At 45.1% G+C, this 127,410-nt stretch overlaps 1 protein-coding gene and 1 pseudogene across 3 annotated transcripts; one reads left to right on the forward strand and one right to left on the reverse strand.

Annotated features, from left to right (window-relative positions):
- The first annotated feature begins 9,245 nt into the window (after nucleotides 1-9,245).
- LOC138755881 (SWI/SNF-related matrix-associated actin-dependent regulator of chromatin subfamily D member 3-like) lies at nucleotides 9,246-64,352 on the forward strand. Of its 3 annotated transcripts, none has more exons than XM_069922635.1 (13): nucleotides 9,246-9,420; nucleotides 14,778-14,968; nucleotides 15,940-15,982; nucleotides 16,606-16,728; nucleotides 17,049-17,171; nucleotides 21,670-21,765; nucleotides 22,895-22,996; nucleotides 23,349-23,510; nucleotides 24,248-24,345; nucleotides 36,504-36,639; nucleotides 60,782-60,904; nucleotides 62,456-62,557; nucleotides 63,232-64,352. In XM_069922635.1, the coding sequence occupies exons 1-13, from the start codon at nucleotides 9,343-9,345 to the stop codon at nucleotides 63,283-63,285; spliced, it is 1,431 nt and encodes a 476-aa protein (XP_069778736.1). In that variant the 5' UTR covers nucleotides 9,246-9,342; the 3' UTR covers nucleotides 63,286-64,352. The 3 variants fall into 3 exon arrangements, with proteins under 3 accessions (XP_069778736.1, XP_069778738.1, XP_069778737.1); XM_069922636.1 differs by having other exon boundaries at nucleotides 9,407-9,486; XM_069922637.1 differs by lacking the exon at nucleotides 22,895-22,996.
- Nucleotides 64,353-98,798: 34,446 nt separating this feature from the next.
- On the reverse strand, nucleotides 98,799-106,539 carry LOC138753140 (glycogen synthase kinase-3 beta-like; annotated as a pseudogene).
- Between the last annotated feature and the right edge of the window lie 20,871 nt (nucleotides 106,540-127,410).

Below are 127,410 nucleotides of genomic sequence, written 5' to 3' on the forward strand. Positions count from 1 at the left end.
TAAATGAACAGTTCATTCATTGATCTTGCCCAAAACCTTTACCATCGGGGTCCAACGATAATAAGAATATTTACCTCTGCATCTCAACTCTAAAGCTCTCCTGGCATTTTACTAGTGGCGGGGGTTGTGGGGGGTGGGGGGGCCTTACTGTCAGAAATTAATACCTCACATGCGATGTCAACTCTGGGGAGCGTGACCCCTCCCTCCTTAAAATCCCTACTTGCTCATTTTCCAGGTAAGTGAGGTTGTGGTGTGAAAGACCCAGTAGGTGCAACCTTCCCAGGAATTTCACACGAGTCCCAGGAGGGTCACCTGGATTCAGCAGTGTGAAAATGCCCAGTGAGTTACAGAGTTTAGGACACGGTGTTACAGTGAGGCACAGAGTCCAGAGTGCGGTGTTACAGTGAGTTACAGAGTTTAGGACACGGTGTTACAGTGAGGCACAGAGTCCAGGGCGCGGTGTTACACTGAGTTACAGAGTTTAGGACACGGTGTTACAGTGAGGCACAGTGCGCGGGGTACGGTGTTACAGTGAGTCACAGAGCGTGGGGTGCGGTGGTGACAGTGAGTTACAGAGCGCGGGGTACGGTGTTACAGTGAGTCACAGAGCGTGGGGTGCGGTGGTGACAGGTAGTTACAGAGCACGGGGTACGGTGTAATAGTAAGTTACAGGCCCTTTCATGCCAGGCCTGCACCTGGAGGCCAGCTACAAGCATGAGATAAAACATCAAACTTTCCTTTCATTGAGCAGCGCTAAAAGGCTGCTTCTGCACCGCATTCATGTTGAGCTATGCCTTGTAGCACCCTCCGGAGCCCATGGAGGCAGGGCAACTGGTGCCATAGCGTCACCCGACATAAATACGTGAGAGAGCAATGGGCTTCTTCCCTATCCATGATTCCCCCATGCAGCTGGAACTGCTCTGTGTTTCCCAGAACAGTTTTGAGCAGCAGAGAGTGAAGGCCGAAGTGGCCTGGTGAGGCTCTCACTGCCCACACCAGTTGATGGCCCCCACTGCCTGATGGCTCCCACCCACCACTCCTGCCCTGACTGCTTCTGCTGACTGCCCCTGCTTTGAGGGGGTCATGGAAGGAGAGGGGTGAGTAGGGAGATGGGTTGTGGGCTGATGGCATCATCAACCCGACCCTAATCAGCCACTTGCAGTGGCCGTACATTCATTTGGGGCTCTGCCGATTATCCTTCCCCAAGAAGGATTGCAGTCGGCACATTTAAGAGGGTAAGTCTCCTGACGTAATCATGGTGAATCTCTGCTTTTACAGTTGGGCATTTTCTTAGCTTGATAGGGCCGACAGAGGGCAGCGTGCCTTGATACTTTGATTACAGAGTGCTGGGTGCAGTGTTACAATGAGTCATAGAGTACAGGGTGGAGTAAGACAGTGCAAGAACATCATCTTTTACAAATAAGGGGCCCATTTATGAGACTGATAACAGCAGGAAATTGTCCGAGAAATGTGTTTCTATTCTTCTCAAGCTTGTGTACCTTCTGCTCGCCAGGAGGGGATAGAAGAGAGTGTGAAGGGGTGGAAGGCATCCTTTAAATTGTCTGTTTTCCCAAGGCAGTGGGAAAGTCTGGACAGAGTCAAAAGAGGGGAGGTCAGTTTGTGTGATGTTGTGAACTGCGTTCACAGCCCCCTACCTCAGAGAGATGAGTCATTGAATGTATTTAAGGCAAGGATTAAATTGCAAGGGAGTGGGGAGAGAGCAGGGGAGTGCCGTGCCAGGATTGGATCCACTGTGAACTGTGGAGCCGGCTTTGGGACTGATTGACACACTTTTCCTTCTGTTTCTTATATATAACAGCAGATTTGTGGTATCATTTTGAACTTGCGGAAATACACAATATTCCTTTTCTGATCTCGGTGGGTTATCGTCGCGAGGTGTGATGTTAGCTTTCCCTATTCAGTTTTACTATGTCACCAGTCACGTCGTAATTGGAAGCTCTGGTATGAAGATGGCAGAATAGGGAACATTTCTGCTCTTTACCAATGTAAAGCAATCATCTTCTCGATGTTTAGATGAGATGGAGTCCTGACTTCTTTTGATTTCTGGCTTTCCCCCTTCATTTACATATCACCCCTTTTGTGGTTCAGTATCGATAAAGGGATGTGACCTGAAACATTGACTGTTTTCGCCCCCACGGATGCTGCCTGACCGACCCATTGGGCTCTCCAGCACCTCACTGTTTGCTCAAGGTTCTAATGGCTGCAGTTTTTGGGTTTCTCCAGCGTTCAATCTAGTTTTCCACCTGACAATGAAAAATGCTGGAGAAACTCAGCAGGTCACACAGCAAAGGAACAGAATCAACGATTTGGGCCTGAGCCCTTCGTCAAGTTATAAGCAAAAAGCATGCAGGCGCCTGAATAAAATGGTGGGGAAGGAGCACAGGCCCACAAGCCAGAGGTGGATAGGAATGGGAGGGCATGAGAGAAAAAAGCTGGGAAGTGAGAGGGAGGGGGGATAGCCCTGAATGAAGAGAGAAGGGGGGTGGGGAGCAGGAGGAATAGGGAAAGAGAGAGAGAGAGACACGGGAAGGACCCAAGGGAAATTAGAGAAGTTGGTGTTAATGCCATCTGGTAGAAGAATGCCAAGACAGAGTATTATGTTGTTCCTCCACTTTGCGGGTGGCCTCAGTTTAGCAGTGCATGAGGCCACACTTGCTCCACACCTCCTCCCTCACCATCATTCGGGGCTGCATCCAATACTCCCGTTGAGGTCTCCTCTACGTCAGAGAGACTGGATGCAAACTGGGAGATTGTTTGAGTACCTTTGCTCTGTTAGCCTCAATTGCAGACCTCCCAGTGACTAACCGCTTCAGTTCCGTGCCTCATTTCTTTGCCAACGTGGCCTCGTGCAATGCCAAACTGAGGCCACTCGTAAATTGGAGGAACAACTCTGAATAATTCGTCTGGGCACATGCCAACCGGATAGTATTAACATGGACATCCAGTTTCAGTTAACCACCTCCCTGGTCTGTCTCTTCCTATCCCTCTGTCTCCTTTCCTCCAGCTCTCCACCCTACTCCAACAGATATTCCCCCCCCCTACCCCATCACTTCCCAGCCTTTTTCTCATGCTCTTCCCCCCCCCCCCCCCCCATCCACCTATGACTTCTTGCCTGTGGCATGTGCAACCTTTTTAAGGTTGCCTGCCTTTTGATTATGTCAAGGGATCAGCCTAAGACGTTGGGTATGTATTTTTGCAACAGAAAGAAGGTTGTGTAACCTGCTGAATTTCTCCAGCTCTCTTGCATGTTGAACTACAATCACAGCATCTACAGACTTTCTTGTTGAACAATAATTATCTGCTGACCTTTCACCCTTATTAATGTAGTTCCCAGCATCATGTTTTTAACAGAGTAAACATGCAGTTTCTGTCTTGGAGAATGTAGAGCATGTCGAAAGAACCAAAGACTTGTTGATCCAAACCAAGGCTTTTATTAACTAAAAGACTGGAGCATAACACAAGTAGGTCGACCAGTCCAGAATGACCTGGTCTGGCTCGGAGCAATCCTTTAAGACCTGCCAGTAGGTGTGGTTACGCTCTCAGGCAATCACAGTCATCCTACACGACCATCTGTACATGTACACATTGGTGATAAAATCTGTACTGTCACAGGGAAGGATTAATATAAATTTCTACAGTGGCTTCCTGAGATGTGGAATCCAGCTTTTGGATCTCTGGTGACATTCTCCCATACTGGTCAGACTCTGAGTACAAGTTCCAACTTGATGTCAAACTATCTCCACTCTGGTATCTGGCTGGCAGTGAGAAAACAGAATTGTGTGATTGGCAGGAGCTTGGAGGAGGAGGGTGGGAATCTGCCGTGACATTGACCTCGGGGAGCTCAAGCTGCCTTCATCCCAGTGAGCACAGCAGGTTCTGTTAGAGAGGTCATTCACAACCAGCTGGGTTCCAAATCCCTGCATTCTCTTGTTCTGGTTCCATCGTTTCCACTCCTTCCCCATTTCATTCTCCAAAATTTCCTCCAGTTTTGCCTCTTCCTCCATCTCCTCCCTTGCACTTTCCCTCCCCCCTCTCTTCCCTACCCCTTCTCCCCTCTCCTCTCCCCCTCACCTATCCTCTCTCCCTCTCACCTCTCCTCTCCCCCCTCTCACCTCTCCTCTCCCCCCTCTTACCTCTCCTCTCCCCCCTCTTACCTCTCCTCCCCTCCTCCAGAATTGTGCACAATACTTCAAGTGCAGTCACACTAATGACCTGTCCAGTTGTAACTTTATCACATCTCTTGTACTCAGAGGTCAGACTGATAAATGCAAGTGTTCCAATATCTTCTCTACCATCCACCTAAGTCACCACTTTTGTGGAACAATGTACCTCTAAATCTCTCTGTTCTACGCCCACCCCATGGCCCTACCATCCTACCATTCATTAAGTAAACGCCATCTGCCACTCCTTGGCTCACCTTCCCAGTTGATCTACATCATGTTGTGATCTCAAATAACTTTCTTCACTCTGTACTACACCACCAATTCTTGTGTCATCCACAAACTTACTAACTGTACTAACTACATATCATCCAAATCATTAATGTAGAGCAGCCATTCTCAGCAGGAGCCATATGTCCACCTCCCCTGGGGGCTATGGTACATTTAAGGGGGGACCACGGATGGAAATCATAAAATTTTTTTCATGTAGTCTGTAGGAGAAAAGTATGAAGAAACCAACTAAACTTGACTGGTTCACAAGATTCGGAATCCTAAGGAGCCATAGCCAAGAAAAGGTTTAGAAAGGTTGACCAACATCAGTGGACCCAGCACCAATCCCTGCAGCACACAACTGGTCGCAGACCTCCATCTATCTAAATGACCAGCTCAGATCCCAGACGATCTAGCCTTCCAACTGGTCGCAGACCTCCATCTATCTAAATGACCAGCTCAGATCCCAGGAAATCTAGCCTTCCAACTGGTCGCAGACCTCCATCTATCTAAATGACCAGCTCAGATCCCAGACGATCTAGCCTTCCAACTGGTTGCAGACCTCCATCTATCTAAATGACCAGCTCAGATCCCAGGCAATCTAGCCTTCCAACTGGTCGCAGACCTCCATCTATCTAAATGACCAGCTCAGATCCCAGGCGATCTAGCCTTCCAATTGGTCGCAGACCTCCATCTATCTAAATGACCAGCTCAGATCCCAGGCGATCTAGCCTTCCAACTGGTCGCAGACCTCCAACTATCTAAATGACCAGCTCAGATCCCAGACAATCTAGCCTTCCAACTGGTCGCAGACCTCCATCTGTCTAAATGACCAGCTCAGATCCCAGGCGATCTAGCCTTCCAACTGGTCGCAGACCTCCATCTATCTAAATGACCAGCTCAGATCCCAGGCGATCTAGCCTTCCAACTGGTCGCAGACCTCCAACTATCTAAATGACCAGCTCAGATCCCAGACAATCTAGCCTTCCAACTGGTCGCAGACCTCCATCAGTCTAAATGACCAGCTCAGATCCCAGGCGATCTAGCCTTCCAACTGGTCGCAGACCTCCATCTATCTAAATGACCAGCTCAGATCCCAGGCGATCTAGCCTTCCAACTGGTCGCAGACCTCCAACTATCTAAATGACCAGCTCAGATCCCAGACAATCTAGCCTTCCAACTGGTCGCAGACCTCCATCTGTCTAAATGACCAGCTCAGATCCCAGGCGATCTAGCCTTCCAACTGGTCGCAGACCTCCATCTATCTAAATGACCAGCTCAGATCCCAGGCGATCTAGCCTTCCAACTGGTCGCAGACCTCCAACTATCTAAATGACCAGCTCAGATCCCAGACAATCTAGCCTTGCAACTGGTCGCAGACCTCCATCTGTCTAAATGACCAGCTCAGATCCCAGGCGATCTAGCCTTCCAACTGGTCGCAGACCTCCAACTATCTAAATGACCAGCTCAGATCCCAGACAATCTAGCATTCCAACTGGTCGCAGACCTCCATCTGTCTAAATGACCAGATCAGATCCCAGGCGATCTAGCCTTGCAACTGGTCGCAGACCTCCATCTATCTAAATGACCAGCTCAGATCCCAGGCGATCTAGCCTTCCAACTGGTCGCAGACCTCCAACTATCTAAATGACCAGCTCAGATCCCAGACAATCTAGCCTTCCAACTGGTCGCAGACCTCCATCTGTCTAAATGACCAGCTCAGATCCCAGGCGATCTAGCCTTCCAACTGGTCGCAGACCTCCATCTATCTAAATGACCAGCTCAGATCCCAGGCGATCTAGCCTTCCAACTGGTCGCAGACCTCCAACTATCTAAATGACCAGCTCAGATCCCAGACAATCTAGCCTTGCAACTGGTCGCAGACCTCCATCTGTCTAAATGACCAGCTCAGATCCCAGGCGATCTAGCCTTCCAACTGGTCGCAGACCTCCAACTATCTAAATGACCAGCTCAGATCCCAGACAATCTAGCATTCCAACTGGTCGCAGACCTCCATCTGTCTAAATGACCAGATCAGATCCCAGGCGATCTAGCCTTGCAACTGGTCGCAGACCTCCATCTATCTAAATGACCAGCTCAGATCCCAGGCGATCTAGCCTTCCAACTGGTCGCAGACCTCCAACTATCTAAATGACCAGCTCAGATCCCAGACAATCTAGCCTTCCAACTGGTCGCAGACCTCCATCAGTCTAAATGACCAGCTCAGATCCCAGGCGATCTAGCCTTCCAACTGGTCGCAGACCTCCATCTATCTAAATGACCAGCTCAGATCCCAGGCGATCTAGCCTTCCAACTGGTCGCAGACCTCCAACTATCTAAATGACCAGCTCAGATCCCAGACAATCTAGCCTTCCAACTGGTCGCAGACCTCCATCTGTCTAAATGACCAGCTCAGATCCCAGGCGATCTAGCCTTCCAACTGGTCGCAGACCTCCATCTATCTAAATGACCAGCTCAGATCCCAGGCGATCTAGCCTTCCAACTGGTCGCAGACCTCCAACTATCTAAATGACCAGCTCAGATCCCAGACAATCTAGCCTTGCAACTGGTCGCAGACCTCCATCTGTCTAAATGACCAGCTCAGATCCCAGGCGATCTAGCCTTCCAACTGGTCGCAGACCTCCAACTATCTAAATGACCAGCTCAGATCCCAGACAATCTAGCATTCCAACTGGTCGCAGACCTCCATCTGTCTAAATGACCAGATCAGATCCCAGGCGATCTAGCCTTGCAACTGGTCGCAGACCTCCATCTATCTAAATGACCAGCTCAGATCCCAGGCGATCTAGCCTTCCAACTGGTCGCAGACCTCCAACTATCTAAATGACCAGCTCAGATCCCAGACAATCTAGCCTTGCAACTGGTCGCAGACCTCCATCTGTCTAAATGACCAGCTCAGATCCCAGGCGATCTAGCCTTCCAACTGGTCGCAGACCTCCAACTATCTAAATGACCAGCTCAGATCCCAGACAATCTAGCATTCCAACTGGTCGCAGACCTCCATCTGTCTAAATGACCAGATCAGATCCCAGGCGATCTAGCCTTGCAACTGGTCGCAGACCTCCATCTATCTAAATGACCAGCTCAGATCCCAGGCGATCTAGCCTTCCAACTGGTCGCAGACCTCCAACTATCTAAATGACCAGCTCAGATCCCAGACAATCTAGCATTCCAACTGGTCGCAGACCTCCATCTGTCTAAATGACCAGATCAGATCCCAGGCGATCTAGCCTTGCAACTGGTCGCAGACCTCCATCTATCTAAATGACCAGCTCAGATCCCAGGCGATCTAGCCTTCCAGACCAGCCTACAGTGCAGAACCTCATCAAAGGGCCTTGCTGAAGTTCATGTTGACAATTCCTAACACCCTGCCCTCATCAATCTTCTTGGTTACTCCTTCAAAGACAAATTCATGAGACATGATTACCCCCCATCAGTCCTAGCCTTTCCAAATGCAGATGGATTTTGTCTGTCTTCCTCTCTCTGGCAATGATACCTTTTTTCTATACAAACTCTCCCTTTTCTGTATATTTATCTCTCTTCAATCCCCCACTATCTCCTTCACCCACTTTCTTCCTCTTCCATTCTCCTTTTTTCTCTTCTGTACCTCTCTCTCTCAATAAAACCCTTTCTCTGTACATTCCCTTTTTCTCTATATAGATTCCCCTCTAAATTTTCATCTTTTGTTTCCTCGATTTTCCATTTCCCCACCACATTCTCCATCCCCCCCCCCTCCAGCTTTCCCCTCACTCTGCATCTCTTTCTCTTCCTTTCTCTATCTTCTCCCACCCCACAGTCCCGTTGCTGACCCCCAGTGTGTGAGCGGACATGACACATGCTCCAGCCTCTGAGATTTGGGGCTTTGGGTACCCCCAAGGTTTAGGGAGGATTGTCAGGTTTTGGTGGGGAGGATAGTCCAGTACATTGATCCCACCAGCCCCTTTCCACTCTTCCTGTCTCCTTTCCCCCACCCCTCCCTCTCCTCTCCTTCCCTCACCCCCCACCCCTCCCTCTCTCCCCCCCACCCCTCCCTCTCCTCCCCCCCACCCCTCCCTCTCCTCCCCCCCACCCCTCCCTCTCCTCCCCCCCACCCCTCCCTCTCCTCCCCCCCACCCCTCCCTCTCCTCCCCCCCACCCCTCCCTCTCCTCCCCCCCACCCCTCCCTCTCCTCCCCCCACCCCTCCCTCTCCTCCCCCCCACCCCTCCCTCTCCTCCCCCCACCCCTCCCTCTCCTCCCCCCCACCCCTCCCTCTCCTCCCCCCCACCCCTCCCTCTCCTCCCCCCCACCCCTCCCTCTCCTCCCCCCACCCCTCCCTCTCCTCCCCCCCACCCCTCCCTCTCATCCCCCCCACCCCTCCCTCTCCTCCCCCCCCCACCCCTCCCTCTCCTCCCCCCCACCCCTCCCTCTCCTCCCCCCCACCCCTCCCTCTCCTCCCCTCCACCCCCCTCTCCTCTCCCCCACCCCCCTCTCCTCTCCCCCACCCCCCTCTCCTCTCCCCTCTCCCCCTCCTCTTTCCCCACCCCTCTCCTTTCCCTTCCAACCCCACCTTTCTCCCACCTCTCTTCCCCCTCTCCCCTCCCTTTCCCTTCTCTCCCCTCCTCTACACCCCTCCCCTCCCCTCCCTTCCCCCGGCCGAGGGATGGATTCTTGCGTCCCATTCCAGCTCCGGACGGGGCCGCGTTCACTGCGCTGATGGGCTGTGACAGCTGCCTCAGTGCCCGTGTTGTCCGTCAGGAACCCCCCTGGAGAACGTGGTCAACCCCCCCCCCCCCCCCCCCGACCCCGCTCGGTCCGCATTGAAAGGGAAGACTATTAAAGTGTGGGAGAGAGAGAGAGGAATTAGCGCAGGAGGAGGGAGGCTCCGAGGAAATGTCCGCGGAGGAGTTGAGCGGCGGAGCTCGGAGAGCGACCAAGAGCAAACTCTTCGAGTTTCTGGTGCACGGAGTGGTGAGTGGGCGCCTTGTCCCAGCTGCAGGAACGTAGCCCCGGCCCCGGAGTTCAACACTACGATCCGTACGTGGGAGGGGAGGGGACGGGAGAATGTAGCAGGAGAGCGGGGGGGGAATGTGGCAGGAGAGAGAGAATGTGGCAGGAGAGAGAGAGAATGTGGCAGGAGAGAGAGAGAATGTGGCAGGAGAGAGAGAGAATGTGGCAGGAGAGAGAGAATGTGGCAGGAGAGAGAGAATGTGGCAGGAGAGAGAGAATGTGGCAGGAGAGAGAGAGAATGTGGCAGGAGAGAGAGAGAGAGAATGTGGCAGGAGAGAGAGAGAATGTGGCAGGAGAGAGAGAGAGAATGTGGCAGGAGAGAGAGAGAGAGAATGTGGCAGGAGAGAGAGAGAATGTGGCAGGAGAGAGAGAGAGAGAATGTGGCAGGAGAGAGAGAATGTGGCAGGAGAGAGAGAGAATGTGGCAGGAGAGAGAGAGAGAATGTGGCAGGAGAGAGAGAGAATGTGGCAGGAGAGAGAGAGAATGTGGCAGGAGAGAGAGAGAATGTGGCAGGAGAGAGAGAGAATGTGGCAGGAGAGAGAGAGAATGTGGCAGGAGAGAGAGAGAGAATGTGGCAGGAGAGAGAGAGAATGTGGCAGGAGAGAGAGAGAATGTGGCAGGAGAGAGAGAGAATGTGGCAGGAGAGAGAGAGAATGTGGCAGGAGAGAGAGAGAATGTGGCAGGAGAGAGAGAGAGAATGTGGCAGGAGAGAGAGAGAGAATGTGGCAGGAGAGAGAGAGAATGTGGCAGGAGAGAGAGAGAATGTGGCAGGAGAGAGAGAGAATGTGGCAGGAGAGAGAGAGAATGTGGCAGGAGAGAGAGAATGTGGCAGGAGAGAGAGAGAGAATGTGGCAGGAGAGAGAGAGAATGTGGCAGGAGAGAGAGAGAATGTGGCAGGAGAGAGAGAATGTGGCAGGAGAGAGAGAGAATGTGGCAGGAGAGAGAGAGAATGTGGCAGGAGAGAGAGAGAATGTGGCAGGAGAGAGAGAGAATGTGGCAGGAGAGAGAGAGAATGTGGCAGGAGAGAGAGAGAATGTGGCAGGAGAGAGAGAATGTGGCAGGAGAGAGAGAGAATGTGGCAGGAGAGAGAGAGAATGTGGCAGGAGAGAGAGAGAATGTGGCAGGAGAGAGAGAGAATGTGGCAGGAGAGAGAGAGAATGTGGCAGGAGAGAGAGAGAATGTGGCAGGAGAGAGAGAATGTGGCAGGAGAGAGAGAGAATGTGGCAGGAGAGAGAGAATGTGGCAGGAGAGAGAGAGAATGTGGCAGGAGAGAGAGAGAGAATGTGGCAGGAGAGAGAGAGAGAATGTGGCAGGAGAGAGAGAGAGAATGTGGCAGGAGAGAGAGAGAATGTGGCAGGAGAGAGAGAGAATGTGGCAGGAGAGAGAGAGAATGTGGCAGGAGAGAGAGAGAATGTGGCAGGAGAGAGAGAGAATGTGGCAGGAGAGAGAGAATGTGGCAGGAGAGAGAGAGAGAATGTGGCAGGAGAGAGAGAGAATGTGGCAGGAGAGAGAATGTGGCAGGAGAGAGAGAGAATGTGGCAGGAGAGAGAGAATGTGGCAGGAGAGAGAGAATGTGGCAGGAGAGAGAGAGAATGTGGCAGGAGAGAGAGAGAGAATGTGGCAGGAGAGAGAGAATGTGGCAGGAGAGAGAGAATGTGGCAGGAGAGAGAGAATGTGGCAGGAGAGAGAGAATGTGGCAGGAGAGAGAGAATGTGGCAGGAGAGAGAGAATGTGGCAGGAGAGAGAGAATGTGGCAGGAGAGAGAATGTGGCAGGAGAGAGAATGTGGCAGGAGAGAGCAAGAGAATGTGGCAGGAGAGAGAGAATGGCAGGAGAGAGAGAATGTGGCAGGAGAGAGAATGTGGCAGGAGAGAGAATGTGGCAGGAGAGAGAGAATGGCAGGAGAGAGAGAATGTAGCAGGAGAGAGAGAATGTGGCAGGAGAGAGAATGTGGCAGGAGAGCGAGAATGTGGCAAGATAGAGAAGGGGAATGTGAAGTTAACTCTAACATGCATAAGCCATATAAAGCAGAACATTTACAGAGTATTTGTTAGACTGAAAGGTGCAGCATGTGGGGTTTATTCAGGAGTCTGATGACTGTGGGAATGTATCTTGGGCTGCCTACATCATCACTCTACACCCGTCTGTGGTTCAGAGATCAAATGTTGAGTTTGGTGGATGGTGTCAAATCGAACATTGCTTTATCCTGAATGATATTGAATCCAGGAGTTGGGATGTTATGGTAAAGTTTTACAAGACATTGGTGAGGCTAAATTTGGAGGATTGTGTGAAGTTTTGGTCACCGAACTGCAGGAGAGAGATCAATAAGAAAGAAAGAGCGCAGAGAAGATTTACTAGGAGGTTGCCTAGATTTCAGGAACTGAGTTCCAGGGAAAGGTTAAACAGGTTAGGACTTAGCGTAGAAGAATGAGGGGAGATTTGACGGATTAAAATTATGAGGGGGACAGACAGAGTAAATGTAGACAGGTTTTTTCACTGAGGGTGGGTGAGATACAAACCAGAGGATGTGGGTTAAGGGTGAAAGGGGAAAAGTTTAGGGGGAACTTCTTCACACGAGAGTGGTGGGGGTGTGGAACGAGCTGCCAGCTGAAGTGGTGAATGTAGGTCGTTTAACATTTAAGAGGATTTTGGACAGATACATGGAGGGGAGGGGTATGGACTGGCTGCAGGTCAGTGGGACTAGCCAGAATAATAGTTTGGTGCAGACTAGAAGGGCTGAAGAGCTGTTCTATTGTACGGAGCTTGATGAAAATGCTCGGCACTTCTCTCATCCCGATTATTGGAGGGTTCCATTGCACTCCTGATTAGGCCCTAGACTATCTCATCTGAGTCTTTTTCACAGGATCCCAACCTCTCCTTTCGGGTTGGGATGACCCAGCCCCGAGGATATTGCAGGTGGATCCTGTTGTTAGATGTTGAGAGTGTCTGGTCAGCCATCTCCTGAAGGAGATGGTGATTGCCTGTTGCTTGAAGGCTATGTTGTTTGCCTGAACATAGTTGAGGAGGGTCTGGTGCAGACGTGGGCTGAAATTGCAAATTGGTCAGTTATCCATGAAACACGTCACAGAATGGTTGGAGCACAGAAGGCCATTTAGCCTATTGATGCTCTATGAGCAATCTCCACTTCCCATTGCTTTTTAGCTTCGGTGCTAGTTCACCTTCTGAATACTGCCTACAGCTCCACCTCCAACCTTCCAGATCTTTGTCATTCATCTTGTATGAAGGTTTCTCCCTTGTGTCCAACTTTTGCTCTCTGAATCTCTCACAATCTCCACTATTCCAAGGGACCAGCCCAGCTTCTACATCGTCCAATGTCCTTGAGAGCATTGCAGTACATCTCCTTTGGACATCTCCAGAGAGGCCCATCTCCTTGGGACTATTGTGGTTCATCTCCATTGGACATCTCTGGAGAGCTCTGTGTCCTTGGGACTATTGTGGTACATCTCTGCTGGACATCTCCGGAGAGTCCCATGTCCTTGGGACTATTATGGTACATCTCTGCTGGACATCTCCAGAGAGTCCCATATCCTTGAGGCTATTGTGGTACATCTCTGCTGGACATCTCCAGAAAGTCCCATGTCCTTGAGACTATTATGGTACATCTCTGCTGGACATCTCCAGAAAGTCCCATGTCCTTGAGACTATTGTGGTACATCTCTGCTAGACATCTCCAGAAAGTCCCATGTCCTTGAGACTATTATGGTACATCTCTACTGGACATCTCCAGAAAGTCCCCTGTCCTTGAGACTATTATGGTACATCTCTGCTGGACATCTCCAGAAAGTCCCATGTCCTTGAGACTATTATGGTACATCTCTGCTGGACATCTCCAGAAAGTCCCACATCCTTGAGACTATTATGGTACATTTCTGCTGGGCATCTCCAGAAAGTCCCATATCCTTGAGGCTATTGTGGTACATCTCTGCTGGACATCTCCAGACCTTCACTTCTTCCCTGAACCATGGATCCCAGAGGTAATAACTGAATTTTGGGTGAGGCAGTTTTATCCATCCTTGCTCTTGTACTTGTTACCTCAGTTTATAAATCCCAGTCTTCCTGTCGGAAGATCATGGCCAGAGCCTCTCCATATTCCTTTCTCATTTCTTCAGCCTACTCTTCTAAGTACTCTTTTAATTACCACCAGCCTTCCAAACACATTCTCTTAATCAACTCTTTGCCCATCCAGAACATCCACCGCACCCTCCCTTGCTGAGACTCCAGCAGGAGCTTGGTGTTGTAGACTGATGGAACAAACTCAGCTCTCCCCACTACCTCCACAATTATCAAGTCAGGGAGTTCCACAGAACAGAACCAGACCTGACATCCAGTCATGTGCATGCCCATTGGACCTTTTGAATTGTTTATTGTCTAGTGTACAAAGATACAGTGAGAAGCTTACTTTTGCATGCTATCCAGGCAAGTCAACCTATCCAAAAGCATAAGTGTTGAATTTTACAATTTTCAGTAAGCCCTTCACCCTGATCCGGACCCAGAGAACACTACAGCACAGAAAGGTGCCCTTTGGCCCTTCTGGTCTGCACTGAACTATTATTTCGCCTTGTCTCACTGCTTTACACCCGGTCTATATTCTTCCATTCCCTTCCCATCCATATACCTATTTAAATTTTCCTTAAATATCAACATTGAGTCTGCATTTACCAATTTGCCTGGCAGCTCATTCCACTTTTTTTGGGGGTGGGGGGGGGGAGAGAAATTAGGTGGAATGGTTTGAGGTCTGAATGTGGTATCACAGGAGAAAGAGGGGCTTGTAGCACAGCAAGGTTATGAGGGTTAGGGCCTTGACCACTCACATAGTTCTGGGTGGGGATGTTCTTGAGTTCCCCTTTTCCTGTGAGATGTACAATGTGGTGATTCTGTGGAATTCGTTGCCACAGATGGCTGTGGAGGCAGTCATTGGGTAGATTTAAAGCAAAGGTCGATAGGTTCTTGATTAGTAAGGGTGTCGTATGTTATGGGGAGAAGGCAGGAAATGGGGTTGTTATGTCAGCCAAGATTTTAACATCATTCCTTGATGAAGGGGCCAGGCCTGAAATGTTGGTTCTCCTTTAATTTCTATGGATGCTGTGAGACCTGCTGAGCTACTGCAGCACATCTGTGTACTGAACTAGACTCAACAGCTAAAGCATTTCTTGTTTAACTACAATTTGATAGCCATGCAGACTTCATGGGCTGAATCTGCTCGAGTCTCCCAGGAGTGGCACTCTGGGAGAGAAGTGGGATTCCTGGTGTCCCAGTCACTGCGCTCAAGCCTGATAAGAGTGTCCTCTCCTTCCACAGCGACCTGGGATGCCCTCGGCTGCACGCATGGCCCCTCAGGGGTCCACAATGGGCCCACCTGGACCCCCCTACGGAGCCAGCCCCACCGTGAGGCCTGGAATCCCACAGCCCGTGCTCGAGCAATCACGTAAGCGTGCTGCCCCACAGCAGGCGCAGCAACAACAAGTAGCCGTGCAGAGCCGTGCTCGCAGGTAGGGTGGGGGCACGAGGGCTAAGGTCGGAACATGATGAAGAGGGGAGGGGAGGGGCACAATGAGGTGGGGGAAGGAGTAATGGAGAGGGAGGGTGGGACGTGGAGATGGGGGAAGGGTTGTATGGGGGCACGGTGAGGATAGGTTGGGGATACATTGAGATTGGGGGGGTGCAGTGGTGGAGGGGGTGCAGTGGTGGAGGGGGCACGATGAGTGGGAGAGGGGGTGGTTATGAGGAGGGAGGAATGGGGCTGGGAAGCGGGATCAAGGGTGGCAGTGGGGGGCTGCAAGGACAGGTGGATTGGGGGGGGAGGAGAGTGAGGACCTGATCCCTCTTTTCCCCCTCCCCAACACACAAGAAGCAGTAGGCCACTCAGCCCATTGAACCTTTCCCACACTCAGCTGGTTCACAGCTAATCCAGTCGGCCTCTGCATGGCTCTTCCTCTCACTCCCCTCCCTCATTGCTTGCAGTTGAAGGACCTGTCAATAACTCCCTAGAAATATTCAGAGACTCTGCCTCTCTGGGAAGAGAATTCCAGAGAAACAGCATGCTCAGATACAAGACATTCCTTCCCCCCTCCCCCACTCTGAAGCTGATTCTAGATACTCCATGGGAAATCGTCCTCTCCACACCCACCCTCAGTCCCCCATAGTCGGTCTAGTCTCAGTAAGCCAGTCCCTGCATTCACCCCAATCATCCTCCCCACACCCACCCACCAATTGTCCTCTCCACACCTATCTTGGACACCCAAGAAGATGCTGAGAGTTATGGTCCCAGCTCTGATCCCTGGGGCACACCTCCCATACCGAGTGACTCCTAATCCCATGCCTCCCCACTCCTTTTCTCCCCACTGGACTCCTCCCTCTCTCCGCCCATCCAATCAGTATTTGTTTAGTTGTGGGGGAGGGCTGTTAGGTGGGGGTTCACTGATTGTCACCAAGGTGATTTTTTTGTATTAAACATCAACAGTGCAAAACGACGGAGAATGGTGGATAAGATCCTACCCCAGAGGGTGAGTGAGAAGGGAGGTCCCTTAGGTGGGAGAGGGGAGGGAGGATCCAGGAAGGAGGGTGGGAGGTGAAGGGTGGGATAGGAGGGAAGGGGAGATTTTGGAGAGAGGCAAGATGGTCTGCGGGGGCTGGGATGGGTGTGGGAGGGGATGAGTGGGAGAGGCTAGGGTAGGGAGGAGTGGTGGTGGTGTGGGAAAGACTGGGGAGGGGGGTGTGGGAGTGAAGGCTGGAATGGTTGTGAGAGGTAAGGGGTGGGAGATGCTGGGGGAAATTGAGAGTGGTATTGTGGGAGGTAAAGGATGGGATGGATGTGAGTGGTGAGGGGTGGGTGTGATTACCCTCCAGGGGGTAAACTGGCCTAGGAAGGGGGAGTTTGGGCTGAGATGGCGGGATCTCTTGGCCAATGTTTGAGCTTAAGTTCAAGGGAAGTTATTGCAGGAAGAGACCACTCAGCCACTTGAGCCAGTGCTATCTTCAGTAGTTCAGGGGTGGTTGGTCCAAGCTCCTGTCCACCATGAGCCCAGGGTGCAATAGCCTGCAGCAGAATCTCTGCCCATGGAGGGAGGGAGAAGTGATTGGGGGTTGGGCTGTGAGTACTGTATCCCAGAACATGTCCTGTTCTCAGATCCGGGAGCTGGTACCTGAATCCCAGGCATACATGGACCTTCTGGCCTTCGAAAGGAAGTTGGATCAGACCATTATGAGGAAGAGGGTGGACATTCAGGAGGCTCTGAAGAGGCCCATGAAGGTATAACAAAGGGAGAGGATTGTGGGTCAGCCCTGGGGAGGGGCGATCAAATGTCCTGGCTGGAGCTCCTGGCACAAGTGGACATCAGGGTGGGAGGTGGGGTTGAGGGAGCACCAGACTGCGGAAGGAGGGGCCCCCAACTGGGGGAAGTGGGTCCTGACTGTGGGAGCTCCAGACTGCAGGAGCTCCAGAGTGAGGAAGGAGGGGCCCCCAACTGGGGGAGGAGGGTTATCATCTGAGGGAGCAGTGGGGTGGGTCCCGAGGGGGATTTTGGTTTTTGGGGCAACGTTTGCATTGACGCTCCTGATATTTTCTCACAGCAAAAGCGCAAGCTGCGGCTATACATCTCCAACACCTTTAACCCTGCGCGCTCTGATGCTGAGGATTCTGACGGATGCATCGCTTCCTGGGAACTGCGGGTGGAGGGGAAGTTGCTGGAGGATGTGAGTGGCACAGAACATATACAATAGACCAGTACCCACCGGGGCAGGTCCTTCTGCTCACATGTCCATGCTAAACCAACACAACTGCACCTAATCGATCCCCTTCATACTCGTGTCCCTCTACTCTAAAACGTAGTAGAGGTTTGCCCCTCTGACTGGGGTCCTGTGACTTTGTTGTGCCTTAAGGATCATTGCTGAGTCCATTGTTGTTTGTCATCTAAGACAGGAGATGTAGTGGACAGTGAGGAAGGTTTTCAAGGGTTCTAGACCAGCTGGAAAAGTGGGTTTAATGCAGACAAGTGTGAGGTATTGCATTTTGGAAGGACAAACCAAGAAAATGAAATGTACTCTCAACAGTAGGGCTCTGAGGAGTGCAGTAGATCAGAAGGATCTGGGAATCAGATCCATAATTCCTTGAAAGTGATGGTCACTAATAGATAGAATCATAAAGAGAGCTTTTTGGCATATTTGGCATTAATTCAAATACTGAGTATAGGAGTTGGGATGTTGTGGTGAAATTGTATAAGACAATGGTGAATTTAAATGTGGATTACCATGTGCAGTTTTGGTCACCTAACTATAGGAAGGATAAAGAAACATTGAAAGAGTGTCGAGCCTATTTACAAGGATGTTGCCAGGACAGGAAGAACTGAGTTACAGGGAAAGATAACCCTTTTCAGTTCCCTGCCCTATATCCATGCCAATATGTCCGTCCATGGTCTCACTCACTGCCAGGCTGAGACTACCCGCAAATTGGGGGAAAACACCTCATATTCCATCTGGGTACCCTCCAACTGGATGGCATTAAAGTTGAATTCTCTGGTTTCCGTTAGCCTCCCCCATCTCTCCCCTTCCCCTATTGCTTTCTCTTTTTTCCTCGAGCTCTGGATTCACAGAGCCACCCCCCCTCCCCTTATTTTTTCCCACTCTTCCTCTCCTGTCCTTCTACCCATGAACCATTGTGGCCTTGGTTTGTTGGTCTGTGCACCTCCCCTTTCTTCCCTCCCCTCCCTGGCTTTTTTACTCAGAAACCTGCCTGCTTTTTGTTCCTATCTTGAAGAAGGGCTCAGGCCCGAAATGGTTATATATCTCACCTTCCTATGGTTACGGCAAGGCCTGCGGAGTTCCTCCAGCATTCGTGTGTTTTTACTACAATCACGGTGTCTGCAGACTTTCATGTTTCACTACAGGGATACATTAAACAGGTTAGGACAGGGGTGGGCAACCTGTTAAAACTCACATTCCACTTTAAGTGTTTCCTACGCCTTGTGCTCTGTGATTGGTAAGGAATTGCTTAAGATGGGATGTGAGTGGAGAGGGAAGGTTGAGAAGCACTGCTCTAGACCCAATTGTTACTGAAATATTTTGATTGAGAAAAATGGTCAGCGGCCCATTTCCTTTGGAGTTGTGAAACTGTGCACATAACGAGTCAATGAGGTACAATTAAATCGGTGGTTTTTAAACTTTTTCTTTCCACTCACATACCACCTTAAGTCATTCCTTACTAATCACAGAGCACCTATGGCATAGGGATGACTTAAGGTGGTATGTGAGATTTTTTTAAGAAAAAAAGGCTGCCCATCCCTGGGTTAAGACTTTATTCCCTGGAGTGTGGAAGAATGAAGGGAGATTTGACAGAGGTATATGAAATTATGATGGGTATTGATAGAGTAAAATCAACCAAGTTTAATCTACTGATGTTAGGTGAGAGAAAAACTGGAGGACATGGGGAAAGGTTTAAAGGGAACATTCGGGGGAACTTCTTCAGAGTGGTGGGAGTGTGGAATGAGCTACTGGCTGAATCGGAGAATACAGGCTCAATTTTCACATTTAAGAAAAATTTGGACAGGAGCATGGATGGGAAGGAAATGGTCTGGGTGCTGGTCAGTGGGACTAGACAGAAAAATAGTTTTCCAGATTAGAATGGCCTGTTTCTGTAATGTAGTATTCTATAATTCTATATCTGCTTCCACCACTACCCCTGGCAGCCCCTTCCAGATACCCACCACATTTTCTATAAACTTCCTCTCACTTTCCTTAAACAAGTCCTCTACTATGGGGAAAATATTCTGATTGTTTATCCTATCACTGCCTCTCAGGATTTTATAAGCCCCTCAGGTCTCCCCTCAGCCTCCATCACACCAGAGAGAACAGTCCAGCCTCTCACCATGAATCATACCCTCCAATCCAGGCAACATCCTAGTAAACCCATCCCCTTTCCAAAGCCTCCTGGCCATTCCTGTAATGCGACAGACAGACTGGTCCATTGTCTAGCAATATTCCTTGATTCCTAGAACTCCACTACTCTCTGTTCTGAACACTCGCATTGACAAAGCCTGGACAAGTCCCTGGGTAAAGAGTTCTAAAGACCTTCTGATGAAGGAGGTTTCCCCAATTCCCTCCAACGCTGTTCCTCTTCCAAGGTTGTGTTATTCCGTGAAAGTTCAACCGGAAGAATCCTTCGTCCTCCCTGTTCAGCTGTGCGAGTTTTGAAGAGATCTCTGGGGAGCTCACGCTCAATCACTCTCCCTGATCGTCAGAACCAGTCAAAGGGGTGTTACGGCTGTCTCTTTCGTCCTTTCTTGGGTCAGGAGATACGCTGTGCTCTGCCCCAGATGTGGAGACACGAAGGCCTGTGGAATTCCTCGGGCAGAAGGTACAGAAGCCTGAAAAGCAGCACCTCCACCCGAAGAACAGCTTCTTTCCAACAGATGGGGTAAAACACAAATATCTGCAGACTCCGTGGTAGAAGTAAAATCAGAACAATGGAGAAACTCAGCAGGTCAAACAGCATACTTTTTATCGCAAAGGTAAAGATATATAACCACTGTTTCAGGCTTGAGCCCTTCATCAAGATATGAGCAAAATGTTAGCAGGAGGGGAAGAAGGAGGATTAGGGACCCAAATGCAGAAGGTAATAGGTGGATAAAGGAGGGAGGGCATAGCAGCAAACAGGGGGAAGAAGGATGGCTCGGTAAATAGAGAGAGAAGGGGGTGAGAGATGGAGGAAAGAAGGCAAGGGGAAAGGGAAGAGAGCGTGGAGTCACTAGAGTTAGTTTTACCCTGTGAGGTCATTCATGGTGTCCCCCCCCCATGGACTTCCTCTCGTACTAGACCATACATAATCCTTAGAAATTTTTTTGGAACTAATGTTACTTGTAAATCATAATTCCCATACATCACTGAATGTAATGGCCATAACAGTGAGACAAACTAGTAAAATTAAATTTACACCTTTAACTTCGTATCATACACAGAGCAGCAACGAAAACAGCGTGTGCTTGTAGCACGTGCAGACAAAACCATGTGACTTGATGTGGCCTGAGCACAAAAGAGTGTTCAAAAAGTAAACAATCAGAGTTTTAGCCTTGTAGGTATATTGTGAAATGTAAGCTGGGCTTACAAAAAATGTTTTTGATGTCATAATTAACTAGAGCAGTGGTTCCCAATATTTTTCTTTCCACTCACATACCGCTTTAAGTAAGCCTATGCCATAGGTGCTCTGTGATTAGTAAGGGATTACTTAAGGTGGGATGTGGGTGGAAAGAAAAAGTTTGAAAACCACTGTTTTAATTGTCCCTCAATGACTCGTTATGTGCACGGTTTCAGAACTCCAAAGGAAATGGGCCAATGGCCATTTTTCTCAAGCAAAATATTTCAGTAACAATTGGGTCTAGAGCAGTGGGTTTCAACCTTCCCTTCCCACCCACATAAGAGGGCGAACAGAGAATAGGATCACTGAAAATGGTGAAGTGGATCTTAATATTATCTCTTTCCAATGGCTCTCAGGGTCTTAAACCCCCTTATTTCACTGATCAAGGACTGCACCCACACCAGCACCCTCTCTGCACCATGGCCTTTTTTTCTTTCCCTATGGTAACTGTGAATATTATCTCGTAGTCTTGCTTTTTAATTCCTTGTGTACTATTGTAGTTTGTTTCCGTGTGACTGCAGCAAGTAGGTATTGTCCTGTGTGTATGACAGACACAGCCCTTGGGGAGCTCGACTGCTTCCCTGGGAGAAAAGGCCTCCCTCCCCTTCCCTCTCCACCATGGATGGTGCCCCCATTCCCCTCAGCCACATGGATTTACTGGAACGCTGCTCCCCCAACGTTTCCCCTGACGGCACTGCGCGTCCCTTCGTCTGCACTCCGCATGCTTCTAACAGCGCTTAGGTCAGAATGTGCGTCCCGCCAACAGCATTGTGCATGCTTCGTGGCGCGCCTCTCCCTCGCGCTTCCTTGGGAGAGCACAATACATTTTCGCGCCCATCCCGCCAATGGCACTGCGCATGCGGCGCAACCACCCCGACGCCACCTCAGTGTCGTGCAGTTTTCTGATAAGGGTAAGTTCAGCGTCTCCTCCACCCTCCTCTCCCACGGGGCCCCTGCATCTCCACCGCTCCCGATCCTGTGGAGACCGCGGCTCGGCCCGGACGGAGCTGGTGCGCAGAATGAGCCGGGTGTGGCCGCCGCTCGACGCCTCTCCCTCACCCACAGACCGGCAAACAGAAGAGAAAGTTCTCCTCCTTCTTCAAGAGCCTGGTGATCGAACTGGACAAGGAGCTGTACGGGCCTGACAATCATCTGGTGGAGGTAATTGTGTCCTTGAGCCCCACTCCCCGCACCAGCAGCTGCTCACCAGCCCCCTCCCCAACCCAGTTCATCCGTCCCCCCTCCACAACTCGGTCCGTCCGTCCGTCCCACCCTTCCCCAACCCGGTCCGTCTGTCCGTCCCACCCTCCCCAACTCTGTCTGTCCGTCCATCCATCCCCCCACCACCAACCCCGTCAGTCCGTCCCCGTCGGTCCATCCCCATCCACCCCCACTACCAACCCAGTCCGTCCGTCCCCTTCCCCCCCCCCCCAACCACCAACCCCGTCGGTCCATCCCCATCCCCCCCCCCTCACCAACCTGGTCCATCTGTTCCCCCCCCCCACCACCACCAACCCGGTCTGTCTGTCCGTTCCTCCCCCCCCTCCCCAACCCGGTCCGTCCGTCCCCCCCTCCCCAACTCTGTCCATCCGTCCGTCCGTCCCCCCCCACCACCAATCACGTCGGTCAGTCCCCCCCCCCACCACCAACCCCGTCAGTCCGTCCCCGTCGGTCCATCCCCATCCACCCCCACCACCAACCCAGTCCGTCCGTCCTCTTCCCCCCCCCCAACCACCAACCCCGTCGGTCCATCCCCAACCCCCCCCCTCACCAACCTGGTCCATCTGTTTCCACCCCCCCCCACCACCACCAACCCGGTCTGTCCATTCCCCCCCCCCAACACACCACCAACCCGGTCCGTCCGCTTCCACCCCCTCCCCCCCCAACCTGGTTCGCCTCACCCTCAATCTGGTCTGCTTCCCCCCTTCCCCCTCAATCCGGTCCGTTTTCCACCCATAACCAGGTCCGTTTTCCAACCCAGTCCATCTCTCTCCCCCCCCAACCAGTCAATTTTCCCCCACCACTTGTTCTAATCCCTTCCCTTGTTCTGAATCCTTCCCCGACCTGTTATGCCCTCAGTTTGCCCCTCCCCTTGTTCTTTCCCGCCCCCCCCCCAAGCCCCTTTGTCCCTCCTAGTCCTTCCCTCACCCCTCCCCTCCCATCTGTTCCCCTCTCCCTGGTTTCACCCACAGTGTCTGGCTCTGGGGTAAAGCTTTCGGTTGGACATGAGTGTGGGATGGTGGGGGGTATTGGTCGGTGAGGTTGGGGGTTCATCGATCTCTCTGTGTAGTGGCACAGGACGCCCAATACTCAGGAGACGGATGGCTTCCAGGTGAAGAGGCCGGGCGATGCCAGTGTCCGCTGCACCTTGCTGCTCATGCTGGACTACCAGGTGGGGGGGGCGCGGTCGTCGAGGCCCTGCAGGGGTTGTTAGGGGCATGTGGGGGGTGATTGGGGGCTGGGACCTGTGAGGATAGGGATCAGGATGTTGCAATGGGACCTGTTTGGGTTCAATGGGGACCGTGGCGGACAGCAGGTTCAGAGAACAGGATTGAGGCCTGGGGTGCTGGAGCATTTCCTGAGTGGGGGGGAGATAGCAGCTTGGTAGGGGGCGGAACTGGGGGGGGTGGCAGAGGGGTGGCGGGGATCATGGGGTTGAGGGGGTGATGGGGGCCAGGGCAGGTGAGGGGAATGACGGGCACAGTGATGAGTAGTGATCCCTCGCCTCCTCCACTCCCTCGCAGCCAACTCAGTTTAAGTTGGACCCTCGCCTGGCACGGCTGCTGGGGATCCACACCCAGACCCGCTCTGCCATCGTCCAGGCGCTCTGGCAGTATATCAAGACCAACAAGCTGCAGGACTCACACGACAAGGAGTACATCAGCTGTGACAAATACTTCCAGCAGGTGAGCCCCTGCCCCAGGGGCCATTGTGAGCCTGGGGCCATTGTGAGGGAGAGCCGCTGCAGAGCACCTGGGAAGAGGGGTGGGGAGAGGATGGTGTCCTAGAACTGCTAAGAGGACAGGGAACTGGCCACTCTGCCCTCAGTATCCTGAATGCAACCACAGGCTGAGAGGGGGCCCATTGGGGAGGGGAGGGGAGGGTTGTATTCATGGGAATCCCCTTGTGTTGGTGTGTATCTGCGGGAACCCCCACCCCAGCATTGGGGACCTGTTTGTGTCATCTGTGTGTGAGTGGATGCACGGATTCACCAGCTGTCTGTTTCCGCTGCGGCTCAGAGAGCCTATACTTCCTGTCCATGGATTGGGTTCCCCGGCAAGAAGGTCGGTTTGGGACAGCTGATTGATGACAGGATTACTCTCCCAGCTGGAATTGATGGAGGCACTGCAGACATGGTAACCGAGAGCAGCACCCACCCTGCAGAGGAATTCCATGGGTCAAGCAGCATCCCCGAGAGACTGAAGTAGTCGACATTTCGGCTCGATGTTCCCAAGGCTTTTGGCTGGATTGGCCACTGTACCTTCCCCCATGGATGTTACTCGACCCGCTGAGCTCCCCCAGGCCACCTCATGAGAAATCTCCAATCCATCTAGAATATTCGCTGGCTCAGTTCCTGGAGACCATCCATGCTGAGGTTTCTAGCAGTGATGTGTGACCTGTGGATTTTTCTCACTCCCTGCAGATATTTGACTGCCCCAGGTTAAAGTTTTCGGAGATCCCGCAGCGGCTGACCAACCTGCTGCTTCCCCCTGATCCCATCATCATCAACCACCTGATCAGGTAGGAGTCCCCCACCCCCAGTGCTCAGTCCCTTTCCCCATTCCTGGTGCTTACCACCTGACCCTGGATAGGAATAGAGGTGATGACTTTTAGAGGGATGGGATGGTGCGGTGGGAGGGGAAAGAGTGTGATGAGGTGGAGATGGAGGGGAGGGGTGGTGAGGCTGAGGTAGAGGGAGTGGTGATGCCGTGGGGGGTGGTGAGCTGAAGGGGAGGGGTGGTGGGGCAGAGCTGGAGGCAGAGGTTGAGGGGAGGGGGTTGTGAGGTGGACAGGAGGCCATGTCCACAATGCTCTGCAGCTCATGGTCACATCTGGTACTGGTGAGACAAAAGACGTGATAGTGGTGGGTCACTGAATTAGACCATTCTGCCCATTGAGTCTTTTGTAGATTGTGTTTTTCTGAAGGAGATTTCGTCAGATCACAAGAGATAAAGAGCAGAAGTAGTCCAATCGGCCTGTCGGGGCTGCTCTGCCATTTAATCATGAGCTGATTCCATTCCCTGGCCTTTTCCTCATAACTCTTGATGCCCTGACTAATCGAATAGCTGTCCATTTCTGCCTTAAATGATCTCGCCCAATGATCTCGCCTGCATTGTTGCCAATGACAACAAATTCAACAGATTCATGACCCTCTGACGGAAGACATTTCTCCGCATTTCTGTTTTAAATTGATGTCCCCTCAGGCTTTGGCACCTGATGAAATGGAGTCCCAGGGCCACATGGAAGAAGGGCTCTCTGTTAAAACCCTCGGGCCCTTGTAATCCATTGTCCCTTGGTTGGGGCAGGTCTGCTGCCTTCATCCAATCAGCATCTTCTGCAGTCTCACCCAGGTGCTGCTGGGGGAATGCCTCGACATCGCCACCAACAGGTTCTACAGGGGTCAGCAGCTCTGTGTTCCTTAGGAAGGAACAGACAGTGGGAGAGATAGGGAGATGGGGAATATGAGGGGAGAAGAGAGAGATGAGTATATGGGATGAGAAGGGGAATACGGGGGGAAGAAGAGAGAGATGACTATGCAGGCTGAGAGGCAATGAGTTGGGGAATACAGTAGGTGAGAGCCAGATGGGAAATACGGCGGGGTGGGGGGGGGAAACAGAGAGAGATGGGGAATGCAGGGGAAAAGAGAGAGATAAGCATATGGGATGAAAAGGGGAATACAGGGGGAGAGATGGGGAATACGGGGGAGAGATGGGGAATACGGGGAGAGACGGAGAATATAGGGGAGAGACGGGGAATACGGGGGAGAGATGGGGAATACAGGGAGAGATGGGGAATACGGGGAGAGATGTGGAATACGGGGAGAGATGCAGGGAGGGTGAGAAGGGGAATGCAGAGAGGATTGAAATTTTTGATTGGAGGAAGGCTAATTTTGAGGAGATGAGAATGGATTTGGAATTTGTGGACTGGGATAAATTGTTTTATGGGAAGGATGTAGAAGGAAAGTGGGGGGCATTCAAAGGTGAAATTTTAAGGGTACAGAGACAGTATGTTCCTGTCAGGATGAAAGGAAAGGCTAAAAGATTTAGGGAGCCTTGGCTTTCAAGGGTTATTGGAAATATGGTTCAGAAAAAGAGAGGTGTACAAAAAGTATAGATGGCATGAAGTAAATGAGGTGTTAGAGGAATATAAAGAATGTAAAAAGAATTTTAAGAAGGAAATTAGAAAAGCTAAGAGGAGATGTGAGGTTGCTTTGTCAAGTAAGGTGAAAATAAATCCAAAGGACCTTTACAGATATATTAGGAGCTAAAGGATAAGTGAGAGATAAAATTGGTCCCCTAGAAGATGAGAGTGGACGGCTAAGTGTGGAGTGAAAAGAGATGGGGAGATTTTGAAGTTTTTTTTCCAGTATTTACTAAGGAGAAGAATGTTGATCTGTGTAAAGAAAGGTAAATAAGTTAGGAAGTTAATGAAATGATGATTACAGAAGAGGAAGAACTGGTACTTTTAAGGAAGATAAAGGTAGATAAGTCTCCAGGTCCTGACAAGATATTGAGGGAGGTTAGTATAGAAATAATAGGGGTTTTGATGGAGATATTTATAGAGTTATTAGTAATGGGAATGGTGCCAGAGGATTGGAGGATAGCTCGTGTAGTTCCATTGTTTAAAAATGGTGCTAGTGTAGCGTGCACACAACACAAAGTGTGGAGTAAGAACGACACACACAGTCGAGTCGAGGTTGAAGACTGATTTATTGCCTTTGGCAACAGGAGTGATGTCACACGGGATGACGGCCGTTGGTCCCTGTGGCCCTCGTGATCGCCGCGTTTGTGGGCCGCTACATGACCCACCCCTAGATCCCACGGTTGGAGTGTCCTTTGTCACTTTGGACAGCCTACCTCTGTGTTGCGGGGGCTGAGTCTCGACTGGCTGGTTAATGTCTACGTAGGCCAGTTTCAGGCGGTCGAGGGTGAAGGTTTCCTCTTTGTCGGCAATGTCCAATACCCACATTGATCCATTATACCTGCAACTCTATATGGCCCCTCGTATGGCCATCGGAGGGGTGCCCAGTGTGCTCCCCTTCTTACAAAGACATTCTCAGGTGTGCAAGTCTTTGGGGACAAACAACTTGGGCTGGCCATGTGATGGGGGCTGTGGAGGGGCTAGGGTACCCAACCCTTCCACAGTCTTTCCCTCAGGTGCTTCAGTGCCACAGTGGGGATTTCTGGATCCTTGGCAGCGGCCAAGAACTCCTCCAGGATTATCAAGGGTGGGCCATTTCTGCTGCGGAGGCATTAAAATCCTCTTTTGGTGCAGTGCATATCCCCAGAGGGACCCAAGGCAGTTCATCCATCCAGTTCGGCCCCTTGAGCCGGGGCATCGGGGCTGCTTTTATGTATCTTGGAACTGCTCCACCAACCCATTGGCCTGCGGGTGATATGCCGTGGTATGATGGAATTGGGTTTCCTGACAGTTTGGCTAGCTCTGAGGTAAACTGCGCTCCCCTGTCAGAGGTGAGATGTTCCAGAACTCCGAACCTGGACACCCAATTGTTGATTAGTGCCCTGATGCAGGTCTCCGTGGAGATATCTCGCCCCACGGGAAACTGGTAGCAGCCCCACGATGTTGACATGGATGTGCCTGAACCTATGCTGCACTGGCTCAAAAGTCTGGGGAAGTGTTTTAGTGTGAGTTTGCACCTTGAACACTTGGCAGAGTGTGCTGGTCTTGGCCCACAGTCTGACCTGCTTGCAGAGCCTGTGCCAGATGAATCTGCTGGCCACCATCTTTACCGTGGTTCTGGTTGCTAGGGGCAATGTCGGCATCCTCCAGCTGCAGCCCAGAAAGCATTGTCCTGTACGCCAGGATCTCAGGATCATCGTGTTTTGCCCTGGCTAGGGCTGAATAGTCTATGGTCTGGGATAGGGCATGGATGGACTCGATGGCGGGACAGGAGAAAGCATTGGCCACCACATTACTCCTGCCAGCAATGTGTTGATTGGCCGTGGTGAATTTGAACATGTAGGAAAGGTTCCTCTGCTGCCTGGGCATCCATGGGTCTGACACTTTGTGAAAGGCAAAAGCCACTGTTTTGTGGTCTGTGACGATCTTGAATTGTCTGCCTTCCAGAAAGTATAGGAAGTGCCTGACCGCCAGATACAGCACCAATAGCTCCCAGTCAAAGGCGATGTATTTAAGTTCGGGTGGCTGGAGGTGCCTGCTAAAAAAAAAAGGCCAAGGGCTGCCATTGCCAATTAATCAACTGTTTGAGGATCCCTCTGACTACTGTCCACCGTAAGGGGGTCGGCGCCTCCGGCTTGGAGTGAGCCAGAAGGGTGGCATTGGCCAGAGTGTCCTTTGCCTTCTGGAACGCCTCCGAGGCCTTCTCGTTCCAGGTCACATCTTTATTTGTCCCCACCAAGAGCACAAAAAAAGGGGTGCACGATCCGAGCTGCTGCCGGTATGAATCCATGGTAGAAGTTAATCATACTGGTGAACTCCTGCAGCCCCTTTGTGGTGCGAGGTTTTGTGAACCGCTGAATAGCCTCCATCTCATGCAGTGGTTTCGCCCTGAATCAGTCGATCCGATGACCCATAAAGCCAATTGTGTCCCGCCCAAACTGACATTTGGTGTGGTTGATGGTCAGCCCAAATCCCTGCATGTGGGTGAATAGTCTGAGGTGGGCCGTATGTTCTGAATGATTGCGGCTGGCAATAAGTTAGATGAATGAAAAATGGGAGGTCCCGGCCCACTGTGTCCATCAGCCGCTGAAAAGTCTAAGCAGCCCAAAGGGCTTCCTCATGAATTTGAACAGGCCGATGGGGGTGATTATGGTGGTTTTGGGGATGTCCTTGGGGTGCACTGGGATTTGATGATAACCCCTGATTAAATTGACTTTTGAAAACACTCATACCCCTTGTAAGTTGGCGGTAAAGTCGCATATGGGGCACGGGGTATCTGTCCAGAGCGGTGGCCTCGAATAGGCATCGGTAATCACACACAGCGACCACCCTCCTGCTGCCTTCGGGACCATGTGCGGAGGGGTGGGGGTGGGAGGCCCAGGGGCTGTCCGACTGCTGCACTATCCCCAACTCCTCCATTTTCTTAAATTCCGCTTTGGCGAGGGCAAGTTTTTTGGAGGGTGGAAGGAGGTGGTGCGCCCTGGCATGATGTGGGGAGCCCTTGGTGAGTATGTAGTGCCTTACCCCGTGCTTTGGTTCCATGGAGAATTGTGGCACCACGATTGCAAGGTGTAGGCGTCGTCAGATAACGTGATGGAGTCGAGGTCGGGGGCCGATACTTTGGCTTCCCCGAGGGGCATTGTTTGAAAAGTTCTGGTGTGCACCAAACCCTGCCCTTTCAAGTCTACCAGCAGGCAATTGGCGCACAGGAAATCGGCTCCCAGAAGCGGTTATGCCACTGCCGCGACAGTAAAAGTCCACAAATCAGTGGCAGTAAATTGTTGGGGGTGTTGGTGCAGGTGCCATAAGTTCATATAGAGGTGCTCTTCGCTGTCCTCAGCACTGGGCCTGGTTGGGTGTTTCAGGTGTTGTAGGCCATGGGGGGGGGGGGGGGGGGAGGAAGGACACTTATTTCAACACCGGTGTCCACGAGGAACCACCTTCCCGACAGAGAGTCCCACATGTGGAGGAGACTGTCAGTCAACCACCGCACCCATTAACAATGGCTGTCCATGGCGTTTCTCAGAAACACACAGGATGGACGGCATCGACAGGCTCCCACACCCCATTGTTGATGGTAATAACAATATGGGTTGGGGTGGGGGGGGGGTCCACTTGCCTCTCAGTCTGCTGTGGCCTTGTTACCGGCTGGGGTCAGGGCTTGACAATCTGTTCCACCGAGGCGCAGTTTCCTTACTTTGCTTTCCAGAGCATGACCATCTGGGCTGCGGCTTTCCTCGGGTCCCTGAAGTTTTCATTGGCAAGCAAGAGTCGGATATCCTTGGGCAGCTATTCCAGGAAAATCTGCTTAAAGAACAGGCAAGGCCTGTGCCCCTCGGTGACTGCAAGCATCTTGCTCATGAGGGCGGATGGGGCCCTGTCCCCCAAACTAAGTGCAGCAGATGAATGGTGTGCTCGCGCCGTGATAGCTCGAGAGTGCGGGTTAGTAACTCTTTGAGGGCATCATATTTGCCTTGCTCTGGAGGCAGCCAAAGGAAATCAATGACCATCGCTGCCATGTCCTGATTGAGCAAGCTCACTACGTAGTAGTAGGCAATTTGTGATGGAAGGGTAATGGGATGGGATTCCGGTTCAACGATAGAGGGCGTTTCACTCTTCCTTGAGGTTCTAGAAGGGGCTGGGGAAAAAGAGCTAAGTAGCTCGTGGGGCACCAGAGGCAATAGATCCTCGGTTGTGACGGGTTCCAGATCCCTGATTGAGACGGTGTCCTCCCTGCCATCCAGGTACTCCACATAGCACGTATGTGGGGTTGGCATTGGAGAATTTTTACCCTTTCCACCAGGGGCTCAGACTTCTCCTCACATGCTTCTTTTTTTTTCAAGCTTTATTTAAAGATAGAAAAAACATAACATACAGTCTAGTAATAATCAAAAATTGATTTTACAAAGATATATATATTTAAACAAGAAAAAAAACAAAATAAAACCGAGAAATAAAATTTAAAAAAAATCCCCAAACCCTCCCTCCCACCCCTTCAGCCACTCCCTTAAGGAGAGCCAAAAATATAAATTATATATAAAAAATTACAAATGTTAAGAAGAATTCAAAGTATATCTAAATGCATATATTCCAAATATGGAGACCATTTGCTAACGAAAAAGAATAATTATAATGTAAATTAGAGGTTTTTTTTTCCAAAACAATAAAAGTTTTCAATTCATTTTGCCAACCTAGTATATTAATCTCTGTATTGTCTTTCCGAATACTCGCAACATATTTACGTGCTACTGATAACACCAAACGTACAAAAGCAATTTGAATTTTATCCAAACCCAATCCTCTCAACGAAATTAAATTACCCAACAAGAAAATCTTTGGGTCTAATGGTAATTTAAAGTTATACAATTTTTCCAAAACTACTTTAATTCCTTGCCAGAATGGTTGAACAAGTCCAAACAGCATGTAAAAAAGTTCCAATACATGAATTACATCTAAAACATGAGTCTGAATTACTAAACCCATATTTTTTCAGTTTCTCCTGAGTCAAATATAATGGATGTAAAAAATTATAATTAACTATTCCATATCTTACATTAGTCAAATTGATTACATTGTCCTGACACATATCCACCCAATCAACTTCAGGAAAAATAAACACTAAATCACTCTCCCACTTAAGTTTAGGTTTTTTCCAATCCGGTTTATCCATATTAACTTGTTACGAATTATACATGACTGAAATATAACCCTTCTTTGGTACAGAGGAAGTCAAAGACTCAAATCTTGACAAAGTAGGTAAATTCATCTCTCTACCATAATTATCCTTTACCAAGGCTCTAAGTTGGTAATACACAAACAAGAAATTTACAAATATATCAAATCTCTCTCTCAATTGATTAAAAGAAAGAAATTGTCCCTCTTCAAAACAATCCTGTATTGTCTTTATACCCTTAGAATCCCAACTCTTTAAATAATTATTAAACATTGAAAAAGAAATAAGCTGATTATTATACAATGGAGTTTTGATCCCAAAACCTTTTTTTAAATCCAGATCTTTAACAAATGTTTCAATACCAGCATATTATATTCCTGTAACAAATTCAAGTTCCAACGAAATATAAATTCATGTACCTCGACTTCAGAAATACACTCCATTTCCACCTTCACCCAGCTAGGAGGTTGATCTCGATCCATCAACCTGCTAATAAACTTTAACTGGGCTGGGCTGCTTCATAATAATTTTGAAAATGTGGTAACTGAAGTCCTCCTAACGCATATTTCCATGTAAGTTTATACAATGCCACTCGAGCTAATTTACCTTTACATAAAAACTCCCGCACTGCCTTATTAAATCCTGAAAAAAAACCCTTTGAAAGTAAACAAGGTATTGACTGAAATAAATATTGAATTCAGGGAAAAATATTCATTTTAATACAATTGACCCTACCAATCAAAGTTAATGGAAGATCTTTCCACAATCAAATCTGCTTTAATCCATTTTAATAGAGGCACATAATTTAACTGATACAATGACTGATAATTAAAGTCTACAAACACACCTAAATATTTCATTTTATTTGTCCACCTTAATTTTGTAATAATTTAAAATTCTGAATAATCTCCTATTCCAACTGGTAACATTTCACTTTTATACTAATTAACTTTATATCCTGACAATTCTCCAAATTTCGACAAACACTCTTGTAACTGCTTCAACAACCGTTCCGGTTCCGTCAAATATATCAATACATCATCTTCAAATAAATTAATATTATATTCTTCATTCATAACCTTCATCCCTCTAATTTCATCATTTTGTCTAATAGTCTGAGCTAATGGTTCAATAGCCAAAGCAAATAAGGCTAGTGACAATGGGCAGTCCTGCCGAGTTGAACGAGTCAACATAAACAGTAAAGAAATCTGACCATTTGTCACCACCCTAGCAATTGGGTTCGTATATAAAACTTTAACCCAACGGATTAAAAAAGGGCCAAATTTAAACTTTTCTAATTCCTTAAATAAAAAATCCCACTCAATCCTATCAAAAGCCTTTTCTGCATCTAGTGCAACCACCATAGGATGGTTAGGCTGCTTTCGGTATGCATTGACCAAAGTAATTAATCAAAGAATATTATCTGATGCATTTCTGTTCATAATAAAACCTGTTTGATCAATATGTATCAACTTGGGTAAGTACATAGCAAGTCTATCAGCTAATACTTTGGCTATAATTTTATAATCTACATTTAATAAAGAAATAGGTCTATATGAAGACACTTTTAATGGATCTCTTTTTTTTAATAACAGTTATTAAAGCACTTGAACAAGATTCCAGCAACTTCTGTTCTTCAGTAACTTGTTTTAACACTTCTCCAAATACGTTAGATAAATCATCATTTAAAAAATTCCATTTGGCATTTCCTGTATAGCTTCCTTGATTTCAAAATCTGTAAATGGAGATTCCAATTCCTGAATATCTTTCTCATCTAATACCAGTAACCTTAATTTAGATAAATAAGATTCAATAGAACCATTATCCTGCTTCCCCTCAGAAGTATATCATTTTTGATAGAATTAATAAAACTGATCATTAATTTCCTGAGGCTTATAAGTAATTATTGAATTCTTTTTAATGGCATTAATAGTCTGAAATCCCTGTTTAGCTTTCAATTGCTAAGCAAGTACCTTGTGAGCTCTTTCAACGTTCTCTAAACGTTGTTTAGATCAATTAATTAAATGCTCAAACTGATAAGTTTGTAAAGTATTATAGCATAATTTCAATTTTGTTAATGTAGCTTTTTTGTCTTCAGTCACATCCTTCTGAAGATCTTTCTCTAACTCAGCAATCTGATTTTCCAACTTTAAATTTTCTTCCATATATTGTTTCTTAATTTTCGTAGAATAACTCAAATAAGCTTTAACGCGTCCAATACTACAAACTGACTATCCACAGAATTAATATTCTCAGTCAAAAATAAAGAGATATGCTCTTTAACAAAAGTAACAAACTCTGTTTTTTTTCAATAACATTGGATTAAACTTCCATCTATATGACGAACGTACCACTTCTGAACTTTCACAGGAAATAAGTAATAATGAATGGTCTGATAGAACTCTATTATTCATCTTGCAGCGTTCTACCCTGTCGGTGTGCTGATACCAAAAAAAATCAATCCTAGAAAATGAATCATGTCATGATGAATAAAAAGAAAAATCTTTCTCTGTAGGATTAACCTTTCTCCAAATATCTACCAGATTTAAATCTTTCATCAACGCTTTGATCTGTATGGCCGTCTTTGATTTCTTTATACTCTTCGGGTTTCTATCCAATAAAGGTTCCAAAACACAATTAAAATCTCCCCCAACTAAAATATTTTCATTAGCTTGAGTTAACAATAAAACAGCTTCTGAAATAAACCGCTCATCTTCTATATTAGGCGCAGAAAGATTAAACAAAGTCCAGGATTCAGTAAATATTTTACAATTCACCCGTAAAACTCTACCTACATTTCCCTCTGGAAGATTCCAATTCAAATGATACGCTAGGAAGATTCAGTAATTAGAGGGGTACATTTTTAAGTTACATTTTTGCACAGTCCATGAGTCTATGAAACTTTCCGTGGAGCCTGTGTCGACCAGGCACTTCATCGAATGTCCATTTACCTTCACCATCGAGTTGCTCAGCTGGTGAGGTTTATTCTGGTCGAGGACCAGCGATGCCAGGTCGCTGGATATGCCACATTCTTCCCTTGAGTAGCCATCTCTGTCCTGAGTCGACCTGTGCAGGGAAGATGGTGCTGACCTCATGGCGCAGCAAGATGGCCACCCTCCTTTCTCCTGTGATGATGATGGTGGCGCTGAATTCAAAATCAGGCTGCAGCAAGATGGCCACTGAGCCTTTTGCCGCCGTTTCCGTAGGCACAGGTTGCGCAGCAGGTGATCTCAGGCGAGTCTAGCACAGACGACTTGGGGCTGGAATCAGACCCAAGAACGGTACAGGCCATGGACTTCCCTGGACCTCCCTTCGCGTGGCAGACCCTCGTCCAATGTCCCTTCTTCCTGCAGCTGGAGCACACCGAGTCTTTGGCCGGGCAGAGGGCATGAGGGTACTGTCCCTTGCTGCAGAGAAAGCATTCCCGGGCTTGGCAAGCGGCAGCCGTTAGAGCAGGGGCCACCGTAGCGGGAGCAGCTGGTCCTTGGAGGTGCTCACCCGAGAGCGCGAGTTCTCTGGCCTCCAGGTTGTTCTCGAGACTGACCTGTTCCAGTGATTTGGCCAGCTCGACATGGGTAGCGAGGCCCTTCCTTCCTGACTTGAGCAGCCGCTGCCTCACATACCTCGAGCGGACCCCTGCGACCAGGGTGTCCCAGATCTGTTCATCTTCCCGGACGTGGCCCAAACGGCCTTATACCTGTACTTCTTAGCCTGCGTCTGCAGATCCAGCAAGTAATCATCAATCGACTCTCTGGGTCATTGGCGGCGTAGGGCGAGCCGGTGCCTTGCTAGGACCTCGCTCAGGACCTTCATGTAGCGGGCCTTCAGCACCTTGAAGGTGGCCTCCTATGTCAGGCAGTCTCAGACGACTACGTACTCCTTCGTCCCTGCACCGACCTCCAGAGCTCGTCTGTATGGAAGACATCCCTGGTTACTTTCAGGTAGGCCTGGAAGCAGTCTAGCCAATATGTGAACTCATCAGCTGCGTTGGGGGACTGGGGGTCTATCAACAGCAAACTGGGCTTGAGCAACGCCTCCATCCTTGTTTGTAAGCTAATAAAATTGTAGTGTAGATAAAAGCTCACACTCGACTGGAGGGAGAATTACGCTCTTATTAGCTTACAACACAGGTAGGGTTCATGAACGGAATTTAAGGTTTAGGTGGGAAACCAGGGTTATATACGGGCTCCTGTGGGAGGAGCTGGGAGGCAGGACCAGTCGTCAGTAGACACCCCCAGTGAATCCCAGTTCACTACAATCAGTTAATGGAAAGTATTCTTAGAGATAGTATAAATAAATATTTGGAGAGGCAGCATTTGATTAGGAAAAGTGAACATGGATTTGTGAGGGAAAGATCATGTTTGACAAACCTTATCCAATTTGTTGAGGAGGTTTCTAGGAAAGTTGATGAGGATAAGGCAGTGGATGTTGTATATATGGACTTCAGTCAGGCCTTTGATAAGGTTCCTCAGGGAATGTTAGTTAGGAAGGTTCAGTCATAACGTATTTTTAACATTGAAGTAGTAAAATGGATTCAACATATGGTTGAATGGGAGATGCCAGAGAGTAGTTGTAGATAACTTTTTGACAGCTTGGAAACTGATGACTAGTGGTGTGCCTTAGGGTTCAGTTTTGGGTCATATACGTTAATGATCTGGATGATAGGGTGGTAAATTGGATTAGTAAGTATGTGGATGATACTAAGATAGGTTGAGCAGTGGATAGTGAAAAAGGGTTTCAAAGGTTGCAGAGGGAATTAGGGCAGTTAGAAGAGTGGGCTGAAAGATGGCAGGTGGAGTTTAATGTAGATAAATGTGAGGTGTACATTTTGGTAGGCAAAATAGGGCATTCATGGTGAATGGACGGGCATTAAAGAGCGCAGGAGAACAGAGGTATCTAGGAATATGGTACATAGTTCCCTGAAGGTGAAGTCACATGTGGATAGGGTGGTGAAGAAAGCTTCTGGTATGTTGGCCTTTATAAATCAGAGAATTGAGTCTAGGAGCTGGGAAGTACAAGGCATTGGTGAGGCCAAACTTGGAGTATTGTGTTCAGTTTTGTCACCAAAGTGTAGCAAAGATGTCAAATTGGAAAGAGTGCAGAGAAGATTTACTAAAATGTTGCCAGGGTTACAGGGTCTAAGTTATAGGGAAAGGTTAAATAAGTTAGGTCTTTATTCTTTGGAGTGTAGAAGGTTGAGAGGGGATTTAATTGAGGTATTTAAAATTATTAGGGATATGGATAAAGTTGGCATGGAAAGGCTTTTTCCTTTACTCAGTGAGAAAGAAGGGGTTACAGCGAGAGTGAAGGATGCATGGGATGGATGGAATTGAGTGCATGTCATTATCCTTGTATTTCTGCTCAGTGTGGACCTCAGTGACCAGAAGAAGACAGCCTGTTACGATATTGATGTGGAGGTTGATGACCCCCTCAAGTGTCAGATGAGCAGCTTCCTGCTGTCCACAGCCAATCAACAGGAGATCGCTGGCCTTGACAACAAGGTAAAGCATGAGGGTGTGCTACTGATGGGCTCCCCTGTTCTGACGGCCATCCGTGGGTCCAGACAGGGAAGGTTCAGCTGGGGCTGACTGCCTGCTCCTCTCCCAGGGTTAAATCTGTGCCCTTCTCCCTAGAGAAGGGTCATGGTGTGTTCACAGATACTGTGGGGGGCTTCAGGGACTTGGCGGCTCCCCATGGGCTTGAGTGAGTCTGGACCATTGATGGCTATGTTACAATGTGAAAGTATGTTGTCTGTAACTTGGGGGTCTCAGTATCAGTGATTTATGGTCACTTTCATTCAAGGGAAAGAATAAGGTAAAGGAATTGGGAAACTGAGGGGGCAATGGAATGGGGGTGGGACTAAGAGGGGGGGAATGGAACAGTGGAGAGGTCTGGGGGGATGGGAAAACAGGGGGATTGGGGGGGATGGTACGGCGGGGGGACTGAGGGAGGGAATGGGTTAGTGGAGGGGACGGGGGATGGAATGGCGGGGGGATTTAGGGGGGATGACAGTGGGAGTGGGGGGATGGGGTGGCGCTGGGAGTTGGGGGATGAGATGATGGGGAGACGAGATGATGGGGAGACTAGGGGGAATGAGGTGGGGGACTGAGGGGGGGAATGGGACGGTGGGGGGACTGAGGAGGTGAATAGAGGGGCAGGAATGCATGGTGGGAGTCTGTGGAGGGAATGCATGGTGGTGTACTGGATGGCGGGGATTGACTGGGGGAGATGGACTATGAAAAAAGATTAGCATAAAAAATGGACAGTAAAATATTTATAATTTTAAAAAGGCACAAAAGGGTGGCTAAAGTGAAGGTTGGTTTCTTCAAAGATGATAAGGAGGAATTGATATTGGGTAATGAGGCCTTGAATGACTGTTTTGTGTTGTTATTCATGCTGGAGGACACATTGAACATGCCAAAGGCAAATGTTATGAATGTATTTAAGATGAGGACCAGGATGTAATAGCTACCACTAAAGAAGTTGTACTCCAAAAACTTGAGGGTCTCAAAATATGCGAGTCCGCTGGTCCTGATGGAATGTATCCCAGGGTATTGAAAGAAGTGGCAGGCTATAGTGGAAGCTTTGGTGATAATTTAAGCAAAATTCTCTGGAGCCTGGGTAGGTTCTGGTGGATTGGAAGATGGCGAATATTACACACCACTATTATATAATACTGTATGTACTTGTGTAATTATCGATACCATGTAATAGTTGTCAGCCCTTTTTTTAGGCCAAAATTCGGGTGTTTTTGTATGAAATGTGTAAAAGTTGGGGTCACACCTCCTCCCCTTATTTTTGGCCCCAAATTCAGGTGTTTGTGTATGAACCATGTAAAAGTCGACCTCTGTTTTTGGCCCCGAGATCTGACTGCGGATTCTCATCCCAGCCGTGCGCCCATCTGAGCTCCAGGCCACCCGTGCATCCCAACTTCTAGTCACAACTTACCACCCGGACATGGCCATTTGAGCTCTTGTCGCTTTGAATGACACATGTAAATGTTGGGCCCCCCTACCCCTTCTTTTTGGGCCCAAAAAAGTGGTCCAAAAAATTCAATTATTACACAAGTACATACATAGGCCAGTATTTTTACATCTGTAGTTTGGAAAGTTATTATTAAAGAAGAAATAGTGAGGCGTCTGTAGTGAAATGGATCCATCAGGCAGATTCAGCAAGGGGCAAGTCTTGTTGAACAATTTGTGGCCACTGGAATTGCAGTGGATAAGGATGAAATAGTTCCACAAGGCGTTTCTAGAGTGAATCAAAAGGATTTACTCTTCATCACCCACGCAACCTTTTAAAAGCCAATCACACACTTGACACACGCTGACATCATCATGCACTGATGTCACATGGTCGGTTTGATGTCTTCTGGGAGTTGTAGTGCTGCCATAGCGCCACTACACACCCTACTCCCCCCCCCCCACAACCCAGAACCAGAAAGGTTTGTCTCTCTTTTAGGTGAATGACCTCTGTGATGAACTGTTGGCTGCTGCAGTGGGGGAGACTTATCCACATGAGCTGGTTTAAGGCTGTCAATAGTGAAAGACCGGCTTCCCTTCAATGTCCAAAATATAGGAACACCTAGTTTGACTGAGTATCCTATAAGGTTCTTCGTAAGGCGTCTGCAAAGGTTGACCAAGTGTTTCCCTATGGAAGAAGATATATTTGCAATTTTTGAGGTCTTCAGGCACAAGGGAAGAGTGTTCTCCATGTGATAATGGTGGTATAGGGGTCAATTTTCCTACCGTCTCCCTTAGCTGCTCAACAGTTTGTTAAGATTATCACTGGAGTTGGAATGGTAGGGGATGAACTCCCCTGGAACCACCATCGGTGTGCCATACACGAGCTCTGGAGATGAAACTTGGAGGTCCTCCTTTGAAGTTGTTCTAATGCCCAGTAATACCCAGGGCAGCTCATCAGCCCAGTTCGGGCCCTCTAACCAAGCAATCAAGGTTGAAATGTCGATGAAATCTTTCCACCATTCCATTGGCCTGGGGATGATGGCATTTGTATGGTGAATTGTTGCAGCGAGACAAGGCGGTCCACAGTGAGGAAGTAAATTGTGGATCTCTATCCAAAGTAACATATCCCGATAAACTAAAACGAGATACCCAGGAACTGAGGAAGGAACACCTGAGCACAAGTGTCTGCAGTAGCACCTACCATAGGCACGGCCTCGGGCCACCGCATAAACCTGTCTATTACTGTAAAAAGATAACAGGATCCTCTTAAAACAGGAAGCAGACCAACAATGTCTATGTGGACATGAGCAAAATGCCAAGTAACTGCTGGGAAGGATTGCAGTGGTGCCTTAGTATGCCGCTGAACTTTCGCTTTCCGGCAGGCAATGCATGACCTCGCCATTGGTGTAACATTTTTTTTAAGACCATCCCACACGAACCTGTCAGAAACCATTCGAAAAGTCAATCTAATTGATGGACGTGAGAAACCATGCACGGAGACGAATACTCAATGTTTCCATGATGACGGAACTACTGAGCGTGGTGCCCCATTGCTATATCACAGAGGAGTAGTGTTACGGAGTCCAGAGGTCCCCAAAACCCAGCAGCAATAGATATGCACCAATACAAAGGGTTACTTAAACAAAAGTTGCTTTTAATTATCTTTGAACATGAAAACGGAATCAAACTTTAATTTATTACTCTTCTTCTTCTTCTTTGGCTTGGCTTCGTGGACAAAGATTTATGGAGGGGTAATGTCCACGTCAGCTGCAGGCTCGTTTGTGGCTGACAAGTCCGATGCGGGACAGGCAGACACGGTTGCAGCGGTTGCAGGGGAAAATTGGTGGGTTGGGGTTGGGTGTTGGGTTTTTCCTCCTTTGCCTTTTGTCAGTGAGGTGGGCTCTGCGGTCTTCTTCAAAGGAGGTTGCTGCCCGCCGAACTGTGAGGCGCCAAGATGCACTATCAACTTACTTAACCCCCCTCTAATTCTAAGTGCACGTGTGTGTAATGTGTAGAAAAGTTCTTTGGTTCATAGTCCAATCTTACTGGTTGCAGGCAATTCTTGTACTGTGCACAGAAGTTAGCATTAACAAAGTTCACCAGTCTTTGGTGCTTAACAGGCAAATGGTTACCACTCAGGAGGGTTCTTGTTGGTTTTCAGAGAGAGATTCCTTTTGTTCTAGGACGTCCACAACTGATTCCTTCTTAATCAGTCTTGCTGACGAAACTTGCCCCCTTCAGGGTTCTCCAGATGACCCTCTTTCTTTCAGGTCACCACAGAGTTCCTTTCAGACAGCCAGTCTTCTTTGACCAGACAGTCTTCCAAAGTTTGCCAGCTTGTCCCTCTGGATCCGAAGTTTCTGTCTCTCCTCTCTCTCACTCCCTCCCTCTCTGAGAACAAAGCTGTTCTGCCTCTGCCTGCAAAGATCACATTTGCTGCCATATGTTGCTACTTTATTGCCTTCTGCAAAAGTCCTGGAAAAATTCTGCATTTTAAAATGTTTGTGTGCAACCTGCCCTGACAATCATCCCAAACCACCTCTAAATACTTGGTCACAGTAGTTTGCCATTAACGCCAAACTGGACATCTTTCAATTGCAGGTTTGTGACTGCAGTCCAATAAACATTCGTCTCATGGTCATGTTCTTGGGCTGTGGCCAAAGCTGTGTAGTCAAGACCTTGATCTACAGTCGAAACCTTGAGTGGAGCAGAGCAGGAAAGTGCATCAGCTACTCCATTGCCCTTTCTGGAAATATGTACTATTTTTGAGGAAAATTCTGAAATGAGTGATAATTACCGTGGTTGTCGCTCTGAGCAGGGCTCTGTGACCTTGGAAAATGCAAATGTTAAGGGCTTGTGGTCAGTGTTCATCGTAAAATCTCTGCCCTCCAAAAAATAATGGAAGTGTCAAATAGATAAGTAAATGGCCAAAAACTCCTCATCAAAAGCAATGTATTTCTTTTCTGCTTCATGAAGATGGCGGCTGAAGAATGGTAACGGTTTCCATTGCCCATTGACATATTGATGAAGTGCACCTCCTACGGCCTTAGAAAGGGTGGTGGCTGCATTTAAAACTGGGCAGCTGAGCATGAGTCGGCAAATCTTTCGGCTTTAAGAAGGCGTTGTTTCCCTCTTCAGTCCAATGGATGGTTCTGGTGTTTCCGGACAGTAAATCGAAAAGAGGCTTCATGATATGAGTTGCTCCCGGAAGAAACCGACGATAAAAATGTTACATTCCCAAGATTTTCTGCAAGCGTTTAACCGTAGCAGGTCATGAATATTTTGACATGGCCTCAACTTTGGATGGCAACGGAGTCGCACCTTCCTGAGTAATCCTATGCCCCAAGAAGCCAATCATATAACATAATAATAACATATAATAACATAACAATTACAGCATGGAAACAGGCCATTAGGCCCTTCTAGTCCGCACCGAACCAAACACCCCTTTCTAGTCCCACCTCCCTGCACAATGCCCATAACCCTCCATCTTCTTCTCATCCATATACCTGTCCAACCTTTTCTTAAATAATACAATTGACTCCGCCGCCACTATTTCTCCCGGAAGCTCATTCCACACGTCTACCACTCTCTGAGTAAAGAAGTTCCCCCTCATGTTACCTCTAAACCTCTGCCCCTTAATTCTTAACTCATGTCCTCTTGTTTTAATCTTTCCTCCTCTTAACGGAAATAGTCTATCCACATCCACTCTGTCTATCCCTTTCATAATCTTAAATACTTCTATCAAATCCCCTCTCAACCTTCTACGCTCCAAAGAATAAAGACCTAATCTGTCCAATCTCTCCCTAGACTCTAGATGCTTAAATCCAGGTAACATTCTGGTAAACCTTCTCTGCACTCTCTCCACTCTGTTTATATCCTTCCTATAATTAGGCGACCAGAACTGCACACAGAACTCCAAATTAGGCCGCACCAACGTCTTATACAGTCTCAACATCACCTCCCAACTCCTATATTCCATGCAATGATTGATAAAGGCCAGCATACTAAAAGCCTTCTTCACCACCCTATTCACGTGAGTTTCTACCTTCAGGGAACGATGTACCGTTACTCCTAAATCTTTCTGCTCTTCTGTATTCCTCAATGCTCTCCCATTTACCACGTATGTCCTGTTCTGATTCTTCTTACCAAAATGAAGCACCTCACACTTATCAGCATTAAATTCCATCTGCCATTTTTCAGCCCACTTTTCTAAGCAGCCCAAATCCCTCTGCAATCCTTGAAAACCTTCTTAATTAACTAAATTATACCTTACATTAATCAATTTAGTTACCGCATTCTCACATATCTTTAACCAATCAACCTCCAATGTAGTAAGTTGTAATCTTTTCCCCATTTACTTTTTATTCTAAAAAACCAAGTTTCTTCATCTTCTCTTGTAATAAACTATACATTTCTGAGATAAAACCTTTTTTCAAAGATTCGGTAATTAATTTTTCAAATCTATACTAATTGGGAAGTTTAATTTCTTTTCCTAAATTTTCTTTTAAAAAAGCTTGCATTTGATAATAAGCAAACATTGAATTCATTGAAATATTAGATTTTTCTTGCAATTGAGTAAAAGAAAGAAAGCTTCCTTTCTCAAAAAGATCCTCTACCTTTTGAATTCCATTCCTTTAAATAATAACCATCCATTGAAAATGGTATAATCCTATTTCTATATATAGGAGTCCAACCAGTAATTTTACCCTTAGATCCAATTAAACAATCTCTTTTATACCAAATATCAGTTAAATGTTGAAGTACTGGAACACTAAAAGACTTCAATAAACTTGGTCTCCACCTATATATAAAAGAATTTATATCACTTTCTGAAAGTTGACTTAATTCTACTCTGACCCATGTAGGAGTTTTCCCCCTATCTAACATTCGATTAATAAATTTCAATTGAGCTGCCTCATAATAATTTTCAAAATAAGGTAACTGAAGGCCTCCTAATGCATATATCCAAGTCAATTTTGCAATGAAACTCTAGATAATTTACTCTTCCACAAAAATAAATGAACAGCCAAATATAATTCCTTAAAAAAAGATTTTGGTAAAAAAACAAGGAATAGACTGAAAAAGATATTGTATTCATGGAAAAACATTCATCTTGATACAATTCACCTTTCCTATTAGAGTTAATGGTAAATCTTTCCACTTCTTAAAATCTGCTTTAACTTTTCTTAACAAGGGTATATAGTTCAAGTGATACAATTGATTATAATCCACATTTATTACAACTCCTAAATACTTTATCTTTTCAGTCCAACGAAACTGAGTAATCTGTTTCCACTCCAAATAATCATCCTTTGAAACAGGTAATAATTCACTCTTATCCCAATTAATTTTATATCCAGACATTTCTCTATAATGTTTCAAACATGTCTGTAAATGAACTAAAGTTTGTTTAGGATCTGTTAAATTAATACATCATCTGCAAATAAATTAATTTTATATTCATCCTCCCCTACAGAAGTACCTTTAATATTAATATTTTGTCTAATAGATAATCACTAAAGCAAACAAAGCTGGAGACAATGGACAACCCTGTCTCGTTGATCTTGATAAAGTAAATGACGATGATATTACTCCATTTGTCACCTCCCTAGCTGAAGAATTACTATATAGAGCTCTAATAAAAACTGGACCAAATTTAAAATGTTCTAAAACTTTAAATTAAAAAATGCCATTCAACACAATCAAATGCTTTTTCTGCATCCAAAGCCACTACCTAAGGTAAATCACATTGTTCTCTTGAAGCATTAATTAACAATATTAGTTCAACAATATTATCAGCTGAATAACGATTTGGAATAAATCCTGGTTGATCTACATGAATTAACTTTGGCAAATAGGATAGCAAAGTATTTACCAACACTTTAGCTACAATTTTATAATTTTACATTTAACAAAGAAATTGGTCTATACAAAGCTACATTTAATGGATCTATATCATTTTTTGGAATAACCGTAATCAATGCTCTAGACAAAGATTCTGGAAGAGAGGACATTTCCACTGCTTGTTCTAATACTGGATGAAATACTGGAAGTAACAACTTATAAAATTCCTTATAAAATTTGAATGTAAATCCATCTTCTCCTGGAGATTTCCCATTTGGCATCATTTGTAATACTTCCTTAATTTCCAAATCCGTGAAAGAATAATCTAACTCTTGAGATTCTAAATCATTCAAGAACGGAAGATCTAACCCAGCCAAGAAAGATTCTACTCTATCAACATCATGTACCACCTCAGACTTGTATAAATCCTGATTAAAAAGAACAAAATTCATCATTAATTTCATGAGGTTTATAAATAACTTTTGTACCTTTTTTAACAGCATTTATTGACATAGAAACTTGTTCCGTTTTTAGCTGCCAAACTAAACCCTTATGCGCTCTTTCACCCAATTCATAATACCGCTGCTTAGATCTTTGAATTAATTTCTCATACTGGTACACTTGCAAAGTATTATAATGCAAAAATTTTAAATTTTTAAATAAAATTTCTAAAAGTTCCTTAATTCTATTCCAAAAAGGTCTCACTGTTTCACATAACCAAGTAGAGTGCAAGAAAGAGCCAATTTGCTTAAGGCACCTAAAGCATAAATCAAAAGAAATAAACTTATATTTTCTTAACTTCTCAGGGGTTAAATATAACTGATGTATAAAATTACAATTACAATTCTAGTCATACTATCCTTGCATATAGTCATCCAGTCATCCTAAGAAATAGTTATAGATAATCTTTTTCCCATTTTAATTTAGATTTATAAATCTCCAGCTTAAGCATCACATTCTGTAATAAAGCATACATCTCCGATATAAATCCTCTCTTACCCCCTTCAGTAAGTAAACTTTCAAATTTAGACCACCTAGGCAACCATAGCGTACGCCCACAGTTATCTGACCTGATAATAAGTGAACAGGGTATTTGAAGAAATTTCATATTTAATATCCGTATCCCTCAAAGACATTAAAGCCAATTCAAACAAAAAAATATCAATTTTAACATTTTCTTCCAATTCTTCAGAAGTATACAATTTTGCATAAAATAAATGAAATTCATCATTAATTTCCTGAGGTTTGTAAGTAATTAGCAAATCACATCTAATAGCATCTATTGTCCTAGAAGCTTGTTCAGTCTTTAATTTCCATGCTAATACTATATGGGCTCTTTCACCCAACTCGTAATAACACTGTTTAGACCTCTGCAATAACTTCTCAAGTACGTAAGTTTCTAATGAATTATACCGCAATTTCAAATTAGTTAAACCAATTTTTTTTGGCTTCCGTAGATTCCTGCTGTAATTCCTTTTCCAAAATCTCTATCTCCTATAGCTGTATAACTAATAATCTGTCCCCTCAAATAAACTTTCAAAGCATCCCATAAAACAAATTTACTACCAACCGAATCTACATTTATTTTCAAAAATAACTGTATATGATCCCTCATAAACTTGATAAAATCAGGATTTATCAACAATATAGAATTAAATCTCCATCTATACACATTCTCCATGATTCCAGAAGCAGCACAAGAACGATCAGATAAAATCCTACTATTACCTTCAGCTTTAAAAATTCTTCCTTGTAATTATGCTGATACTAAAAATAAATCTATTCTAGAATAAGAGTCGTGTTGAGATGAATAAAAAGAAAAATCTTTCTCATGAGGATTTAATTTCCTCCAAATCTCCACCAAATTCATATCTTTCATTATTGTCATTAACTGTTTAGCTGTTTTTGTTCTAACTACCATTTTTGGAGATTTATCTAACAATAGATCTAAACAACAATTTAAGTCACCTCCAACCAATATTTTATCATATGCTTGATTTAGATTAAAAAGGAATCCACCATAAATGGTTCATCATCTATATTAGAAACATAAGCATTCATTAAAGTCCAAGATTCTGAAAAAATGTTTGCAATTAACGATCAAAAGCCTACCAACAGCTTCAAAAACTGAATCCAATGTAAAAGATAACTTCTTATGAATTAAAATAGCAACACCCCTTGCTTTAGAATTAAAGGAAGATGATATAACGTCCAACCAAACCTCTTTTTAACTTTCAGTCAGATGAGTTTCTTGCAAAAATGTAATATCAACTTTCAACTTTTTAATATAAGCTAATACCCTCTTTCTCTTCATCTGATTATTAAGCCCATTAACATTAAAAGTAGCAGAATTTAAATTAGTCAAAACAAGCTATCTTTATCTCCCACAATGGTGAAGTACCCCCCCCCCCATGGCTCTATGACAAACATGTATAAAGATCTCAAAGAAAGAAATGACAGAAAAAATTTCATAAAGAACCCCCCCCCCAAAAAAATAAATGACAACAATATAAGTGAAGTACCCCCCCCCCCCCTCAATTATGCCAGAGTGACAAATGGTACAAAGTGGCTGACAACTTCGGAAGGATTGGGAGTCAAACCTCCTTCCCCTGAACAGAACAAACAAAGAAAACAAAACATAATCAATTCAGGTATGATAAGCTTCTTCCAAATCATGGTTGGCTCGATCATCATCAATATCAACGAACTGTTGAGTCTCCATTTCTCGCTTCCCATTCTTCCCTTTCAGAACCAAAACAGGCTGTTGAGGAAACTGATCTTTCACCTGCTTATTCTTCTTTGGCTTGGCTTCGCGGACGAAGATTTATGGAGGGGGTAAAAAGTCCACGTCAGCTGCAGGCTCGTTTGTGGCTGACAAGTCCGATGCGGGACAGGCAGACACGATTGCAGCGGTTGCAGGGGAAAATTGGTGGGTTGGGTGTTGGGTTTTTCCTCCTTTGCCTTTTGTCAGTGAGGTGGGCTCTGCGGTCTTCTTCAAAGGAGGTTGCTGCCCGCCAAACTGTGAGGCGCCAAGATGCACGGTTTGAGGCGTTATCAGCCCACTGGCGGTGGTCAATGTGGCAGGCACCAAGAGATTTCTTTAGGCAGTCCTTGTACCTTTTCTTTGGTGCACCTCTGTCACGGTGGCTAGTGGAGAGCTCGCCATATAACACGATCTTGGGAAGGCGATGGTCCTCCATTCTGGAGACGTGACCCATCCAGCGCAGCTGGATCTTCAGCAGCGTGGACTCGATGCTGTCGACCTCTGCCATCTCGAGTACTTCGATGTTAGGGATGTAAGCGCTCCAATGGATGTTGAGGATGTTATTAACAGGCAAAGGATGTTATTAACAGGCAAAGAATTAGCAAAGGTAAGAGCCTCAGCATCATCAGTAAAAAATGGAGTTTGATAATCCCCATAAAAAACTTTTAACACAGCAGGATAATGAAAAGCAAATTTATACCCTTCTTCCACAAAACAGCTTTAGCCGAATTAAATTTTTTACAGCCTGGCTCAAATCAGCATTAAAAAAAAGACATTCTTAACAAGCAAAGGACCCTGATTTCGTCTAACATTCTGTACTGCAAGTCTTAAAATCTATTCTCGATCCTGATCACGCAAACATTTTATCAGAATGGATCATGGTGCTTGACCCAGAAGTGGTTTCCTTCTTATTGCTTGAATGAGCTCTGTCCAGTTTCAAGCCATTCAGAAAATAAGCTGTTCCCAAAACTTCAGGAATCCACTTCTGGAAAAAATTGAACTGGATCCAAGCCTTCAAAATCTTCCAGAAGACCAACAATTTTAACATTATTCCTCCGAGTCTGATTTTCCAAAATATCAATCTTTTTCAACAAATCATTCATCCGAATTTCCCAACCAGTAAACGAATCCTCCATCTGTCCCATCTTTTCTTTACACTGATCCCCATCATCTTTACAGTCAAGAAATTCATCTTCAATCTTCTTAAATTTATCTTGAACCTTATCCACTGCTCTCAGGCATGTGGTAACATCTATTTTAATAGAAGACATTTCACCTTTCATCTTAGTCAATTGCTCCTTCACTACTGTTACGAGTCCAGAGGACCCCAAAACCCAGCAGCAATAGATATGGACCACGACAAAGGGTTACTTAAACAAAAGTTGCTTTTAATTATCTTTGAACATGAAAACAGATTCAAACTTTAACTTATCTCTATTGACTTATTTAACCTACTTAACCCTCCACTAATTCTAAGTGCACGTGCATGTAATGTGCATATAAGTGTAGAAAAGTTCTTTGGTTCACAGTTGAATCTCACTGGTTGCAGGCAATTCTTGTACTGTGCACAGAAGTTAGCATTAATAAAGTTCACCAGGCTTTGGTGCTTAACAGGTAAATGGTTACCGCTCAGGAAGGTTCTGGTTGGTTTTCAGAGAGAGAGTTTTCTCGTTCCAGGACATCCACACCTGATTCCTTTTTAATCAGCCTCTCCAGTGTCTTGCTGACGAAACTTGCCCCCTCAGGGTTCTCCAGATGATAACCTCTTTCTTTCAGGTCACCACAGAGTTCCTTTCTGTTTCTCCTATTCCAAAGGAAACCCCAGAAAGCCAGTCCTCAACCTCTGACCAGGCCGTCTTCCAAAGTTTGCCAGCTTGTCCGTCTGGAACCGAAATCTCTGTCTCTCCTCTCTCTCACTCCCTCCCACTCTGAGAGCAAAGCTGTTCTCCTCTGCCTGCAAAGATCACATGACCTTCCAGGCAGCAACCTGTTTTCCAGACAAAGCTGCTGCTGTACGTTGCGACATTGTTGCCGTTTGCAAACAGCAGCCCATCATGAGTCTGTGAGCTCTCTGGAAAACTCCTGCAAACATTCTGTGTTTCAAAGTGTCTGTGTGTGATCTGCTCTAACCAACCTCCCAACTTATCTCCCAAACACCTCTATATACTCTGTCACAACAGAAAACCCTTGGCTCACTTGCATGACCAAGTTCTCCATTTGCTTAGATAGATAAGTCAGACAAAGCAGTATCAGAATGAGAAGGGTCAGACTTGAGCTTAAAAGACCTCAACACAGGCCTACCCCCAAACAAGCCTGCTTCCACCGCCACAAGCTGCTCCACTTCCTCTTCTGTTCCAGCAACGTCTTACTCCTCCTCCATTGAAACGGGAGTCACTGGGCTGAGGGAGGTCGGGTCCCCCCGCAGCCTGGGCCGTTTCAAACACAGAGGAATTGATCCTCTTGATCCAGAGGAGATCAATGTCGATCACCGGTGCCATCATGCGCTACAGTACGCGAGGTCGGTGCCGGAGTGACATGGACCTTACCCGTCGATGATCGGTGTTTTTGGGGCTTCATTGAAATCGACACTGGATGCTTGATAGGCTGAGTTTCTTCAGCAGTTACTGGCAGTTTAATAGCCATTTTCTTTTACCGTTTGAGCTTTAATCTTCCTCATGACTGTAAGATATTTCAATAGTATAGTCAACAGTTTAAAAAATTGTTTATAAACTTTTAAATTGGTTTTGAATAGTTCTGTCAGGGGGAGGTGTCTTCCCATGTCTTCTCCCTACACCATTATGCCACGCCCCCCAAGCAGTGCGTTTTAGCATGGATAGGATGGCCCTTGGTACAAATGTGGTGAGTAACACCGTGCTTTGCAGTGGAGGAAGAAAATTGTAGAGAAGTAATCTCAGGGAAATTTTCCAATAGCTTGGAGAATTGATTCACTGGTCTACATTATGTTTGGAGGCACAGAGCAGGGGTATAGGCATCTGCCAGAGGAATGGTCTGGAAAGTAGTTCCATCTATTAGCCCTTTTAAGTTAATGAGGAATGAATGAGCCCGAAAAAAAACTATCAAGCAAAGGTCGGGATACTGCTGCTATAATAAATGGCCAAGTGTAGAGATGATTCTTGAACTTGACATTCATCTTCCTGATACCAGTGGTCGGGATGTTGGAACTGTTAACTGCCCGTAGTTGCAGGTCCACGATAGGATGGCACATGACAAAACCGGTGGATGGAAATATGCTAACTTCTGAACCCGTGTCCACCAGAAATTTTTGCTGAGGTAACTGGCCCCGTACATACAGTAAGCTTGCAGGTTTCTCACAAACTGCCAAAGCCTTTACTGATGGCTGGCCTGCACGTTTCCTGCAAACGAGCAGGGTGGAAGGCACTTGCGGGCATTTACTCCTCAAGGCCTGTGGTAATAATACCAAGACTAGGTGTCCACAGGCTGCTTGTTTGTCTTGGGGTGTTGCCTGCTTGTAGGGAGTGATGTACTAAGAGCACAGAATGTGACACAGGGTCATTATTGGAGGGGTTAGTTGTGCAGACTTGTCTTTCCTTGCTGTGCTTTTTAGCCAGCCATAGAACGTCTGCCCCTGCCCCTGCTACAGCCCTTGGGTCTTCAAATGAACACTTGGATAATAAGAGCCTAATATCATCTGGGATTCGCTCTAAAAAGAGCTGCTTGAATAACATATTGGGACTTTTGCCAGCTGCCAGAAACAGTATTTCATCCATTAGTTCTGAAGGGGCGCGGACTACCAACCCATTGAGATGTAGTAGCTTGGCTGCCCTTTCTTATGGGACATACCATAACTTGTGATAAAAGTGCTTTTAAAGCATCGTACTTGCTGGTACGTGGTGGATCCCATAGGAAGACGCAGACCCTCCTTTTTTTTATTAAATTTATTTTTCACACTATAAACCACATTGACCAAGATACATACATTTTCCTTTTCAAATATATACAGTGTCATTTTCTCCCCCCCATCCCTCCTCCCATCCCACCCTCCCTACCTCACCCCCCATTCATTTAAAGTACAAAATCTAAGATACATTAAACCAGTCAAACAATGTTGTCATTCAATAAAAATAAACAAGAAATTCCACTGAGTCAATTCTTTTCATTTCCTTCTCCTTTCGTTAATTTAGGTGGGAGATGTGCCCGGTAGGTTTTCTCTATTGTGTTTCATGTATGGCTCCCATATTTGTTCAAATATTTCAATATTATTTCTTAAATTATATGTTATTTTTTCTAATGGAATACATTTATTCATTTCTATATACCATTGTTGTATTCTCAAATTATCTTCTAATTTCCAGGTTGACATAATACATTTTTTTGCTACGGCGAGAGCTATCTTAACAAATCTTTTTTGTGCACCATCCAAATCAAGTCCAAATTCTTTGTTTTTTATGTTACTTAGGAGAAAGATTTCTGGGTTTTTTGGTATATTGCTTTCTGTAATTTTATTTAATATCTGATTTAGATCTTCCCAAAATTTTTCTACTTTCTCACATGTCCAGATTGCATGAATTGTTGTTCCCATTTCTTTTTTACAACGAAAACATCTGTCAGATACTGTTGGGTCCCATTTATTTAACTTTTGAGGTGTAATGTATAGCCTATGTATCCAGTTATATTGTATCATACGTAACCTCGTATTTATTGTATTTCTCATCGTTCCAGAGCATAACTTCTCCCATGCTTTTTAACTTTATATTTAAATCTTGTTCCCATTTTTGTTTAGGTTTACCGTTTGTTTCCTCATTGTCCTTTTCTTGCAGTTTAATATACATATTTGTTATAAATTTTTTGATTGTCATTGTGTCTGTAATCACATATTCAAAGTTACTTCCCTCTGGTAACCTCAGACTGCTTCCTAATTTGTCCTTCAAGTAGGATCTCAATTGGTAATATGCCAGCACTGTATCTTGAGTTATATTGTATTTATCCTTCATTTGTTCAAAGGATAATAATCTATTTCCTGAAAAACAATTTTCTATTCTTTTGATCCCTTTTTTCTCCCATTCTCTAAAGGAAAGGTTATCTATTGTAAAAGGGAGTAACTGATTTTGCGTCAATATTAGTTTTGGTAATTGGTAATTTGTTTTATTCCTTTCTACATGAATCTTCTTCCAAATATTGAGCAGATGATGTAATACTGGAGAACTCCAACGTTGTACCAATTTTTCATCCCATTTATATAATATATGTTCAGGTATCTTCTCCCCTATTTTATCTAGTTCTAATCTAGTCCAATCTGGCTTTTCCCTTGTTTGATAAAAATCTGATAGGTATCTTAATTGTGCGGCTCTATAATAATTTTTAAAGTTTGGCAGTTGTAAGCCTCCTTGTTTATACCATTCTGTTAATTTATCTAGTGCTATCCTTGGTTTTTCCCCTTTCCATAAAAATTTCCTTATTATTTTCTTTAACTCCTTGAAGAATTTCTCTGTCAAGTGTATTGGCAATGCCTGAAATAGGTACAGTATCCTTGGGAAAATGTTCATTTTAATACAGTTTATCCTTCCTATTAGTGTTAGTGGTAAATCTTTCCAATGCTCTAAATCGCCCTGTAATTTTTTCATTAGTGGATAATAATTGAGTTTATATAGATGGCCGAGGTTTTTATTTTTTTGTATACCTATGTATCTTATTGCTTGCATTTGCCATCTGAATGGTGATTCTTTCTTAAATTTTGAGAAATCCACATTATTCATTGGCATTGCTTCACTTTTATTTACGTTAATCTTGTAACCCGACACTTCTCCATATTCCTTCAATTTCTTATATAATTCTTTTATTGATAGTTCTGGTTCTGTTAAGTATACTATAACATCATCCGCAAATAAACTGATTTTATATTCCTTGTCTTTTATTTTTATCCTTTTTATATTATTTTCTGTTCTTATCAATTCTGCTAGTCGTTCTATAGCTAACGCGAACAATAAGGGTGATAGTGGGCATCCCTGCCTTGTTGATCTGCTTAAATTAAATTGCTTTGATACATATCTATTTACTGTCACTTTCGCCAATGGTCCCTTTGTAATGCTTTAATCCAATTAATATACTTCTCTGGTAAACTGAATTTTTGCAATACTTTGAATAAATAATTCCATTCTACTCTGTCAAAGGCCTTCTCTGCGTCTAAAGCAACTGCTACTGTTGGCGCTTTACTCCCTTCTACTGCATGAATTAAGTTAATAAGTTTACAAATATTGTCTGTTGTCCGTCTTTTTTTAATAAATCCAGTTTGGTCTAGATTTACTATTTTAGGTACATAGTCGGCTAATCTGTTTGCTAATAGTTTAGCTATTATCTTATAATCTGTGTTAAGTAAAGATATTGGTCTATATGACGCTGGTGAGAGTGGATCTTTCCCTTGCTTTAGTATTACTGTAATTATTGCTGTTTTACATGAATCTGATAAGCTTTGTGTTTTATCAATCTGGTTGATTACTTCCAGGAGGGGCGGAATTAATAAGTCTTTAAATGTTTTATAGAATTCTATTGGGAATCCATCCTCTCCTGGTGTTTTATTATTTGGTAGATTTTTTATTATATCTTGTATTTCTACTATTTCAAATGGTTCTGTTAATTTATTTTGTTCCTCTATTTGTAGTTTTGGTAGTTCAATTTTAGTTAGAAATTCATCTATTTTCCATTCTTTCCCTTCGTTTTCAGTTTGATATAATTGTTCATAGAATTCTCTAAAGTTTTCATTGATCTCTGTTGGATTATCTGTGATTTGTTTGTCTTTTTTCCTTGATGCCAATACCATTTTCTTAGTTTGTTCTGTCTTAAGCTGCCACGCTAGAATTTTGTGCGTTTTTTCTCCCAGTTCATAATATTTCTGTTTTGTCTTCATTATATTCTTCTCCACCTTATATGTTTGTAGTGTTTCTTATTTTATTTTTTTATCTGCCAATTCTCTTCTTTTAGTTGTATCTTCCTTCATTGCTAATTCTTTTTCTATATTTACTATTTCCCTTTCCAACTGATTATATATAGTCCTTCTTCATCTTGGTTACATAACTTATTATTTGCCCTCTAATGAACGCTTTCATTGCATCCCATAGTATAAACTTATCTTTCACTGATTCCGTATTTATTTCAAAATACATTTTAATTTGTCTTTCAATTAATTCTCTAAAATCCTGCCTTTTAAGTAGCATGAAGTTTAATCTCCATCTATACATTCTTGGAGGGATGTCCTCTAACTCTATTGTCAATATCAAGGGTGAATGGTCCGATAATATTCTAGCTTTATATTCTGTTTTTCTTACTCTATCTTGCATACGAGCTGATAACAAAAATAGGTCTATTCTTGAGTATGTTTTATGTCTAGCCGAGTAATATGAATATTCCTTTTCTTTTGGGTGTTGTTTCCTCCATATATCCAAAAGTTGCATTTCTTCCATCGATTTAATTATAAATTTGGTTACTTTGTTCTTTCTGTTAATTTTTTTCCCAGTTTTATCCATATTTGAATCCAAATTCCGGTTGAAATCCCCTCCTATTAATATGTTCCCTTGCGTATCTGCTATCTTCAAAAAAATATCTTGCATAAACTTTTGATCTTCTTCGTTAGGTGAATATACATTGAGTAGATTCCAAAACTCCGAATATATCTGACATTTTATCATTACATATCTCCCTGCTGGATCTATTATTTCCTCTTCTATTTTAATTGGTACATTTTTACTGATTAATATAGCTACTCCTCTTGCTTTTGAATTATACGACGCTGCTGTTACGTGTCCTACCCAATCTCTCTTTAATTTCTTGTGCTCCAATTCAGTTAAATGTGTTTCTTGCACAAATACTATATCAATTTTTTCTTTTTTCATTAAATTTAGCAGTTTCTTCCTTTTGATTTGGTTATGTATTCCGTTAATATTTAAAGTCATATAGTTCAGCGTAGCCATTTCATACTTTGTTTATCTTCCCTTTCCATTTCCTCATCATCACCTTTCCTTCTTATCCATTTCTGCTTTCTTGTTTTGAACATTTTATAAGACAACATTTCTAAAACATCAAACATTTTCCTTATTCTCCTATTTAAAACTTCTTTAACCCCATTCTCCCCTCCCACTCCTGAGTTGCCCTTTATCCCTTGTCGGGCAACCACATCTCCCCTCTCCATTTGGATTTGCGAATTCACTCGCAAACGTCAACTGATTTTGCAGTGACCGTAACTCCTCCCCACCCAGCCCCCCCCCCCCGGAAAAGATTTCAATTTTCATATATAACAAAGGTCACTCTTTTGATTCCCTCCTTATTCCCTCTATTCCCTTTCATTCCCTTATTAATTCTTATCTATATTCTATATATTTTCCTCTAAATACACATAGTTCGTGGTCATTTTTACTCTCATTACATGTCTTTATCTCTTTGCTTGTTTTGTAGTTGTTCTTCAAATTTTCGTGCTTCCTCTGGATCCGAGAATAGTCTGTTTTGTTGCCCTGGAATAACTATTTTAAGTACCGCTGGGTGCTTTAACATAAATTTATATCCTTTTTTCCATAAGATCGTTTTTGCTGTATTGAACTCCTTCCTCTTCTTCAGGAGTTCAAAACTTATGTCTGGATAGAAAAAAATTTTTTGACCTTTGTATTCCAGTGGCTTTTTGTCTTCTCTTATTTTCTTCATTGCTTTCTCCAATATATTTTCTCTTGTTGTATATCTTAAGAATTTTACTAAAATGGATCTTGGTTTTTGTTGTGGTTGTGGTTTCGGGGCTAATGTTCTGTGTGCCCTTTCTATTTCCATTTCTTCCTGTAATTCAGGTCTTCCTAGGACCCTGGGGATCCATTCTTTTATAAATTCTCTCATATTCTTGCCTTCTTCATCTTCCTTAAGGCCCACTATCTTTATATTGTTTCTTCTATTATAGTTTTCCATTATATCTATCTTCTCAGCTAACAGCTCTTGTGTCTCTTTAACATTTTTATTAGATTCTTCTAATTTCTCTTTTAAATCCTCTACTTCCATTTCTACGATTATTTCTCGTTCTTCCACATTATCCACTCTTTTTCCTATCTCTGACATGGCCATTTCCATTTTATTCATTTTTTCTTCTGCATTCTTAATTCTTTTTATCTCATTAAATTCTTGTAATTGCCATTCTTTCACTGATTCCATATATTCTTTAAAAAAGATACATCCATTGTCTTGCCTTTCTCTTCTTCTTCCACTTCTTTCTGTTCTTCTTCCTCTCTTCCTCTGGGTTGACCATCTGTTGTTTCCTTGTTTTCTTTTTACCCTCTTCTTTCTTGTTCTCGTTATTGTCTGTGTTCTGCACCTGTTGCTGTGTTGCAGGTGTCTCTCTCAGGTGTGGAGATCGACTCCGCAGCTGATCCCCCCTCCTGTCAGTGTGTTTTTTTTCATGCGCGGGTGCGCACTTTTACTCGGCTCCGTGAGCCATTTTTGTAGTCCCGAGCTCGGGACTTCCATTGACTTTAGGGAGCGGGCTTCTCTCTCCGTGGCGGGCCTCCTCGGACAGGTAAGGCCTTCACCTTCTTCTTCTGATGTTCTTTCATCTTCTCTTCTTCCCGTTGTTTTCCGCTGCCATTTTCTTCTCACCTTTACTTTTACTTTGTTTTAATTTTTATTCTTGAATCTTTGTGTTTTGTGCGTTTTTTTTCAACTTTTCCGGAGAGGGATGGAATTTCCTGACCGGCCACTACTCCATCATGTGACTCCTCCCGACGCAGACCCTCTTAGCGACCCCTAAAACCACCAGCAATAGATCTGCACCACAACACAGGGTTACTTAAACAAAAGTAGTTTTTAATTATAATTGATCAAGAAAACAGAATTAAACTTTAACTTATTACTTGACCTACTTAATCCCCCCTCTAATATTAAGCGCAGGTGTGCGTAATGTATATTTAAGATTAGAAAAGTTCTTTGAATCACAGTCCAATCTCAGTGGTTGCAGGCAATTCTTGCACTGTGTACAGAAGTTAGCATTAACAAAATTCACCAGCCTTTGGTGCTTAACAGGCAAATGGTTACCACTCAGGAGGGTTCTTGCTGGTTTTCAGAGAGAGATTCCTTTTCCAGGACATCTGCACCTGATTCCTTTCTAATCAGTCTTGCTGACGAAACTTGCCCCCTTCAGGGTTCTCCACATGATCCTCTTTCTTTCAGGTCACCTTTCAGACCGCCAGTCTTCTCCTTTGACCAGGCAGCCTTCCAACGTTTGCCAGCTTGTCCCTCTGGAACTGATTTCTGTGTCTCTCCTCTCTGTTTCACTCCCTCCCTCTCTGAGAGCAAAACTGTTCTGAGTCTGCCTGCAGAAAATGTGCTCTTCCTGTATTTTAAAATGTGTGTGTGCAAGCTGCTCCAGCAATTCCTCCCAAACCACCTTGAGATACTCTGTCACAACATAAACAACCCAGAGCTAGAGTTATGACAAATGGGGTTTTGTCAGAGTCTTTTAATTTCGAGAGATCTACTAGACATGGTTGCCCTTTATCACCAGCATTATTTGCATTGGTGATCGAACCTTTAGTTCAATTAATAAGACAGGAAAGGAATATAAAGGGTATTAAATGAGGATTGGATGAATATAAGATTAGTTTTCTTGCAGATGATGTATTCATTTATTTAACTTAACCATTGGAGTCATTGAAGGTGTTACAGGAAAAATTAATACAGTATAGAGAATTATCTGGTTAGAAAGTGAGTTGGAATAAAAGTGAACTTATAAGTTTTTATAAATCACCTATTTTATTTCATTTGATAAGTATTTGGGAAGGGATAAATAAAGAAATTGGTAATCAAGGTAAATTGTCTGGATTATACTCCTTTGTATCAGAATAAATGTTTTCCTTTTATGGTTAATAATGACCTTCTCAAATTTTGGGACCAGGAAGGGATTAAGACGATAAATGATTGTTATGAATTGAGTCATTTTTTAATCATTTGAAAGATTGAAGGTAAAATATCAAATACTGATTCATACACTGTTTTGTTATTATCAAATTAAATCAATGTTGTCCAATTATTTTGGAAGGTATTTGCTTTTACTTAAAGGGTTGAAATTTGAAATATTGATTCGTGATGGAGGGAAGAAAGGTTTTATTTCAGAAATGTATAAATTATTACAACAGAAAAGGCCTAAAATTGAGTTGCATAAATCAGGGCTTAAATGGGAGAAAGATTTGGGAGTTGATTTTGATACTGATAAATGGAAAAATATTTGTAGGGATATTATGGCAAAAATTGTAAATGTTAGATATCGGCTTGTAACTTCTAATTTTATCCACCGATTGTATTCGACTCCGGAACGTTTGAAAAGATATAATTGAAGTGTTTCCAATTTGTGTTTTTTGATGTAATAATCAAAAGGAACGTTTTTACACTCAGTCCTGTGATAAGGTTAGGTTTTTTTGGTCTCGGGTACAGAATGTTTTGCAAATAAAATTTTCATTAGATCCACATATTTTGAAAATTGGAGATATTAGTGAATTGGGTTGGCTTTATAAATTGGATAAATTTCAATTTGCTTTTTTGCAATTAGCGTTGGCAGTGACGAGGAAATGTATAGCTATTTCGTGGAAAGATCAGATGGACCTTAATTTACAAAGATGACATTTGGAATTAAAGTTGTCTATTCCATTGGAGAAGATCACTTCTAATTTAAAGGATAAATATTATGTGTTTAAAAAGATTTGGAGCCCCTATTTGGATCATTTCAATTTGAAAATTTAAAGATGGGGATTTGAGTGCCACCAAGTCTCCTCAACCTATAACCATATAACCATATACAGCACAGAACAGGCCAGTTCGGCCCTACTAGTCCATGCCGTAGCAAATCCCCACCCTCCTAGTCCCACTGACCAGCACCCGGTCCATACCCCTCTAGTCCCCTCCTATCCATGTAACGATCCAGTCTTTAAGTGAACTGTGTTTAGTATTCTTTTTTTGTTGGTAGTTTGGGGGATTGAGGAAGATTGGAGGGAGGGTGTAGTTTTAGGTTGGGAGGAGGGCATTTGGGGTTGTTTCTAGTCGATTTTTAGTTTTTCTGTAAACCATGTTTAAACTTTGATATATTGTTTTATTTTGTTGTCTGTCATCATGGTTGTTTTTCTTATAAATAAAATATTTTAAAAAAAGACAGGCACATAATTAACTAAGAATCAAAACATAAGGTTTTAACCTTTTCACAGGGCAATGACAAGCTGGTAATAACAAGTGGTATCCGATTCAACTTTGCAAAGGTGAAATTGTGCTTCAGCCTGTTGGATCCACAGTTCAGGTTCAGCTGTCCAGAACGGTGGCAGTTTCACAGCAATGGCTGCAAGGTCCATATTTGTCCAAAAATACATTTTTGGACTCATCAATTGTAGACACTGGTATCAGAGTGGGCGCAAAACAATAACCACACAAGGTGTTTCTAGAGTGAATCAAACGGCTTTACTATTCATCACCTACGCAACCTTTTAAAAGTCCAAATCATGCGCTCGACACACGCTGAAGTGATCAGGCCCTGACGTCACATGGCCGGTTCGATGCCTTCTGGGAGTTGAAGTGCAAACTTACTGGAGTTCTTTGACGATATAACAAACATGACAGATAGAGAGGAGCTTGTGGGCATTGTTTACTGGATTTACAGAAGACATTTAATAGGGGCCGCCTAAAAGACAGAAGAGAATGATGCATGGAGTTGGGGGTGATGTATTTGCGTGGATAGAGGATTGGTTAACTCATGGAAAACTGAGAGTTGGAATGTAGGGGTGTTTTCCTGGTTGGCAATTGGTGGTGAGGGGGTGCCGCAAGGGTCGGTGCTTTGCGCACAACTGTTCACAATATGCATCAATGATCTGGAAGAGGAGACAGAGAGTAGTGTATCTAAGTTTGCTGATGTCACTAAATTGAGTGGAAAAACAAATTGTACAGAGGATATGGAGAGTCTGCAGAGAGATATAAATAGGTTATGTGAGTGGGCAAGGATCTGGCAGATGAGATACAATGATGGTAAATGTGAGGTCATCTGGTTTAGAAGGAAAAATGATAGATCAGAATATTATTTAAATGTGCAGAAGAACTTGGGAGGGCTTGTGCATGAATCGCAAAACATTGGTTTGCAGGTGCAGCAGGCTATCAAGAAGGCAAATGGAACATTGGCCCACATTGCTAGAGGGATTGAATTTAGAAGCAGGGAGGTTATCCTGCAACTGTACGAGATACTAGTGAGGCAACATCTGGAGTACTGTATGCATTTCTGGTCTCCTTACTTGAGGAAGGATGTGCTTGATTTGGAAGCGGTGCAGATGAAGTACACCAGGTGGATTCCAAAGACGAGGGGGTTCGCCTATGAGGAGAGATTGAGTCGACTGGGACTGTACTCGCTGGAATTTAGAAAATGAGAGGAGATTTTACAGAAGCATATAAAATTATGAAAGGCATAGATAAGATAGAGGTTGCTTCCATTGGGGAAGACTAGAACTAGGGGGCATAACCTTAAGATTCAGTTTGTAGATTTAGGATGGAGCTGAGGAGGAATTGCTTTTCCCAGAGGGTGGTGAATCTGTGGAATTGAAGCAGTGGAGGCGACCTCAGTAACTATATTTAAGACAAGGTTGGATAGATTTCTTTATTGCAAGGGAATTAAAGGATATGGGGAAAAGGCACATAGGTAGAGATGAGCCTATCAGATCAGCCATGGTCACATTGAAGGTAGAACAGGTTCAACAGGCCGGATGGCCTTCTATTTCTCATGTTCTTAATACATGGTAGAGCAGACAGAAGGTGAAAATGGAGGGGGGCAGACAAGGGGGGAGGGGGGCAGCAAGGAGGGAGGAATATATGGTAGGGCAGACCAGGGACACAAGGCAACAGATGTGACATTGAACTTGACAACTTGGACGGACTAGTTGTTGAGGTGGTAGCTCCCCACCTTCTCAAGGCCAGGGGAACAACTGCTAGCTTAATCACAGAGGCCCCAATCTGATGTACTGGGGTGTATGTGGAGTTGGTCTGGTTGAAGCTGGGGATTCCTGGCCATCTGCTTGGTGTAAACCCACTGCCCCTACCCCACAGATCCACGAGACCATCGAATCTATCAATCAGCTGAAGATTCAGAGGGATTTTATGCTCAGTTTCTCCAAGGACCCGAAGGGCTACATCCAGGAGTGGCTGAGGTCACAGTGTCGGGATCTGAAGGTAGGGGTCCCAGCAACAGGCCCTAGATCTTGGCAACGGGTTCTGTGTCACTACCTCCCATCTCACCGGGGATCTAGGACAGGGATCTAGGGCTGGCAGGGGCTTTTGAAGCATTCCTTGTAAATCTTCTCTGTACTTTTTCATTCCTATTGATATCTTTCCTGTAGTTAGGGAGACCAAAACTGCACACAATATTCCAAATTTGGCCTCACCAATATCTTACACAACAGCATATCAGCTCCTATACTCAGTACTTTGTTTTATTAAGGGCAATGTGCTAAAAGCTCTCGTTCCATCCCTATCTACCTCAGATGCCACTTTCAGGGAATTGTATATATGTTTTCCTCTCTTCTACTACACTCCTCAGTGCCCTACCATTTATAGTGTACGTTCTACCTTGGTTTGTCCTTCCAAAATGCAACACCTCACACTTGTCTGCATTAAATTCCATTTGCCATTTTTCCAGATCCCTCTGCAAGCTTTGAAAGCCTTCCTCACTGCCCACTACACCTGAAAATTTTGTGTCATCTGCAAACTTGCTGATCCAGTTTACCACATTATTATCCAGATCATTGATATAGATGCCAAACATCAATGGTCCCAGCACTAAGCCCTGAGGCACCACTCGTCACAGGCCTCCAGTCTGAGAAGCAATCATCTACTATTTCTGCTTCTCCCATAAAGCCAATATTTAATTCAAATTACTACCTCACCATGAACATTGAGTGACTGAACCTTCATGGCCAATCTCCCATGTGAGACCTTGGGAAAAGCCTTAAAAATTCCATGTAGGCAAGGTCCACAGCCTTTACTTTGTCACCTCTCCTACTCACATCTGATTTGTTAACCATGATGTGCCATGCACAAAGTTATGTTGACTACCTCTAATATCTGATCTCTTCGAGAACCTTCTAATAATTTACCACCATTGATGGCAGGCTCACTGGCAGGTAATTTCCTGAGTTATTTTTAAACAAGGGAACAACATTGACTCTCCTCCAATCCTCCAGCACCTCACCCCTGGCTTAGAACATTTTAAACTTTTCTGCCAGGGGCCCTTGCAGTTTCTGCTTTAGTTTCCCTCAAGGCCCGAGGGAATATCTTTTCAGACCCTGGAGATTTGTCCACCCTTACTTTCCTCAAGACAGCAAGTACTTCCTCCTCTTCATTCTGTTTCGGATCCATGACCTCATGTCAGTGGAAGGGTTTGGAAGGATATGTCCAAATCCAGGCAAATGGGACTAGCTAGCCCAGAATGGCAACTGGGTTAGAATGGATGAGTTGGGCTGAATGGGCTGTTCAGTATTGGAGTACAATTTTTTTGAAATAATTTGTGCTGGGGCATCATCTTATCAATATGGGGTTCATTCAGGAGCCTGATAACAGCAGAGAAGACATTCTCCTTAAGTGGAGGTTTTGACTGATGAGAGGAGGAGAATGTAATGGGGGCTCAACACTCCAAGAATGGTGGTGTGGATGGAGGGAATGGTGTGTACCTCTGTGGTGGGCTGCATCGCTGCTTGTTTGATATCTCAGCTTTCCTTTTGGTAGATCATGACAGACGTGGTGGGGAACCCCGAGGAAGAACGGCGGGCTGACTTTTATCAGCAGCCCTGGTCCCAGGAAGCTGTCAGCCGTTACTTCTACTGCAAGGTGAGGAGTGTAGTAATTTGAATTAAATATTGGCCTTGCTTTACTCCTGCCACTGACCAGGAGTTGGGGGACACCGAGGGAGTCTAATGTCTGCTCACGTTACTGAGGTCCAGAATTCAAAGCTCACCCTGTAGATGGCAGGTGCTGCCATCCTGACATCAAACTCCCTGCGGGTTGGGGAGCAGCTCTGGAGTAGGGCAATGTTTTGGGCTGAAACCTTTCAGTGGACCTGCTCTCAGAAGGGGATGTGGGCCGAAATGTCACCCACTGCTTCTCCCACCGGTGCCCACTGACCACAGAGGCCCACTAGTGAGATGGGTTTCACCCCACCCAAGCACGGGGAACATGGCCCAGTATGATCGTTGGTTCAGGCTCCAACGGTCCCCTTGGGCTAACGTTCCAGAAAGGAGGGGGGTTTTCAGGTTTGGCCAGGGGTCCGGTCCACGTTGCAGGGGAAGGTTCCAGTCCAAACTGCAAGGCAGTCCACACTGGGGATTTGTTTGTGCTGGAGTTCCAGTCGGCGCAGAAGGAGGTCTCCAGTCAATGCTGGGGTTCCAGTCCGCGCAGCAGGGGTTGTCTGATCTGCATCAGGGGTCTGGTCTACGCCATGGGGGTGTTTGTCCACGCCATGCCTCAGACCGCTTGTTTGCTGACAGCCTTTTGTCCTGTTCCAGATACAGCAGCGAAGGCAAGAGCTGGAACAAGCCATGGGTGTGCGCAACACTTAAAGTCTTCCCCCGGACAACGATCAGCACGATCTCACCCTCCACCTTCCCTCTGTCCCGTTGATCTTCCCTTTTCCCCAACCAAGCCCAGCCCTGTGGGTTTCCTCCCGTGTGCCTGGCCCTGCCATAGGGGCCTCAGCTGGGAACACCCAGGGCTGACCGGAGGGTTATGCTGACAGGTGAAGATGACAGACCACCAGACATTGTTGCAGCACCCAGCTCCCACCTCCCCCAAGACCACCTTACTGGTGGGGTGTACCACTTTCACCATTCTCTGACCTTCATCTCAGTGGCTGGTGCTGTGGAGATCATTTGAGGATATCCATTCGAACGAGCCAATTGCAACGCACTGCCTAATGAACCTCAAACCTTCTCAAACTGGCCGGAACTGATGGTCTTTGCCTATCTTTGTGAATGGGGGCAGCGTGTGTGTGGATGGAGGCAGTGTGAGTGTGGGTGTGGAGCGTGTGTGTGACAGGTCAGGGCATGTGTGACGGGATACCCTCAGCCTCGTCTCTCACACACTCCACTTCCCTGACCCTGCTGTTGTGCCTGCTGGGCTGTACACTGTGGATCTCACGAAGGCAGCTGCATGCATTGAACCCATTCTCAGGGAAGTCCCTCCACAAATGGGTCTGCCTGAAGGCAAGAGTCAAAATGGTGGGGACACACCAGCGACTGACTACTATCAGCTGGAAGACTTCAAATGAGAGAGGAGAGTAGGCACTTGCTTTTGCCCCAACAGCACTGAACAGACAGGATTATTTGCAGATTCATCCCAACCAGTGCACGCAGGGTGCCAGATGGCTTCGGACCCCTGTAGGATGTACTTGGACTTATCCAGCACACACTCTGGGCAGTGACCTCCAGCTCTGGCCACCTCACCAACTCAGGACCCTCAGAGAGGAAGCATCCATGGAAACTCTGATCTCCAGCAACAAGTGAATTGAATGATTATCACCAAGATAAGTGGAAAAACTTTGTTTTGCGTGTTATTCAGTCAGATAACCTATCCTTGATACAAAATAAAAGGGCAGAGTATAATGTTTCAGTGAAAAGTTCAGCTAAAACTGCAAAAGCTTCATTTTATTAATCAGTTTGATAACAGTGGGCAAGAAACTGTTCTTAAAACTATTACTGGTGTATGTTTTGAAGCTCGTGTATCTCCTGCCTGACTGGAGGATGGATAAGAGTGTGTGACTGGGGTGGGATATGTCCTTTATTATGTAGGCTGCTTTCCCGAGGCAGTGGGAGGTGTAAATGGACGGGGTTGGGGGGGGTGGGGTGTGTGTGACAGAGTCGATAGACGGGGTGGGGGTGTGTGTGGTGGAGTCGATGGAGGGGAAGGGATGTGTGTGTCGGAGCTGATGAAGGGGAGGGACTGTGTGTGATTGTTGATGGAGGGGAGGGGTGATAAAACTGATGAGGAGAGAGAGCTGTGTGTGATGGTCTAAGTCACATTCTGCAGCTTTATGCCATCTTGGGCAAAGCAATTATCCCATGCATTGATACTCCCAACAGGATGCTTCAGTGAGCCACCTGTAGCAGTTGTTGAGGAAGATGGATGAGGTGCTGAGGTTCCTCAGGCTTGCAAGGAAATGGGCTTTCTAGAACCACTGATGAACAGTCTGAATCCTGCAGCATCTTGACAAGTGATCTCATGTACACTCCTTGGGACACATTGATTTCTTGGGCTTGTAGCATCCCTTTGTTTTGCAAGTCGATGGTCAGGGCCCCAATAAGTGGATCTGGTCCAGCAGGAGCGGCACCCCTACTGGTGACTCAATCCTTCCCTGTGCCCCACTCCAAACCTCTGGGCAGGCTCACCTGGGCCTGTGGCTTGTGCTACAAATGGTTTTACCAGCCATGTCAATGACTGATGTCCCAAGCATCTTAAAACTCTATATTTAAAAAACATTAATGCTGGAAATCTGAAATCAAAGCAAGTGCAGGAAACACTCAGCAGGTCATGCAGCATCTGTGGATAGAGAATCCAAGCTAAAAATGTCGAACATTACTGCACAGTGCAGGCTCTTCGGCCCACAATATTGTGCAAAACCAACTCATCAAGCTAAACCTTCCCTACCTCACACCCATAACTGTCTATTTTTCTTGTATCCATGTGCCTGTCTTAAGAGTCCTTTAAATGTCTCCATTGTACCAGCCTTCACCACCCCTGGCAATGCATTCCAAGCACCATATACTCTTGTGTGTTTAAAAAAAATCTAACAACTCCCCAAAACTTTCTTCCCCTCACTTTGCACAGATGTCACAAGATAAAGGAACAGAAGTAGGCCATTTGGCCCATTGAGACTGAGCTAAACTGTTCTTACATTTTGTTTCAAATTATGGCCTTTTTCCCACATCCCTTGATTCCCTGACTAATCCCTATCAATCTCCTCCATAAACTCCCCCAATGATCGGGTCTCCTCAGCTGTATGTGGCAATGAATTCCACAAATCCACCACCCTCTGGTGTTTGCTACTCTCGCCCCAGAAAAACTGTGCTGGCTGTCCACCCGATCTATGCCTCTCATAATCTTATAGGTCACCTTTCATCCTTCCTCACTCGAAAGAGAAAAGCTTGCTTCACAAGACACATTCACCAATCCAGGCAACATCCTGGTAAATCTCTACCCTCTCCAGGGCTTCCACACCCTTCGTGTAATGAGGTGAGCAGAACGAAACACAGTATTCCAAGTGTGGTCAAACCAGCTGCAATGTTTCCTCATTGACTCTTGAAGTCAATCCCCCAATTAATGAAGGCATATCATAAACTTTCTTAATCACCCTATCAACTTGCGCAGTACCCTTGTGAGAGATATGGATTTGTCCTCCACACTGTTAAGAATCCTGACACTGTTAAGAATCCTGCCATGAACTATATATTAAGCTTTGCAGTTTGACCAATTAAAATGCATTACCTCAACACTTACCAGGAGTGAACTCCATTAACGACTTTTCCAGTCAAATCTGCATCCTGTCAATACCCTGTTGCAACCTGTGACAACCTTCTACACTATTCACAACACCTCCAACCTTCGTATCTTCTGCAAACTTCCTGTCTCATCCCTCCTCTTCTTCATCCAGGTCTTTTATAAAAATCCTCAAAGAGCAGGGTTTGTTAAAGTTTTGTACCTTCTAAACCTTAGAACAAATTCCAGGACCACAACATTATTAAAAGTACCACTTTATTCGTTTTGGAAAACTTGAAAACTCAGTTCAAAAGATACAGGAGCAGAAGTAAGCCCATTGAGTCTGATCCATCCTCCCACTCAACCCACTCCTCAGCCTTTTCTATGGAACCCTTGGTACCCTGACTAATCAAATACCTGTTAACCTCTGTCTTAAATATAACAACCTGGGTTATCATTCGACAGATTCATGACCCTGTGACTAAAGAAAAATTTCTGCAACTCTGTTTTAAATTCACGTCCTTTTATCCTGAAGTTGTGCCATCTTAGACTCACCTACCATCTTGCCACATTGACTCTGTCCAGGCCTTTCAGCATTAAAATATCTCTGAGGTCCCTTTCATCCTTATGTACTCCAACAAGTGCAGCTCAAGAGCCTTTATTCCTCATACGATAACCCTTTCTGGTGTAATGAAGTATTCGAAACCGAGCTACTTTAGACATCGGTTTACACGTTGTGGAATCAGACACATCATGTTGATGTACACGCTGTAGAGTCAAGTGCAAGACTGACCCCTCCAGGCTTGTATGCTGGGCTTATATGCATCACTGCTTCTGTCACATGGACAGGAAATGACATCAACAGTGATGTCATCAGCTCAGTTAAAAACCTGTGTTTGATGCAGGCTAATTTCCCGCTTTTTCCACAGTATATCTGCTATTTTGGGAACCGCTTGCTGTTAAGGGGGTTGCCACACTGACATCATTCGAGTAAATCTCTGAACCCTCTCCTCAGCACATCTTCTCAAATAAGGCACCCAAAAGTATACACAGTTCTCTAATTGAGGTCTCACCAGTGCCCTATAGAGTATCAACATTACAAACCATCAAACATTACAGCACAGAAACAGGCCTCTGGGCCTTCTAGTCTGTGCCAAACCATTTTTTTTTTGCCTAGTCCCACTGACCTGCATCCAGTCCATAGCCCTGCATATCTCTCCTATCCATGTAGTTGTCCAAATTCTCTTAAATGTTAAAATTGAGCCCCACATTCACCACTTCAGCTCTATATTCCCACCACTGTCAATGCGAAGAAGTTCGCCTCATGTTCCAAATCAGAATTTATTGTCATGAACAAGTCATGAAATTCTGTGTTCTGTGGCATATAAGCCACCGTACAACAATAAATAATTTTTTTCAAAATAGGAAGGGAATGTCTGGTTGATTCATTATTCAGGAATCTAATGGCAGCAGGGAAGAAGTTGACCTTCATGGCCTGGGTGGTAGGGGTCTTTGAGGACAGAGGCCGCTTTTTTAAAATAACCTCTTATAGATGTCCTCAATGGAGTGAAATTTGGTGCCTGTGATGTTGAAGGCCGAGTTAACAACCCTCTGGAGTTTTTTCTTGACCTGAGAGTTGGCTCTTCCATTCCAGACAATGATACAAGCAGCCAGAATCCTTTCCACGGTCCACCTGTCGAAGTTTTAGAGAGTCTTCGGTGACGTACCGAATCTCCTCAAACACCTCACAAAGTATAGTCAGTGGTGGGCCTTCTTCGTGATTGCATTGATGTGGAGGGTCCAGGACAGATCCTCGGAGATGTAGGCATCCAGGAATTTGACGTTCTTGACCCTCTCCACTACTGAGCCCTCAATGAGGACTGGGTCATGTTCCTCTGACTTCCTCCTGAAGTCCACATTCATCTCCTTGGTTTTGTGAATGCTGACCACAAGGTTTTTGGCGTGACACCACTCAACGAGTAGATCTATCTCCCTCATGTACACGTTCTCATTACCTTTTGTGATTCTGCCGACAACTATGGTGTCATCAGTAAATTTGTAGATAGCATTGGAACTGTGCCTGGCCCCACAGTCATGAGTAGAGCAGTGGGCTAAACACACATCCTTGAGTGCCTGTGTTGATGGAGGAGATGTTGTTTCCAATTTGCACTGACTGTGGTCTTCTAATGAGTAAGCCAAGGATGTTGAATTAACCATTTTAAAGATTGAATCTCGAACTTTATCCAACGGTGAAAGGTTTAAATCCTGTTCCCAGGCAGTTTTGATTTTGTTAAGAGGGGCATGTCTTATACCTGCCAGCTTATCATAGATAATGGGTATCAAACCTTTGCTTGAAGGTTGTAAACTAAGAAACACATCAACAGTGTTCCTATCAGGTACCCCAGGGAAATTTGGTATCTGAGAGTGGAGAAAGTGCCTGATTTGCAGATTTCTGAAAAAAAAATGGGTATTTGGAAGGTTGAACTTTTCAGAAAGTTGTTCTAATGTTACAAAACTTATCAATAAAAAGATCTTGAAAGCGCTCAGTACAATTCTATGCCATTTTTGAAATGCAGAGTCATGTAAAGAAGGTTGGAAGAGATGAATGGATAGAATAGGACTTGAAAGAGAAAAACCATGAAATCCAAAGTGTTTTCTGAACTAAGTGTGATCAAAATGTAAGACTGCAAATATTGGCCGCCCAGTAGTAAAATTGGAAATTAGGTAGCGTCATACCGCCGTCTCTTAGATTTTTTAGGATAAACTTGATTTAGTCAAGGGCACTTACCCTTCCATAAAAAATGACAATAGAACTGAGTCTAATGAGTCAAAAGAAAAGATTTAGGCATGAAGATTAGTATAGATTGGGGGGAGAAAAATAAACATTTAGGCAGAATATTTATTTTGATAGAGTTAATCAGCCCACCAAGTATGTAGACAAGGGTGACCACTGCAATACGCACTGCTTTACATGTTGTAACAAAGTGAGGAAATTTTCTTTAAAAGAACACTTATGTTTTCTTGTTACTGTAATACCAAGGTAAGTACATTGATTTTTCACAATCTTAAAAGGAGGGTTAGTATGTCCTGATGTGGGTGCATTTACAGGGAAAAGTTCACTTTTGTGGACATTTACTTTGTATTCTGAGAACTGACTGAATTGGGTAAGTAATGACAGCATGTGGGGGGGGGGGGGGGGTAGGGAGGCATCAGGGCTTGATGTTAAAAGCAAGAGATCATCCACATAAAGAGAAACTTTACGTTCAACTCCCTTCCTCCAAATCACTGAGATATTTTCACCACTTTGGAACACATTTACTCATGGCTCTATGGCCAGATCAAAAAGTTATGGGCTTAAAGGGCACCCTTAATGGGTTCCCCGTTGGAGATTGAAAGGTTGTGACTGTTGAAAGTTTGTGAGGATTGAAGCAGTAGGGCACAAGTACAGTAATTTTATTCATGTAATAAAACTTGGTCCAAAATTGAATTTTTATAAAATTACAAATAAATACATCCACTTCACACAGTCAAATGCTTTCTTCACGTTTGGAGAAGGAACACATTCAGGAACCGAATCTGAGGGTGAGTACAAAATATCAAATAGATAACGTGTATTAAAATAGGAATGGCAATTTTTAACAAAGCTGGTTTGATCTTCGGATATAATCGATGGTCAAATGTTCTCCAATCTATGGGCTACAACTTTAGCCAAAATTTCAACATCATTGTTTAATAAAGATATTGGTCTACAGGGGGAGAACAGTGTTAGATCTTTACCTTTCTTTGCAACAAGAGTGATGCATGCTTCATTGAATAATGTTCGAAGTATCTTTAGGGAATTCAGAAGTGTAAAGTCGAGAATAAAAATCCCTGAATGTGTTATTAATCTTAAAGTGATCCGAAGTAATTTTGCCATCATCCATTTGAATTGTTGTGGTTTGCCACTTGGCTTTGAATTCTCTCAACTGATTAACTAACAACTTACCAGATTTGTCACCATGGATATAGAGCAGACTCTTAGTCTTCAAATTGGATGTGTCAAGAGGAGGTCAAATTTAGTCTGGAGTTTTAACCTGAGTGTATCGCTGATCTCTTTGATTGACTAGTTCTAATCATTTTTTATTGGCCCTTCTTTTCTTATTCACAGTATAAGAAATTATTTTCCCCTCAAGCAGGCTTTCAAAGCATCCCAAAAAATTAGGCTAATGAGGTATTTGTACAAAAGAAAAAGGTTATCTGCTCTTCCATAAATTTCACAAAATCCTTATCTGATAGTAGGGTTGAATTGAAACATCAATGTCTTTTTTTAATTTGAGGAAGGTCAAGAAGCGTCATGGACAATACAATAGGAGTATGGTCTGATATCACTGTCCTCCGATGATCACAAGAGCTGGCCAATGGGATCAGTTGATCATCAATAAGAAAAGAATACTCTCTTCTATTTGGATGGAATACATCAGAAATACCATAATTTGATAGGAAGGACTGAATAAGTGGGGCGGACTTGCTCATTATGCCAGAGTTGCAAAAAGTTCAGTCCAACCAGCAATTGAAATCCCCACCAAGCGTAAGAGAGTATGAGCTCAGATCAGGTAAGGAAGAAAAAAATGTCCATGTTACATGGGCAAAAAACTGCCATTTGACTATATAATTTCCCTGAAACAATGATATAATGACCATTTGTATATGATTTTACATTGTGATGCACAAAAGGAATATTTTGGTTAATAAGAATTGAAACCTCGCTGGTTTTGGCCTGGAAAGAGGAGTGAAAATGCTGCCCATCCCCATTGCGTCATAAGGCGAGAGTTTTGAGAAGTATGAATGTGTGTTTCTTGTTTAAAAAAAAAGCAATTGCTAATTTAAATTCTTTGATGTGTGAGAACTCTTCTTTTAACAGGGTGATTCTAAACCCTTAACATTCCAGCTAATGAAATTTAAGAAGCTATCCATTATCCTTGGCTGAAAATGTAGGTTGGTAAGCATAAATGATATCCAGGTGCTGGCCTTGAGATAATATCATAAAGCAAATACTAGATTAGAGATAAATTGTGCATGGCCAGGGCTCGTATAGACTTCTAGAACATTAATGGCATTTCCCACCCCAAAACAAGACAGCTGCAAAAATCCATAGCAGCAAGCTCTTTAAAACATCCATTTTCCATCCAAAAACCTTTCCTGTCCTGTGTAACATCATCTTCAGCTTCATTGTTATTGTTTGAAATATACTCAACTTGGTAAGAGAAAAAGTTCCCTTTAGGAGTTCTTATGTAGTTCTGGAAAGTCTAGAGTAACATAAAAATATTAGTAAAAAACCAACACAATTAGTAAAAAAAAATGTAAACTTTACCCAGTGTTCTTCTCACAAAGGTTAAATAAGTCACTGAATTTAAGACAGGGTAAAGTACTCACATGACTGCAGCCTGAGTGGGTATGTTAACCCATATAATGTTACCAAGGCAGAGAAGGCCAGCCGGTCCCCACCACCCAAATACTATATGGCAAAGGCTATAAAAATTAAAAGTAGTAAATAATCAGTCAGCCACAGTCACCAAGGAGTCATCGATGTATCTTCATGCCAATCACACCCCGTCTCTGCTGGGAAATGTGATGTGGAGTTGTGCGGGATACAGCAGGGAGGGCCTGAGTTCTTGGTTGTATAGTTTAATCATTGCTTCCCTGTACTTGGCTCACTGGCTCCAAACTTCGGGGATGTAGTTCTCCACAACACGAATTTGCTGGGTGCGATACTCCAGCTTTCCTCTCTGTCGGGCCTCATGGATTAGAATGTCCTTTATCTGGTAACAATGTAATTGAAGAAACAACCGAGTGTGGTCTCTGTCTCAGAGCCACTTTAGCTGCTAGTGAGTGGTGGCCTTGTTGACTTCTGGCGGTGTCTCCTTCCCAAATATTTTGTAGGGCACCCTCCTTCAATAGGTTCCACCAAGCCCAGGATATGCAGATTTTTCTTTAGCCGTTAGCTTCACATTGAATTCACTCAGGTTGGAGCAAACATTTTCTAGTTCACTAACCCGCTGGCTCAGATCAACTGAAGCAAACTTGAGAGATGATAAGACGTTGGCTATGCTCATTGACTATAGACCAGACTTGGTTGAATTTAACTTACAGCAAACTAAAATAAGTTTTGAAGTCATCTGTTAACGCCTGTTTGTGTTGGTTCAGTAGTGCAGAGATGGCCTCCATTGTTAGGCTGGTTGCCGTATCATCTTTTTTCCCCAAGATTTTCCACTTTTTGAAGCCCTTTTGAGGCAAATGTGAATATTAGAAGGGAAATATTGCAAAATATGTAACACTTTGGTTGTGAAATAGAGGTGAAGGAGTGGAAAAATAGAAAGGGGCAGGAGCACCTGATTGTTTCTTCTACTCCATAAAAATGAACACATTGATGCTCACTTTCTCAATGTTTCTCTTGTGTCCGGAAAAGATGAGGTCAGCACCATTCTTTTCTCATTCTCCATCTATCATCCTCTAAATCCCATGTCTCTAGAAAGGAAAACTTGGATAAGCACAGCATCGTCGATCATTAGGCTCTCTTCCAGGGAAGATGGGACCAGTTCCGATGGGTTGATTTACATCTTAAGTGGAGGGAACCTTGTGGGAAGGTTTGCTGGTGCTACTCGGTGAGGGGGAAGGGTTTAAGTTAGATTGTATGGTGGCGTGACAAGAATTTCAGTTGACGATGCAAATGTCCTCAATATTACTGTATCCTCGTCCCATTTCTCTGGAAACTAACCAACATCTCAGGAGAAATTTTTTTTTCAGTTTTCCACTCTCATTCCAAATATAGATTCCATAAAAATAAATCGAACACCACCTTCCTGTGTCTCTAGAAAGGAAAGATAAGCACAACTTCGAATTCTGCGCTCTCACTCCAAATCCAGTTTCCAGAAAAGAAATTGAACATCTCAGCACTCACTTAACACCTTCACACTCTATTACTCAAAGTAGAATGGGTCTGGAAAAGATGTGTTCAACATTTATTTTTTATCCCTCTTCATCTGTTATGCTCCACATCCTGTGTCTGGAACGATAATAAGAGCTCAGCTCACCTTTTTAATTTACTTTCACTCCACATTCATTCAAGTATACTATTGGATGCGAATGGGGGGGGGGGGGGTGGGTGACTACAAGGGAAAAGCCATGGCAGTTGGGTCTGGGGCAAAGAGGAGAAATGGTGAGCTGTAATGATAGAGGATTTCATAGAGGGCAAAGAAAAAGTCCTTTGGAAGAGAGAATTTCAGATGGCATGTTTCCTTCCTCAACCCAGAGGGAAAATAACGAGATGATATGGTCCGTGTGGGGACCAGTGATGTGGGTAGGAAGGGTAAGGAGGTCCTTCAGGGTGTTGGGCACAAAGTTGAAGGACAGGACCACTAGGATTGTGATTGCAGGCCACATGCTGGTGCAGGTTAGAGATATTTTGAGCTTCCTGGATCATTAGGCTCTCTTCCACACTTAAACATACCATAACAATTTACAGCACGGAAACAGGCCATTAGGCCCTTCTAGTCCGCACCGAACCAAACACCCCTTTCTAGTCCCACCTCCCTGCACAATGCCCATAACCCTCCATCTTCTTCTCATCCATATATCTGTCCAACCTTTTCTTAAATAATACAATTGACTCCGCCGCCACTATTTCTCCCGGAAGCTCATTCCACATGGCTACCACTCTCTAAGTAAAGAAGTTCCCCCTCATGTTACCTCTAAACCTCTGCCCCTTAATTCTTAACTCATGTCCTCTTGTTTTAATCTTTCCTCCTCTTAACGGAAATAGTCTATCCACATCCACTCTGTCTATCCCTTTCATAATCTTAAATACTTCTATCAAATCCCCTCTCAACCTTCTACGCTCCAAAGAATAAAGACCTAATCTGTCCAATCTCTCCCTATACTCTAGATGCTTAAACCCAGGCAACATTCTGGTAAACCTTCTCTACACTCTCCACTCTGTTTATATCCTTCCTATAATTAGGCGACCAGAACTGCACACAGAACTCCAAATGAGGCCGCACCAACGTCTTATACAATCTCAACATCACCTCCCAACTCCTATATTCCATGCAATGATTGATAAAGGCCAGCATACTAAAAGCCTTCTTCACCACCCTATTCACGTGAGTTTCTACCTTCAGGGAACGATGTACCGTTACTCCTAAATCTTTCTGCTCTTCTGTATTCCTCAATGCTCTCCCATTTACCACGTATGTCCTGTTCTGATTCTTCTTACCAAAATGAAGCACCTCACACTTATCAGCATTAAATTCCATCTGCCATTTTTCAGCCCACTTTTCTAAGCAGCCCAAATCCCTCTGCAATCCTTGAAAACCTTCTTCATTATCCACTATTCCACCTATCTTAGTATCATCTGCATATTTACTAATCCAATTCACCACCCCATCATCTAGATCATTAATGTATATAACGAACAACAATGGGCCCAATACAGATCCTTGAGGCACACCACTGGTCACCGGCCTCCAACCTGACAGACAATTATCCACTACCACTCTCTGGCCTCTCCCTTTCAGCCAATGTTCAATCCATTTGACTATCTCAAAATTTATACCTAAAGACTGCACCTTCTTAACTAACCTTCCATGTGGTACTTATCGAAGGCCTTACTGAAGTCCATATAGACAACATCCACTGCACTACCCTCATCCACATTCCTAGTCACCTCTTCAAAAAATTCAATCAGATTGGTCAAACATGACCTTCCTCCCACAAATCCATGTTGAGTGCTCCTAATCAGACCCTGTCTATCCAGATGTTTATAAGTACTATCTCTAAGAATTTTCTCCATTAATTTACCTACCACAGACGTCAAACTTACAGGCCGATAGTTGCCAGGCTTCCTCCTTGAACCCTTTTTAAATAATGGAACCACATGCGCAATGCGCCAATCCTCCGGCACTATCCCCATATCTAAACACAGGTTTATTCAAAATGGAGGCTACAGATTCCAAGTCCTCATGGCAGCCGAGCTGCCACATCAAAATTATATATGTTGCTAAAGGCAACAAGAAAAATCGCTAAATTAAAATAAAGTTAACACCCAAAAATTTCAGTTTTGGAGATTTAGTGAAGTTCGAGGAAAATGTCATCTATTTCCTGCAAATCCAACAGATACACTTGATGCACAAGAATTTCGTAAGCTTCCGTGGTGCCGATCTCGGAAATTATGCTTCTTGGCAAGTCTTAACTGTGGCTACTTTTGCCAAGCCTACGTCGCCCATATCTAATTGCTAATACAGCATTTAAGGTATTGATGTGCATTCGGTTTTGTAATTTTGTTTTCACGAGATTCATCTGGCTAAACAAACTTTCTACATTGGCATTAAAGTGAGGCATTCAAAGAATCTTTAAGGCTAAATTTACAAGGTCTCCAACGCTATCCCGATATTTTGTGACTTCCAACCAAAACAGTAAAAAGTACTTGATGTTTCTTTCCACTAAAACATATGTAGTTTCCTCCCACTGAAATTCTATGCAAGGCAACAGTTTGCCATCTGTGACGAACTTCTTGGCAAAGCTAATGATGTCTCTTTGTTGGATTGAGATATTCTTGGATGCTAAATGAGGACATAGTTTGCAAAATTATCTGGCAACCTTTATCAGAGTTGTCTTATAAAGCCCAAAAGAAATGCATCTACTCTGAATATTCTTTCGTTTCGCATCTGGAAGCTTTTCAGCGTTTCTCCATTTCAAACATGTAACCCAAATATGGATTTGGCATTAAACTGTTTTCAATCACTATCTCATTGGTAATTCTTGTTCCTAGGATGGGAACTACATATAGTTACTACATTTCGGAAAAAAGGGCTTCCAATAGATGAACAAGATCGTTTAGCAATTTAGTGGGCTCGTTAGTTTCTGATTCATATTTCTTATTCATGTCCTTCTCCGATAACAGGTTTGAGAAATACAAGAAATAAGAAATTTGTGTTGCCACAAAACATCGAGTGCAAAACTTCTGCTGTGTGGCCCCTTTCGCTCGTGCGGGCTATATTAAAATGCTCTTTGAGCTCAAAATTCTATCGATAGCTGACACAGTAGACCTCCATCGAGGCTCACTACACTGTACTAATTTCAATGGGGAAAGTCCAGTATTCATTGCAGCATAAAGATCCTTGTATTTTGCAAATCTAACCATTTATAGGTTTCTTTAGCAAAACTGAAGCGATTGACAAACACATCTGATTAAAATCAAAGTGGGCACTTCAGCTTTAAGTTTCGCATTGTTGATGCCTCTCATTACCGATGCAATATCAGTACCAATGGAAATAAGTCTTTGTAAATCCAAGCCAAAGATCTTTTAATTGCCTCACAAATAGCATCAGTTACATTCTTTAAGCTCAACCAATTCCAAAAAAGTTACAGATAAGATTGGTGCAAGAATAACATCTAATTATTAAACCTAATAGCTTGAAAACAGAAATATCATGGCTTTTGTCGATGATCGGGCTATAGTTTGGGGCCTGTATCAGTTTGTAGATCTTCTCTAAAATGTGATGCCAATACATTTGAGAATTATGGCAGAGCATTTGGTTTTTCCAAGGGCAAGATTATTACAATTTTTACTGTCAGGAAAATTTGCTTTACAAAACTGAGTTAAACTGTCAGCAAGTCTAAAGGTAGAATTTTCTGCTACAAAGAGTGCAATGTTACCTTCTATTTTATGTACATCTGCAGTCTCTGTAAATGGAAGAACATTTAATTGTCTCTGGCTACTAAATGGAGCTTCTGCTTTTATATGTTTGTGTTTTTCTCGATCACTCAATTTTCCTGATAATGTGGCACCGCAATACTTATATAGCCATATAACCGTTTACAGCGCGGAAAACAGGCCATGTCGGCCCTTCAAGTCCGCACCAGTTCACTTGAACAACTCCACTAGCTCAAACCCTCCCACTCTCTGCCCATAACCCTCCAACCCCCTCACCTCCATGTACACATCCAACCTTCTCTTAAATGACAGAAGGAACTCTGCCGCAACTATCTCTTTCCATTCTGCCACCACTCACTGAGTGAAAAAGCATCCTCTAATATTTCTCCTAAAGTGTTGCCCCCTTATCCTTAACATGCCCTCTTGTTCCAACCTCCCCTGCCCTCAGGGGAAAGAGTCTATTTATGTCTAATCTATCTATTCCTTTCATAATTTTAAATACCTCTATCAAGTCCCCTCTCAGCCGTCTACATTCCAATGAATAAATTCCCAGTCTCCTTAATCTCTCCATGTAACCCAGATGCTGTAAACCAGGCAATATCCTTGCAAATCTTCTCTGAACCCTCTCCACCTTATCTATATCCTTTCTATGATTTGGAGATCAGAACTGAGCACAGTACTCCAAACCTGGCCTCACCAATGCCTCTACATTTCATACGATCACTTTCTAGTTTCTGTACCCAGTTTTTATATCTTTATCTTGTAACCACTCTTCACAAAATTTTTGAGTGTATCTTTTTTCCAATTTCAATAGGACTAAAAAATACAATTAAAACACCTTAAGGTAAGCACTGCAATGCACTAATTACACACTCATTCAACCTAGTCAACTCCCATTGGTAAGTAACTAATCACTGAACAACAAAATGGCACCTTGTGGACCCTCGGAATAAATAATTAAAATGGACAAAAAATCAAGTCAGCAAACTTCCCATATTGCCAATAAAAATTCAGCATTGCACATTCAGGAAAATTGCCAAAAAAAATCTCTAAATTATTCAGGAAATCCGTAAAAAAGTCGCTGGTCACTAAATCAATAAAATTGGTGGCTAAGAAACCTTAAAAGTCACTAGATCTAGAAAGAAAATGTCCAAATTGGCAACCCCAACAACCAGACCTCAGCGGAGATTCCACTCCCATCCACAGGGTGGAGCTAGAGGGTGGCAGTATTACAAATTACTACAACTCCCACCGAAAAGAAAAAGTTGCATGTTTATTTACATTTTTGAAATATGTACATGTTGGTGCTTAACCATATAACCACTTATAGCACAGAACAGGCCAGTTCGGCCCTACTAGTCCATGCCGTAGCAAATCCCCACCCTCCTAGTCCCACTGACCAACACCCGGTCCATACCCCTCCAGTCCCCTCCTATCCATGTAACGATCCAGTCTTTACTTAAATGTAACCAATGATCCCGCCTCGACCATGTCTGCCGGAAGCTCATTCCACATCCCCACCACCCTCTGCGTAAAGAAATTTCCCCTCATGTTCCCCTTATAATTTTCCCCCTTCAATCTTAAACCATGTCCTCTAGTTTGAATCTCCCCCACTCTTAATTGAAAAAGCCTATCCACGTTTACTCTGTCTGTCCCTTTTAAAATCTTAAACACCTCTATCAAGTCCCCTCTCAATCTTCTACGCTCCAGAGAAAAAAGCCCCAGTCTGCACAACCTTTCCCTGGAACTCACACCCTGAAATCCTGTCAACATTCTCGTGAACCTTCTCTGCACTCTCTCTATTTTGTTTATATCTTTCCTATAATTTGGTGACCAAAACTGTACACAGTACTCCAAATTTGGCCTCACCAATGCCTTGTACAATTTCATCATAACCTCCCTACTCTTGAATTCAATACTCCGATTTATGAAGGCCAACATTCCAAATGCCTTCTTCACCACACCATCTACCTGAGTATCAGCCTTGAGGGTACTATTTACCATCACTCCTAAATCCCTTTGTTGCTCTGCACTCCTCAATTGTCTACCATTCAATGTATATGACCTATTTAAATTTGCCTTTCCAAAATGTAGCACCTCACATTTATCTGTATTAAATTCCATCAGCCATTTCTCAGCCTACACCTCCAGCCTTCCTAAATCACCTTTTAATCTACGGTAATCTACCTCACTGTCCACAACACCACCAATCTTTGTGTCATCCGCAAACTTGCTTATCCAATTCTCCACCCCTACTTCCAGATCGTTAATATATATAACAAATAATAGTGGACCCAGGACCGAACCCTGAGGAACTCCACTAGTCACCGGCCTCCAATTGGACAAACAATTTTCTACCACTACTCTCTGACACCTCCCATCCAACCACTGCTGAATCCATTTCACTACCTCTTTATTTATACCTAATGCCTCCACCTTTTTTCCTAACCTCCTGTGGGGAACTTTGTCAAAAGTTTGACAATGGAATGGCAACAAATATCTTTGTGTCATTTATGAGGTTTTCTTTCACAGATTTAACTTTTCAACTGGTTTTCTTTTCCTGTTTGGACATCTTCCCTGACCAAAAGTTCTGACACTTTTGAACTATTTGGACTCCTTTTACATGGAGTCAAAACTTGACCTTGACATTGTTCATTAGTCAAACATGTGTGACTATTACCAACACTTGAACCTCCAGCGCTATGACAAGAACCCTCAACATTTCTCATTGTACTTTCTTGTTCCAGTTCTGATTCATCTTGTTGTACCTCGTTGACGGACTCATATGATTCATCTACCTGCAATTGATCTGGCTGCCAATCTGTTTGTTTGCAATAACAATTTACAGTACGGAAACAGGCCATTATCAGCCCTTCTAGTCTGCATCGATTTACATGAAACTTCACTAGTTCCACCTATCCACTCACTTGCCCATAACCTTCCAATCCCCTCACATCCATGCACTCATCAAACCTCCTCTTAAATGACAGAATTGACCCTGCTGCAACCACCTCTTCCGGAAGGTCATTCCACTCAGCCACCACTCTCTGAGTGAAGAAGCTTCCTCCTAAAGCTTACTCCTAAAGTTTTCCCCCTAACCCTTAATTTATGGCCCCTCATTCCAATCTCCCCTTCCCTCAAGGGGAAGAGCCTATTCACATCTACTCTATCTATTCCCTTCATAATTCTAAATACCTCTATTAAATCCCCCTCAAACTTCTACGCTCCAATGAATAAAGTCTCAGTCTACTCAGTCTTTCTCCGTATTCAAGATACTGCAATCCAGTCAACATTTTCGTAAACCTTCTTTGCACGATCTCGACCTTATTGATATCCTTCCTATAATTTGGAGACCAGAACTGCACACAGTACTCCAAACTTGGCCTCACCAATGCCTTGAACTGACTCAGCATCACCTCCCAGCTCCTATATTCTGGGCTATGATTTATAAAGGCCAGCATACCAAAAGCCTTCTTCACCACCTTATCTTCATGGGAATCCACCTTCAAGGAATGCTGAACTGTTATTTTAAAAACCCTCTTCTTCTGCATTCCTCAATGCCCTCCCCTTCACTTCATATGTCATATTTTGGTTATTCCTCCCCAAATGAAGCACCTCACACTTTACATTAAACTCCATCTGCCACCTTTCAGCCCATCTTTCCAAACAGTCCAAATCCTTCTGTAGTCCATGAAAACCTCCTCATTATCCACAACTTCCCCTAACAGTAGACGGTGAATCAGAGCTCGGGTGTCTGTTGAGAGGAGGAGCTTGGAGAGGTCGAGGGTCAGGTAAGCAGTTAAAATCTAGGGCTTACCGGGTGTGGGGCCTACTGTCTTTGGGCAAGGAGTCAGAGGAGTTGGTGAATCGGAGCTCGGGTGACTGTTGAGAGGAGGAGGAGCTTGGAGAGGTCAAGGGGTTAATTGGTCAAGGGCCAATAAAAGGAGGGTAAGTATTAGGGAGCGACCAGCAAGGAGCGGTCCAGTGAGTGAGTGGCCTGGTGAAGGAGTGGGGCTTCAAGGCTTTGGCTCGTGAGGCTTCGGCGAGCAAAGGTTGAGGATGACCATATCTGATTTGAGGTAAGACGTTCACATTTAGTTTAATATATATCTTTTTTTATTTACTCTGGTAAGGTACAAGAAGAAGGAGAAGGGATGAGTGTGAGGGCAATTTTCTGCTCCCTTTGTCACATGTGGGAAGTCATGGAGTCTTCTAACTTCCCGGATGTCCACATGTGCACTAAGTGTGCTGAGCTGCAGTGTCTAAGGGACCGAGTTAGGGACCTTGAGTTGCAGCTCGATGACCTCACTTTGGTCAGGGAGAGTGAGGCCGTCATAGAAAGGAGTTATAGTCACGTGGTCACACCTGGCCCACAGGAGGAGAGGCAGTGGATTACTGTTAGGAGGATGAAAGAGAAAGGTCGGGCTCCAGAAAGAGCATCAGCCTGAAATCCTCAGAAATAGGTACTCCTCCTTGAGTACTGAGGAAGGGGATAGTCAGGCTCAGGCAGACAGAGGTGTAGGCTCAGCCTCTGTAGCCCAGAAAGGAAGTAATAGGGCAATAGTTATAGGGGACTCGCTGGTGAGGTGGACAGACAGAGGTTTTTGTGGAAGAGATAAAGAAAACTGGATGGTGGTTTGCCTCCCTGATGCCAGGGTCCAGGATGCGGCTACACGAGTCCAGAATATCCTAAAGGGGGAAGGGAAAGAGCCTGAGGTCATGGTTCACGTCGGTACCAATGATATTGGTAGGAAGGAAGAAGTGGTCCTGCAAAATGAATATAAGGAGTTAGGCAGGGAACTCTGAAGAAGGACCACGAAGGCTGTAATTTCCGGATGACTTCCTGTGTCACGTGATAGTGAGGGGAAAAATAGAGTCAGGTGGAGATTGAATGTGTGGCTGAAGGAGTGGAGTAAAAGACAGGGTTTTTAAATTCTTGGAACACTGGGTCCATTTCTGGGGGAGATGGGACCTATACTGTAAGGTTCTGGATTGGAGAAAAGCAAATTTAGAAGAATGGATTTGGGGAGTATTGAGTGGGTCATGATTTTTTCAGAAAAGGATGTAAATGAAAAATGGAGAATATTCAAAGAAGAAATTTTGAGAGTACAGAGTAGATATGTCCCTGTGAGGATCAAAGGAAAGGCTGGAAATCATAGGGAGCCTTGGTTTTCGAGGAATATTGGAAATTTGGTTAGGAGAAAGAGGGAGGTGTACAAGAGGTATAAATAGCAGGGCGATGAGAAATTGAAAGAGGACTACAAGGAGTGTAGAAAAAATCTTTAGAAAGAAATTAGAAAGGCCAAAAAGAGGCACGAAGAGGCTTTGGCTGACAGAGTAAAAATAAATCCAAAGGTTTTCTATAGGTACATTAAAAGTAAAAGATTAGTGAGGGATAGAATTGGACCCCTTGTAGATGGGAAGGGTAGGCTGAGTGAGAAGTCAGAGGAGATGGGGGAAATTTTAAATAATTTCTTTTCCTCGTTAAAATAGTGGGGATGTCATGACTCATTTAAGGATAACCGAGGAGGTAGTGATAGCTGTGTTAAAAAAGATAAAGGTGGACAAGTCTCCGGGTCCGCACAATGTATTCCCAAGGACACTCAGGGAGGCTAATGTACAGAGAGTGGGGCCATTAACAGAGATATTTAGGATGTCACTGGTCATGGGGGTAGTGACAGAGGATTGGAGGGTGGCTCATATTGTTCCACTGTTTAAGAAAGGGTCCAAATGAAAGCCTGGAAATTATAGACCTGTGAGTCTGACGTCTGTGGTGGGTAAGTTGATGGAAAGTGTTCTGAGGGATGGCATTTACAAATATTTGGAGGTACAGGGATTGATAGGTAGTAGTCAGCATGGTTTTGTTAGGGGTAGATCATGCTTAACTAACCTTATAGAGTTTTTCGAGGGGGGTTACGAAAAAGATTGATGAAGAGAAGGCTGTGGATGTTGTTTATTTAGACTTTAGTAAAGCTTTTGACAAAGTTCCCCACAGGAGGTTAGGAAAAAAGGTGGAGGCATTAGGTATAAATGAGGAGGTAGTGAAATGGATTCAGAAATGGTTGAATGGGAGGTGTCAGAGAGTAGTGGTAGAAAATTGTTTGTCCAATTGGAGGCCGGTGACTAGTGGAGTTCCTCAGGGATCAGTCCTGGGTCCACTATTGTTTGTTATATATATATTAACGATCTGGAAGAAGGGGTGGAGAATTGGATAAGTAGATGATACAAAGATTGGTGGTATTGTGGGCAGTGAGGAAGATTACCGTAGCTTAAAAAGAGATATAGGAAACCAAGAGGAGTGGGCTGAGAAATGGCTGATGGAATTTAATACGGATAAGTGTGAAGTGTTGCATTTTGGAAAGGCAAATCTAAATAGGTCATATACATTGAATGGTAGACAATTGAGGAGTGCAGAGCAACAAAGGGATTTAGGCGTTATGGTGAATAGTACCCTCAAGGCTGATACTCAGGTAGATGGTGTGGTGAAGAAGGCATTTGGAATGTTGGCCTTCATAAATCGGAGTATTGAATTCAAGAGTAGGGAGGTTATGATGAAATTGTACAAGGCATTGGTGAGGCCAAATTTGGAGTACTGTGTACAGTTTTGGTCACCAAATTATAGGAAAGATATAAACAAAATAGAGAGAGTGCAGAGAAGGTTCACGAGAATGTTGACAGGATGTCAGGGTTTGAGTTACAGAGAAAGGTTGTGCAGACTGGGGCTTTTTTCTCTGGAGCGTAGAAGATTGAGGGGGGATTTGATGGAGGTGTTCAAGATTTTAAAAGGGACAAAGAGAGTCAATGTGGATAGGCTTTTCAATTAAGAGTTGGGGATATTCAAACCAGAAGCCATGGTTTGAGATTGAAGGGGGAAATTATAAGGGGAACATGTGGGGAAATTTCTTCACGCAAAGGGTGGTTGGGATGTGGAATAAGCTTCCGGCAGAGGTGGTTGAAGCAGGGACATTATTTACATTTAAGGAAAGACTGAAAAATTACATGGAGGGGAGAGGATTGGAGGGGTATGGACCAGGTTCTGGTCAGTGGGATGAGGAGGGTGGGGATTTGTTCCAGCATGGACTAGTAGGGCCAAACTGGCCTGTTCTGTGCAGTATATGGTTTTATGATAGGTTACATCTAAATCCCAGAAGTACCAGTCTCCTGGCAGGGGCATTTGCTAGGGCTTTAAACTAGTAAGGTTGGGGACAGGGGTTCATGTCAGGGAGGAGAGCAAGAACAGAGTCTTTAGGCAAAGAAAAAAGGCTTTTTCACACAATCTGGAGGTGGAACAGCGGCAGGTAATAAATAGTGGCCATTGTAACAATTGTAGAGAGGGTGAGAGGCAGTAAGTTAAAGGTGGAAGATCTCTGAGATGCATTTATTTCAATGCAAGGAGTGTGGTAAACAAGGTGGATGAACTAATGGTGTGGATTGACACGTGGCCTTATGATGTGAGAGCAATTAGTGAGACATGGTTGAAGGAAGGTTGTGACTGGCAACTGAATATTCCAGGATTTTGCTGCTTTAGACGTGGCAGAATTGGCGGGGTACAAGGGGTTGGGATGTGGCGTTGCGTTTCAGGGAAGATATTACAGGTGTGCTGAGGCAAGATAGACTGGAGGCTCTGTGCGTTGAACTAAAAAGAAAGGTGAGGCTACAAATATAGGGGTATATTATCGGCTGCCAAAAGAGGAGAGGGAACTGGAAGAGCAAATGTGCAGGAAATAGCTGTGATGTGTAGTAGAAACAGGCTTGTGATAGTTGAGGATTTTAATTTTCCTAATATTGATTGGGAAACACAATCAGTGAGAGGGCAGGATGGCTTAGACTTTGTACAATCTGTTCAGGATTGCTTTTTACAGCAGTATGTTGAGGTGCTTACTAGAGGGGAGGCAGTGTTAGATCTATTGTTAGGGAACGGAATAGGGCAGGTGACAGAAGTGTGCGTTGGTGAGAACTTTGGATCCAGCGATCATGGGTCCATCAGCTTCAACTTAAATATGGAAAGGGATAGGTCAGGTCCGAGGTGGAAGGCCTTCGAGTGGGGGAGGCCAGATTTGAAGAAATGAGAAGGGATTTGCAGAAGATTGTATGGGCTGATATTTTTTCTGGAAAGGATGTAGAGGAGATTTGGAAGGTATTTAAAGAAGAGATATTGAGAGTACAGGATCTTTACATGCCAGTCAGATAGAAAGGCAAGGCCAAAAGTTCAAGAGAACCATGGTTTTCTGGAAAAATAAGGAAGTTGGTTCGGGATAATGGGGGGGGGGGGGGGGGCATATACCAAATTTAAGAAGCAAAAAATGGATAAGATGTATGATTATTACATAGATTACAGAAAAAACCTTAAGAAGGAAATTAGAAAAGCAAAAAGAAGGTATGAGGTGTCAATAGCTGATAAGGTCAAAGTGAATCCAAAGGGTTTTTACAGATAGGTGAATAGTAAAAGGAGGGTTAAGGACAGAATAGGACCACTGGAAAATGAGAGCAGTGAACTGTGGGAGGAACTGTATCAGATAGGAGATACTAAATGATTTTTTCTCATCTGTGTTCATGAAGGAAAACGACATTGGACTATGTGAGATAAGTGAGGCAAATGGCTTAGTTATAGAAAAGACAGGGATTAGTAAAGAGGGGATTTTGGAGATTCTAGGGTCAGTGAAAGTGGATAAGTCTCCTGGTCCTGATGAGATTTTCCCCAGGACATTAAGGGAGGTCAGGGAGCAAATACCGGAGGCACTGTCAGTGATTTTTCAACAATCACTGGAGGAGGGTGTGGTGCCGCAGGACTGGAGTGTTGCTAATGTAGTTCTGTTGTTTAAAAAAGGCACGAGGTGTCGGCCAAGTAATTATAGGCCTGTAAGCTTGACTTCAGTGGTAGGGAAAGTTATGGAGGGCATTCTTAGAGATGGTGTACATAAATATCTGGATAAGCAGGGATTGATGAGAAACACCCAGCGTGGGTTTGTGAAAGGGAAGTCATGTTTGATGAACCTTGTTGAGTTTTTCGAAGAAGTGACAAGAAAGGTGGATGAAGGTAGGGCAGTTGATGTAGTCTATCTGGATTTTAGCAAAGCTTTTGATAAGGTTCCACATGAAAGGTTAGTAAGGAAGATTCAGTCATTAGGGATTAATAGAGAAATAGTAAGATGGGTTCAGAGGTGGCTGGAGGATAGAGAGCAGAGGGTCATGGTGGACAACTGTCTGTCAGGATGGAAGCCTGTAACGAGCGGCATGCCTCAAGGATCGGTGCTAAGTTCATAATTCATAATAATGATTTGGAAGATGGGGTGGTTAACTGGGTAAGTAAATATGCAGACGATATGAAAATAGGGGGAGTGGTGGACAGCGAGGATGGTTTTCAGGGATTACAGAGGGATTTGGTTTGTCTGGAAAATTGGGCTGAAAGATGGCAGATGGAATTTAATGTAGAGAAGTGTGAGGTGCTTCATTTCAGTAAAAAGAATCAAATTAGGACATATGTAGTAAAGGGAAGGTCATTGGGGAATGCACAAGGACAAAGTGATCCTGGAGTTATGGTGCAGCGTTCCTTGAAGGTGGATTCCCATGTTGACAGGGTGGTTAAGAAGGAATTTGTTATGCTGGCCTTCATAAATCATAGCATAGAGTATAGGAGGTGGGAGGTGATGCTGCGACTGTTTAAGGCGTTGGTGAGGCCAGGTTTGGAGTATTGTGTTCAGTTCTGGTCTCCAAATTATAGGAAGGATATAGATAAGGTGGAGAGGGTGTAGAGAAGATTTACCAGGATGTTGCCTGGCTTAAAATACCTGGAATACAGAGAAAGATTGAAGAGGTTAGGACTTTATGCATTGGAACATAGATGGTTGAGAGGGGATTTGATGGAGGTGTTTAAAATTATGAAGGGAATAGATAGACTACATGCAAGTAGACTCTTCCCCTGAGAGCAGGGGAGGTTGAAACAAGAGGACACAAGTTGAGGGTAAGGGGGTAAAATTTTAGGAGAAACATTAGAGGATGTTTCTTCACTCCGAGAGTGGGGGCTGAATGGAATAATTTTCCGGAGGTAATAGTTGAGGCAGAATCAATACTTTAATTTAAGAGGTGACTGGATATATACATGGATAGGAGGGGGTTGGAGGGTTATGGGCAGAGAATAGGCGGGGGGGGGGGATCTAGTGGAGTTGTTTGTGAGTGAACCAGCGTGGACTTGTAGGGCTGAGATGGCCTGTTTCCAATGCCATAAACTGTTTGTGGTGATATGTAATTACACCACTAGGTCACCAGGGGTCCTAGCGGTGTAATTACATATCACCACACCGTTATATGGTTATATGGTTATTTTTGTATCGTTCGCATATTTACTCACCCAATTTACCACCCTGTTATCCAAATCATTAATATACATGACAAACAACAAAGGGCCCAACACCGATCTCTGAGGCACACCGCTCATCACTGGCCTCCATCCTGACAGACAGTGGTCCACCATGACCCTCTGGTGCCTATCATCCAGCCACCTCTGAACCCATCTGACTATCTCTATATCAATCCCTAGAGCAGGGGTGTCAAACTCAAATTCACGGAGGGCCAAAATTAAAAACTTGGACTAAGTCGAGGGCCGAACTAAATATTTATTGAAAATTTTCAACATCTGCATGTTTTCTCTTCTTTCAACATATGTAATGTTAAACTTTTTTCTTATTAAAATAAATGTTTAATAATAGTTTTGGATAAATGCTTTCATTGTTATTGTCACTGGCCCATTTCCTTTGGAGCTCTGAAACCATGCACATGGCGAGTCAATGAGGGATGATTAAAGCAGTGGTCTTCAAACTTTTTCTTTCCACCCACAGACCACCTTAAGCAATCCCTTACCAATCACAGAGCACCAATGGCACAGGGACGTGAGTGGAAAGAAAAAGGTTGAGAACTGTTGTATTGTGGTAACTTCACATCTGATTAGGTTAATTGTTAGGCAAGTGGTCAGAGAAGGACCCCCCCCCACCCCAAGAAAGGCTTAAATCACAGGAACAAAATAAGCTTCCGTCTCACTGCTCCAAATCTTACACACAGCCCTGATGTGGAATGTGGGGTCGCAGCTCCACGTTCACCCGAGTTCAGGTGCTGTCTGTGTGGAGTTTATACGCACTCACCTTGTCTTGGACCAACAGGTCGGTCGCCTGACGAAGGCACCCGAACCCCCCCGTTGAAACACCGGCGTCCGGGGCGGTGGAGGAATTGGCTGAGAAGAGCGCGTTGCTCCCACCCCCCTCCCATGGTTGGAGAGGGATTAAACTGTGATCTCACAGCACCAGGCTTGTCTCCAACAAAAGGAGCGGGAGGCAGGGTCCGCCGCACACGGAGCGAGGGGGAAGGCATCGCCAACGAGACGTTCAGTCCAGCGTCGCCGCTGAAGCGCACACCCGGCGAGGATGGTCCCCAACTCCAGCCACGTCTGTGTGTCCGGGAGCCGGGCGGGCTGAGTGCGGCGCTCCGATCCCCAGGATTCGGGACTGAGATCCCTCCACACCTCCGGCGTCTTCATTTTCACCTTCAGTGTGCATGCGCTATACTGGCGCAGCGGCCAGCGGGCCAACACTAATATATATTTAATATGATCTTGCGGGCCAAATATAATTATATCACGGGCCAAATTTGGCCCGCGGGCCAGAGTTTGACATGTGTGCCCTAGAGACTGAACCTTCCTCAGTAGCCTTTCATGTGGAACCTTATCAAAAGCCTTACTAAAATCCAAATAGATCACCAACTGTTCTACCTTCATCAATCTTTCTGGTGACCTCTTCAAAAAATTCAACAAGATTCATCAAACATGACTTTTGCCTCACAAACCCATGTTGGGTGTCCCTGATCAATCCCAGCCTTTCCACATATTTAGACATATTATCCCTAAGAATTCCTTCCATTAGTTTCCCCACCACCGACGTCAAACTTACCGGCTGATAATTGCTTGGCCTACATCTAGCGCCCTTTATAAACAATGGAACCACGTTTGGAACCCGCCAATCCCATGGCACCAAACCCTCCTGCACTGACATTGAAAAATCATCTTCCGAACCTCCGCTATTTCTTTCCTGACATCCCTTACAGTCCTGGAAAAAAATCCCATCAGAACCAGGAGATTTATCTACCTTTATATACCCCAGCAGTTCTAAAATCCCCTCTTTACTAATCCTTATCTTTTCCATAACTTACCCCTTTGCCTCACCTATCCTATACAGTTCAATATCTCTCCCTTGTGAACAGTGACGAGAAGAATTTATTCAATATCTCCCCCATCTCATATGGTTCCTCAGACATTCCACCACTCTGATTTTCCAATGGACCTATTCTATCCTTAACTTTCCTTTTGCTGTTCACATATCTGTAAAAATCTTTTGGATTTGCTTTCACCCTATTTGCTATAGCCCCCTCGTATCTTCTTTATGCCTTTTGAAGTTCCCTCAAGGTTCTTTCTACAATCTATGTATCGTTCAAACATCTCATCCATCCTTTGCTTCTGGTATTTAACCTCGGCCTCCCTCTTATCCCGAACCAAATTCCTAATCTCTCTAGAAAACCATGGCTCCCTTGAACATTTGTCCTTGCCTTTTGTCGTGTCAGGAACATAAAGATTCTGCACCCTCACTATCTCACCTTTAAATGTTCTCCAATTCTCCTCAACGTCTTTCCCAGAAAACAGATCAGCCCAAACTACTCCCTGCAAATCCCTTCTCATCTCCTCAAATCTGGCTTTCCCCCATTCAAAGACCTTCATCTTAGGACCAGATGTATCCTTTTTCTTAATTAAGCTGAAATTAATGGTACCATGATCACTGGATCCAAAGTGCTCCCCAACGCACACCTCCGTCACCTGCCCTATTCTGTTCCCCAACAGTAGATCTAACACTGCCCCTTCTCTAGTGGGCAAAAAGCAATCCTGCACACATTTTACAAATTCTAATCCATCCAACCCACTCACTGACTGTGGCTCCCAATCTATGTTAGCAACATTGAAATCCCCAACTAACACAACCCTGTGCTTACTGCACATCTCAGCTATTTCCCTACACATTTGCTCTTCTAGTTCCCTCTTTTATTTTTTAATTCCACCCACACCGCCTCCGTTGACAAGCCCTCCAATCTATCCCTCCTCAGCACTGCTGTAATATCTTCCTTGACAAGTAATGCCACAAACCACCCCCCCTTGCCCCTCCAATTCTATCATACCTAAAGCAGCGAAACCCTGGAATATTTAACTGCCAGTTTCAACCTTCCTGCAACCACATCTCACTAATCGCCACCACATCATACTGCCAAATGTCTTTACACACCTTCAGCTTGTTCACCTTCCTTACAATACTCATTGCATTGAAGTAAATGGATCTCAGTTTTCCTTCATCTTACCCTCTGCCAATCCCCCTCTCTACCGTTCACACTATAATTTGTTACCATCCTCCATTCCCCATCAAAGCATCTATTCCTTTCCTCCTCAATCAACTGCTGTCCCACTCCCAAATTTTGTGAATAAGCCTTTTCTCTTTGCCTACAATACCTCTCTCTGCTGTCCTCACTTGGACCCCTTCTCCCTACATACTAGTTTAAATCCCTCCCGGTAGCCCTAGCAAATGCCCCCACCAGGAGACTGGTCCCTCTGGGATTCAGATGTAGCCCATCCTTACGGTACAGGTCCCACCTCCCCCAAAATAGATCCCAGTGATCCAAGAACTCGAATCCCTGTCTCCTACTCCTCCCTTTAGCCATGCATTCAGCTTCCACCTGATTCTATTTCTGCCCTCATTATCACGTGGCACAGGAAGTAATCCAGAGATTACTCCCTTTACAGTCTTTCTTCTAAACTCACTTAACTCTCAATATTCATTCTTTAGGACCACCTCCTCCTTCCTTCTAATGTTGTTTGTACCAACATGTACCACGACCTCTGGTTCATTACCCTCCCCCTTTAGAATGTCTTGGATATGAGGTTACATCCTGGACCCTGACACCAGGGAGGTTTCCTCTATCATATCCGCAAAAACCCCTGTCAGATCTCCTTACCATCCTTTCCATTGAATCCCCTATATCAACGAGCTCACCTTGTAAGTGAAATTCAATGTTTGCATTTTCCATTTCCAAATCAAACGGTGTAACAATCCAGTCAGGTACGTGCATTTTCTCCAGGTCCTTGAAATGTGCTTTAAATGTACTTTTCATCTCCTTTTTCCAAATACCTATAATCTATATGCCCCAATGAAATTTAAACAGGCCTATTTTAGCTTGAAAACCTATTAGAATTGTTTGGGATTGAATCATCGAAACATCTTTACCTTGGAGATGTTTCTGTATTTCATGTAATTTTGAATATACATCTGCTAAATAGAATAAATGGTTTTTACACATTTTCAACTCATCACATAGTGATGGATTCGCATCAGCAAGAAACTCTACAGTTGAGTCAACAAGTTTTGCAAGGAATCACTTCTTGACGGCCACCTTGCCTCCATATGCAAAAGCAGTTGGTTAAAAGTTTCATCATTTTTTTCACACATTGCAAACAGTCGTGAGTTCAGAAGATGCGCTTTAATTTTATTGACCGACCTGATACACACTTTTAATGCAGCATGCAGTTCGCCACTTAGATTTTCGGATGGTGTCTGTGTAATACACAGTGAACAGTGAACCTTTTCCTTGAGTAAGGTGGAAAATACTCTGTAACAGCCAACCATTGCACTGGTGCACTGTCAGTAGCCACTGCAGAAATATTCCCAACGGAAACAATGAGTTTCTTCAAATAATCCTCTAAGCATCGCAAGATTGTCTCACCTTTTGCATCACCGTTAAGGCAGTTGGCAAGCAAAAACTCGTCAACAATGCGCTTTAGCATTTGGACTTTAGCATTTTGAGCAGGAAAGGGCTTTGGCAAATACTAGAGCGCATCGGATGTCCCCCAAAGTTCCTCAACATGATTATCCAACTGCACGAAAACCAACAAGGTCGGGTCAGATACAGCAATGAGCTCTCTGAACCCTTCTCCATTAACAATGGCGTGAAGCAAGGCTGTGTTCTCGCACCAACCCTCTTTTCAATCTTCTTCAGCATGATGCTGAACCAAGCCATGAAAGACCCCAACAATGAAGACGCTGTTTACATCCAGTACCGCACGGATGGCAGTCTCTTCAATCTGAGGCGCCTGCAAGCTCACACCAAGACACAAGAGAAACTTGTCCATGAACTACTCTTTGCAGACGATGCCGCTTTAGTTGCCCATTCAGAGCCAGCTCTTCAGCGCTTGACGTCCTGCTTTGCGGAAACTGCCAAAATGTTTGGCCTGGAAGTCAGCCTGAAGAAAACTGAGGTCCTCCATCAGCCAGCTCCCCACCATGACTACCAGCCCCCCCACATCTCCATCGGGCACACAAAACTCAAAACGGTCAACCAGTTTACCTATCTCGGCTGCACCATTTCATCAGATGCAAGGATCGACAAAGAGATAGACAACAGACTCGCCAAGGCAAATAGCGCCTTTGGAAGATGACACAAAAGAGTCTGGAAAAACAACCAACTGAAAAATCTCACAAAGATAAGCGTATACAGAGCCGTTGTCATACCCACACTCCTGTTCGGCTCCGAATCATGGGTCCTCTACCGGCATCACCTACGGCTCCTAGAACGCTTCCACCAGCGTTGTCTCCGCTCCATCCTCAACATCCATTGGAGCGCTTTCATCCCTAACATCGAAGTACTCGAGATGGCAGAGGTCGACAGCATCGAGTCCACGCTGCTGAAGATCCAGCTGCGCTGGGTGGGTCACGTCTCCAGAATGGAGGACCATCGCCTTCCCAAGATCGTGTTATATGGCGAGCTCTCCACTGGCCACCGTGACAGAGGTGCACCAAAGAAAAGGTACAAGGACTGCCTAAAGAAATCTCTTGGTGCCTGCCACATTGACCACCGCCAGTGGGCTGATAACGCCTCAAACCATGCATCTTGGCGCCTCACAGTTTGGCGGGCAGCAACCTCCTTTGAAGAAGACTGCAGAGCCCACCTCACTGACAAAAGGCAAAGGAGGAAAAACCCAACACCCAACCCCAACCAACCAATTTTCCCCTGCAGCCGCTGCAACCGTGTCTGCCTGTCCCGCATCGGACTTGTCAGCCACAAACGAGCCTGCAGATGACGTGGACTTTTACCCCCTCCATAAATCTTCGTCCGCGAAGCCAAGCCAAAGAATAAACCCTTGTAATGCGTGTCGAAAGAACCAAAGACTTGTTGATCCAAACCAAGGCTTTTAATAACTAGAAGACTGGAGCATATCACAAGGAGGTCGACCAGTCCAGAATGACCTGGTCTGGCTAGGAGCAATCCTTGAAGACCTGCCAGTAGGTGTGGCTACTGTAATGGAAGATTCTAACCTGTTTTTTTTAAACTTGCAGCTCTGGGTTCTGCAGGGCTGAGAACCTGCTTGTTCTTTAGAATCAGCAGACATAAACTAAATTCCACCGAGGGGCCAGAGATGCTGTTATCTGACGAAAGGACATCTGTGTACCAAGATCATTTAATCTTCCTGCTTGTTTTGGTCACAGACTGTCAGAGGCCTAGCCTTGATGCAAAATAAACCATTGTATTCAAAGTGATAAGCTGAAAATTATGTTATTCGTTAGAAGCCTAGCATGCTCGCTTGCTTGCTTGTCTTTCTTGCTGTGCTGGGAATAGGTGCTTGGGTAAGCAGTTTTTGGGTAATATAAGCCATGGTCCCACTGCTGAAGTTTGAGACTCTCCGAGAGGTGGCAACATCTCTCAGCAAGAAGAAGAACTTCTGGAGTCCAGCCAACGTCCCAGTCAGGGGAGGTGGAAAAGCTGCTACCGGCGCCCTTACAACCAACTACAAGTGTGCAGTCGTTGCCTCGCTTCGGCAGTTGGGACCAGTCCAAGCGTTGATAAGTATAGTTGGGAAGGGCTTGCATATTGTAGTGTGAAATCAGCTTTTGAATTTGTAATAAACATTTGTATAAACTGAACTGCTCTCGGTGTGTGTGTCTATTTTCTTTCGGTAGCTCAAACATTGTGACCAATCTAAAACGAACAAAATGAGAGGTATAAGTTTACCCAAGACAGCTACACTCTCAGCCAATCACAGTCATCGTACACGACCATCGGTACATAGACACATTGGTGATAGGATTTGTACTATCACATTCACCCCTTCTTTGAGAACTGACCCCAGGATGGATGGAGGTTAGGGGCTGTACCGGTCAGGGGGCCTGACCATCTGGCGTGACCGCCGTGGCACCGGGATAGGGGTCATCGGAGTCGTGTCACCAGGTGCGGCCACTGCTTCGCTCAATTCCCCAATGGCGTTGTCGACAGTCTGGCCTGAGCTGGTGGAGTGGTGCTGGTCCCTCTGTTCAAGCATATGACCTAGGGGAGAAGGAATAGGGGGAGGTTGGGTTAAAGGCACTGCTGGGCCTGATCTGGCTTGGGCTAGGTCCATTACCGAGACTGTATCCTCCCGTCCGTCCAGGTGCTCAACGTAGGCATAATGCCTACGTAGGAGGTTCACATGGAGCAGAGTCTCTCGGTCAACCAAGGGGTCATTCTTAGAGTACTGGATTTGGCGTCGTAAAAGGACTGGATCGGCATGGTCGTACCCGACTCGGATTTCCTCAGGAAAGAGAACATCCTTTCATGGGGGGTGGCATTGGTCACGGTGCATAGCAGGGAGCGGATGGAGTGTAGGGCACTAGTGACCACATCTTGCCAGCGAGAAGTGGGGAGACCTTTGGACCAGAGGGCAAGTGTAACCGCTTTCCAGACGGTGGCATTCCCTCTTTCGACTTCCCCATTTTCGCGTGGGTTATAGCTGGTGGTCCTGCTTGAAGCCATAACACACTCCAGAAGGTACTGCCGCAGCTCTGCGCTCATAAACAAGGACCCCCTGTCACTGTGGATGTAATTGGGGTATCCGAAGATGGCAAAGATTCTGTGCAGGGCCTCTATAACCGAGGAGGGAGTCATGTCTGAGCAGGGCACAGCAAACGGGAAGTGGGAGTACTCATTGATGGCCGTAAGGATGTAGGTTTTACAGTTGGTCGAAGGTAGGGGTCCCTTGAAGTCTACGCTGAGACACTCAAAGGGGCGGGTGGCTTTGATGACGTGGGTGTTCTCCGGATGGAAGAAGTGGGGCTTGCACTCAGCGCACACTGGGCAGGCTCGGGTCATGGAGCGAATCTCTTCGACCGTGTAGGGCAGGTTGCGAGAATTGACAAAGTGTGCAAACCTAGTGACCCCTGGATGACAGAGCTCCTCATGGAGTTTCTGTAGCCTGTCCAATTGCATGTTGGCGCAAGTCCCCCTGGAGAGCACATCTGGCGGGTCATTGAGTTTACCTGGCCGATACAGTGTGTCATAATTAAAGGTGGAGAGCTCGATTCTCCACCTGGCGATTTTGTCATTCTTGATCTTACCTCGCTGGGAATTGCTAAACATGAAGGAGACTGCGCGTTGGTTGGTCAGCAGCATAAAGCGCCTGCCAGTGAGGTAGTGTCTCCAACGACGTACTGCCTCGACTATGGCCTGGGCCTTCTTCTCGACAGAGGAGTGAAAGGTCGGTCTTCTCGGCGGATCGGGAGCTGATGTAGGCCGAACGTAAGTCAATGGTGGAAAATACACAGTATTGGGCGATCTGATTCACCACATCCGTGATCCGTGGAAGGGGGTACGCATCCAGGAGTGTGAAGCAGTTGATAGTCTGGCTGTAGTCAACCACCATCCGCGGCTTCTCCCCGTTTTTAATAACCACTACCTGGGCCCTCCGTGGACTTGAGCTAGGTTCGATAATGCCCTCATCCAGCAGTCTGTGCACCTCATTTGCGATAAATTTCCTGTGTTCAGAACTATATTGCCGGCTTTTGGTGGCCACAGGCTTCCAGCCAGGGGTGAGATTTGCAAAAAGTGCTGGCGGAGGAACTCGGGGGATGGAGAGACTATAGGTGAGGCCCCGGGGCGTGGGGGTGGGTGGCTCTGGGTGCCCCTGGCAGGAGATTCCCGGGATGGAGTGGTTACAGACAGAGAGCAGAGTGTGAGGCCCCCCAAAGTGCAGGAAAATGGTTTGAAACTGGCACTGAAAATCCAGTCCCAGCAGAGCAGGGACGCACAATTGGGGAAGGACTAATAGTTTGAAGTCTGTGAACGTGATGCCCTGGACTTTCAGGGTCGCCACGCAGTACCCCTTTACCCCAGTCAAGTGCGATCTGGTCACCGATGAAATTCTCTGTGTAGTGGGGAGAACAGTCAATCCGCAACGGTGGGCCAGGTCCGGGCGGATAAAACTGTCAGTTGACCCAGAGTCAAATAAGCAATTGGTATAGTGTCCATGCACTTTAATCAGTTCCATTGCTTTTGTGAGGGGTTGGGGGAAGTCCTGGTTGAGGGTTATTGATGCAGAGACTTGTAATGTAGACAGTGGAGACCCGCGTGATGACGTCACGCAAACAGTGGGGCCTGAAAAAACAGTGTCAGGGAGGTGGTGTTGCTGCCTGCAGCCAAAGGTAAGTGTTGGGGGTCGCTGCTCGCCGTCGGCGGTGGGGCGGTCAGCGGGGAAGCGGTCAGCGGTGGCGGGTCCCCAGACGGTACCATCGGGTCCCCGGTCGACAGCGTCAGTGGGTACTGGATCGGCAGCATTGGCGTGTCCCCGCTCGGAAGTGGCGGGTCCCTGGTCAGCGGCGGCAGTGGCGGGACCCTGGTCGTCGATGGCAGTGGTGGCGGCGGCAGCGGGTCCCTGGTCGGCGACAGTGGCGGGCATTGAGGTTGGGGCTGGGGCCTGGTCGGACATTAGGGTGAATGTCATTGCGGCAAGGGTGGGCTGTACCTTCAGCACTCGGCATCTGCCCCGTGACGTCAGGCGCTGCCGCGCGGTGGAGTCCTCGCTCTCATTGGATGAAAGCTCTGAGGATGAAGTGTTTGAAATGCAGAGTGGCGATTTGGCTTCACATGAGGCACTGTGTTTGATAGCGGCCATTTTGGAGCGACAGACTGCAGCAAAGTGGCTGTTTTTAAGGCACTTCTGGCACCTGGCTTTTCTCGCCGGGCACTGGGACCTGCTGTGCTTGTTCTTCCCACAGAAATAATGCTTTGGGGTTGCATCGGGCAGCGTACCAGCAGAAATAGGATAGAGGGAGGGCATCCTACTCACATCTTTAATAGTTGGTATTATGATCTCCTCACTAATGGTATGTGAGTTTCCTTTTTTTTTGCTATATTAAGGGAGATAGTGGATGATGCCTTCAGTCCTCCCTCATAACCAGCAGTGGGAAATGCTTTAAAAAATGTCTTTACAATTGGTCGATTTAGGTATGATCTTTTAGCACCTTAAAAAAAATCTTTGTTTTTCTTATCAGTGAACCCTTTCGAGGTGGTCTTTTATCTTTGCAGGCTTCATGGCATCATTACTGAAAGTTTTTTCAGGTAACAGGCACATAGGAATTGTTTCATTCATAAATGAAGGTATGAATTATAATTTCAAAAACATAACATAATAATAACATAATAACATAACAATTACAGCACGGAAACAGGCCATTAGGCCCTTCTAGTCCGCACCGAACGAAACACCCCTTTCTAGTCCTAACTCCCTGCACAATGCCCATAACCCTCCATCTTCTTCTCATCCATAGACCTGTCCAACCTTTTCTTAAATAATACAATTGACTCCACCGCCACTATTTCTCCCGGAAGCTCATTCCACACAGCTACCACTCTCTGAGTAAAGAAGTTCCCCCTCATGTTACCTCTAAACCTCTGCCCCTTAATTCTTAACTCATGTCCTCTTGTTTTAATCTTTCCTCCTCTTAACGGAAATAGTCTATCCACATCCACTCTGTCTATCCCTTTCATAATCTTAAATACTTCTATCAAATCCCCTCTCAACCTTCTACGCTCCAAAGAATAAAGACCCAATCTGTCCAATCTCTCCCCATACTCCAGATGCTTAAACCCAGGCAACATTCTGGTAAACCTTCTCTGCACTCTCTCCACTCTGTTTATATCCTTCCTATAATTAGGCGACCAGAACTGCACACAGAACTCCAAATTAGGCCGCACCAACGTCTTATACAATCTCAACATCACCTCCCAACTCCTTTATTCCATGCAATGATTGATAAAGGCCAGCATACTAAAAGCCTTCTTCACCACTCTATTCACGTGAGTTTCTACCTTCAGGGAACGATGTACCGTCACTCCTAAATCTTTCTGCTCTTCTGTATTCCTCAATGCTCTCCCATTTACCACGTATGTCCTGTTCTGATTCTTCTTACCAAAATGAAGCACCTCACACTTATCAGCATTAAATTCCATCTGCCATTTTTCAGCCCACTTTTCTAAGCAGCCCAAATCCCTCTGCAATCCTTGAAAACCTTCTTCATTATCCACTATTCCACCTATCTTAGTATCGTCTGCATATTTACTAATCCAATTCACCACCCCATCATCTAGATCATTAATGTATATAACGAACAACAATGGGCCCAATACAGATCCTTGAGGCACCCCCCATGGTCACCGGCCTCCAACCTGACAGACTCTTGCAAATATTATCTGCCCTTCTTAGCATCAGGGGGCCGCTGTTCCGGTTACTAGAACTTTGAAAAATTTACACAGTAAACCCACAGTTATCAGCTCACTGACACCATTCTGCTTGCTCTGGGCAATAAATGCGCACTGACGGTCTCTGTACTATTTGGCCTTGAAAACAGATGATCGGAGAAATCGTACCATCTGAAAAGGCACACAAGATTCAAATTAATTTGCACAGAGAAATGTTTACACCATTAGTTCCAATCCATGCTTCGTTGCCCAATAATAGACAATTTTTCAAAATATTTTTAAAAAATTCTTTATAATACTGTTTGATTTATACAAAAATTTTAGATAAAAAAAGTTTAAAAGAAATGTGTGTGCCTCGTTTGTACATTCACAGCTTTGGCAGACCGTCGAACTTGCGACAAAAGAATTTCGTACAGAATTAAAGTTTGGTATTGTAAACAAATGATTAATAATAAATAGTCTAAAATTCCTTCTTAAATCTTTTATTGAAAGCAACTTCAAAGTTAAATAGACGGTAACACTACTGATGTTCATGTCATTTCATTAAATATATCTAATCTGAATGTCTTGTAGGCGAGCCATGTGGGACTGAATATACCGATACAACCATTACCATAATCGACCCCAGTGTTTATTGACCGCTAGATGTTCATCGACCCCTTGGATAGTCCCATTGACCCCCAGGGGTCGATATCGACCACTTTGCTGACCCCTGACCTACCTACACCATAGGGTTAAGCATCACATTCTAGCTTAACTGGCTTATTCACATCATAATGTACCAGCATTTTACCCTCAACTAACTGTGTTTTACACTGTTTGAAAACTTGCTCACAAGAGCACTTCCACTAACATTTCACCTCTTAAGAGCTTATTTAGAGGATGCAAAATTGTGGACAAATTTTTCATGAACTTGCCATAGTAGTTTACTAACCCTACAAAGGAGCTCTAAGACATTGCGAGGAATGGGTATGGTTTTAATCGCATCAACCTTACACTTGGTGGGGTGGAAACCTTCCTGTCTATCCTGTGCCCTAAGTACTCAACTGAGTCTTTGAAAAACTCCACTTGGAATCCTTCACACGTACATTGTGTGCTTCATGCGTCACCCTATCTGAGAATATCATCAAGATAACACACCACACCTTCAATTCCATCAAGGATTTGAGTCATTACCCCTTGAAAAATCCTCAGGGCTGACGAAATACCAAATGGGAATTGGTTGTATTGATATAATCCCGGTGAGTATTGATTGTTAGGTTATGCCTTTCACTTTTCTTCTCCCTCTAACTTAAATCCATCTTGGTGAAAATGACCAACTGTGAATGTACTGAACAAATCTTCTGCCATTGGCAGAGCATCTGGAATACTACCTTCCAGCACCCAGTTTACTGTTACCTTAAAACCTCCACAAATTCTTATATTACCATCTGACTTTGGGTCCACAACAAAGGGGGTTGGCCACACACTACTATCTACTTTCGAGATAATGTTCTCTGACTCAAGTCTTTTTAGTTCGTTTTTAACTTTGTCCTTTGGTGTATATGGTACAGAACGACCTTTACAATGAACCGGAGTTGTATCAGGTTTTACACAAACTTTTGCTTGGTAGTCTGAAATCGGCTCTCCTTCATCACTGATCACCTTGGAATGGCACCGGATGACATCATCTGGACACTCGAACTTGCAAATGTGGAAAATCGTATTCCAATTTAGCTTTATTTCCTGGAACCAATTTCTTCCTAGCAGGGCCAGTGCTTCTCCCTTCACCACTACTGAGCAACTCTGCAAGCTGACTCATAACAAACAGGTAGAAGTTAGCTTCCTCCATAACTTCTTAGCTCAATCTGCTTCCCATCCAAAGGGAGCTGGCTCAGCTTCTGCCGATACGCCGACTTGGGTTTGACGCTGACCGATGCGCCAGTGTCAATTTCCATCATAACCAGTTCTCCAGTAAAATTAACTTGTTCGGTCACGTTTGAGACCCAATCTGTGAGATGCGTGGAGTTGCTGTATATAGTGTACAGGCTTAACAGCTCAACATCTGTCGTCAGTTCCTGTACCGAGTGCAGTGACTGCCGATTTTTCGCTGTTCCTGTTCTCTTGACCTTTTTTGCCTGGCAACAGGCCTTCGCCAGGTGACCAATTTTGTGCCAAACCTTGCATTCTGCCCTTAAGAAAGGGCATAACTTTGCCACATTCTGCCCTTAAGAAAGGGCATAACTTTGCCACATTCTGCCCTTAAGAAAGGGCATAACTTTGCCACATTCTGCCCTTAAGAAAGGGAATAACTTTGCCACATTCTGCCCTTAAGAAAGGGCATAACTTCGCCACATTCTGCCCTTAAGAAAGGGCATAACTTTGCCACATTCTGCCCTTAAGAAAGGGCATAACTTTGCCACATTCTGCCCTTAAGAAAGGGAATAACTTTGCCACATTCTGCCCTTAAGAAAGGGCATAACTTTGCCACATTCTGCCCTTAAGAAAGGGAATAACTTCGCCACATTCTGCCCTTAAGAAAGGGCATAACTTCACCACATTCTGCCCTTAAGAAAGGGCATAACTTTACCACGTGAGCCCCTAGACATCAGTTACATCCAAGCATCGAGACTTTGGTGCTTTTTGGTGACTGGCGACTCTTCTTCTTTACTGACTCTGGGTGGATCAGCTTTGCGAGACTGAAACCAATTCACCTGCTGATTGACACTGACTCGTTCTCTCCTCCCGGGAACCCTTCTCTGCGAGGTCCATGTCAAAGTTGTGGAACAGGCTAAGCCAAATGTTAGATTGGACGTAGTCATTAACTTACTTCAAATCCTCTCACTTCTCAGTCCACATACAAAGCAATCTTTTAAGGCATGATCTTGGAAAAAGGCCATTGTAATATTGTCTATAACTTTGAGTGGAACAAGGAGTACACCATGTACGGACCAGGGGTGCGCCTTCCGAATGAGTTTCTGGAGGGGAGGCCACCTGACCACCAGCAATAGGCTGGGACCCTCCCCCACACACAACACTCCACCCCTTGGAAGCGACATCACCCTGGAATCTAATGTATCATTATAACTAAAGAACAAAACAGTGTTTAAAGCAACAATATCATATTCACACACACACACACACACACACACACACACACACACACACACACACACACACACACACGTGCCCTCCTTATGCTGCACAAGGCACTTAATCAATTCTAATGACAGCCCATCCAAACAGGTTTGCTGTGTTACTGATGGGGCAGGGTTCTGTGGGAACTGCTCCCCTGTGTCAGAGGAGAGGACAGAAAAAGAAATATGGTCACCGACTTGTATGCCTGGCTACTCCAGCTTGGCTAGCAAATGTAAGCAACACCACGGTCTGCGAGCAGGCAGCGCAGGGTCATCCGTGAGGTGTCAGATCCCTCCCCGCCCACCCACCTGCAGCACCAAGGTTGACGGGGTGGGTGGGAAGCTCTCGGCTGTTGGGCAGCCTGCTGCGAGGGTCATGTAGCTTGTCAAACAACGAGTGGGAGCAGGAGTCCTGGGGCAAGAGGTGGAGGGCAGGTGTGTACTGCAGCAGCTGGCTGCACAGGGCCACAACCTTTCAGTGGTGGGGGTGGAGGGGGGGGCAGTCCGGCTTTTGAAGACCTGCAGCAGGAAGAGAGAGGACTGACTCAGATAGGACGGGGAGATCATAGGCAAATTTCCTGGGGCCAAGAGTAGGAGGCTCCCCACCTTGGTGAAGGTCTGGGACACCACCACCAGGAAGGAGACTGGACCACTGCCCTCCCCACAACTCCGCCATTTGGGGGGCCCAAGTGCAGCTCAAGTTCCAAGGCCTATCGGTGGGGGAAAGGGAGGCTGTGGAACGGGGGTGGGGCAGTTCTGATGGGTGACCGATTGGAGATGGACCCAGTGAGGGAACCGGTCCAGTGGGAGGCGTGGGATGGAAGATTTGGGGACAGGGCTGGCAGGGGGCAGGGGGTTTGGGGAGGGGCCCATCACATGACGGGATTTGTGGAAAATCCCGGTGTGGAATGGGGTTTGTGGGTGGACCTGGTGAGGGAAGGGATTGGGGATGGACATGGTAGGGGATGGGATTGGAGATGGACCCAGTGGGGAATGGCATTAGAGATAGACCCTGTGGGGGATAGGATTGGAGATGGATCCCAGTGGGGAATGAGATTACGGACTGACCCAGGGGGAGATAGGATTGGAAATGGTATGTAGATGGGAGAGACACGGTCCAGGTGCAAGTTAGTGGGACAAGACATCTAGCACAGACTAGATGGGCTGAATAGTCTGTTTCTGTGCTGAAGTGTTCCATTTCTGCACCAAAAGCAAAGCTCAGTTTGTCCTAAAATTCAGCCAACTCCCTCTGCCCTGAATATTCACATGTCCACAGCAGCCATTCTCAACCTTTCGTTTATCTCTCTCACCCTCCCCCCCTCCCACCACCTTCCCCCTCCCCTCCACCCCCAGGACTCAGCACAAAGCTTATGGGCCTCCTTCCCTGTGAAGCAGTCAAATTTTGGTTTTTTCCGTATTTCTTTCCTACTGACGACAGAAATAACAAAGAATATTGATGTTACACGAGGTACAATGTGCTGTGGCCCCCACTGAGAACGGCTGGTTCAGTAACCTCTTAAAACCCACTATTGTATCTCCTTCCTCCACTGCTCCCTGCACCCACCCTCTGGAAAAGAAAAGGCCCCAGACATCTCCCTTCAACTCGAACTCCCTCAGCTTAAACACACGTCCAATGCAGTGTGACAACTTTACCCCGGGGAAAGGTCCTCACTATCCAAAGCCTCTCACAATGTTATCAATGTTGATTTGGTCTCCCCTGAGCCTCTGATGCTCCTAAGAAAACAACCCCAAGTGTGTCTGACCTCTCCCCGTAGCTCATCCCCTCCAATCCAGCAGCATCCTGCTCCTTTCTCCCTCCTCAACTCTGCCCCCACCCTACTTTTGAATTCAGGCACCTGCCCATTTCTACAGACACCTGACGAAGGGCGCAGATCCGAAACGATGGTGTCCTTTACCTTTCTATGGATGCTGCAAGACCTGCTGAGTTTCCCCAGCATGTTTGTGTATTGCACTCAGCCCCAGCACCAGCAGATTTCCTGGCCAGCCCCTCCCCTACCCTTTCCCAGAGCTTCCGCACCCATTACAACTTCAAACATTACAGCCCCCGTACAGGTCCTTTGGCCCACGATGCTGTTCTTACCTTTGGAAACCTTCTCCACGACAAACTAACCTTTACCCGCACCAAACCCATACACTTCTGTTACCTTACATCCACATGCCAAATGTCCCTATTGTACCAGCCTCCACCACTTCCCCTGGCCATGCATTCCAAGCCCCTACCACTCTCTGTGTAAAATAACATCTCCCCTCACCTTAAGCAGATGCCCTCTGGGATTTGTATCTGTCACTTTAGGAAAAGATGCTGGTGTCCATCCTATCAGAGCCCCCAGAATCTTATTTAGAACAAGTTATTAAGCTGGAGAAGGAGCAATGTGGGGAAGGGAGAGAGTTGGTGGGGAGTGGAGAGGATTGTGGGAGGGGAAGGGGGAGAGAGCTGTGGGAGGAGGGGGAGGGGAGAGAACCAGGTTGTGGGGGGGGGGGGGAAGGAGGCCGTGTTAGGGAGAGGGGTCAGGGACTGTGTTGAGGTGGTGAATGGGCAGACACGGGCGGACTTACCCGCCGAAGTCATGGAGCTTTAAGACGGCCGTCTTGGTATCCACCAGCATATTCTGGGGCTTGATGTCTCGATGGCAAAGCGCCGAGCATGGATGTAGGCCAGGCTCTGGAACAGCTGGTACACGTACACCTGGCAACACAGCAATGCGGCATCACCCACCCAGCCCAGTGCCTCCACACTGGCCGGGCCTGGATTCCGGGAGTGGGTGGAGAGGGGGGTTAAGGACCACTCCTGCCACCCCACATCCATCCTCTTCACCCCCTCCATCCCTCCCACCTCATCACCCCTTCCCTCCTCACCAATACCCCATGAGACCCTCATCGATACCCAGTCCCCAGCGACCTCCTACATATTCTCCAACCCCGCCCCCCAAGCTTGCCACAGCAAACATTCTGACTCATGAAGACCCACACCCACCTTGTTGTAGATCATGGGAATGGGCTGCTTGGCCTTGTTGATGTGCCAGGCCCCGCAGTAAACCATTTCGGGAACATTGTCCAGAACCAGATTAAAGTAAACCTCGTCTTTCTGTTGGACACAAAATAAAAATGTCGGCAGGATTTACCACCAACACCCAGCGACTCTCCCAACAGGTGTGCTACCCCCTCTTTCTGTGGCCACCCCCACCCCTCCTCTCTGTGGGCTTGATGCCCCCAGTGGTCCACACAGCATGGCCAGAATCCAAGGGTTCAGCTAACAGAACATCCACAGGCCGTAGTGGACCTGTTGCCTCCTCATCAACCGGCTTCTGGTAAGAAATGTTTTCAGCTGGGTGGTGGGTGGAAGCGAACGTGTGGAGCCCAAGTTGTTGGGATGATTCAGAGCAGGCATTGATTCAAAGGTCACCAAAAGGTTCTGGAGAACGGGGTTATGGGGGAAAAATCCATTTGTGATATGAATGGGGGAAACAGACTCGAGGGGCTGAGTGGCCTAATTTGGCTCCCTTGTCTTGTGGTCTTGGCTGCTACTGTCTGGAGTTGAAATGGCAAGAGGTCATGAGTTAATAGGTGTGGAGCTGTACAGTGGAGTTAGCAGGTCAGACAGGGGTAGGCACTGGGCAGAGGGGCAGACCGGAGGAAACAGAGAGGCTGCAGCGAGACGGATAGATTCAAGGAATGGGGAAAGTAGTAGCAAATGAAATGCAGCGGAGTTGGGGTAGGGGGCACGCGGGACTTAACTCGAGGCCAGAGGAGTAGTAGAAGTAGAGAAGAGTGACGATGTTGGTGTGATCCAACTTCCTCATGATCTGGAGTTTGCGGTTCTGCAGTGAGAAAGGAACATCAGCAAGAGTGGGCGATGGGTCGGGGCCCAGAGGGGCACTTGTCCAGGTTGGGGGGGGGGCGCACAGGGAGAGACTCGTCAGGAGGCCGGAGAGGGAGGTGGGGACTTGACGGGAGGCTAGAGAGAGGGAGGGGAGGGACTCAACAGGAGGCTGGAAGGGAGGGAGGGACTCATTGGGAGGCTGGAGGGGGGAGACTCGATGGGAAGCCAGAGAGGGAAGGGTGACTCGATGGGGGGGGGTGGGGGGAGGTTCAGTGAAGAATCACACCAGTTTTTATGGTTGTTTATGTGGTGATATGTAATTCCACCACTAGGTCACCAGGGGTCATCCCAGTGACCTTGTATATAAAGCAGTCCAGAGCTACAGTTCACCCCCCCCTTAAAAAATTGTTATCCCCCCCCCCCCCCCACCCTGTCCTCCTTGCCTTGTTTGTAAGTTCATAAGTCCAAAATTTTTCGTGGCTTCCATTGCCTTCTGAACCTCTTCGGTATTGGTATAGGGGTGGGGAGTGCGGCCTGCCTCTCGGCCTTTCTTGGTGGAGCTGTGGAGTGGGGAGTACTGGTTGGTCATGTGGGCTGGGGATCCTCTTGTATGGGATTAGGTCCTGCCATCATTTTTTTTTGCGAGTATAAGACAGCTTTAATAAACTAGTATGTACACTAAGAGGTCTTGTCTCTGCAAGATGAACCTGGACGGATAAAGCTCTGGACGGCTTTAGAGACAAGGTCGCTGGGATGACCCCCTGGGGACCTAGTGGTGGAATTACATATCACCCCAGTTTACCCAGCTTCCACTGAACAATGAATTTGCAAACAATCTCTGTGTGTAATTGTGTGTATGTCTCTCTCTCTCTTTCTAAACCCCGTGTCTGCCTGGGTTCCTGTCAGGTGCTCCCACCCTTCAATTGTTAATTGGGTGGCCTGGGGTCATGTGCCGCAAGGGCCTGTGACCGTGCTGTATGTCGAAATTTAAATTTCAGGATGTCCCATTTCCAAACAACTGCTCCTCCTCCCCCTCACCTTCACGAAGGTCCTGCACGACCTTTTTGATTGGAATCAGCTCTCCGGAGTCCACCAGCCTGGCCTGGCACACCATACTGAAAGGCCCATGGCCGATGATTTTAACATCTGTGTGGGACACCTCCTCGGGGATGTCGGGTCCATGGCCTAGTGAGGCCACCACTGTGGGGACCTTATTGCCATCTCCTGTGGGGCAGAAGCAGCAGCATTTATACACCCTGAGGGTATAGAACAGGCCATTTGTCCCAACCCAGCCTTGCTATCCAAGTTGGTCTCTATCCCTCCCTCTAACTCCCTTCCAAAGCTCACCTAAATGTCAGAATCGATCCTCTGGTGGTTCGTTCCAGCCTCTGAGTATAAACTTTGCCACTTCAGGTCCCTCTTCCATCCCTCCCCTCAGAATGAAGCCAGTTTTGGAACCATCTACTTGGGGGGACAGGGTCCGCAGCTGTTCACAACCTTCCCTCCAGGAGTGGGTCGATCAGCCCTCGGCCTCCAGCACATCCCAGGGGAGATGCAGCACTCTGAATCCCACCACAGGGTCAGCAGAATCCCTCCCCATTCCCAGAAGCTCAGCAGCACCGTGACCTTCCATGGCGGGAGCGAGACCTCATCACCCGAGGGAGCTCGTGGTGTGGAGGGAACCCCTCGCTTCACTGCTCAACCCTGCTGGGTCCGCCACACCAGCGACACTTTCTGGCACCTCGACCCAGGACAACTGGGGGAAAGGATCCTATCCCAGGTTGGGGGTGGGGATTGGGCAAGGGTGCAAGGGGTCTTGTAACCCAGGGGTGGAGGGGCGGTCCTGTCTCTCAGTAGGAGGGATCCTGTTCCAGGGGGAGGGGGAAGCTCTGTTGGAAGGACTACCTGCCCTCCCCCTCCCGACCTCTCCCCTCACCTCACACTCTCTCCCACCCTGATTCCTCTACTCTCTCATCCCCCACTCAACACCACACCCCTAGTTCCCCCAGTGCCTTCCATCCCCTCCCACCCCCATCCACACAGCTGAACCCTATGTCCTCTACCTCTGATCCAATCTCCCTCTGCCTGTGGTGCACCCTGTCCCTTCATTCCCCCCTCCACTCTCACAGACCCCATCCCGATTTCCTCCCACGACACTGCTCTCCCCTCCCCAGTCCACTCCAGCTGCCTCAGAAAACTGCCCTGCATTCAGGATGGAGAGAGGGAATTAAATGTGGCCTCCATTCTCTCCCCCCACACTCGGTGAGGGATGGTGCCTGTGGTGCACGGTTAGCCAGAATCAGATGCACAAAAGGTAAAGACTGAACAACGGGCTTTAATCCACAAAGACTTCCACAGAGCCAGGCTGGCTGTAGCTGCAGCAACTCCGAGTGAGGCCTCGGGATGCCGGCACAGGCTTATATCCCGGAGGGTGATTGACACCCGCCAGGGTGGGGGCTTGATCCATTCAGGCTGACTGATTGGCTGCCGGCCAGGTGTTGTCCTGTCCCCCTTACTCTTCTGCAGGTACAGAGGTTACCCCCTGCAGTAGGCTGGTGATGGACCACCACAGTCCGGAGGAGGCTCTGTCCCAGTAGGGGAGCCTGTGACAGGCTCTTTATCTCACCCATGTGTGCTAGGCGCTTCCAAACACAACCCCTTGATCAGAGGGTCCCTGGGATGAGAACCCTCCTACTCCCAGAATCCCCCTCCAGGAGAGGCGTCCCCTTCTCGCGCTGCTGTACCAGGGCACGGCTCAGCTATGGCAACGCAGCACCAGTTGCCCCATGCTGTGGCATCATCACCCCCTCTGTGGAAGCATCACCCCCATGACATCATCTCCCCCATGACATCATCTCCCCCCTCTGTGACATTATTTCCCCCTCTGTGACACCACTAATGTAATAGGCAGGCACATCCATCTATTTAAATCCTCCTCAATTTTCCCAAGGGGGAGAAGGGGGGGGGGAAGTGGGGGGGTGGGGGGGAGGCGGGAGGCGGGGGGGCGGGGGGAGTAATTCAACTTGTATAAATTACTCCAGTGTTATCTTTTCTAGCTCCTAGATATTTGATTCCATTTTGCAGCCACTTTAATCTACTATTTTCTTGACATCCTCCTTCCTAAGTGGCATGAATTTGCATTTATCCTAATCTTATACCAAGAGATCTATCCACAATCCTCCAGACTGGAGCGTATCTTGGGCAACGAGGGTGTCGGGTCTGTCAGATAGATCAGAACATTGTTGGTTGATTTTATGTTCTTCCTGGCCTGTTCTGAAACCTTTAATGCCTGAATCCTGGCAAATGGCCTTGACTAATGGCTCTGTGGTGAGTACAAACTCACTCACTCAGCTTGTCTACATCCTCCTGAAGCCCCTTCCTATCCTCATCATAATTTCATTAACGCAACACCTTTACAGCACCAACAATCACGACCGGTGTTCAAACCCACGGTGTCTGTAAGGAGTTTGTACGTCCTCCCCATGTCTGCATGGGTTCTTGGATCACTGTGACCTATTTTGGGGGAAGGTGGGACCTGTACCGTAAGGATGGGCTACATCTGAATCCCAAAGGGACTAGTCTCCTGGTGGGGCCATTTGCTAGGGCTACCAGGGGCAGCTTTAAACTAGTATGTTTGGGGGAAGTGGTCTATGTAAGGGAGGACTGCAGAGGGAGGTTTTGTCGGCAAAGAAAACAGGCTTTTTCACCAAATTTGGGAGTGGAACAGCAGTTGATTGAGGAGGAAAGGGATGGATGCTATGATGGGGAATGGAGGATGGTAACAAATTATAGTGTGGATGGTAGAGAGGGGGATAGGCAGAAGGGAAGATGCAGGAAGTCTCTGAGATGCATTTACTTCAAAGCAAGGAGTATTGAAAGGAAGGTGGACGAGCTGAAGGTGTGCATAGACATTTGGCAGTATGACGTGGTAGCGATTAGTGAGATGTGGTTAAAGGAGGGATGTGACTGGGAGTTAAATATTCCAGGATTTTTCTGCTTTAGGTATGATAGAATTGGAGGGGTAATGGGGAGTGGTGAGGCATTACTTGTCAAGGAAGATATTACAGCAGTACTGAGGGATAGATTGGAGGGCTTGTCAAAGGAGGCAGTGTGGGTGAAATTAAAAAATAAAAGAGGTGATATTACATTTATAGGGGTGTAGTACAGACCACCAAATGGGGAGATGGAACTAGGAGAGCAAATGTGTAGGGAAATAGCTGAGATGTGCAGTAAGCACAGGGTTGTGTTAGTTGGGGATTTCAATTTTCCTAACATAGATTGGGAGACGCAGTCAGTGAGTGGGCTGGATGGATTAGAATTTGTAAAATGTGTGCAGGATTGCTTTTTGCCCACTAGAGAAGGGGCAGTGTTAGATCTACTGTTGGGGAATGGAATAGGGCATGTGACGGAGGTGTGCGTTGGGGAGCTCTTTGGATCCAGTGATCATGGTACCATTAGTTTCACCTTAATTAAGGAAAAGCATAAGTCTGGTCCAAAGATGAAGGTCTTTGAGTAGGAGAAAGCCAGATTCAAAGAAATGAGAAGGGATTTGCAGGGAGTAGTTTGGGCTGATCTGTTTTCTGGAAAGGACGTTGAGGAGAATTGGAGAACATTTAAAGGTGAGATTTTGAGAGAGCAGAATCTTTATGTTCCTGACAGGACAAAAGGCAAGGCCAAATGTTCAAGGGAGCCATGGTTTTCTAGACAGATTAGGAATTTGGTTCGGGATAAAAGGGACGCCTATGTTAAATACAAAAAGCAAAGGATGGATGAGATGTTTGAATGATACATAGATTGTAGAAAGAACCTTAAGAGGGAAATTCAAAAGGCAAAAAGAAGGTACGAGGGGGCTATAGCAAATAGGGTGAAAGCAAATCCAAAAGATTTGGATATATTTTACAGATATGTGAACAGCAAAAGGAAAGTTAAGGATAGAATAGGTCCATTGGAAAATCAGAGCAGTGGAATGTCTGAGGAAACATATGAGATAGGGGAGATGTTGAATAAATTCTTCTCATCAGTGTTCATGAGGGAGAGATATTGAATTGTGTAGGATAGGTGAGGCAAAGGGGTTAGTTATGGAAAAGATAAGGATTAGTAAAGAGGGAATTTTAGAACTGCTGGGGTATATAAAGGTAGATAAGTCTCCTGGTCCTGATGGGATTTTTCCCAGAACCTTAAGAGAGGTCAGGAAGGAAATAGCAGAGGCTCGGAAGGTGATTTTTCAATGGTCAGTGGAGGAGGGTGTAGTGCCACGGGATTGGCAGATTGTAAATGTGGTTCTGTTGTTTAAAAAGGGCACTAGGTGTAGGCAAAGCAATTATCAGCCAGTAATTTTGACATTGGTGTTGGGGAAACTAATAGAAGGAATTCTTCAGGATAATATCTATAAATGTCTGGAAAGGCGGGGATTGATCAGGGACACCCAACATGGGTTTGTGAAGGGAAAGTCATTTTTGATGAATCTTGTTGAATTTTTTGAAGAGGTCACCAGAAAGGTTGGTGAAAGTAGAATAGTAGATGTGGTCTATTTGGATTTTAATAAGGCTTTTGATAAGGTTCTGCATGGAAGGTTAGTGAGGAAGGTTCAGTCTCTAGGGATTAAAATAGTGACAGTCAAATGGGTTCAGCAGTGGCTGGAAGATAGGCACCAGAGGGTCATGGTGGACAACTATCCGTCAAGATGGAGGCCAGTGATGGAGCGGTGTGCCTCAAGGATCAGTGTTGGGTCCTTTGTTGTGGATTCCCATGTAGCTAGGATGGTGAAGAAGGCTTGTGGTATGTTAGCCTTTATAAATCATAACATAGAATATAGGCACTGGGAGGTGATGTTGAGACTGTTTAAAGCATTGGTGAGTCCAGGTTTGGAGTTTTGTGTGCAGTTCTCCCCAAATTATCGGAAGGATATAAATAAGGTAGAGATCGTGCAAAGGTTTATGAAAATGTTGCCTGAATATGGAGAAAAAATGAGTAGACTGGGACTTTATTCATTGGTTTGAAGAAGGTTGAGAAGCTCTTTTTCCTGAGGGTAGGGAGATTGGAACAAGGGGTCATAAGTTAAAGGTTCAGGGGCAAAACTTTAGGAGTAATATGAGAGGATGCTTCACTCAGAGAGTGGTGGCTGAGTAGAATCACCTTCCAGGAGAGGTAGTTGTGTTAGGGTCAGTTCTGTCATATAAGAGGAGGTTGAATGAGCACGTGGATGTGATAGGGTTGGAGGGTTATGGGCAGGGAGTGGGTAGGTTGAACTAGTTGGAGTTTCTCGTAAATCGGTGTGGACTAGAAGGGCTGATATGGCCTGTTTCTGTACTGTAATTGTTATATGGTTAATTCAAATAAATGATCCTTCTTTGAAGGATATGGGTATTAATGAATTAGATGCTTCCCTTACTACTAAAGAACTGATGGAAACACTGGTCTATGCCGAGTGGCAGTGATGGATTTACTTCTGAATTTTATAAAAAATTTCAGGATTTATTAATTCTTTTATTGATGGAGGTTCTGGACCAAGAGGTGAAGACTGGGTCCTTTCCAGATTCTTTTTCTAAAGCAATTATTACCATTATTCTTAAGGATAGGGACCCCTTAAAGGTAGGGTCCTATAGACTTATTTCTTTGTTAAATGTGGATTATAAAATTATTGCCAAGGTTCTGACTAATAGATTAGCCAAATGCTTTCCTGATTTGATTCATGTAGATCAGGTTGGTTTTATTAAGAATCATTACTCAGTAGATAATGTTGTTGAGTTCTTTAATTAATCTTTCTCAGGAGAAATCTGACCAACCAATGGTAATTTCTCTTAATGCAGAAAAGATCTCTTTGATAGAGAGGAATGAAGTTTTTTGTTTAAAGTTTTGGAAAAGTTTAATTTCAGGCCTATTTTTATTGGTTGGATTAAGGCTTGATATAAAAATCCAACTGCCAGGGTGGTGACAAATGGACAGGTGTCTTCACCTTTTATGTTAACTGATGGACTAGACAGGGCTGCCCTTTGTCACCAGCTCTATTTGCATTAGTCATTGAACCTTGGGCTGTGATGATTAGTAATATTAAGGGTATTAAGGTGAAAGCTGATCAATACAAGATACATTTGTTTACTGATGATGTTTTGATATATTAAACACAGCCTTTGCAATCCTTGGGGAACTTGCATAAATGATGGAGCAGTACGGTGAGGTATCCAGATACAAAATTAATGTGAAATTATGTCCTTAGCTGAAATGGATTATTTACTTTTTACAAAGGTTGCAAAGTTTAAATGGTCTGATCGGATTAAATATTTAGGTATCATAATCGATAGTAATTATAATCATTTATTTGAATTAAATTACTTTTATTGTCTAAAATTAAGTATGATTTGAACCGCTGTTAGGATTTATAGGATGGGTTAATTGAATTAAAATGAATATCTTTCCCTGAATTCAATATCTTTTTCAGTCTATTCCTTGTAGGATTTCTCAAAAGTTTTTAAAAGATTTAAACACTTTGGTAAGAAAATGTTTGTGGAAAGACAAAATGCATCTTCTTAAATGTATTCACTGATGTGGTCGCCAATACCTTCTGGGGGAGAGAATTCCACAGATCACTTGAATTAATTCTTCTGTGAAATGGTTGGGAAGTGAAAGAGTTGAAAATCAAGATGCGTCCAAACACAGAGAAGCTAACGATGTATCCAAAGAAATTGTCAAAATGACAACCAGACATGGTTTAACTGTCTGCAGGGATGGCAGAAACAATTGTGGGGATGGCCAATATGAGTTTCATCACAGAACAGACCCTTTCTGTGCTGCAGATTATTCATTTCCCAGAAGTGGGAATGCCTGCTCGTCTTCAGATGGATGTATGTATATGTCCTGATCTTACAGTGAAGAAAGGCCCACAGGTCCAGCTTCTCCATGCCGAACAACACGTCCTCCTGCTTTAGCCCCACGTGCCCACATTAGGCCCAGATCCATGCAATCCAGGTGTTTCTTAAAGGAAACAAACATACCTGCCTCCATCACGGTGTCTGGCAGCTCGTACCATGTGAGCACCTCACTCTGAGTGAAGAACTGTCCTCTCAGTTCTTTATAAATCCCAAACACCTTACCTTATAGTGACATCCTTTTATGTTCCACTTGAGGAAATGGTTGTATTATTTATTATGATTTTGATAGACCTCAATAAGACCCCCTCTCAACCTCCTTCTTTGTAGGCCATTTTTTCCAATCTATCACAAAAATCATTCCGCAAGTCTAATCCTTCCCAACTTCACAGCATCTAATTTTCATACCTCATATCTCATACCTAAGAGACTTTACAATGTCCTGATTGTAACCCCCCACGTTTTGTGCAAAAACATAGAACATTACAGCACAGAAAAGAGGCCCTTCGGTCCTCCTAGTCTGAGCCAAACTTATCCTGCCTGGTCCCAATGACCTGCACCCAGTCCATAGCCCTCCATACCCCTGTCATCCATGAACCTGTCCAAATTTCTCCTAAACGATAAAACTGAGCCCACATTCACCACTTCAGCTGGTAGCTCGCTCCACACTCCCACCATTCGCTGTGTGAAAAGGTTCTGAATGTTCCCCCCAAATTTTTTCCCCTTTTAATCTGAACCCATGTCCTCTGGTTTGTATTTCACCCACCCTCAATGGAAAAAGGTGACTTACATTTACTCAGTCTGACCCTCTCATAATTTTAAATCCCTCTATCAAATCTTCCCTCATTCTTCTACACTCCAGGGAATAAAGTCCTAACCTGTTTAACCTTTCCCTGTAACTCAGTTCCTGAAGTCTGGGCAACGCCCAAGTAAATCTCCTCTGCTCTCTTTCCATTTTATTGATATCTTTCCTGCAGTTCGGTGATCAGAACTGCACACAATACTCCAAATTTGGCCTCAACAATGTCTTCTACAACTTCACTATTTCATCCTTAACTCTTATACTCAATTTGATCTTTGAAGGCCAATGTACCAAAAAGCTCTTTGAGTCCCTATCTACCCACTTTCAGGGAATTCTGTATCTGTATTCCCAGATCCCTCTGTTCTACCGTACTCCTCAATGTCTGACCATTTACTGAGCATGTCCCACCTTGGTTTGTCCTTCCAAAATGCAACACCCATCTACAATTCCATCTGCCATTTTGCATCCCATTTTTCCAGCTGGTCCAGATCCCTCTGCAAGCTTTGAAGTCCTTCCTTGCTGTCCATTACACCTCCAGTCTTAGTATCATCTGCAAACTTGCTGATGTAATTTACCATATTATCATCTAGATCATTGATATAGACAAGAAACAACAATGGTCCCAGCACCGATCCCTGAGGAACAGAACTGGTCACAGGCCTCCAGTCTGAGAAATCACTAAACTCCATGTAAACTGAGGCCATTTTAGCAAGAAATAGCAGAAAAATTAACCAGTATAACAGGAGTGGCCTTCGCGGGCGACCTGGAGGTATATCAATTCAGTAATTTCATGGAAATAAACAACAAATTGACCAAATACCAAATCCAATTTATAAAAATAGCACTGATGGTAGCAAAAAAAAAGTATCATGACATCCGACTCCCCTCTACTTATAGCACGATGGGCTGTGGAATTGAACAGCTGTTACCTAAGGAAAATATCACATATAACTTAAAGAATAAATATGACCCTTTTGTAAAGGTCCGGCAGCCAAACCTAGACCACATCGGGGCCCAGAAACAGGAATAAAAAGGAACAAAAAAGGGGATTAAAAATAACTATTATATGGACAAAAACGTAGTTTCCCCAACTGTACTCGATCTACTTAAAATACATGTAAGCTCTGACGGTGAACTGATCCGTATATGGGGGGGGGGGGGGAGGGACTCTTTGTTTTCATTTGTTGTGATTGTGAGAAAAAAGTTTAATATATTGTATATTTAAAATTTCACTATGCATAATTTTTGAAAAAAATTTAAAAAAACTCCACGTTGACATCTGTAACATTTCCTTCAAATTTCCTGGTTCCTCCTCAAAAAACTCCATAAAACTGGTTAAACACAACCTACTACACACAAAGCCATGTTGTTTATTCCTAAATTAGCCCTTGACTATCCAAATGATAGTCCTTGACTATCCTTGACTACATGTCATCTCTTAGAGCACCTCCCAATAACTTACCTATACAGTTATTACTGATGACAGGCTCACTGGCCTATAATTTCCTGGCTTATTTTTGAAGCCTATTTTAGAAAATGGAACAACACAAGTTATCCTCCAGCATCTACACCTTGTAGTAAGGACATTAATGCAACAAAAACAGTGCCCTCTTGTCCCACAATGGGTGGATGGCCTCAATGACAGATAAGCTCCCGCTAGCAACCACACCCCCCCCCCCCCCGCCAACAGGTCAGTCCCTGCCCCCCTTTAATTCACTAATGCCCGCCTCTAACATATGTTCTGGCACCGACACTGCACACCCCTCAAGTAAACTGTTCACCCTTCTGCCATCTAGTAGGAAATACTGCAGCACCAGGGCCCTTACGTCCAAATTGAGCAAGGTTTTTTTCCCCCTCAGGTCATTGGGCTCCCGAATTCCAAGAACATATGTGCATGGAGTAACTTGGTTCTGGGGACTCTTACAGTATAACCATATGACAATTTACAGTATGGTAGAATGCCATTCCGGCCCCTCTAGTCTGTTCCAATTTAAGTGAAACTCCACTAGTCCCACCTATCTGCTCCCTGCCCATAACCCTCCAACCCAATCACATCCATGCAGTCATCCAACCTTCTCTTAAATAACAAAATTGAGCCTGCTGCAACCACCTCTTCCGGAAGGTCATTCCTCTCAGCCACCACTCTCTGTGAAGAAGATTCCTCTTATATTACTTTTAAACTTTTGCCCCTAACCCTTAACAGATTACCCCTCATTCTAATCTCACCTACCCTCAAGGGAAAGAGCCTATTCACATCTACTCTATTTATCCCCCTCATAATTTTAAATACCTCTATCAAATCCCCCTTCTATGCTCCAATGAATAAAGACCCAGTCTAATCAATCTTTCTTTGTCTTCTAGAAACTGCAATCCAGGCAGCATTTTAGTAAATCTTCTCTGCACCCTCTCTACCTTATTGATAACCTTCCTATAATTTGGAGACCAGAACTGCACACAGTAATACAAACTTGGCCTCACCAATACCTTGAACAGTCTCAACATCACCTCCCAGCTCCTATATTCTATGTTTTGATTTATAAAGGCCAACATACCAAAAGCCTTCTTCACCACCCTATCTACATGAGACTCCACTTTCAAGGAACGCTGAACCGTTATTCCAAGATCTCTCTGTTCCTCTGCGTTCCTCAAATGCCCTCCCCTTCACTGCATCGTCCTGTTTCGATTATTCTTCGCAAAATGAAGCACCTCACACTTATCTACATTAAACTCCATCTGCCACCTTTCAGCCCACCTTTCCAAACAGTCCAAATCCTTCTGTAGTCCATGAAAACCCTCCTCACTATCCACAACTCCCCCTATTTTTGTATCATCTGCATATTTACTAACCCAATTTACCACTCCATCATCCAAATCATTAATGTAAATGACAAACAACAAGGGACCCAACACCAATCCCTGAGGCACACTGCTCGTCACTGGCCTCCATCCTGACAGACAGTGGTCCACCATGACTCTCTGTCACCTATCTTTTAGCCACTGTTGAACCCATCTATCTCAACATTAATCCCTAGTGCCTGAACCTTCCATGTGGAACTTTATCAAAGACCTTAATGAAATCCATTAACACACATCTACTGCTCTACCCTCATCAACCTTTTTAGTCACTTCCTCAAAAAATACGTCTTAATATTTTATGTGTTTTACTTCTATTCTAACTTATCTCTATTTAAATATGCTCCGTGGTCCTGGAGAAACACTATTTCATCTTTACTGTGAGCATGGTATGAATGATAAGTAAAGGTGACAACTTGAACCCAAATTATTCCCCTCGATATTCTCCTGTCACCTGTACTGTCTTGTACCCTAATAGAAGATCCAGTATTGCATTCTCTCTAGTCTAGAAACTCTATATATTGATTTAAGAAACTTTTCTGAACACATTTAGAAACACAGAAGATAAGAGCAGGAGTAGGTCATTCGGCCCTTCGAGCCTGCTCTGCCATTCAATGAGATCATGGCTGATCTTAAAGTTCAGTACTCCGTCCCCGCCTTCTCTCCATAACCCCTAATTCCCTTAAACTCCAAGCCATCCAGCCCTCTACAGTATGGGAATCCCAGCCAACATGTGGAGCTGAAAATCTCCCACTATCACAACCTTGTTTCCAGCAGCCATCTGCTATCTTTCTACAGATTTGCTCCTCCAATTCTTACTGACATTAGGTGGTCTATAATACAACTCCACGAGTGTGGTCACACCTTGCCCGTTCCTCAGCTCTACCCATAGAGCCTCAGTAGCCCTGGTCTGTCCTATTTGAGTACAGCTAGGATCTTTTCCCTGACAACCAATGCCACTCCTCCCCATTTCTTCCCTCCCATTTTATCATTTCTGAAACAACGGAAGCCCGGAAAATTGAGCTGCTAGTTGTGTAACCAAGTTTCAATAATGGCCACAATGTCATAATTCCACGTGCCAATCCACACTCTAAGCTCATCTGCCTTTCCAACAATACTCTTGTATTGAAATAGGTGCCCCTGAGAACATTTCCTCCACGTACAACCCCCCTTTGCTTTCTGTTTTTATGTGCAGTTTTCACATCACCTTTTCCCTCCTCCACTCCTCTATCTGCTCTGGTACCCTGGACCCCATCGCCCTGCAAATCCAGTTTAAACCCTTCAGTGCAGCACCGGCAAACCGTCCCACCTTCTCTGGCAGGGAGCTCCTAAACTTTCCTCCATTCATCCTAAACAGATGCCCTCTGACATTTGCTATTGTTGCCCAGGAACACCCTACAATCTTAATTCACCTCTCATCTTTTGTTGCTCCAAAGCCCAAGGTCTGTCAACCTTGTTCTCCAATCCAAGCAGCGTCCTGGTAAATCTCCACTGCACCCTCTCAAAAGCTTCCACCTCCACCCTGTGATTAGGTCACCAGGGCTGAATGCAAGAATCTGTATAGTGTAAAGAGTTTTACAGAACTGCAACATAACACAATCGCCTGCCCAATGAAGGCCAGCACACCATTCATCTTCTTAACCACCCTATCAACTTGCACAGCAACCTCAAGAGATCAGTGGACCTGGACCCCAAGATCCCTTGTTTCTTCACACCGTCAAGAATTCCACTATTAATATGTACTCTACCTACAATTTTAACATTCCAAAGTGCATCACTTCACATTGATCTGGATTGAACTCCATCTGCCACTTCTCCGCACAACTCTGTATTGTATTTCCAGTTGTATGACATCCCTGACAAATGAAGGGAAGTGTACCAAGTGCTCCCTTCACCACTCTATCTCTACCTGTGCCAGCACCTTTAATGAGCTATGTACCTGCTGTACCATACACTCATTAGGACATTGCCTGGTTTGATTTACCCAAATGCAGCATCTCACACTTCTCCCAGATGAACTGCATTAGCTGTTCCTTAAGCCCGGTTCCCCTTTGGATCTAGATCCTGTTGTAGCACATTCTTTCATGACATCAGCAAATGCATCCTGCCACAAGACATCCATAAATGTACAAATTGGTTCAGATATGTGCTTTCAGATCTTTATGTGCTCTTGATAAACTTGTGTGGGTGTGAGTGCCTGTTATGCATTATACAGTCAGCACTGAAACAGGCCCTTTAGTCCAACTCGTCCATGCTAACCAAGTTGCCTGCTTGTGCACACTTTGATGAAGACCTCAGACCCTTAACACTGGTAACATATGGTGGGTGTGTTTCTCCACACTGCCTACCTGAGCTTGTTCTACTTGCCTGCTTTTGGCCAACTTCCCTCTGAACCTTCCCTACTTTCCTCTCCATGAATCAGCAAATGTGGCAAATGGATTCTGCCTTACCACCTCCTCCGGCAGCTCATTCCATCTCTTCACCATTGTCTGTGAGAAAGTCTTGCCCTTCAGGCCCTCTTTAATTCTTTCCCTCACCTCAAACCCATGCCTTTGTTTTAGGCTCTCCGACCCTGGAAAAGTACGATGACTATTCAACTAATCTATGCTCCTTGGGATCTTATAAACTTCCATAGAAATCCTCGGCCTCCAACATGTAGCTGAAAGCCCCAGCCTACCCGGTCTCTCCTCACAGCTCCAACCTTCCACCCCTGGTAACATCTTTGTCAATCTTTTCTGTATCCTTTCCGTGGCTGGGCAGCCAGAACTGCGCATAATGGTCCAAGTGTGGTCTCACCAATGGTTGTAAATTAAATACAATCATAAATAAAACATAATGTTGGGAAGTGTAGTCATACCCATCGGTGCAAGGAACAAGAGGGCAGACTATTATTTGGATGGGGAGAAAATTCAACATTCAGAGGTTCAAAGGGTATTGGGAATCCTCGTGCAGGATCCTCTAATGGTTAACCTCCAGGTTGAGTTGGTAGTGAATGCAATGTTTTATCCTAGAGGGATAGGATACAAGAGCAGAGATGCGATGTTGAGGTTTTATAAGGCACTGGTGAGGCCAAACTTGGAGTTTTTGGCTCCTTATTTAAAGATGTGCTGGAATTGGAAAGAGTTCAGAGATTCACAAGAATGATTCCCGAAATGAAGGAATTAGCATAATGAGGACTGTTTGACAGCTCTTGGTCTGGACTCCTTGGAGTTCAGAAGAATGAGGGGAGACCTCATAGAGGCATTTTGAACTTTGAAAGGCCTGGACAGAGTAGATGTGGCAAAAGTTGTTTCCCGTGGTCAATGAGTCAAGGAAAAGGGGGCTCAACATCATTTTGCCAGAGTGGTGAATCTCTGGAATTTGCTGCCATGACCGGCTGTGGAGGCCAGGTCGTTGGGTGTATTTAAGGCAGAGATTGATAGGTATCTGAATAGTTATGGTATCAAAGGTTATGGGGAGAAGGTAGGATTGTGGGGCTGAGTGGGAGAATGGATCGGCTCATGATGAAATAGCGGGGTGGACTCCATGGGTCAAACACCCCACTTCTGCTCTTGTAACTTGACATCCAAAATCTTGTGTTCAGTGCCCTGACTGAATAAGGCAAGTGTTCCAAACACCACCTTGTCTACCTGTCACCACTTCAGGGAACGAGGTGCAATACCCTCTAGGGCACTTCCATTTACCGTGTATCTTGTCCTGTTTAACTTACCAATATGTATTTGTAGAGGTGTGTGTGCTTGTATTCAGGTGTTTGTAGGTCAACAGGCAGGTCTAAAACTCAGGTCAGTATTATGGTGTGTAGTTACTCCGATCTGGTGAATGTGTTTGGAGAAGGTGAAGGGGCTGGAAAGTAGAAATAAAGAAAATTCGCAGGGAGAGCAACACAGATGAAAATATTAAAACAGAATCCGTGTCCAGCAGATCCACTGAGGGACTCCAATAATCAGCAGGAAAACGTGACTCCCCATGAATGAAGTAAAACATGGAACTGTGCAGACGCTGTGATTGTAGTAAAATCAGAGATGCTGGAGGAACTCAGCTGGTCTCACAGGATCCAATATTTTAGGACTGAACCCTTCCTCCATGTAATTCGGGAATTAAAATGCTGGGGAGAAGGGAAGAAAGGGCAGGGAGAGGAGTAGGGACCAACAGAGAAAAGGAGTTAATTGGATATGGGCAGCACAGAAAAAAGAGAGCATTGATTGTGGGGGGGGGGGTTGGCTCTGTGAAAGCAGAGCTGAGGAAAAGGATTTAAGCAGAAAGGAGAGTTAGAAGCACAGGCACCATGAACGGTGAACGCTCCACTTCTGACGCACTAGATTGCAGGAGACTTGGCCAACCCTGGTCTTGAGCATTAAACAAAAGGCGTCTTTCAAGCTGCTTGTGCTCTGAACATTGGGCAGACATTTCAGAGAACCCTTGGCAGTCAGCCCCTGAGAAGCATTTGTAAACAGCAAAGCTGATTTGCTGAAGCTGTATGAAACATGATGCATGTCCCCTGGATCCCACTGAGAAGTCAGACAGTAACAGAATGTAATGCTATGTTCAAGCTGGCACCAGTGTTCAGAACACACAGTTACAACATAAAATTACAGCGCTTTAAAACAAAGCCTTTGGACAGCCCAAAGACTTTGTTTCCAGGAAGCATGAAGAGGCCATTCACAGCCTCCGAACGCATTTGGTGCACGTTACTTTGCACAAGCTGGAAAGGGTACAGAAAAGATTGACAAAGATGTTGCCAGGGCTGGAAGGTTGGAGTTGTGAGGAGAGACCGGGTAGGCTGGGGCTTTCAGCTACATGTTGGAGGCTGAGGATTGCTATGGAAGTTTATAAGATCCCAAGGAGCATAGATTAGTTGAATAGTCATCGTACTTTTCCAGGGTCGGGGAGCCTAAAACAAAGGCATGGGTTTGAGGTGAGAGGGAAAGAATTAAAGGGGACCTGAAGGGCAAGATTTTCTCACAGACGATGGTGAAGAGATGGAATGAGCTGCCGGAGGAGGTGGTAAGGCAGAATCCATTTGCCACATTTGCTGATTCATGGAGAGGAAAGGTTCAGAGGGAAGTTGGCCAAAAGCAGAGACCAACCTGGGTCCACAAAGCAGGCAGTTCATGACTCGCACACACCTACGTCCCCCTCCCCACAGGCTTCTTCACCTACACGCCCACCCCCCCCCCCAGGCTTGTTGACCTATGCCCCCTCCTCCCCCACAGGCTTGTTCATCAACATGCCCTTCCCCCCCTACAGGCTTGTTCACCTACGTGCCTCCACCCCCAAAGGCTTGTGCACTTGCGCACACCCCACTGATCGAACCTTGTTTGACAGCCTGTTTAAGGTACAGTGCGTGTGCACGCATGCACACAGAAGTGCAGAGGCCAGTGGACTGGCTGGGAGTTGGCAGGATGCCAGGACCCTTAAGGAGGCAGTGATCTCCTCACCTGCAGCTTTCCTTCAGCTCACCATTTCTCTGCCCCAATACCTCCACACTGAGAATGGTGCAAGGCTTTAGCGATGGTACCAATGGGATCTCCTCGAACAAGAATGAAGCAGAAAAAGCACGCTCACTAGAAACATGGTTGGGTGAGGTCTAGAGAGTTATGGACTGGGTGCATGTCAACGGGTCGAGCAGAACATTATTTTGGCCCAGACTAGAAGAGCCAAATGGCCTGTTTTCTGTGCCACAGTACTCAGTGGTTCTATGGACGAGGGACAAATTAGGTCACTAGGCAGAATAAGTGGTGGTTGATCTGCTTAGAACAGAGCAGCATGGGAGGGTCTGATGGAGGAACAATGTTCATGGGGGTTGCAGACAAAAATTGTTCTTACTGGATGAATTGAACCAGAGGACAAGAGAAAGGAAGTGGTGACATGTGGCAAATCTTTGTTAGAGCAGTGAGTGGGGAGTGTGGGAGAAGAGCGAGGGGGCATTCGATTGATGGTACTGAAAAGTGAAACAAGTTCTAAGAGGAGAGAGGAGTTCTCCGCCAGAGTTAATATGTGCTGAATGACATCTCTGTGACACCACTGATCAGCTCCTATTGCAGACACTTCATAGAACCAGGTCCCAGGGTCAGGGATGTCTCGGATCAACTCCACAGAATTCTGGAAGGGGAGCAGCTGGATGTTGAGGTCCATGTGGGAACAATGATATCGATAGTAGGGATGAGGAGATAGGTAGGATGTTAAATGACAGGTCCTCAAGGATGGTCATCTCTGGATTGCTGCCTGTGCCATGTGCTGGATAGGGTACTAATAGAAAGTTATGGGTGATGAATTCGTGGCTGAAGAGTTGTTGAAGGGGACAGAGCTTCCGATTTCTAGATCATTGGGATTGTTTCTGGGGAAGGTCAGACCTGAACTTGAAAGGCACAAATATCCTGGCAGGAGGGTTTGCTAGAGCTGTTGGGGAGGGTTTAAACTAGTTTGGCAGCGGGGTGGGAATCAGAGTGTGAGTGCAGAGACTAGGGTAGAAGGACAAAAGCAGGATGCTATGAGTCCTGCGTTGAGGAAAAACAGGAAGGGGGGAAAATCATAAATCTAACCAGTCAGAAAGGTTGAAATGTGTCTATTTCAACACTAGGAGTATAAGGAATAAAGGGGATGAACTTGGATCAGTACATGGAACTACAATTTTGTGGCTATTACTGAAACCTGGCTGGAGGAAGGACAGGATTGGACGATGCAGGTATCAGGGTATAACTGTTTAAAAAAAATGGTGGGGGAGAAAGAAGTGGTGGGGGGTGGGGTGGGAGAGGGAGTGGCATTGTTGTTTAAGGATGGTATCACAGCTGTACAGAGGGAGGACAGTGAGGAAGGTGAGGCCACTGAGTCAGAATGGGTAGAAATCAGAAATAGGAAGGGAGTCTAAAGGCCCCCAGATAATGTCGCAGACACTGAGGAACAGATAAGCAGACAGATTTTAGAATGGTGCAGGAAATACTGAATTGTATTCATAGGAGCTTTTAACTTCCCTAATATTGACTGGGACCTCCTGACTGCACAGGGGGTAGATGGGGCTGAATTTGTTAGGTGAGTTCAAGAAAATGTTTTGACCCAGTATGTGAACACATTGGACCTGGAGCTGGGTCACCATCTGGGTCACCATCTGGGTCAAGTGGTAGATCTCTTTGTAAAGTGATCACAACTCCCTTAGCTTCAGTATAGCGAGAGAAAAAGATGAACTCAACCTAAATAGGAGAGTGATTAACTGGGGAAGAGCTAATTATGAAAGGGAATATCAATTGGAATGAGATGTTCAAGGGGAAGTGCACAGAAGTAATGTGGAGAAAGTTATGAGACCAATTGAGCTGGGTCCAGAACAGGTTTGTCCCACTAGGACAAGGAAAAAATGGTAGGAAAATGGAACCATGGATGACAAAACAAGAAAAGAGACTTGTACAGTGAAGAAGCAAGCCTATGTTAGATATAGGAAGCAGGGTACAGATAGGGCTCATGATAAATATATAGAAGCCAGGAAGGAGCTTAAGGAGGAAATTAGAACAGCTTGAAGGGGGCATGAAAAGGCCTTGGCAGGTAAGATTAAGGATAACCCCAAGGCATTCTATGTGTATGTAAAAAATAGAAAGATGACGAAAGTGAAGGTAGGGCCACTAAAATATAAATGAGGTAACTTGTGCCTAGAAGTGGAGGAGGTAGAGGAGGTTCTGAATGAAAACTTTGCATCAGTATTTACTAGAGAAAAGGACCTTGATCTAGATGAAGTCGAAATAGAGCAGGACTACGTGCTGGACAATGTGATTGTGGAAGAGGAAGTGTTAGATCTTCTAAATAACATCAAGATTGATAAGTCCACAGGGCTGGATGAGATATACCCTAGGTTGCTGTGGGAGCTAAGAGAAGAAACTGTGGGAGCATTAGATATGGTCTTTGAATCAACTTTGACTACAGGGGAGGAGGGGAGGTGCCAGAGGATTGGAAATGTGTAAACTATTGGAAAGGACTCTTAAGGATAGGATCTACCAGCATTTGGAGAGGTATAATTTACTCAAGAATAGTCAGCATGGCTTTGTAAAGGGAAGGCCATGCCTCACGAGCCTAATTGAGTTCTTTGAGGGAGTTGACAAAAGAAATTGTTGAGGCTCAGGTGGTAGATGTGGTCTATATGGATTTCAGTAAGGCATTTGATAAGGTCCCCCATGAGAGACTCATCTGGAAGGTATTGATATTCCCTTTCATAATTAGCTCTTCCCCAGTTAATCACTCTCCTATTTAGGTTGAGTTCATCTTTTTCTCTCGCTATACTGAAGCTAAGGGAGTTGTGATCACTTTCACAAAGAGATCTACCTCTTGACCCAGATCATGACCCAGCTCCACATACTGGGTTAAGACATAGGATCAGTGAGACCTTGGGTGTCTGGATAAAGAAATTGGCTTACAGGAAGAAGACAGAGAGTAGTGGTGGAAGGGAGATACCCTGCATGGAGGACAGTGACTAGTGGAGAGTCACAGGGATCAGTTCTCGGTCCTTGCTCTTCATATTTATAAATGATCTGGATGATGATACCGAAGGTTGGGTGAGTAGGTTTGCGGATGACATGAAGATTGGAGGAATTGTAGATGGAGCTGAAGGTTGACAGAGGTTGCGAGAGGACATCGACAGGCTGCAGTGTTGGGCAGAAAAATGGCAAATGGAGATCAATTTGGGTAAGTGTGAGGTGATGCATTTTAGCAGGGCAAATCGAAAAGCTGAGTACAGGGTTAACGGTCGGTTAATTAAGAGTGTGGATGACCAGAGGGATCCTGGGGTTGAGTACAGGGTTAACGGTCGGTTAATTAAGAGTGTGGATGACCAGAGGGATCCTGGGGTTGAGTACAGGGTTAACGGTCGGTTAATTAAGAGTGTGGATGACCAGAGGGATCCTGGGGTTGAGTACAGGGTTAACGGTCGGTTAATTAAGAGTGTGGATGACCAGAGGGATCCTGGGGTTGAGTACAGGGTTAACGGTCGGTTAATTAAGAGTGTGGATGACCAGAGGGATCCTGCGGTTGAGTACAGGGTTAACGGTCGGTTAATTAAGAGTGTGGATGACCAGAGGGATCCTGGGGTTGAGTACAGGGTTAACGGTCAGTTAATTAAGAGCGTGGATGAACAGAGGGATCCTGGGGTTGAGTACAGGGTTAACCATAACCATATAACCACTTACAGCACAGAACAGGCCAGTTCGGCCCTACTAGTCCATGCCGTAGCAAATCCCCACCCTCCTAGTCCCACTGACCAGCACCCGGTCCATACCCCTCTAGTCCCCTCCTATCCATGTAACGATCCAGTCTTTCCTTAAACGTAACCAATGATCCCGCCTTGACCACGTCTGCTGGAAGCTCATTCCACATCCCCACCACCCTCTGCGTAAAGAAATTTCCCCTCATGTTCCCCTTATAATTTTACCCCTTCAATCTTAAACCATGCCCTCTAGTTTGAATCTCCCCCTTTCTTAATTGAAAAAGCCTATCCACATTTACTCTGTCTGTCCCTTTTAAAATCTTAAACACCTCTATCAAGTCCCCTCTCAATCTTCTACGCTCCAGAGAAAAAAGCCCCAGTCTGCACAACCTTTCCCTGTAACTCAGACCCTGAAATCCTGTCAACATTCTCATGAACCTTCTCTGCACTCTCTCTATTTTGTTTATATCTTTCCTATAATTTGGTGACCAAAACTGTACACAGTACTCCAAATTTGGCCTCACCAATGCCTTGTACAATTTCATCATAACCTCCCTACTCTTGAATTCAATACTCCGATTTATGAAGGCCAACATTCCAAATGCCTTCTTCACCACACCATCTACCTGAGTATCAGCCTTGAGGGTACTATTTACCATAACTCCTAAATTCCTTTGTTGCTCTGCACTCCTCAATTGTCTACCATTTAATGTATATGACCTATTTAAATTTGCCTTTCCAAAATGCAGCACCTCACATTTATCTGTATTAAATTCCATCAGCCATTTCTCAGCCCACACCTCCAGCCTTCCTAAATCACCTTTTAATCTACGGTAATCTACCTCACTGTCCACACCACCAATCTTTGTGTCATCCGCAAACTTGCTTATCCAATTCTCTACCCCTACATCCAGATCGTTAATATATATAACAAATAATAGTGGACCCAGGACCGAACCCTGAGGAACTCCACTAGTCACTGGCCTCTAATTGGACAAACAATTTTCTACCACTGCTCTCTGACACCTTCCATCCAACCACTGCTGAATCCATTTCACTACCTCCTTATTTATACCTAATGCCTCCACCTTTTTTCCTAACCTCCTGTGGGGAACTTTGTCAAAAGCTTTACTAAAGTCCAAATAGACAACATCCACAGCTTTCCCTTCATCAACCTTTTTTGTAACCCCCTCGAAGAACTCAATCAGGTTTGTCAAGCATGATCTACCCCTGACAAAACCATGCTGATTACTCCCTATCAATCCTTGTACGTCCAAAAATTTG

Source organism: Narcine bancroftii, chromosome 2 (genome assembly GCF_036971445.1).
Source record: "Narcine bancroftii isolate sNarBan1 chromosome 2, sNarBan1.hap1, whole genome shotgun sequence".
In the NCBI taxonomy this organism is placed as follows: domain Eukaryota; kingdom Metazoa; phylum Chordata; class Chondrichthyes; order Torpediniformes; family Narcinidae; genus Narcine; species Narcine bancroftii.

Coding starts and splice junctions, on each gene's coding strand:
- LOC138755881 (XM_069922635.1), top strand. CDS start 9,343: ATGTCCGCGGAGGAGTTGAGCGGCGGAGCTCGGAGAGCGACCAAGAGC. Junction 21,766..22,894: donor CTGACAATCATCTGGTGGAG/GTAATTGTGTCC, acceptor CTCTCTGTGTAG/TGGCACAGGACGCCCAATAC. Junction 24,346..36,503: donor ATCATCAACCACCTGATCAG/GTAGGAGTCCCC, acceptor ATTTCTGCTCAG/TGTGGACCTCAGTGACCAGA.